Here is a 144,179-nt window from a genome sequence, read left to right on the forward strand (position 1 = left end):
TTGGATTTTAGTAGAGTGACTAACCATCCCAGTGTGCCCGGGCTGAGGTGTTTCCCAGGATGCAGAACTTATAGTACCAAGATATGGAGGGATGGTGGGGAGGGTGGAGAGTACCAGGACTGCGGGAGGGTAACGAACTCAGTGGCTGAGTTTGGGAAGTTAGTGCAGTATTCAAGTGGAAATGTTAGCTAAGCTCCTATTTCCACTGGTCTGAAACTAGAGATCTTTGCAGAAAGAAATAGGTGTGGGAGCTATCAGCTCAGAGAAGGTAATTGAAGTATGGGAGTTGAATAGTCAACCAAGAGATAAAGTAAAAAGAAAGCTGGCAGATAAAATAAACTCCAGCCTTCAGGAATCCCAGCGTATAAAGATCTGGTAGCTAAAGGTGAAAACAAGTAAAGGAGGCTGAGAAAGAACAGCCAAGGCTCTCCAGGAGGAAAACCATGAGTCTGTGGGCTCTCTATGCATGAGAAGAGCGAAGGTCCAGCAGGACAGAATGTTCCACCAGCATCAATGCCACTAGAAAATCTAACCAAACAACTGGGAAATACCAACGGACTATGGAATGTGGAGGTCATGATGACCTTGTGAAGCAGCAAAGGTAGAGGTGGATTGGAGGGGGAGGGAAATGGAGACGATGCGCATAGCACAGAACATTTATTTGAAAAATTTGGCTGGGAGGGAAATTGATGAGTCAGGAGTTGGAGTGAGACGTGAGGTGGAGTGAGGGTTTGCTGTAGATGAGAGACCTGAGTGCGGGTAAACGTTGATGGGGAGTATCCAGCAGAAAAGGAGGGACCAAACAATGCAGGAGTCCCCACAACTCACCGCACACTGCCTCCTGCAAGCTCTGCACACCGCGCCTCCAAACACTCCATGCATTCTTTGCCTGATACGCACCCTCCCTTTATCCGTGATAACTCTTACTGGAATCAAAGGACCACCCTGGGAAGCCTTCCTTCATCTATATTTGTACAGCCCAGCACACGCACCTCTGCCACAGCACCCAAATTTGGCTGCTTTCCATGTGGTCTCTCCTGCTAAATGGTGAGCTCTTCAAAGGCATGAAACTCACTTCAAATCTTAGCCCACGCATTGGCTGGCCCAGAGTACATGCTCAGTAAACACTTGTAGAATGAATAAATGAATGAACAATGTTAGTAATCAACAATAAACCAGAAGAGGCACATGACCAACCTTGAGGACTTCTGGGTTGGCAACAAGGGTGAGTTCTGTTCCCTAGAAGCAGGGCCCTCAAAGAAGCTGGTTCCTACAATCCCTGAAAGGGGGAAGGGGACTGGAAGGCAGGGTGTGGTGGACGCCTCACCGAGCTCACATTCTTCCCTTCCATTGTTCCTGGCGGCTGCACATGGAAAGTACAACACCCACTAAGGCCCATGTGTTTCCCTCCTGCCCTCCCTCAGCAGGGAGGGAACAGATGGGTGTAATTTATGCCCACACCCTCCTCTTGCAGCCTTGGCACTGGGGAGAGGGGATGCAGGGGCAGAGACCCACCCAGGTTCCACAAACTTCTCTCAGTACTGAGGCAAGAGAGCCACAGCAGGGGCTAGCCGGGCCAGGAGCAGGAGAGGACAGGCAGAGGGGAGGAGGGGGACAAAAAGAACAGAACTGCCATGTGGGAGTGTCCATGGCATTCCAGCCTTGTGCCAGGTGGGTGCATACATTATCTCAGCACATTTCTGCAAGGAGCAGGCTCTTGCACCTGCTTGAAACTCAGAGAGGTGAAGGAACTGCTCCAAGGTCACCCAGCTGGTGAGTGGCTGCAGTGTCAGGGTTCTAATCCAGGTCTCCCTGGTTCCAAAAACAGTGTCCTCCCCACTAGACCCCACTGTGGGAGAAAGTCACATCTTCAAGCCTCCCTGCACCCTCCCTCTCATGGGTCACCTAGGGCCATGACAGGCAAAAGGACCCTCAAGGTTCACATTCTTCTGCTGAAGGAAGCTGGACACTAATGCCAAGACTGTAGAAAACACATACAGATGAGCTGGAGAAGGCAAAGCTGGAGAGAAACACAAAGATGAGCGTGGAAAGAGCCAGGGGCCAGGTCCTGTCGGGGCAGGCACTGCCTTGGAGGTGAACCCTCAGAAGGTGACTATCCTGTAGCCATTCCTCAAAGCTGGAAAATAGGCTAAGAGTGATATTCTGAGAAATGATGAGCTCTGAGACACCAAAACATACCTTCCCTTCCTGGCCACCTCTTTCCTCTTCATTTAACGGCAATTGAGGCAACTGGCATAGAGTCCACGTTTAGGGAATCACATGAACCTGGGTTCAAACCTGTAGATCCTCTCTACATGCTAGCTGTGTGCCTGTGGGCAAGTCATGTGGCCCTTCTGAGCCTCAGTCTCTTTATCTGTAAAATAAGGTTGTGAAAAGGAGATGACTGTGCCAGATGTGGTGGCTCACACCTGTAATCCCAGCTCTTCGGGAGGCTGAGGGAGGCGGATCATCTGAGATCAGGAATATAACACCAGCCTGGGCAACACAGTAAAACCCTGTCTCTACGAAAAATACAAAAATTTGCTGGGCATGGTGGCGGGCACCTGTAATCCCAGCTACTCAGGAGGCTGAGGCAGGAGAATCGCTTAAACCTGGGAGGTGGAGGTTGCAAGGCTGCAGTGAGCTGAGACTGCACACTGCGCTCCAGCATGGGCAACAAGAGTGAGACTCCTTCTCCAAAAAAAAAAAAAAAAAAAGAGATGGCTGAATTCAACACGCAATTGCTGCAATTGTGTCCATTGAGCCCATCCAGTGCTGTTTTGGTTTGGTTTCTTTTTGCTTTATCAAGTCAGCTACTTGCAAAAAATGAGACACTGCACTTAAAAATCCAGATTTCCAGCTTCTTTGGATAATCAGAGTGCCTGCAAGTTGGTTCTGCGTTGACCCACAGCTACAATTTAGAGGGGATATACACACTTCATTTTTCCACTGCCCCATTACTCCCTCCCTGCCTCATCAATATCACCTGCCCACGGGATGTGGCTATTGCTGCCCCTGGTATAAAAACCATTTTGACCTTAACCCTGAAACTCTGACCACCTTGAGTGCAGTGACCCCAACAAGTTCTGGTTCACCAATATCTCCCCAGAGCCCAGCACAAGGCTTGGGTCCTAGTAGGTGCTCAGCCATTCATTTGTTAACAAATATATATGTCGAGTCCCTAACTCTGTGCAGGAGCCACGTAATATGCTGAAGATTTGAGCAACTAATAAGCCAGATATGTAAATGATGCTCACAACAATACAATCCATGAGACAAGTTGTGTTATTATCTCCAATGTTTAGGTGAGCTGGGGAAACTGAGCCACAGACAAGGTAAGAATCTTGCTCAAGACTCCAAGATGAAGGGGAGCAGAGGTAGAATTCAGTTTTTCTTCTCCAGCACCAATAAATGCTCTGAACTAGGGGTCTGCAACTACAGCCTATAGGCCATCTGTTTTTAGAAATACAGTTTTATTTTCTTATTTTTGTTTATTTATTTTGAAATAGAGTTTCGCTCTTGTCCCCCAGGCTGGAGTGCAGTGGTGTGACGTCAGCTCACTGCAACTTTCATCCCCTGGATTCAAGTGATTCTCCTGCCTCAGCCTCCCGAGAAGCTGGGATTACGGGCGCCCACCACTACACCCTGCTACATTTGTATTTTTAGTAGAGATGAGGTTTCACCATGTTTGCCAAGCTGGTCTTGAACTCCTGACCTGAGGTGATCCACCCACCTTGGCCTCCCAAAGTGCTGGCATTACAGGTGTGAGCCACTGTGCCTGGCCTAAATAAAGTTTTATTGGTGCATGACCACAGCCATTTGTTTGCTTTGAGGCCGCTTTCACACAACAATGGCAGAATTGAGTGGTTGCAACAGAGATCCTTTAGGCTCTCAAGGCCTCAAATAGATACTCTCTAGCCCTTTGCAGGAAAAGTCAGCTGACTCCTCTGAACCACGATTCTAAGCATCTTATCTTCATGAGGGGTTTTTGCGCTCATAAGATTTCCACTGAGGGGAGGGGGCAATTTTTTAAATACATAAAAGAGATACATGTGACCAGGCGTGGTGGTTCAGGCCTGTAATCCCAGCACTTTGGGAGGCCAAGGTGGGCAGATCATGAGGTCAGGAGTTCAAGACCACCCTGATCAACATGGTGAAACCCTGTCTCTACTAAAAATACAAAAATTAGCTAGGCGTGGTGGTGCACACCAGTAGTCCCAGCTACTCAGGAGGCTGAGGCAGGAGAATCACTTGAACCTGGGAGGCGGAGGCTGTACTGAGCCGAGATCACGCCATTGCACTCCAGCCTGGGTGACAGAGAGAGACTCCGTCTCAAAAAAAAAAAAAAAGATACACGTTACAATGGAGAGGACCCTGGTAGCTACTCTACTGAGGGTCCTGGAAAGACCTTTGATAAAAGGTCATTAAGCCAAGATCTGGGTGACAAGGAGCCAGTCACATGGAGATAGGAGAAGAGATTTCCAGGCAGGGACCGCCTGGAGCACAGGCCCTAGGACTTGAGCAAGCATGGGGGTTCCAAGAACAAAAAGAAAGCCAGCATGCTCCCAACTCAGCAGGAGAGCAGGAGGGCGCGGTGCGGGTAGGAAAGGATTTGGCCATGAAGGGCTTTCTGAAAACGTAAACGGATGAACTGTGCAGGCCTGGAGGAGACCAAAGCCTCCTCTGGCATTCGCTGGCTTTCTGAATCCAGATCCTTCCTTTAAACTGGCAGGCCCTCCTCTCCCTGGCTATGAAAGGAGTTCCACTATGTGCCGCGCTTCTGGGACTGAGGCAATAAAAGACTGATGGAAAAGCCCCCTGGAACGACTCAGGGCAGCCCCGAGACTTGAAGGCTGCCCCGATGTGTGTGCTGAAGTGAGCCAGGAGATTCATCACCCCCAAGAGCTGGAGGCCCCTGTAACCCGGGAAGCCTGAGGCTCCCTTCCCAGCCAGGCTGACTCATGGCGCAGCCTCCCATGTGCACCTTAGCCTGGGGGTGCCTTCCCTTCACACAGCCCTTGGCTACTGGGGAAGGTTTGCCAAAAGGAAAGGTGGCCAGGGGAAGGAGGCACTGAAGGGATAGGGTAAAAGTCCCATCAACTTCACTGCAAGGAATGATTGAGTTTGCTGGGAAAATAAAAGCAGAAAGCCTGGAAGCTGAAGTACGTGTGTGTGTGTGTGTGTGTGTGTGTGTGTGTGTGTGTGTTGACACTGGGAGGCAGCAGCCAAAAAGGAGTGCCTGGGTAATATGTGACCAGGGCAAACCAGGTTTTCTAACTGTCATTTATCCAGCTCCCGGGTCTTTGCTGTGTGGGTAACGCTAAGCACCTGTTTGCACGACTGGCTTGTCAAATCTGTAAGGATTTGAAAAGGGGATAAGTGAATGATGGCACGGATGAAAGATTTGGGGTCCAACAGGCTTCCTGGCTCCACCCCTTATTAGCTGGATGACCTTTGAAAAATCATTTCCACTCTGAGTCTTGGTCTCCTCACCAGGCAAGTGGGACTACCACCTCCTATAAAAGGCTATTTTGTGGGTTAACTGGAATTATGACACCCTTAGCAAAGTGCAGGTAGCACCTCTTTCCCTTCCTGGATTCCTTGGACCCAGCTGGGTACCTGGCACAGTGAGACTGGGTAAGAACCTAGATAGCACAGGAGGGACTGGGTTTCTGAGGTCTCTGTGTGACTGATGCATGTAGAATGGTCTGGTTCTTCAGGACACGTAGTCCTGAGTCCTGAGAACGACCAGGGTATCAAATGGTGCTGTGACTGAGCTTTATTAATTAGTGAATTCACTCAACAACAATGCATGGGGCATCTGCTCTGTGCTGGACCCTGCAGGAATGCAGGAAATACAGAGATGAAGAAGAAAAGGGGTGTTGGGATGCTACCGGATTGCCAAGTGGGAGAGGGATAAATGAAACGTTGTGGGCACATAAAGAAACATTGGTGGCAGGGGCACACAACTGCATGACCATTTTCTTAAGTTATTTGGACACTAACATAGCTCACAAACAGATATAGCTGCCCTCCCTGCTCATAGGAAAACATCACCTCTATCAAAAAGCAATCACACAAATAACTCAGGTTTCATATTCCAGGTAAACGTGGATTCCGTTCTCAGCTCCTTCAATACCCAACTATGTGACCTGGGACAAGCCATTCACTCCTCTGAGTCTCAGGTGGCTTAAAACTAAACTGAGGATAATACCTACCTTCTCGGGCCCAGAGGTTTGACAGGTGGAACAGAGGAAAGAGAAGCTCCGGTTTGTGCTACTGACTCTAATTGCCCTCCAATATTGGTTCTCCCCTTCTCTCTCAGAAGAACCCCATGATATTTGCTGAGTACATGGCCACCCTGAATAAATTACAGCTTTCCTTGCTGCTGTGTTTGGCCAGTCAATTAAGTTCTGACCAACGGGATAAACTTGGAAAAGTTGTATACAATTTCCAGGAAGTGTGCCTAAAATATGCTCTCACTTATCTCTGCCTTTCCTTCTTCTTGCTTTCTGGAATACAGATTTAATGGCTGGAGCTGCAACAGACACCTTGGACCATGAAGTGACCTTGAGAATAACACAGGAGGAACCTGGGGCTCCAACACTATGTCACATGCCAACCCTGGACTAGACTACCTCTGACTTATTACGTGGAAAAAAAAACTGCTGATGTTACCCTTGCTAAGGGTTTAGAGGAGGGGTGATTATCGCCCATCCTCACAACTGAATTCAAGTCTTTCTAACTAATTTTCATTAATATTAGCACAACACATTCAGGGGGTGAGCACAGTGTGGTGGGCACTACCTTATAGGCACTGCCTGCATTTCCTCCTGAGGGCCCATCTGCCCGACCATGCATTGCCTCCCAGACTTCCCACACTCTCCCCTGGTTTCCAGTGCTCCTCCAGTGACATCATGAGCCCTGTGGGATGCTCTCAGAGAGCTGAGCTCATTATAGCTAACAATAACTGCTGCCGAGGTCTGGTGGCTGCAAGGTGAGAAATACAGGAACACCTTTATAAATGTACAAAGATGAGAACGTTTCCAAAAGCAGGTCCCAAATTTGTATATGGTTCAAGTTCAGCTGTGTGATTCAGCACCAGCAGCCTCAAAAGCTATCCATGTATGTACTTGTCCAGTATGTACACACAGAATGCCTTCTCAGGCCAGGGCACTGTGCTAAGCCCCACAGGGTGGAAGCACAGAGAAGGCCCGGTCCCCGAGAAGCAGGGGCCAACATCTGAATGAGGAATTAACATGTTCACACAAAGCAGTTCACACAATGCAGTTTATTCACTCATTCAGCAAATATTTACTGAACACCTACTATGTGCCAGGAAAAAGGGCTAAGCTTATAGGAAACGGAGGAAATAGGTGAGGAAAAAAGTTATAAATTTAATCCAGGGCTGCCAACTGAACAAGAAAACAGCCTCTCAGTCCCAAAGAGGCCAAGCATCCCCCAAAACTCCCACACTTTGAAGTCCAAATTTTCCTAACAATGAAAAGGGTCACAGAGCTTAACAAATGGACTTGACTTGCTTACTTGTTAATCCCAAGAAAGCAGAGGTCACTAGCAATGGGAAAATACCAGCAGTTTCCTTTGTTGGAGGCGAAGGTTGGAATCTAGAATGTAAGGCCCTCCACTTCTTAAGTGTTAGTCAATGAGCTCAGTTTTACAGTGGTATCGTGATGGCCATCAGACACACCTGCGATGGAATCCTGGCTCAGCCACCACCCAGACAACACAGCTGTGTGACCTGGGAGGATTTAATATTTCTGTAAAAGGGAAAGAATATGCCACCATCCACATTTGGTACTAGGAGGAAAAACTGCTCTCTATCTATGGGGAATAAAGGAGAAGGAGCAGGAAAGGTCGAGGGGGGAAAAGAGCTTAGAGAGGCCCCCTACCCAGCCTGTATCCGGTGAGTCTGCCATCCTCCTGGTCTACGAGGGCCTTGTCTATTCATCTTTCTCTCTCTTTTTTTTAAGTTGTAATAAAATATACATAATATGCAAGTGCTTTCCCCTTTCAGGGCCTCAGTCTCCCCATTTAAAAAGCAAACGGGTTGGCTAGGTGAAATCTGCTGCTATGCCTCTATTCAGGAGAAGCCAGCTGTAACATTCAACCAGAGGATTTCCTGGACTTCTCTCGAGTGTGACTTAGCAGCCTAGTTTTGTATTTGCAGGGCATTTAACAATCAATCATCTCAGAACAATATCCAAGTAAGGGTTTTATCAGGCAAGTTAAAGGAGAGGCGGACAGAGCACACGGAACACCACCAGGACAGACCGGGGCTGGAGCGCAGCCGGCCAGCACGTTCAGAGCCCTGAATTCCAGCCTTGCCTGCCCTGGAGCAGCCAATCACACGGGCCTGGCTGCATCCAGAAGTCTCATTAAGTCTGTTTTATGGCTGTTTTTTTGACGAGTGAGGCCTTTAAAACAGGTTTCCTCATTGTACAGAGGGTGAAGTTCAGTCCAAACATTGTCTGCAGAAGAAACTGGGTGGACCCAAAAGCCAGGGAGACCCTAATAAACTCTACTCTCACTCTGGGGCCAAGGAACGGGATGCTTCTGCAGACACCCTGTAAGTGGCTCTGCTAAGAATAATAATGCAAAACAAAGAATAGAAGCCCCAATCTCCCAACACCTCCTAGCTGTCTATACTTTCTATATCTTTAACCTCGCAAATCTAGTATAATATTATTGTCCTGGTTTTCTGAAAGAAAAACTGTATTTCCCTTCAAATCCCTACAGCTAGACAGGACTAAACCAGTATTCAAATTCTAGTTCATCTGATGTCAAAACAGTTCTGTCTATTCCACCAGCTGCCTGCCACAGATGGTGATCGCTTGGAGTGGATTCCTTAACAGCCCAGCTTTTTAGGAAGAGTCTTTGAGAGTCTAAATTACCACATTTCTCCCTGGTCCCCCAGAGGAAGACCAGTCTCATCTTCGAATTGTGTGTGGTTTGGGAAGCTGAGTTGGAGTCAGATTCTCCATCCAGGAGGACAGAGCAGCTGCAGGCCCTGCTGGAAGGGAACTCATGTCATAGCAATATGCACCAGATTTGAAAGCCTTGCTGGTGAAGTTTCTCAGGGCCAGGTCTGGTGAGATGGGCCTCCTTGGCCATCCCGGAACCCTAGGAGAGTCACAACCACCCACTTGTTAAGAGAAGATCAAGGGGGAAAGTCAGACCCTGAGGGCAGAAGGGAGACCAGGCCAATCAAGGAAAATCTACCTCCCACAGCCTCCTGGAGAGAGATTTCTCAAGCTCTCCTGACTGAGTCAATGTCTTTTAGGAGGCAAAAGTCAAGCTTCTTGGCTCAGGACACAAAAGCCCCTTTTAGGACTGGCCTGTCCTCGCTGGGACAGGCATCTCCCAACTACTCCTCCCCACCTGCCCAGAGCCAGTGCTTGGCCACAGGGAAAGGTGAGGATCGTCTACCTGCTCAGGCTCGCCTGTGGCCATACTGTATATGTTCTTTCCAGGCCAGTCCCTCCAGGCCAGTCCAACTGTCACCTCCTTGGCAAGGCCTAAGTCCCCTGGTTCCTCTGTCTGCCCAGTGCTCTGTGTTCTTAGGCAAACCACTTAGCCATTTGGTGGCTCAGTTCCCATTTTGTAACTCAGAGATGATAATAATACCTTTCTGCTAGGTTTGATGTGAAGATTCTATGAGATGAAATAAGTTAGCACTTAAGCAGGACCTGGCCAGACTCAGTGATTCATACATTTAACCATCATCATCATTCTATCTGGCCTGGATTCCAAGGATCCAGGGGGGAATTTGCTAGCAGGAGCTGCACGTGAACGGCTCAGTACTCAAGCTTCCATGCAGCAAAAGCTTCCTTGGTTGCCCCAAAAGAGGGGTTTCCACCCTGCTTGGGCCCCCACTGGTCTGTGTATGTGCTACCTTAAGGCCCCTGGCCCCTGCAGGGCAATGGTCTCTCTACACACTCTTCTCCCATTATATTGAGATAGGGATCGTTTCTGAAACTGAATGCTGGCTGCCTCAATAATGACAGAAGGCCAGGTGTGGTGACTCATGCCTGTAATCCCAACACTTTAGAAGGCCAATGCTAGAGGACTGATCGAGCTCAGGGGTTTAAGATCAGCCTGGGCAACATAGTGAGAACACTGTATCTACAAAAAAAAAAAAATTGTAATTAGCCAGGCATGGTGGCACATGCCTGTAGTCCTACCTTGTCAGAAGGCTGAGGCAGGAAGATCACTTGAGCCCAGGTGGAGGTCGAGGCTGCAGTGAGCAGCTCTCCAAAGGATCCTAGGGATTGGAGGATTGGACATTAGTCAGAACAAACCTTGGAAATTCTTTATTGAATATTTTCTAAACTTCTTATTCCAAGTCAGCACTCAGAAAATGGACTCCAACGTTCGAGACCAGCCTGGCCAACATGGTGAAACCCTGTCTCTACTAAAAATACAAAAATTAGCTGGGCATAGTGGCGCGCACCTGTAATCCCAGCTACTCAGGAGGCTGAGGCAGGAGAATTGCTTGAACCCGGGAGGCAGAGGCTGCAGTGAGCTGAGATCACACTACTGCATTCCAGCCTGGGTGACAGAGAGAGACTCCGTCTCAAAAAAAAAAAAAAAAAGACTCCAACACTGTCTTAGTCTAAGATATGGACTCCCAGGCTATGTGTTATTAGCACTCTCTGAATGTTGAATGCCTTAAGCAATCATCTTAGTCTTCCCAGCAATCCTTAAGGTAGTGTTTCTCAAAGTTGAGTGCACATCAGAATCACTTAGAAGGCTTGTTGAAACACAGATTGCTGGGCTCCACCCTCAGAGCTTCTGATTTTGTAGGTACGGGGTGGTACTCAGGCTTCGAGATGATGCTGTTACTGCTGGTCTGGGAACCACACACCACACTTTGAGAACCACTGCTAGAAGGAACTATTCTCCCATTTTACAAATGAAAAAACTGATGCTCGAAAAGATTCAGCAAATTGCCTACAATCACACGATGTAGAAGATAGTATTATAAGCTGACCTAACAGCATTTCTCAAATCTCTCTTGCTGCTTTCCAGAATAGAAGTTGGAAATGTTCATAATTCTTTTCCAACATTCCTTGCAGCTAGGGATGGCTAGGCAACATTATTCCAATGAATATATCCTTCTTCCTGCCTAAGATGCTGACAGTGTTCTTTTCTCCCGCAAGAGCAACATACTAGAGACATGGAGCAGAAGAACAAAATGGCCCTGGTCCTCAGTGATTGGCAGTTGACCCAAGGATTCCAACACTACTGAATAACTTATTGTTATGCATAAAAAATAAGCAACTATTGGTTTAAGCCACTGTTAGTCAACCTTTCTGTTATTATAGCTGATGTCATTCCAAATAATAAGTGATCAATATTGGGGCCAGTATTGACACCTAAATCTGTCTAATCTCATACTTACTCTTTATACAACCCCTACTGTGACTGGAAATGGAACTTTTGGCCATAAAGTATTCAACATTCCCTAAATCTCTTAACTTCCCTCTAATAGTGTTCCTCAAATGGAAGTGGCTTCAGTGCTTAATCTCAATCCCAAACAAAGGAATTAGATGTGTCTTGAATCTAACCAGTGTCCTATGACTGACCCAAACACAAACATGCCTTTAGGTTCTTACTACTCAAAGCGTGGTTCACCCACCAGCAGAATCACCTGGGAGCTGGTTAGAAACGCAGAATCTTCAGCCCCATCTCAGTCCCACCAAATCAGAATCTGCATGTTAACAAGTTCCCCGTGGGCTTCATAGGCTCATGAAAGTTTGAGTACAGTTCTAATTCAATCAGTGGTTCCCAAGACTGACTGAGCGTTAGAATCGCCTGGAAATCTAAAGACAAAATCAAGAGCCCTGGGTCTCACTCCTGACTTACTGAATCAAAACTCTACTTGGGTGGGAACAAGAAACCACGTCACTAGTTATTTACATTATTTCACTCAGGGACTATCTTGAGAAACTGATTAAAGCTATAGCCCTTCTTTCAGGGACCATATACATGTACATGAATTTTGCTTCTAATTTAAAGGATTCACAGGTCACTGAAGTCCACCCAGAGTCCTCCTAGGACCTCCTAGGACATGCGAACTCCGGAAAAGAAAAGGAGCCCTTTCAACAAGTCTGGGCAGTTACAGAAATGCAGTCAGGATCCTAATGAGGAGAGGCAGCCCAGCCCCTGCCAGCTGGGTAAGCTCTGGTGAGTTCTCACCTGAAGATGGTTTATGTAACCAGCTAGAACCCAAGGTCACAATTCAATTAGCAGCTTCTGCCACAACTTTAGCTTTGTGCCCCCTGGGATTTCCATCACCCCAGATTACAGAGCTATTCATTTCATTTTCACCAAATTAACCTAATTCGCATGGAGGATGACTTCCTGCTCAACCACTGCCCACAAGGATGCCACAGAGGCAGGTGCCTCATTCAATTAGGAGATTTTGAAAAATACATGCAAAACATGCTTTTCAAAACAAAGTACTCAACAAGCAGGGGCAGAGTATCACCACCTCTCCCAACCAACTGGGCAGACCTAGTCTCCCTCAATCTACATATTTCTACTGCCACGCTTATTTCAGCATTATATCATGTAATTGGATATCTGTTCTTTTAAAGGCTACAGGCTTCTGGAGACAAATGAAAGTTTTCATGACCATATGACTCTACCTAGACCTAATATAGGACCTGCTACAAAGTAGGCACTGAAAAGATGATTGGGTGGGTGGGTGGGTGGGTGGATGGATGGATGTGGATGGATGGATAGGTGGGTGAATGAGTGAATGGCCTGATGGGTGGATGGATGGAAGGAAAGATGGATGGATGGATGGAAGGATGGATGGATGGATGGATGGGCAGATGGAAAGATGAGGGATTTTGCTCTTTAAATATAGTATAATAAAAAAAATCAGAAGTTGAAGTCTACGAAATTCAGGTGCAAGTTCTACCATGCACTCAAAAGTTGTGAGGTCTCAGTCAAAGCATTTAACCTCCTTGAGGAAATTTCTCTCTGTGAAATGGAGGCACTAACAACAATACCTGAATTTCTAAGGTTATCATGACAATTGAATTGGAGAATACATGGGAACGCCATATTTTTAAGCAGGGCTCAGACAAGGACTACGGAAAGAGATGCGTTCCAGAATCTGGCAGAGCTGAGCTCCAAGTCTGGCTTCACCACTGTCAGCTGTTTGACCTTGGACGAATATCATAAACTCTCTGCACTTGCATCCTCGTTTGAGCAATGGAGATGGCAATAACTCTTCCAACAAAGAGGCTCTGAAGGAGGCACTAAAATTACAGAGTGTGTCACTTTGCCCCTTGTCTCCTGTGGCTGGATGGCTTGCGTAAGTTTGCAGAACTTCCAAGAAGAGGTGGTTGAATAAGAAAAATGGCTGTTTCAATAAATCTGATCAAGCTGGGTAGAAAAGCGTGAACCACCAACCAGATCTCTGATTAGAGGCTGGGAGAGAAAAAGGTGTGTGGGAGAACTCTCATCATGTGGGCCTCACAATCTATCTGACATAAAGCTTTCATAGCCAAGTTTCACAATTTCCCACCACATGAGCAAACTTCATTTGCCTTGATGAGGCAATAACTGTGTGCATTTATTTATGTATTTCCCTTTTCCTCCTCTCCCCAGCCTCCTCACTTAATCCACTAGGCCTTTTTCTCAGGCCCTGCTTCAATCTTTCTCCTTCATAGCCTCAGAAGCAGTAAAGTTGTGTAGGGTTTGGGGGCTCAAGTCCTTGGTTCAGATACCAGCTGCCACCTCTTGACTGCACGACCTCGGGAGTCAGTCCACTTCCATGGGCCTTCGTCCCTCTGCATGGGGGTTATTCACTCCAGCCTGGGGGTGGGGGCTGCTGTCAGGATCAGTGTGCTATCATGGATGATATGGCAGGTGCTTGTGGATCATAGTTTCTCTCTTCCTCTGTGTGTGGAGGGAATCCAGCCAGAAGCTCAAAATGGATTTGTTTGTTCAGGAATTAGGGAAACTGAGAAACTCCCAGACCCAAACCAGTCTTGAACTGAAGTCTGGGAGTGGGGAAAGCCCTTTACTGCAAATGCCTGTAGAAACATCCTGGTCTTTTACAAGCCTCTGGTGCCTTCCGCCAGGGTTGTGAGACTGATTGAGTTGGAAGGGCCAGCACCTGTGCACTCGGTGGCCCAGTGGCTCTCCATTCCTCTCTGCCTGGCTTTGCCCTGAACCCCCAGGTCAATTCAACCCAAACCATGGGTAAGGCAGAGCTCTAACACAGGAAGATCAGGGGAGATTTGTGATAGGGCTCTTGTTAAGCCACTGAAGCACAGTGTGGCGGGCTGGCTGGCCAGGTGCCCATTCACAATGTGTGAGTGCCCCACGCTCCAGGGCATGTCACACCATGCCCAGCCTCACAAGCACTGGGACCCTGAGAGAGTGTCCAGGGTCTTCTTCAGTCCCATCAGTCCTTCTCAGGATGAGGAGAGAAGGAGGAACTGCTGAGTGGCCCTGGACGGCTTGCTCAGAGCCTGTGTGGTCTGTGATACGACATGCCAGGCTCTTTTGCAGGCATTTTCATTTTACCTTTCCCTTACGAGGTAGACCCTGTTAGGCCCATTTTACAGATGAAGAAACTGAGGCCCAGGGAGATATGAAGTGTTCGAGTGAACTTAGCTGGACAATAGCAGTTCCAGTTTTCTAATCTGTGTCTGACTTCCTATCCAATGGCCTCCCCACTCCCCAGGAGCTACCAGACACTCAGTTCCCTGATCTGTAATTTTTCAGTCCTTCTCCAAGTTTTCAGTGTCCTGGGCCCAGCTTAAAGGGCAAACAGAATAAAGAACAAGGTGCCAAGCAACAGAATATGCTTGCTAGCAGGTGATTTGGGGTTTCCTTCTGCATAGTCATGGGGCAGGAACACCCAGTCTTTGCCCATGGTAGCAGTGGCCAGGGCTCCTAGAAGTCATCCCAAAGCAGAAGACAGCACATGAGTAGTCCCCATCAACTCCTGAAATACCTTTAAGTCCCAAAGTTCACTAGTTGTCAATGATAGAGAGTCTCACATCTAGGAGACACCCTTCACATAGCCAGCTTAGGCAAAATGAATGCCTCTCAAAGGCCATAGTACTAGCAGAGAGAAAAAAAAAAAAACTGAGAAAATGTGGCTTGGGTCTGTAGCCAAAATCCAGTGTTAAATAACAGGCTGGGGGTGGGGAAAGAAAAGAAATAATTCATCAGTAGAATGATATAGGCAGTCCATGGGTATCACCAGAACTGCATTTTCTCACCATGTAGAGTGGTTATGTAATTTCCCCCATTTCTCTGTCAATAAGGGGCCAGTGCTATCGGTGAAATAATTTACAACCCAATGTGCTCCACTGTAAATGGGTGCTATGTTTACTGGCTGTAAAAACATCTCTGAACACACTGACCTTCAACAGGTGAGCCCTTGAGTTTATAGCACTGAAGAATTGTTTTACTGCCTCAGCACAGGCAACAGGCATGCCGGACACCTGTTGGGGATGAAGGGTAGGGAATCAAGCCCTCTGGGGTTTCAGGGAAAGGAATCCTAAGAACAAGCTGCCCCCAGTGTGAGCCAACCAGATCAAACAAACCTCCAGGTGCCTGGTCAGTGCTGGGTCCATGGTAAGCGTCTGAGTCTTGGATGAACCCACTAAGCAAGTCCAGGCTAGGGACTGAGGCCTGCAGAGCACTTCCGGAACTGGAGAACCCTATGGAAGGCCAGTAGGATGGAGCCCAAGGCAGGTCCTGAGGGAACTCCAAGCACTGAGCTAGGGGAACCTAAATAAATTGGTCAATATGAGGGGCAGGAGCAAGAGAAAGACCGAAGATAGGAATTACAGCCAAAGGCCCAATGTTGAACAAATCTAGAACCAAGGCAAAGCAAGTTTTCTGCAAATAATTCCTGAACCAAAGAAGCAGAGCCTCTGCCTTTAATGATGGCCACCAAAAGGTATGTGGGTGAATGGAGCAGACAGAAAAGAATAGGACTGGGGTGAACAAAAATGTTATTCTGGCCAGGAGCCGTGGCTCGCGCCTGTAATCCCAGCACTCTGGGAGGCCGAGGTGGGCGGATCACCTGAGGTCAGGAGTTCGAGACCAGCCTGGCCGATATGGCAAAACCCCATCTCTACTAAAACTACAAAAATTAGCCAGGGGTGGTGGTGCATGGCTGTAATCCCAGCTACTCCTGAGGCAGGAGAATCGTTTGAACCTGGGAGGCAGAGATTGCACTGAGCCGAGATCACGCCACTGCACTTCAGCCTGGGCAACCAAGCGAGACTCTGTCTTAAAAAAAAAAAAAAAGTTATTTCTTTCTCACCCTTCAGCTTGCTCTGGGAAGGTTTTTGTTTTTCCCATCCACGCCTTAGTATGGAGGTTTCAGAGAGGCCCCTACAGGGAGCACACTTCCCCAAAAGCCAATTACCAAAATGGCCAAAAGGATAAATGTGCCAGCCTCAGCCAGGCATATATTCTTTGAGTCTTCACCAGAAAGCTAAAGCGGCATTTGACAAAACCTCTAGAGTGTTTCGAACTATGTTATCAGGCCCCAATCCTGATGACAGACAGAAGAGTATAAAAGAATAAAGATTTCCCAGATGAAAAGCACGCTTGGAGGGTCCTGAGCCCTTGCAGGCAGTGACGAAATCAAGGGCTGCGTGCAGTTTGTTCACATGAAGAGCCTTGGAAGAAGGCTTCACACTCAGCAAGCACCCTAGCCAAATGAGGAAGAGCCGAGCGGGCTGGCCTGAGGTTGCTCCACACCCTGGGCCTCTGGGGAGAAATCAGAGGAAGCAAACCATTGTGTCCACACCAAATGAGAAACCTAGTGATTTTCATTCCTGGTGTTTTTAATTCTGTGCCTTTGAAGATCATCTTAATTTTTTAATTAAAAAAAAATTACAGTTGATGACCTGCCAGATCTTCACACACACGATTATCATTGAAAGCCAGGGGTCCCCACCTTTTTGCAAATAAACAGGCAGAATAATCTGTGAGAAGACCTCATGGCCAGGCGAAGTGGCTCATGCCTGTAATCCCAGCACTTTGGGAGGCCAAGGCAGGCAGACCACATAAGGCCAGGAGTTCGAGACCAGCCTGACCAACATGGCAAAACTCTGTCTCTACTAAAAATACAAAAATTAGCCATATGTAGTAGCTCATGCCTGTAATCCCAGCACTTTTGGAGGCCGAGGTGGATAGATCACTTGAGGCCAGGAGCTTGAGATGAGCTTGGGCAACATGGTAAGACCCCATCTCCACTAAAAATACAAAAATTAGCAGGACATGGCAGCACACGCCTGCCACCCCAGCTGCTCCGGAGGCCGAGGCATGAGAATCGCTTGAACCCAGGAGGTGGAGGTTAGCCAAGATCACGTCACTGCACTCCAGCCTAGACAACAGAGTGAGACTCTGTCTCAAAAAAAAAAAAAAAAGACAACAGGTTGCTGGGGTTGGGAAGGGGTCCTTCATTCCTGTCTCTGCTCTCCCTACTGCACACATGCACAGGTGCAAACACACACACACACATACAAATACACCCCTACAACTCCCCAAACAAGACTTGCTCACCACCATAACCCAGCACCTAGCACTGGGGCAGGGATAGTGCAGCCACTCAGTGAATATTTGGCAAATAAACTGATTAATATATAAGGATATAAGAGAGCTAGAAACCAGACAGGCAAGGAAGGGAGAGGGGAAAGAGTGACAAAGTAGGGGTGGCTTGGGATACCACCCCCAGACGGTTTAGCCATCTACTGGCAATAACAAGCCCTAGCACAACACCCTTCAGATTATAAAACCCAGACGCATCTCACATCACTTTTGATTCCCACCACTCCCCCTACTCCCAGGAGGCAAGGATCTTTGCCCTAATGCTAGGGAAAAAACTGAAGCAGAGGAAAGGTCTACTGGCTTGTTCACGGTAGGAAAAAAAACAAAGCTAGGAACTAAAACTTCTGAAGTCAAAGCTTGAGCTCTGGGCCAAGCACAGTGGTTCACGCCTATAATCCCAGCACTTTGGGAGGCCGAAGTGGGCAGATCGCCTGAGGCCAGGAGTTCAAGACCAGCCTGGGCAACATGGTGAAACCCCATCTGTACTAAAATTACAAAAAATTAGCTACTTGGGATGCTGAGGCAAGAGAATGGCTTGAATCTGGAAGTGCCAGTTGCAGTGAGCAGAGATCATGCCACTGCACTCCAGCCTGGGCGACAGAACAAGACTCTGTCTGTGATGGTTAATGCTGAGTGTCAATTTGATTGAATTGAAGGATGCGAAGTATTGGTCCTGGGTGTGTCTGTGAGGGTGTTGCCAAAAGAGATTAACATTTGAGTCAGTGGGCTGGGGAAGACAGACCCACCCTTAATCTGATGGGCATAATCTAATCAGCTGACAGCAAATCTAAAGCAGGCAGAAAAACACGAAAACGTGAGACTGACTAGCCTCCTAGCCTACATCTTTCTCCCTTGCTGAATGCTTCCTGCCCTCAAACATCAGACTCCAAGTTCTTCAGTTTTGAGACTCGGACTGCACTCCTTGCTCCTCAAGTTTGCAGACAACCTATTGTGGGACCTTGTGATCATGTAAGTTAATGCTTAATTAATATATATATATATATATATATATATATATATATATATATATTCTGTCCCTCTAGGAAACCCTAATACACTGTCTCAGCAACAACAAGAACAAAGCTTAGGCTCTGGTGGCTTCTGGTCTCTGGGTTTGGGACCCTGGTCTAAACCTATACTATTTAAGCAAGTGACTTCATCACAACCCAGGAAGACTGAAGACACTAATGTCCATCTATTCATTCTGTTACTCTATACATATTTACTCTACACATAGCACCTGTTATGTTCCAGGTGTCTGAGGAGCTAGAGAAACCACAAGGAACAGGACAGGCACAGTTCCTATCCTCTCCAAGCTTACCTACTGGTGGGAGAGACAGAGACCAAAGGGGCAAACAAAGAGACAGACAAGGTGATGGAATAGAAATTAATTGGGGATCATGAACAGTGGTGTATGCCTGTAGTCCCAGCTACTCAGGAGGATGAGGTGGGAGGATCATTTGAGCCCAGGAGTTCAAGACCAGCCTGGCCAATAAAAAGATCCTGTTTCTTAGAAAGAAAGAAATTAATTGAAGTAGTCCCACCTGAATGGACAGCCAGGGAAAGACAGCCAAGGAAGCTTCTGAGAAAAAGTCATTTGAGCTAAGAGCTGAAGGGTCATTCCAAGAGCAATCCAAGCAGAGAGAAGGAACATGTGCCAAGTGTTGGAGACAGACAGGAGTTCAGGGCTTCCAGGATGAGAAGGGAAGCCAGTGTGGCTACAGTGTAATGAGTGAGAGAGGAGAATGTCTCTGTAGATACGGAGGTAAATGTAAGTGGAGATGGAGACAGAGGTGGAGATGATGATGGAGATCATCTTTCATTTGCCTGCCCAGCATTCCACCCCTTCTTCTCGCAGTAGAATGCTATTTTCTTTTCAATAATTACCCTTCCACTACTTTCATCCTATGAGGCTTGGATGGTATTGACTTCCCTCTGCAGTACCAGAAATCCATGCTTGGCTAATTGATTACCGCCTCCCCCTGCCTCTCCATCATCCCAACCAATTCACCAACCCACTCCCAGCATGTTGCTCAACCAGGCCAATAAATAAGACTTCAGCCAGAACTGTTGGTAAAGATGCAAACTGAGCTGCTAGTGCCCATCTTAACACAGCAGGGGGACAGCATGCCTAAGAGTAAGTCCCAGAGGCAAGCAGAGCTGAGAAAGTCCTGAGCTATTATTTGACCCTTTGGATCCAGATGTACCCAGACTTTTCAGCTATGTAAGCCATTAAATGCAATTTTGTAAAAATTTTTTGAGACAGGGTTACTATGGGGTTTCTCAAACTTGCAGCTCATGCATGAGCCACACTTACACAGTTATGCTGGCTGCTGAGTGGCAAATTGATTGAAGAGGGACAAAAGTGAAAACAGAGAAACGCATCAGGAGGCCACACAGGAGTCAGAAGAATTAAATAATTTCACTGAACAGAATCCAGATTTTTCGAGCAAGTGATTACACTAAAACGTGTGGCTATCTGTATACTGTACACTGCTCACAGATCAAGCCCACTCCATATGTTCAGGTGCCCATTTTGCACGTGAGCTCTCTCTCTCGGGGGATCACTCTGAATGGCCAGTTCATTCTCATTCTCTGGGTCTCAGTTCAAATGACCCTTTCTCGGAGTGGCTGCCAGGAAAGCTATCCAAGTGGACTCCCCCATTATTTTCTATCCCATCACTTTGTTTATCTTTTCACAGCACTATCACAATGCATAATTATTTTGATTTTGTTTTTGTGGGTATTTTTGTTTTTGTTTTGAGACAGGGTCTCGCTCTGTTGCCTAGGCTGGAGTGCAGTGGCATCAACATGGTTCACTGCAGCCTTGACCTCCTGGCTCAAGCAGTCCTCCCACCTCAGCCTCCCGAGTAGGTGGGACCACAGGTATTCACCACCATGCCCAGCTGATTTTTTAATCTTCTGTAGAGACAGGATCTCACTATGCTGCCCAGACTGGTCTTGAACTCCTGGGCTTCAGTGATCCTCTTGCCTCAGCCTCCCAAAGTGCTGGGATTACAGGTGCAAGCCACTGCACCAGGCCCATAATTATTTTGTTTGTTTATTTGCTTATCCCTTTGGTCTCTGTCTCCCCCAGAGCAATGTAAGCTTGAGGAGAACTGGAGTCATGTTTGTCCCATTCATAGTTGTGCCTCCAGCTCCTGAGCATAGCCTGGAGCAAACAGGTGCTCAACGAATACATGTTGACTACATTTTAACTTAATAACTCCTCTCCTGACAATTTATTCCGAGAAGTCAACTCAGAAGAAATTTTCAAAATACCATAGGCATAGATAGTCACCATAATCTAAAATGTTCAAAAAATAGCCGTCTTTAAGTGAGTGAATAATAGCATATCCACAAGGTAGCTACTACAGCCAGAGAAAATTATAAAGTATTAGAAAAATGTCCCAATATAGGCCAGGTGTGATGGCTCATGCCTGTAATCCCAGCACTTTGGGAGGCCAAGGCGGGCGGATCACGAGGTCAGGAGTTCAAAACCAGCCTGGTTTCACATAGCAAAACCCCTTCTCTACTAAAAATACAAAAAATTAGCTGGGCATGGTGGCAGGCACCTGTAATTCCAGCTACTCAGGAGGCCGAGGCAGGAGAATCACTTGAACTTGGGAAGCGGATGTTGCAGTGAGCCAAGATTGCACCATTGCACTCCAACCTGGGCAACGAAAGTGAAACTCCGTCTCAAAAGAAAAAAAAAAGAAAAGAAATGGAAAGCAAAAACATGCTAATATAGAATAAAAAATAATGTTAAGTGATAAAGGAAGGATATAACATTGTACAGATTGTACCTATATTTAAAAATGAACATATACCTGTAATCAAAATCTAAACACATATGGATCACTACAGGAAGGGAGGATGTAAAAGCAAACAGGTGATGTGGAAGTCATATAGATCCAGGGTTATATTACTAGTGCTTTTTATTTCCTTACAAGTTGATTTTACAATAAACAGGCAATGTGGAGTTATGCAAAATGACCAGATTCAGAATGAAAAGCTGCAGAATGTTTGGGCTGTAGGAATCATGCCAGCCTCCTAGAGCTGTTGTAAAGTTACAATGGGATCTTGGATTCAGAGGTACACAGCTCGGACCTAGGATAAATGTTTGATCCATAAATTTAATAATGATAATGACAATTACAATAAAAACATAATGCTAATCATCATTACATTATAAGGATAAGGGAATGGGTTCCACCACTACCTGTGTGACCTTGGGGGAAAATACTTAATGTCTCCAAGCCTCAGTTTTCCCATATGTAAAAAAAGATAATGATAGTATCTATCTTATGTAATTCTTACGAAGCTGCTTTGAACATTGTAAGCACTCAAACAACGTCATCATCAAGCAGTAAGAACTGAGAGCAACAAAACTTCAGTCAGGCCTCCTATTATTCAGTCCCTTGATCTGCTTGATGCTGACTGTGTCTTTATTGTTGTTAACTGCGTGCAGGGAAAAGGGCTTTAATGGGCAAAGAAGTATAGAAAGAAATGAATCAGCACTCATGCCTGTAATCCAAGCACTTTGGGAGGCTGAGGCGGGTGGATAATGAGATCAGGAGTTCGAGACCAGCCTGGCCAACACGGCAAAACCCTGTGACTGCAAAAATTAGCCAAGGGCAGTGGTGTGTGCCTGTAGTCCCAGCTACTTGGGAAGCTGAGGCAAAGAATCGCTCGAACCCAGGAGGCAGAGGTTGCAGTGAGCTGAGATAGCACCAATGCACTCCAGCCTGGGCGTCAGAGAGAGACTCTGTTCTCAAAAAAAGTCGGGGGAACCCAGAGAACTCTCTCCCACCCTCTCTCTGCCATGTGAGAGGCTACAACAGAAAGTTGGTAGTCTGCAACCTGGAAGAGGAACCTTGGCAGAACCTGACCATGCTGCCAGCCTGACCTTGGATTTTCAGTCCCCAAAAATGTGAGAAATCAATCTCTGTTTTCTAAGCCACCCAGTCCATAGTAATTTGCTAATAGCAGCCTGAACTAAGACACTCAGCTCCAGTCACACTGAACTAACTGTTCCCCAAGTCGTCATGACCTCTCATAGCTGGCGAGAAGCCCCATCTCTGTGCTCTCTTAGCCCCTGTGTGTCTTATTATAGGGACACTTAGATACTGAGTTTTCTGGGCTGTCAGTCTGTCAGTCTCTCCCCCTAGTTCATGAGTCCCACGAGGACTAGTGTCTGATTCATTTCAATGTCCCTTGTACCTATCACTGAATCTAGTTCAATAAACCTGGGTTTAATTGAATGGAAATATAATAAACTGTTTACGATGTGGTAGAAGCAATACAAGTAAAAGGTACAAAGAAGAGAAGGAGCAATTGTCAAGGGTAGAGCCTGGACTCTACACTTACCAAGAATCCTCACTCCGTGCAATCAACCCCAGCTCTGAACTCCAGGGAGGAGTTCAGCTCCTGCCTTCCGCCCCCGTGGGGGCCCTAGTGAGGAATACATACACTTCACACTATCTCACAACCTACCTCGGTTTCCTCACCTGAGCTTGAAGAAAAGAAAAATGAACACGTCTACACTTTGCCAAAACTGCCATCCCCCATCCACCAAAAGCACTTCTCTCTCGTGCCTGGTTCAATTATTCTTTTCTGAGTTGCAACATGCAGGATGAGAAAAAAGCGCCAGCTCCTAACTGGGGCTCTCCTCTAAGAAGCAAAAGCACAAGCTTCAGAGAGATGAAAAAGAAGACCGGGCTGGGACTGGTGGCTCACACCTGTAATCCCAGGACTTTGGGAGGTTGAGGTGGGCAGATCACCTGAGGTCAAGAGTTCAAGACCAGCCTGACCAACGTGGTGAAACCCTGTCTCTACTAAAAAAAAAAAAAATACAAAATCAGCCAGGCATGGTAGTGCATACCTATAATCCCAACTACTTGGGAGGCTGAGGCAGGAGAATCGCTTGAACCCAGGAGGCAGAGGTTGCAGTGAGTTGAGATCGTGCCATTGCACTCCAGCTGGGCAACAAGAGCGAAACTCCACCTCAAAAAAAAAAAAAAAAAGAAGACCCATGTTCTGGGACTTACTGCTATCACAGAGATGCTAGTCATTAGTTTGTTGTATAAAAACAGACTTATGCCAGGCATGGTGGCTCACACCTGTAATCCCAGGTCTTTGAGAGGCGGAGGTGGGTGGATCACCTGAGGTCGGAAGCTCAAGACCAGCCTGACCAACATGGAGAAACCCCATCTCTACTAAAAATACAAAATTAGCTGGGTGTGGTGGCTCGTGCCTGTTATGCCAGCTATTTGGGAGGCCGAGGCAGGAGAATCACTTGAACCCGGGAGGCGGAGGTTGTGGTGAGCTGAGATCACGCCATTGCACTCCAGCCTGGGTGACAAGAGCGAAACTCCATCTCAAAAAAAAAAATTAATTAATTAAAAAAAATAGACTTATTCCCCCATGTCACATGTTCATTTCCCTGAAGACATCACAAGCTCAAAGCCTCCCAGGCTCAAAGTGTCCAGTGCTTGATATGCTATCCCTGTCCACCTGCAAAGGCACTGTCCTGAAGATTAGATATATTTGTTCTCTTCTACAATGGTTTGGATAAGATAAGGACACAAGAGCCAGTGAATACACATCAGGAGCTGCACAGAAGTATTGAGAAGTATCACCACTGTCACCAGGATGGATCATAAAGCTGAAAAAAATGCCCATTTGAAAATCAATAACCTATGATCTGAGAGTCAGATATTTAATATGTGGCCACTTTCTGCCTCAAATGTAAATATTTATTGTGTTTTAGCATGTAAAGAAAAGCTATGGCTATTATACTTCCCAACATGATGTTCTTGCTGACCAACACAATGGACACGTTTATTGAAACCAGGGCCACACAAACCTGGGTTTTCTAATGACAACAGAAACAAGTCTCTCCTTCCCTGGCACACCTCAGATGAATTAAAAATCTTGAAGTGGGCTGGGCACGGTAGCTCACGCCTGTAATCTCAGCACTTTGGGAGGCCAAAGCAGGTGGATCACCTGAGGTCAGGAGTTCAAGACCAGCCTGCACAACATGACGAAACCCCATCTCTACTAAAGATACAAAAAATGAGCTGGGCACGGTGGCGGGTGCCTGTAATCCCAGCTACTTGGGAGGCTGAGGCAGGAGAATCACTTGAACCCAGGAGGCAGAGGTTGCAGTGAGCCACAATTGCGCCACTGCATTCCAGCCTAGGCAATAGAGTGAGACTCTGTCTAAAAAAAAAAAAAAATCTTGCAGGGACACATAAATGGTTTCTAAGATATTAAGAATCCTGTAAGAGAGGTTAGCAGGCAGAGCCACCAAAATGTTTGTCAGTTAGATCATTATGTCCCCAAGGCAAGACCCCTTCTCCAATGTATTCCCAGTGCCAGGCACAGTGGTTGGCACATGAGAAGCACTCAACAGTTTCAAATAAACAAATGAATGAAGGGCAGAATTGACTGGATTATTTTAAACATGATCTCTCAGATTCACTGTGAAAACTTAAAGCAAAATTTAGCAAGCATATACTTTCCTACATCCCTAACCCCAGCATTACCCCTGAACCCATTGGCTAAGCACTCACAGTTGGAATATATATCAATTAAGGTGTTTTCAAGACCAAAGAATAAACCACTCAACTCAAAGTGACTTAAAGAATTAGGAAATTTAGGCCAGGCATGGTGGCTCACACTTGCAATGCCAGCACCTTAGGAGGCTGAGGTGGGGAATCACTAGAGTATAGAAGTTTGAGACAGCCTGAGCAACAATGCAAGACCCCAGCTCTAAACACAAGCACACACACACACACACAAAGTGTTTTTGTTTTTTGTTTTTTTTATTAGCTGCGTGTGGTGACATGTGCCTGTAGTCCCAGCAACTCAGGAAGCTAAGGAGGCAGGATCACTTGAGCCTAGGAGTTTGAGGCTGCAGTGAGCTGTGATTGCACCACTGCACTCTAGACTGGGTGACAGAGTGAGATCCTGTCACAAAAAAGAAGAAAGAAGAAGAAGAATTATTAGGAAATGTATTACCTCAAATAGAAATAGAACAACTACAGGGGTTTCAGGTGAGTTACAGAAGAGGCCACACACATACACACACACACCTACACATCCTTACCCATTATAGTAAGTCCCCGTTTTAATTATTCAAAGGTAGAGAATATTATTGCAATAATTCAGAATAACACGTCAGTCAGTCAGGTGCAGATCACAGCATACATCTTAGTGAGGCTTCTAATGAGATTCAAAGGGCTATGTCACTGCTCTTTTGTACTCATTGTTCATGTCACTAGAATAGAATTTACTCTAACATCTGTGGCTTCTATTCAAGGGAATGTTTAAACACAACATGAACGAGTCCATTTCCTCAACTGCAGAAAGAAAGCAGAGTCCATGCCCAGGAATTCTCAGACATCACTCTGCCTTCAGCATTGCACAGTGCCGGCAAACCCATTTCCTCACATTTTATTTGAGGATTTTGATACGGAATGCTAGCACAATGATTACAAGTTCATTTTGTCCAATTTATGCACCATAAAGTCCAGAGGTGGGGTGACTTCAGAGTTGATTCAATAACTTCATCTAGGATCCATGTTTTTTCCATGTCTCAACATATCAACTTTGTTCTCAGACTGGCTACCCTCATGGTCACAAGAGGGCTGCCACAGTTCTAGACATCACATCTGGACAGAAAAATATCCAGAGGCAGAAAAAGACTGAATCTTCTAGTGGTAAGAGTAGAAGAAACCTTTTCCGGGTGCCTCCCATCAGCTCCCTGCTTTAATTTTTTTTTTTTTTTTGAAACAAAGTTTTAGCCTGTCACCAGGCTGGAGTGCAGTGGCATGATCTCAGCTCACTCACTGCAACCTCCACCTCCTGGGTTCAAGTGATTCTCCTGCCTCAGCCTCTTGAGTAAGTGGGATTACAGGCGTGTGCCACCACGCCCAGCTAATTTTTGTATTTTTAGTAGAGACAGGGTTTCACCATGTTTATCAGCCTGGTCTCGAACTGCTGACCTCGTGATCTGCCCACCTGGGCCTCCCAAAGTGCTGGGATTACAGGTGTGAGCCACCGCACCTGGGCTTTTTTTTTTTTTTTTTTAATTAGCCAGGTGTGGTGGCGTGTGCCTGTAGTCCCAGCAACTCAGGTGGCTGAGGAGGGAGGATCACTTGAGCCTAGGAGTTTGACTTTAAGTCTCAGGCCATACCGAGAGACACACCCATCCCCAAATTCATTACTGATAAGGGAACAGGGGATTGCAGTTACTGGTTAAACTAATCAAGATTCACCTCTGAGCTGGAGAGAGAGACAGCTTCCATGACTAAACCAGGGCTCTGTCAGCTGGGAAGAATGCCCTAAGCAAAGGACAGGCACCTAACAGCATCTGTGCCAAATAGCCCGAGCCCCATCAGCAGTGACCTTTTGGGATTCTGTGGCTGTGTGGGCTCCAGGAGTCCCTTGAGGTAGAGAGACTATTAAAGGAAAGGGATTCAGCACTTAGGTCACCCATAGTGTTTGATTCTGGCTCCTCTTGGGGCATCAGCAAAGTATGGGGGCTATGCTGACATCACGATCTATGATGCTGCTGCCACCATGGTTTATTAGCCTGCCTGTGCCACTTCCTGAGCCTCCAAATCACACAGAATGTAAGACAGAAAAAAATGTCATCAGAGTACAAGAGCAAAGCAAGCTGCTTTACCTGGTACCTGCTAGACACAAGACATAGTTTTTCACATTAGATCATTTAATTCTCACAATAGCCACCAGCTAGGTATTATCAGCACACTGTTAATAGAAAAGAGGGCAGTGGCTCAAGCCTATGATCCCAGCACTTTGGGAGGCCTAGGTGGGTTGATCACTTGAGCTCAGGAGTTGGAGACCAGCCTGAGCAACAAAGTGAAACCCCATCTCTAAAAAAATTTTTAAATTACCAGGTGTGGCGGTGCACATCTGTAGTCCCAGCTACTCAGGAGGCTGAGGTAGGAGGATGGCTTGAGCTCAGGAGGTGGAGGTTGCAGTGAGCCAAGTTTGCACGACTGCACTCCAGCCTGGGTGATAAAGCCAGACCCTGTCTCAAAAAAATAAATTAATTAAGCTAAATTAAATTAATGTGGAAGTTGAGGGACAATCAATTTATCCAATATCTCATCACTAGTAAGTGTCAGATCCAAAATTCTAGCTCCAACCCTGACTCTAAAACCTGCAGCCTTTGTATGCAGACATACTGTGTTCCAGTGCAGAATAGAATGCCAAGTCACAAGCAAAGAGAAAGGGACATACCAGAAAACATTGTCGGCCTAAGAATATAACCAGAGAGGACAAAGAAAGAGTTACAAACATTCAGGAAACGTGAGATCGGCGTTACATTATGATTCCATAAACATGGTTCACATATGCAAGTTACATATAAAGCACACCCTCAGTCCCAAAGCCCTATCCTATAGGTTGCCTTGATTTGATTTCATAAGACTACTAAGGCAGTGTCGCTCAAATCTGGTCGATGGACTGATGCTGGTCTGCGTCGCTCAAATCTGGTCAATGGACTGATGCTGATCTGCGAACTACGTGTTTCCAGTTCACAATAATAAACACAGAAATGAAAGCAACCAGTTAGAAACCTTTCTAATGTTTTGACATTGCCATAACATTCAAGCATGTGACTAGCAGACTTGTCTTCTGGAATGGGGTCTAGACCAGTTTGGGTGTTGTTGAACTCACGTTGCATATGGCCCAAGCTGCATGCTTCTACTAGTTCATCATGGATTGAAAAATAAAAAATTAAGATAAATAGGCCGGGTGCGGTGGCTCAAGCTTGTAATCCCAGCACTTTGGGAGACCCAGGCAGGCTGATCACTTTAGGTCAGCAGTTTGAGACGAGCCTGGCCAACATGGTGAAACCCCGTCTCTACTAAAAATACAAAAATTAGCCAGGTGTGGTGGCATGCACCTATACTCCCAGCTACTCGGGAGGCTGAGGGAGGAGAATCACTTGAACCTGGGAGGTGGAGGTTGCAGTGAGCCAAGATCGCACCACTGTACTCCAGCCTGGGCGACAGAGCAAGACCCTGTCTCAAAAAAAAAAAAAAGATAAATAAATGAATTAAAAAAAAAAAATCCCTGGTGGTTCCCCAGAGAAAGTTGGAAAAGCACCACCCTAGAATTCAGCTGGGTAAATATAATTACCCTCATTTACAAGTAAAGAAAATGAGATTCAAGGAGACTGAGTCATTTTTCCAAGGTCAACACCCTGGGAAGAGGCAGGACAGGAAAACACTCTAGTTCAATGACAAATGAGAACTATGAAATCTCCCAGCTCCTGATAACAGAAAGTGCTGGCAAGAGGGGCCTGTAAAAAGGTGGAGGCTTGTTTTAAAAAAAAAAAAAAAAAAAAAAAAGCATTTCCCTCAGCTTTGCCATTGCCAAAAGTTCAGCCAAGATAAAATGCCTCTGATGAGAACTACCTATAAAGTGAGGCCAGGAATAAAAGGGAAATGGATGGGCTCATTCCTGGCAAAGCCCAGTCTTGTGCATCCTGATTTACTAGTGTTACTTGTAGAACTGACTCGTTGTTACTGCAATTTCACCATAAATTACGAAGACGAAGGTGTCTTCTCAAAGCCCTTCCAGTCTGGCTCCAGATTTTACCAGCCCCATCACTGACTCTACGCCCAGCCAAACTGAACCTCCCACCCGCTCAGAGCTAACGTTGGTTATTTTAGAACGTTCCACTATCACCTCTCTCTTCTTACCCAACTAGAAAAGCCCTGCTCTCCATGAAAACATTTTTGGAATATTGTTATAGCTAAGACTCTGGGTTTCAAGAACCAAGGTTCATTTAAGCTCATTTTTAAAGGGGGGCAATGTATGTGGGGCTGTTCAGTGGTCTCATGCAGACATTCCAGAACAGGAAGGGAATTAGAGGGCCACAACGGGGGCTGAGAAACACTGTCACTCCCGGCAGCTCCTAATGTTTTCTCCGTTTCTGAAGTCACTGGACTCTCTAGCCCTCGCTACATCTCTGCTTTCTCCCTAGGCATCTCCTGTTTCCTTGTTGCTTTAGTGTCCCTACACCTTCACTGGTACACAGTCATTATGGCTTCCCGATTCTACCTTGCATATTTGCAAATGCAGCACCAGCACCAACTAGATCCATCCCTCTCTTCCCAAGTCTAACTTCCCAAAGAAGGAATCTGATTGGCTGAGCTCATCTTTTCAAGTCAGGCCACTAATCAGTGATCTCCAGCCTATCTAAGAATCAGTTTACTTGGGGCCTGAGGTCAATCTCTGGTCTCAACAGCTATTTTCAGGAAAGGCCAGGTATGTGATATGGAGAATGTCTGCTTAAATGCAGGAGACTGGAAGCAGGTGGGTCTACACCACTGATACGATCTTTAAAGGAATTAAAGAGAAATTAATAAACTCTTATTTGTGCTTTGGTTCCCAATTCTCGTGACACTTTCTCTGGGAGGTCTTCCATGATTTCTTCAGGTTAGTTTTTGTTTTTGTTTTCTTTTTTTGAGACAGAGTCTTGCTCTGTCGCCCAGGCTGGAGTACAGTGGCACAGTCTTAGCTCACTGCAACCTCCACCTTCTGGGTTCCAGCGATTCTCCTGCCTCAGCCTTCCAAGTAGCTGGAACTACAGACAGGCGCCACCATGTCCAGCTAATTTTTTTTGTATTTTTAGTAGAGATGGGGTTTTGCCATGTTGGCCAGGCCGGTCTCAAACTCCTGACCTCCAGTGATCCACCTGCTTCAGCCTCCTAAAGTGCCGGTATCACAGATGTGAGCCACTGTGCCCGGCCTATCTGCAGGTTGATTTTTGTTCCTTGTATTCTCGCAACACAGTGTGAGTCCCTCTCTAGGAGCTCTCATCATGTTAATTAGAAACTGCTTGCTTGTATCTCTTCTTTCCGCACTAGATTATGAGGGCTTTGAAGATCTGGACCACACCACAACCACCTTTGAATCCACAGCATGGAGCTTGGTGTTGAACATAGAAGGAGCACAGGAAATGAGCATGGAATGAATTACAGAATTTACAACCGGGTAAGTCAGCACCTGAATGAAAGGCTGACGAGTGAATTATTCTGACACAAATGTAAGTCCCACTGCATCCACTCCAGATCAACTAAGGAGAATGACGGGGGAAGAGTGGGTGGGAGGGAAGGGGCAATGGAGAGGTAGGACGATTCTTTACAAGAACAAGTAAAGTGAAAGAAAAATCGCCCCAAAAGGAAGAGACAAAGAAGTAGTTGAACTGCTGGCTTTGTGGCAGCATCTTTTACTTCCAGATGTTTCTTTAGGTATTTCTGCATTCCTTGGTCTAGCAGGGGAATGAAAGATTAAAGCTTGGATTCATCTTCCACATGTATAAAATGGAAATAGGTCCAGCTGCTTGGCTGAGTGACTGGGAGAATAAAAATGAGATAATAGATGAGAAGTACCCTGCAGAGCACCTGGGGGCAGGTAAAAAAGGCTCATGCACTGTAGGTCACAGTGGAGGGTTTCAGAACTGCCCAGAACCTACCAAGCAACCTCTCAATGGCAGGAGGAAGTATGTCCTGGGACTTTCACAGGGAAGCACTGAATCTTTATTAAATTACCCTTCCCCCTGGGATTTAGAGCAAGAGGCAGCAGGGCTGTTCCTACCTCACTAATGGCAAGAGGCCTGCGCAGGCCAATAACACGGTTACAGTGTTAATCATTAAAATGCTGTGTCTGTTTTTGTCTGGGGACGAGGCATTTCGATCTTTGTTCTCCCTCTATAAAGAGGAAAGGTGAAGTGCTAAGTGGTGACTCCAAGCCAAGAGGCTAGCATGCCTGCCAGGCCACACGGATGGGAAGGCTTCAGATTCCCCCAGCCCCAGCATTTTTGGAGATGTCCTTGGAGGGTAAATCCTGAGTAGATGCAGCTGGAATAGGAGGAAAGGCAGGTTAGCTCCTCCCAGAAGGCCAGGCTTTGCCCATTCAAATGAGAGGCTTCTATCATTGGCTGTCAAAAGAGAGTTAAGAAGCAAAGTGGTAGGCTGGGCGCGGTGACTCATACCTGTAATCCCAGCACTTTGAGAGAAAGAGGCAGGCAGATCACCTGAGGTTAGGAGTTTGAGGCCAGCCTGACCAACATGGCAAAACCCCGACTCTACTAAAAAATACAAAAATTAGCCGGGCGTGGTGGTGTGCACCTGTAATCCCAGCTACTCTGGAGGGTGAGGCAGGAGAATTGCTTGAATCCGGGAGGTGGAGGTTGCAGTGAGCTGAGATCATGCCACTGCACTCCAGTCTGGGCGACAGAACAAGAATCTGTCTCACAAAATAAATAAATAAATAAATAAAGCAGCAAGGTGAAGGGATATACCCAAGAGAAATGCAAACATATGTCCACACAAACACATGTATGCGAATGTTCATAGTAGGATTATCCACAATAGCCGAAAAATGGAAAGAACCCACTTCCCCTTCAACTGATGGGCATATGACAGGATTCCATTTATATGAAATGTCCAGAACAGGCAAATCCATACAGACAGAAAGCAGATCAAGGCTGCCCGGGACTAGGGGAGAAGGGGAATAAGGAGTGACTGCTAATGAATGCAAAGTTTCCTTTTGGGGTGATGAAAATGTACAACTTTGTGAATATACTAAAAAATCATTCAATTATACACTGTTAGGTGAATTGTGTGGTCAGTGAATTATATCTTTTTTTTTTTTTTTTTTTTTGAGACAAGAGTTTTGCTCTTGTTGCCCAGGCTGGAGTGCAATGGCATTATCTTGGCTCACTGCAACCTCTGCCTCCTGGGTTCAAGCAATTCTGCCTCAGCCTCCCAAGTAGGTGGGATTATAGGCATGCACCACCACGCCCAGCTAATTTTGTAATTTTAGTAGAGATGGGGTTTCACCAAGTGGGCCAGGCTGGTCTCGAACTCTCGACCTCAGGTAATCCACCCACCTCGGCCTCCCAAAGTGCTGGCATTACAGGCATGAGCCACCGCACCCGGCCAATAAATTATATCTTTAATAAAGCTGGACTCTGAGTCAGATTCTTTGCTCTTATTTTTTTTATTAAGGAAATATTAAACACCTACTAAGGTCCAAGCATCATTTTAGGTGCTGGGGCCACTGGATGAACAAGGCAGATAATGCCTTGCTCTCTTGTCATTTACATTTCACTGTGGAAATCTGTCCGCCAAGCACCCCCCAAGCTTAAAGGCAAATAAATAAATAATTGCATGTGTGGTGAAACTGTGAAGCAAACGTGGAGCTTAAATTAGAATGTAGCAGTATGCCCAGAATGGGAGAAATTCCAGGCAGAGACCAGCATGTGCTCAGGGCATGGGTGGAAAAGGTCTTGGGGTGTTAAAGACACTGAAATCAGACCAGGAGGACTGAAACAGTCACTCCACCACTTCTTTGTGTGTGACCTTATACAAGGCCCTGCAGCTCCCTGAGTTACTCTGCGGGGTACTGGGGAGACAGTATCTATCCAATCAGGGAAGCACCTGGCTCTGTGCTGGACATAGAGCAGGTACCCAAATATCATTCCTCGCCCTCTCCATCCATCCCCTCCTGACCTGCTGGCTGCAGCCTATTCCTCCATCCTGGATTGCATATTCTTCCTCTCTCTCTCTAAAAGGACAGACATCCCCTAAAAGAGTCTACAAAAATAGCAAATGTGCAGGCTAGGTGCAGTGTCTCACACCTGTAATCCCAGTACTTTGGGAGGCCAAGGCAGGCAGATCACTTGAGCTCAGGAGTTCAAAACCAGCTTGGACAATATGGCAAAACCCCATCTCTCCAAAAAATACAAAAAATTAGCCGGGCATGGTGGTGTGCCCCTGTCATCTCACTACTCAGGAGGCTGAGGTGGGAGGATTGCTTGAGCCCAGGAGGTTGAAGTTGCAATGAGCTGAGATCACACCACTGTACTCCAGCCTGGGTGACAAAATAATAATAATGAGAAAATGTGACCAGGCACGGTGGCTCACGCCTGTAATCCCAGCACTTAGAGAGGCCGAGGTGGGCGAATCACTTGAGGTCAGGAGTTCGAGACCAGTCTGACCAATGTGGTGAAACCCCGTCTCTACCAAAACTGCAAAAATTAGCCAAGCATGGTGGCAGGCGCCTGTAATCCCAGCTATTCAGGAGGCCGAGGCAGGAGAATCACTTGAACCTGGGAGTCAGAGGTTGCAGTGAGCTGAGATCTCGCCACTATACTCCAGCCTGGGTGACAATGTTAGACTCCATCTCAAAAAATAAAAGGGCAAATGTGCCATATAATTCTCTCATCAGTGGTACAAGCCAGACACATTATCCCTGAATGTCTGCACTGCATGGACCATAAGAATTAGCCTGTGATGGTTTGTGAACTGTTTTCCTTGATCAAGTGTGAGTCATTAGGTCTGTGCTGGGTCCTTATTGAGAAGTAGCTCCATAGGATCAGCTACTGTTGCCTTCCATCTATAAAGGCGGCCTTTCAGCAGCCTCTGGGCTCTGTCTACAACTAATTTGGTTAGGAAAGCTCAGCTAAGGAGGAAAACACAATACTGTTGATCAGGGCATAAGCTTTACAGTCAAGCCTATCTGGATTCCAGGCGGCGGACTTACTTCTACTTCTTCCTGGCTAAGTACCCTAGATGTAGGACTTCTTTTTTTTGAGAGAGAGAGTCTTTCTCCTGTCCCACAGGCTGAAGTGCAATGGCACAATCTCAGCTCACTGCAACCTCCACCTCCCAGGTTCAAGTGATTCTCCTTCCTCAGCCTCCCGAGTAGCTGGGATTACAGGGGTGTGCCACCACGCCCAGCTAATTTCTGTATTTTTAGTAGACCAGTTGGCCAGGCTGGTCTCAAACTCCTGACCTCAGGTGGTCCACCCACCTCGGCCTCCAAAAGTGCTAGGATTACAGGTGTGAGCCACTGCACCCGGCCGGGACTTCTCCTTTCTGATCATTTTTCGCCAGCAGCATCAGCCTCCTGCTACCATTTATGGGGAATCATTAAATAGCTAATGGAATTTCCACTATCACCCATGAAATTTGGCTGCTATTCCCATTTAACAGAAAAGTAAACTGAGGCACAGATCTTAGAAGTCAAGTACCCGTGGTCATACAGTTAGTTGATGGAAGAACCTGGATTTGAATCCAAGGAGTATAGCTCCAGAGCCCATGGTCTTTAACGACCCACACTATGACATCCCTCAGCTGCAAAATCGGATAATAACATTGGCACCGTGGGGTCTGCACAAGGATCGACTGAGCTGAAGTCTATGAAGTATTTTGAGATGCTGGGAACCCAGAGAGTATCCAACAAGTGGTACTGGCCTGCCTCCCTGAAACTTAAGGAGTTTCAGAGGGACTCTGCTATTAGAAGTGACTTTGTCAGACACAAAGGTAAGGTTTGCCCAAGGAGAGATTGACAATGCTGAGCCGCTGCCCTGTGGAGCTCTCCAGCAATCACCAAAGCTCCCATCTTAACCCAGGATCCTCCACAAAGATCAGACCCAGGAGAGGTGATTCAAGCTTTTAGGGGAACCTGCTGGTGTCAGCTGCTAATATATGTAAAGTGTCTAGTACAAGGTCTGGCACATATTTTGATTAAAAATCAATAGAGCTCTTATTGATTGCACTAAATTCTATACACACATTTGATATTCCCATTGAATCCTCACAACTATTCTATCGCGTACATACTATTACTACTCCCATTTTGCAGATGAAAAAACTGAGACCTAAAGAGTTACATGACGGTATGTTCAACGTCATGCAGCTGGTGAGTTGTCAAGCAAGGATTTGAACCCAGGCAATGCGATCGCTGAGCCCCCATCAGAACTGGCTCCATTCTCAGAGACTTTCTCCTGCCCCTTCTCAGGACATCCCATTATCAAGCCAACACCAATTCAGGTTTACATGGGCCATTCTTGTTAACTGAGACAGTAGTGAGGAATGGCTGAGTTCATGCATGGGTTTTAGGCAGCATCAGCTCCTCCTTCATAGAAGTGATATAACTGTATCTCATTTAATCCTTTCAATAGCCCTGTGAGAGACTTAATATATTAACTTCACCTAGACCAGAAAACAGAGGCAGGCAGATAAAGTGTACCCAAAGTTACACTGCAAGGCAGTAAGAGGAGAAATGAAAGCCCACTTCAGCTCAGGCTGGGCTCCAGGGAAATAGTTGTTAGATAATAAGTTATCTCACCTCTGGGAGGCCAGGCAGCCTTGTGTCTACACAGGAAAACAAAGGTAGATAAATGCACGAATTCACAGCCCTATAAAAAACGAATTAAGATAAAATGCGTACCCTTACTACTTAATGAGGGAGGTTTATGAACACAAATGCATGACAATGACTCAGAGGAACATAATTATCTTATCATAAGTTAAAGGCAATCGATTTTCATTTCTAAGTAAATATCGTATTTCCTCCATCCTAACACACCTATTTTTTTTTTTTTTTTCACATTTGGCCATTTCTGAAGTCTGGCTACAACTTACAACAGATGCTCATGGTGACTATGCATCTTCCTTCCCCGTCCCGTAAAGGCGAGTATTGAATTAAAAACGTGACCTACAACCAATGTTGCCTTAGAACTGAGGTTCCCCTTTCAATCTCACCCCTGTCCTAGGTAAGGCATTCTATCGCTACCCCTGTTTTCTTTTTTTTATTTCAAGTCACAAGAAGAAAACTATGCATTTCTTGTTAGAAACTAAAAGGAAACTCTCTCACCTGCAGTAGATGTTACAGGAGCGACTCACAGAAGAATTAAATGACTGGAAAATAGAAAATAAAGATTTTCTCTTCCCCAGCCTATAACTACTCCTGTACCCTGATCCCTAATGCAAGAAGATGGGAATGAGCCTGGGCAATATGGTGAGACCTCGTCTCTACAAAAAATTTTTACAAATTACCCAGATGTGGTGGTGTGTGCTGGTAGTCCCAGCTACTCTAGTGGATGAGGTGGGAGGATTATTTAAGCCTAGCAAATCAAGGCTGCAGTGAGCCGTGAGTGTGCCACTACACTGCACTCCAGCCTGGGCAAGAGAGCGAGACCCTGTCTCAGGGAAAAAAAAAACAAAACAAAACATGAGAATGGTTGACTGAGCCTGAGCCTGGATCTGTCTGGAGACGTGTGGTCAGTGGAAGGGGCGTCTTTATGCAGCTGGGACAGGTGAGTCCAGACAGGAAGAGCCACACTCCAGACCATGCAGTGACTTTGTGGCAGAGCTGCAAACTCAAGGCTCTGCGTTCCCAGAACAAGTGCTTCTCACTGTGCTGCTTCTAGTTTGTTGCCTCAAACTATCTGCCCAGAAGGCCGTCTCAAACCTGGGCAACACAGTGAGATCCTGTCTCTACAAAAAAAATCTAAAAATTAGCTGGGCGTGGTGGTGCACAACTGTGGTCCCAGCTACTCAGGAGGCTGAGGTAGGAGGATCACTTGAGCCTGGGAGGTAAAGGCTGCAGTGAGCTCTCATCGTACCACTGCACTCCAGCCTGGGAGACAGAGCATGACTCTGTCTCAAAAAGGAGCCTTCAGCTTGCCAGACGAGAAGTGATACAGTCATACTGTCTTCCTGGAAGCAGAAAAGTTCTGTGTCTCTGAGCAAGTCGCTTCATCTCCTCTCCTGCTGCTAAAACTCCCTCATCCTCACCCTGCCTCATGCCCCTTCTCAGAACAGGCAACAAACTCCTTCCAGAGCCCCTATCTACATGTGGGACTTCCATCCATTGTGGGTCGCTGGAGCCTTCTTCTCTCTCCTGGAGTTTTGAAAATAGAGATAATGCAGTCATAAAAAGAAATGAACTAATGTCATTCGCAGCAACCTAGATGGAACTGGAGACTATTATTCCAAGTGAAGTAACTCAGGAAATGGAAAAAACTTCGTATGTTCTCACTCACATGTGGGAGCTAAGCTATGAAGATGCAAAGGCATGAGAACGACACAATGGACTTTGGGGACTTGGAGAAAAGGGTGGGAGGAGGGTGAGGGATAAAAGACTACAAATTGGGTTTAGTGTATACTGCTCAGTGATGAGTGCACCACTAAAGGATTACTCTTGTAACCAAATACCACCTGTTTTCCAAACACCTATGGAAATAAAAAATTAAATTAAATTAAAAATTAAAATTAAAAAAAAAATAGAGACAAAATGTAAAAGGAAGAAAGGAGTCACAGAAATCACCCAGTCAAGAGTCAGAGTGCTGGGTTTGGGCCTTAAACCTTACCCTTCCTCTCTGTGAAATGGGCACAGCCTCTTCCTCTCTGATCTGGTTTCCCAGATCCCTTCCAGACTGGCCTCTGGGGCTTGCAGGTGCTAAAGCTAAGACACACATCCCTCTTGCTCCTGACAGCCTAGCCTGGGTAGGGGGGATCCTGCCAGCAACAGCACTGGCTGTAAGTTCTGTGGCAGCAGCCTCTGCCCTGTCTTGTTAGTGTCTGTTGAAGTGAATCACTCAGAGGCCATTTTCTGGCCTCCTTTTAACTGGCAGACCCCAAAGACAAACCCTGCTTCAGTTTATGCCTCTTAAAACTTTGGCCTAAGGTGCTTTGCTCCCATTCATGGGTACAGAACTAGAAAATGGAGCCAGAGCCCAGCCCTTGACGTGTGGAGAGGATGTGGGAAGGTAAGAAAGGGAGAAAAGGGGTGAATGAAACTCCCAAGATGGCTTAAGAACCAGTCTTATCTGGCCAGGCACGGTGGCTCATGCCTGTGATCCCAACACTTTGGGAGGCCTAGGCGGGTGGATCACCTGAGGTCAGGAGCTCCAGACCAGCCTGGCCAACATGGCGAAACCCTGTCTCTACTAAAAATACAAAAATTAGCCAGGTGTGGTGGTGGGTGCCTGTAACCCCAGCTACTCAGGAGGCCGAGGTGGGAGAATCACTTGAACCCGGGAGGTGGAGGTTGCAGCGAGCTGAGTTCGCGACACTACACTCCCGCCTGGGTGGCAAGAGTGAAACTCCGTCTCAAAAAAAAAAAAAAAAAAAGAATCAGTCTCATCAATGCAAATGCTCGCAGCTCCCAAATTAGCTGAGGGCAACTGGACCCAAGAAACAGTAAGCACACACATCTCAAGGTTGTAAAGAACTGTTTAAGAGTCAGACTGCTGGACACAGTGGCTCACACCTGTCATCTCAGCACTTTGGGAGGCCAAGACTGGTAGATTGCTTCAGCCCAAGAGTTAGAGAATAGCCCAAGAGTTGGAGACCAGCCTGGGCAACATAGTGAAATCCTGTCTCTACAAAAAGTACAAAAATTAGCCAGGTGTAGTGGCACACACCTGTGGTTCCAGCTACTTAGGGGGCTGAGGTAGGAGCATCACCTGAGCCCAGGGAGGTCGAGGCTGCAGTGAGCCATGATTGTGCCATTACACCGCACTCCAGGCTGGGCAACAGAGAGAGACCTTGTCTCAAAAAACAAAAACAAGCCAGTCTTCTAGATTCATGACCCCAGCTCTGCCGCCTACAAGTTACCGGACCTTGGGCCATGACTTAACCTCCCTGTAAAATGGGAGTAAACAGTCCCTTCCTCCTAGGGTTGAGGAATGCTTGGAACAGTGCCTAGTACATAGCTAATTCTACAGTATTGTTCACTACTATTACCTGCCCAGGGCTTTAATGCACTATAATCTCATAGAATCTTCATAACAAGCCTGGGAAAAAGTAATTATTTTACAGATGAAAAACCTGGGGCTCAAGTCATACTGCTGATTTGCAGCAGGGCTGGGATTTAAAGGCTCCCTGGTCTTTCCAACTTCAAGTTCCACTGTCCCGGGTTCCCTCCCAGAGAGAGGGGATAGAAAAGGACAACACAGTGGGGGAGGGGAGGAAAATCATGTGGAAGGGGCATGGACGCCATTGGGAAAGGCTCAAAGTGGGAGTGGCTGCCCGGTGGGGTGGTCTGATGGAGACAGTTTTTCTCCATGACCTCTTGAAGTGCCACCTCCCAGAAAAGATGCTGACTGCAGGCTGAGGGCACACTGGGGACTCCACATCTTTCATAGCCATTGCTGAAGTCTCTGAGCCTCAAGAGAAATTTACTGCAGACCATGCCACACATCGGCAGCCATGAGAGGGAAGGAGGAAGGGCAGGTCAGATGGGACAGTCCCCAGGCAGGACTCTGCACAGGCTCTGGGGCTCTGGGCTGACCACAGCCTGGAAGAGCCTAGCGACACCCTGTCATCCCCAGACTCCTCAGTTCCCAGACACCTGGTTCTGATGAAGTGAATGGGGAGGCTGGGCCTGGGGGTGGGAGAATAGCCACATGGTAGCCCCTCACCCCCCCATGCCAGCAGGCAGCAGGGAAGGCAAAAAGGAGCCCAGAGGGCCAGCAGCAGTGACCACGGGGCCGACATTTTTCTGGCAACAAGGGTTGGCAAGGGAGACCAGACAGAAGCCTGCTGTATCAGGCTGGAAAGAGAAGGACTCTCCTCAGCTTGGAGAAATTCCTGCCTAGTGCCATTTGCCCATTTCCAGACTAACTAAATGTTAGAGCAGAAAAAGGGGCTTCCTGAGGTCAGCCAACAGGGCCCCTTACTTTGCAATGGAAAAAAATTAGGTCACACAAAGTTGAAAGCTGTTGTAAAGGAGACCAGAACTTGGGTGCATCAATACCTAGTCCCATGGTCTTTTAGGGAATGCACATGAGATCCAGAATCAGGTCACCATGGCTCTGGCTCTGGATCTGCCCCCAGCCGTCAATCTGCATATTCTAGAAGCTTCCTTCAGGTTGTAGGTTCTATAGCTCTGAGATAGAGTGGCATGCACTGTGTGTGCACGTGTGTATGTAGTATGTGTCCATTCAACAGCAAATATTTATCAAGTGCTCCATTTTAGGCCCTGGAGATAAAGCAGTTCACAAATAGAGGAAGCCTCTCCTCTGTGTCTCTAGGGCTGACTTTCACTACAGAGAGAGCCTCATGCACAATTTGTACCTAGACTCAAAGGTAGGATGTGTCGTGTGCACACCATCAAGAGCTACAGCCCTTCTCCGGGTCTCCTTGTGCTTCACAGGGGTTTTGGACAAACCTTATGGGATCATTTCCCCAGCCCCAACTCATGCCCTGACTCCCACCTCCCATGGCACCCCAGGGTGCTGCTTCTGGCATTTGGTGCCCTGCCTTGCAATCACTGACTTCCCGAGCAACCTGAAGAGGGACTGTACCTACTTCACCTCTTAATCCTTAGCACCTGGTGGATGCAAGCTCCCTAGGAACTCCGGTCGAATAAAGGGATGATTAAATGAAGCCATCGATTCTCAGTTTCTCTCATCTGTAAAATGCAGGTGATAACTATCTGGATGACTCCTGATTTTCCTCCAGATCAGATGAGACATAGGAGATGAAAGGATCTTGGAACTAACATGCCGTTCTTCCTGAGATACAGTTCTTATTATCCCCCATAAAAATGGCACCAGCTCAGTGTCTCTGAGAAAGGACTCAGCTATAGAGAGCCTCGGTTTTGATCTGGGAGTGTGTGCTTGAGCATGAATGTGTGTGTGAGTGTGAGTGTATATGCTGGCCTGGAGAGCCAAATCAACCCCATAAGAAGATATAATTTCAAGGACGCTTCAGGGAACCCAGGCCTCCTCCCTGTCTGTCCCTATTTACAGGGACATATGGCTGCCAGGCCAGCAGAGCCCCAGAGGAGTCAGCCCTCAGCCGAGGACAAAGGGAAGGACGGGAAAGAGAAAGCACCCCTAAGAGCCCTTGTCTCTCCATCATCCGTCTGTCTGTCAGCAGCAGCCAGTGGCTTGCCAGGCAGGACGGAAGCACTGCCCGGCCATAAATGACCCCTGGCTCCAGGCTGGCCACCCGCCCTGGCCGCCCGCACGGAAGGGCCGGACTTTACCCAGCAAATCGGGAAGGAACTGAAGCCTCTGAACTTGGGACTTGGGCTCCGTCGATAAGGCCAGTGGACAAACAGAGGGCAGGGACCAGGGCTCCCCTTTATACACACAGAAGCCCGGCTCCAGGCTGATACTGCTGAGATCTTTGCCCTTTAGTTCAAACAGGAAATCTTAAAATGGAAAATGAGCTGCGTAAGGAAGGGGCGCGGCCACTAGCTTACAGGGAAGACGGAGCAGGTTGTTCGCCAAAGAATGTTGCGGCTCCATGAGGCCTGGGGTGTTTGGGAGGGGGCAAGGGCCTGCCTGGGGAAGGGAGAAGGCAGCCTGGCAGGTGAGGAAGCCCTGTAGGCAGCTGTAGGGCGGGGGGAGTGTCAGAAACCTGGGTCTGAGCCACAATATGCAACTGATCTGTGGTGTGGCTTGTGGGGAATGACTTCACATATAGGAACCTCAATTTCTCCATCCATAAACGTGACTATCCATACCATCCACCTAGAGCGCTCACCGAAGATCTGAATGAAGTCATGGTGTGAAAAGTGCCATGGAAGTCACAACCCTACATCCTGGCAAGGCCCTCCCCAGAAGGAATTTCACAATCACAAGGGGAAATCCAGAATAACATCTCCAGCCCCCCATGCCACCCCCGTACACCCCCGTGCTGGCAGTTCAAAGAAGAGAAAATTGGGAGAAGAGAAATAATTAGAGAACCCCAGCAGTCTCTCTGCTGAGGTTTCCAAGTAATTATTCACCTGTAAATTACTCCTCTCACCTTAATTCTATCTCCAGATCCTTTAGACAAGGTAAATTCATTTATTTACATCTCTAACTATTCTGCTTTGGTAAACATTCCAACAAGGTTGGATGGCCCATTAAAGAAAAAACGAAGAAGCGAGGCAAGCAGGAGAGAGAGAGATTAACTACTGGTCATTACTGGCATTTGCAGAATTACCTCTAAGGGTAATTAATGAGGAACCATGCCAAGGCAAACCTCAACCTGAGCCAAAAAGGAACCCATCACAGCCAGGTGGAAACTACAGGCGGCCCCACTTGCAGATGGCCCTCACTTCCCACCTGCAGGATGGGAACCTTCCAGGAGGCTCCCCTCAACTCCTTCTGCCTCAAGCAGTGGTGTGGGCTGCACCTTCATTTCAGGAAGAACTCTCCTTATCTGGTGAGGTCACTTTTGACTCACCCCTCTCACTCACAGACCAGCAATCTTTCCGGGCCACCCCCCAACCCAGGCCTGGCTATTTCTGGGCTTGGCACATCTTAGCTGCTCAATAAACAGATGGCTAGGCATGGCGGCTTATACCTGTAATCCCAGCACTTTGGGAGGCCAAGGCAGGAGAATCACTTGAAGCCAGGAATTCAAGACCAGCCTGGGCAACATAGACAGAATCCATCTCTATAAAAATTGTTAGTAGTGACACGCACCTGTATTCCCAGCTACTTGGGAGGCTGAGGCAGGAGGATCACTTGCACCCAGGAAATTGAGGTTATAGTGAACCATAATTGTACCACTGCACTCCAGCCTGGATGACAGAGCAAGACCCTGCCTCTAAACAGACAGATAGTAGCTGCTGAGTGAGTGGATCAATGTACTATTCATTCTAATTTCCTAAAGCCTCTTGAATTTGCCAAATTTCAAAGTCACCCCCCCCGCAAGATTAAACTCACCATCCTCTTTTGCCTGAACCAGAGCCTCCCATGGGCCTCTCTGCTTCTAGTCTCTCCTCCCTTCCTCCTCCACACAGATTTAACTCTCAAAAAGGTAAACTGAAAAATCAAGCAAGATAATACTTCAGCTCCGACCACTGAGGAGAAGGGCGGGGTTAAGAGAGTGGCCCCTAGAGTCAGATAGCCTGGGTTGAAGTCTGGGTCAACAACAGACCACCTGTGTATCCTTTGGGTCGGGGTCAGTTACTTAACATCTCTGAACCTTAGTTTTCTCATGGCTTCTTCACCTTAAAATGAGAATAACATCTATCTCCCTTACAATGGCTGTTGAGTGCATTATGAGTTAATGAAGAAATGCCTCGCACCTGATGAACACTGGCTGTTAGCAGCAGCAGGGAAATTAGTCTCATCAGCATCGTCCTTACAAGAAACGCCTTCACTGCCTTCTCATTGTCCTCACATTCAAGCCCAAGCACTTTAGCATGTCAAGACACATGGAGTTCACAAGGACAAGAGCCTGATTCCTGTCCTAGTCCAGAGTCCAACTCAGAGAGCCCTCAATGGATATCATGAATGGATAAATAAATAAATGAAACCAGGCCCTGCTCTCTCTCAGCCTCAATTCTCACCACTTTCCCACCCTCCCTAGTCCAGCCATAGAAGCCCTTACGAGTTCCCAAATGCTACGTGCTCTCTCAACCTCAGCTCTTTGCACAGGCTGCTTTCTCTGCTAAGAATGCCCTTCCAGGAATCCAGGCACTGCATCCCAGGACCCAGGCATTCACAGACGACAAACGCAGAGAGGCGACCTTAAATGGCTCATCTCTCAGAGGTGTATCCCATTTTGGACAGTGTGTGAGCTGAGGATTGGACCTTTCAACTGGCCTTTTAAAGCTCATGTGTCTTCTAGAAAGAGCTTTCTAGTTGCTTTGAAATATCCAACAACCCCATGAAAGGGGAAGATAGATATGGGTCTCCCCAGCTTTAAAATGAAAGAATTGCGGTCCATAAAAGGCCAGTGACTTGCCCGTGGTCACCACTTAGTATCAGCAGTGACATAACCTTAAACTTTCCAAGACCACAGAATAGGGGAAAGAACACAGACTCAGAAGCAGGTGTGAGTTTGCAACCCTGGCCAAGACTTTGAGCAAACATTCACCTCTTTAAGCTTCTAATTTCTCCATCTGTAAAGCAGGGGTAAGCGTAACTTTCCTGCAAGGTGGTTTGGGAAGATGTGTTGAGACACCTACTACATGAGAAAGCACCCAGCCACTGCCTGGTCCTAGAGGCAGAGTCACTGCATGAAATGTGAGTGAAGGTTTGGAGAGGAGAGGGAGGCTGAACAGTGGCAGGTGTGCAAGGATCTGGAAGTGGCAATGAAAAGCAGGAGAAGGCAGCCTCTGCCTCCACATCTGGAGTCAGGAATTTTTTAAAACCTTAACTCTCAAAGGCCAAGGGCAAATGGTGTCCTCAGCAGAGAGTCGAGGGTCAGTTAAGACAAGAAATAGAGGTAAATTAGGGCTAGAGACGCAGCTCACAGGCAGCCAGCATCCAGCGTTCGACTCACACACACTCTGCCCAACTGGGATAAACTTCTGAGAGCCAAGCCCTTTTAAAGTCTCCTCTCTGCGTTTGTCGTCTGTGAATGCCTGGGTCCTGGGACGCAGTGCCTGGATTCCTAGAAGGGCATTCTTAGCAGAGAAAGCAGCCTGTGCGAAGAGCTGTGGTTGAGAGAACATGGAGCATTTGGGAACTTGCAAGAGCTTCTGTGGCTGGACTAGGGAGGATGGGAAAGTGCTGAGAATTAAGGCTGAGAGAAAGCAGGGCCTGGTTTCCATGAGTCATGCTAAGGTGCTTGGCCTTTAATTTGAGGACAATGAGAAGGCAGTGAAGGCATTTCTAGTAAGGACGATGGTGAGGAGGGTAATTGCACTGCTGCTGATTAACAGCCAGTGTTCATCAGGTGTGAGGCATTCATTAACTCATGAGAAAACCACAGTGATGGGATCAGGTGAACTTTTCCAAAAAAGAGTTGGAGATGGAAACCAGAGGGGTAGCTAGGACCAGGAGGTAGGGAGAGAGACTTGGAAGAGGGAAAGGCCAAAAATATGCAACAATGACCAGCAATAATAGAAATGTCACCACAACAATCAGAGTGAAATTAGCTCCTGCTCATTACTGGCATTTGCAACTTCTATTTATTCAACAATTTCCTCCACATGACTGGTAGGAGATTCTTTTTGTATCTCACTAAAAGAATAAATAATCGGCCGGACACAGTAGCTCATGCCTGTAATTCCAGCACTTTGGAAGGCAGAGGCAGGTGGATCACCTGAGGTCAGGGATTCGAGACTAGCCTGGCCAACACAGTGAAACCGTATCTACTAAAAATACAAAATCAGCCAGGTGTGGTGGCACATGCCTGTAATCTCAACTAGTTGGGAGGCTGAGGCAGAAGAATTGCTTGAACCTGGGAGGTGGAGGTTGCAATGAGCCGAGATCACACCATTGCACTCCAGCCTGGACAACAAGAGTGAAACTCCGTCACAAAAAATAAATAAACAAATAAATAAATAAATAATCTCACAATGCTAAGAAGCAGGTCAGGACACATGAAGTTCACAAGGATAAGAGCCTGATTCGTGTCCTGGTCCAGAGTCCAGCTCAGGGAGCCCTCAACGGATATCACGAATCGATAAATAAAAATAAGTAAATAAATAAATAAATAAATAAATAAAGAGCTAGCACTAATATCACAAGAGCAAATCCCCAGACAGCCCTTAAATTCTTATTTACCAATAATCCCAGATTCTTTTATCTTATTTTCCAAATGACTGATTAAGCAGTTACATAAGTAAAAAAAACTGAGTTAAATCAACCTGAATTAACACCTACCTTCTCTATTTGCCCCTCTTGGCCTCAGTTTCCTCATTTGTTTAATAAATATTATTGTGTATTTGGGAATTCTTGAGGAGTCAGGATAATGTGTATATAGTGTCATCCATATGGTTTTCAGTGAACACATGAAATCTTTTCTACCAGTCTATAAAGCAAATCCAACAAAATTCAGAAACCTTGCATATATACAGTGTTTAACCACAAAGCAATTCAGCTGGAAATAAATAACAAAAAGATAACAAAGAGAACCTTACGCTTTTGAAAATTTATGAGCTTATATCTAAATAAGTCAAAAATCAAAGAAGCAATGAAAGTAGAAATTACAACATATTTAGAACTGAATGTCAATGAAAATACTATATGTCAAAATGTATGGAACACAACTAAATCAACACCAAAGGGGGAAATCTGTTACTGTAAATGCTTAGATGGCCAGGTGCAGTGGCTCACGCCTGTAATCCCAGCACTCTGGGAGGCCAAAATGGGCAGATTTCTTGAGCCCAGGAGTTCAAAACCAGCCCAGGCAACACAGTAAGACCCCTGTCTCTGCAAAAAATAAAAAAATTGGCAGGATGTGGTGGCTCATGACTGTAGTCCCAGACACTAGGGAGGCTGATGCAGGAAGATCACATGAGCCTAGGAGGTTGAGGCTGCAAGTGATCCATGTTTGTGCCACTGCAGTTTAGCCTGGGTGACAGAGCAAGACCTGGTCTTAATCAATCAAGCAAAAAAAAAAAAAAAAAGATTAGAAAAACAAGAAATGCTGAAATGTAATAAACTAAACATCCAACTTAAGGAATTAGAAAATAAACACAGGATAGGACCAGGCACAGTGGCTCATGCCTGTAATCCCATCACTTTGGGAAGCTGAGGTGGGTGGATCACCTGAGGTCGGAAGTTCGAGACCAGCCAGGCCAACATGGTGAAACACTGTCTCTACTAAAAACACAAAAAAATTAGCCCAGTGTGGCAGTGCACACCTGTAATCTCAGCTATTCCGGAGGCTGAGGCAGGAGACTCACTTGAACCCGGGAGGCAGAGGTTGCAGTGAGCCGAGATAACACCACTACACTCCAGCCTGGGTGACAGAGTGAGAGACTCTCTGTCAAAAAAAAAAAAAAAGAAAAGAACCACAGGATAAACCCAAGGAAAGTAGACATAAGAAAATAAGAAAATGAGAACAGAAATTGGTAAAATAGAAAACAAAAATAGAGAACTTTAACGAAGTTGGTTCTTTATGAAATCTAATAAAATTGATAAATTTTAGGTGAGAATGATCAATAAGAAAATTATGTGAGGCTCAAAAAATAACATTAGGAATAATAAAAGGAATGAGCAATTACAGATAGAGCGAAGATTTAAAAGATAATAAAACACACTATGAATGACTTTATGCCAATAAATTTTAAAACTTAGATAAAATGGAAAAATTCCTAGAAAAGAATTCTACCAGAACTGACTAAAAAATAATTAGAAAACTTGACTCTTCCTTTAACCATTAAAGTAATTAAATCTATCAAAAAAAAGATTGTATATTAACTGATTTTTTTAATAAATAGAGACAGAATCTCGCCATGTTGCCCAGGCTGGTCTCAAACTCATGGGCTCAAGTGATTCTCCCACCTCGGCCTTCCAAAGTGCTGGGATTACAGGTGTGAGCCACCGCACACAACCATATGTCAATTTAAAAAATATATTTTATTAAGAAATTAAATCTATAAAACTATTCCATAAATAACTTCCAGGCCCAGCAGTTCTTCTCTTTTTTTTTTTTTTTTGGCAGGGAAGGTTGGTTTTTCATTTTGTTCTTTTTTTAGACGGAGTCTCGTTCTATCACCCAGGCTGGAGTGCAGTAGTCCTACCTCAACTCACTGCAACCTCCGCCTTCCAAACTCAAGTGATTCTCCTGCCTCAGCCTCCCAAGTAGCTGGGACTACAGGCAAGTGCGACCATGCCCAACTAACTTTTGTATTTTTAGTAGAAACGGGGTTTTACCATGATGGCCAGGCTGGTCTTGAACTCCTGACCTCAAGTGATCGGCCCGCCTCAGCCTCCCAAAGTGCTAGGATTATGAGCCACTGCACCCAGCCCAGGCCCAGCAGTTCTTAAAGCAAGTTCTAACTAAATGTCAAGGAACAGGTAATTACATATCACTTCAGACTCTTGCAGGGAACAGAAAGAGGAGAATAAATTTCCCACTCATTTGATGAGAAAAGTACAGCTTTGCTATTGAAATAAGGCAAAATAATATAAAAATGAAAAATCATTAGCCAATATTTCATGTGAACTTAGACAGTCCCCAAACAAAATTTTAGTAAATCAAAGCCGGCAATCATAGAAAAAAAAAAAGATAGTCCACATGATCAAATTTGGCTTAAATTAGGTATGCATTTTGGGCATTCATCATTTTAACAAGTTAAGGGAGATAAATGACAAGATCATATGAGTTGTCACACAAAAAGCTATTTAAAATTCAACACTCATACATGATTTTTTTTTTTTTTTTTTTTGAGATGAAGTCTTGGTCTGTTGCCCAGGCTGAAATGCAGTGACGCAATCTCGGCAACCTCCATACGGGTCTCACTGCCCCGCCATTTCTTTCTACTTCAGTTTGCTAAGCTTTCTTTTAAAAAAAAAATCATGTAGGGCCGGGCGCAGTGGCTCACGCCTGTAATCCCAGCACTTTGGAAGGCAGAGGTGGGCAGATCACCTGAGGTTGGAAGTTCAAGATCAGCCTGACCAACATGGAAACCCCGTCTCTACTGAAAATACAAAATTAGCCAGGCATGGTGTCGCATGCCTGTAATCCCAGCTTCTCAGGAGGCTGAGGCAGGAGAATCGCTTGAACCCAGGAGGCAGAGGTTGCGGTGAGCCGAGATTAAGCTATTGCACTCCAGCCCGGGCAACAAGAGCAAAACTCCATCTCAAAAAAAAAAAAAAAAAAAAAAGAAAGAAAGAAAAAGAAATAAAGAAATAAAAAGGAATGTCCTTAACTAGAAAAAGAATATTTGCAAAAATCCAAAATAAATATTATACTTAATGGTGAGTAATTAGAAGAATTTCCCTAATAGTCAGCAAATAAAGGTACAAAAATTCTTTATTCCCAAATTATGTGATTGTCTACAGACAATATTCAAACACCAATAAAAACTGTAAATGCTTAGAAAGAATAAGAAAATTAACAAAATTGTTATCAGTAAATGAAACTCAATTACATTTTTACAACCAAATAACCATCAGTTAAAAGTGTAATTTTAAAAATACAACTTACTGGCCGGGCGCAGTGGCTCAATCCTGTAATCCCAGCACTCGGGAAGGCCGAGGCAGGCAGATCATTTGAGGCCAGGAGTTTGAGACTAGCCTGGATAATATGGTAAAACGCTGTCTCTACTAAAAAAAAAAAAAATTAGCCGGACGTGGTGGCACACGCGTGTAATTCTAGCTACTTGGGAGACTGAGGCATAGGAATTGCTCGAACCCAGAAGCCAGAGGTTGCATCGAGCCCAGGTCACACCACTGCACTCCAGCTTGAGTGACAGAGCAAGACTCTGTATCAAAAAAAAAAAAAAGTATTATGGCAACAAAAATAATTCTAGTAAAAAATGTGCAAGACCTCTGTGGAGAAAATTATAAAACTTGTTAAATCACATTTTAAAAGACACAAATGGAAAAAGAGAGAGGAACTCTGTTCATGGATAGGAAGTTTTGATATATAGATGTCAACTGTTCCCAGACTGATCTGCAAATTCAGTCCAATTGAAATGCAAATATCAGCGGAGTTTTCCAAAGAATTTGAACACCTAATTTGAAATGAATGATCAAGAGCAAATGGCAAATAATTTAGACAATTAATATAAATTGTGATTGTAATTTAGACAAATTTGAGGAAGAATAACAAAGTGGGTAAACTTGCTCTGTGAAATATCAAAATTTGTTATAAAATTATAAAAACTAAGATAGTATAGTATTGATATGTGGAGAGAGATATACACTAATTGGGGGAGAATTAAGCCCAGAAACAGATCCATGGACCCATGCATTTATGAATATCTATGATAGGAAAAGAGTTTGCATTGTGTGTTGGTAGTGGTTAAAGATGGACTATTCAATAAATGGTTATGGACAACCAGTTATTCAGATGGAAGATATAATGAAATTCTGATCCCTACTTTAACACACACACACACACATCAGGTTCAGGTATTATAGTGACTAAAATAAAAAGCATAACTTAAATTTGGGGGAAAATATAGAAGATATTGATAACTTCAGGGTAAGGAAAGATTTCTTAAATAAGACACTCCAAAAAAGCATCAACCTTCATCAAACTAATAAATTCAAAAATGTGATTGAATGCAATGGCTCAAGCCTGTAATTTCAGCACTTTGGGAGGCTGAGGCAGGCAGGTCACTTGAGCCCAGGAGTTTGAGACCAGCCTGGGCAACATGGCAAGACCCTATCTCTACAAAAAAAAAAAAAAAATTAGCCAGGCATGGTGACATGCACCTGTAGCCTAGCTACTCAGGAGGCTGAGGTGGGAGGATTGCTTGAGCCTAGAAGTTGGAGGCTGCAGTGAGCTGTGACCATACCATTGCACTCCAGCCTGGGTGATGGAGCAAGACCTCATCTGTAAAAGAAATAAAGTTGTATTTTAAAAAAAAAAAAAAAGAAAAAAGAAAAGTGAAAAAACAAGGCCAAAACTGATAGAAAATACTGACAATATTGACCGAGGAATAATACGTGGAGTACATAAAGAATTCTTAAAAAAAAAAAAAAAAAAGACAAAAGCCCGCCAGAAAAATGGGCAAAAGACACTAGAGACATTTCAAAAAAGGAGAAAATTTAAATGGCAAAAGATTTTTTAAAAAGGCATTCAACTTTATTAACAAATCAAGAAAATGAAAACTAAAATAAAGATATATCATTTTCATCCACCAGAAAGGCAAAAATTGACAAGTCTGACAATACTCAGCATTGGCCAGGTGCAGTGGCTCACGCCTATAATCCCAGCACTTTGGGAGGCCAAGGTGGGTGAATCACCTGAGGTCAGGAGTTCCAGACCAGCCTGGCCAACATGGTGAAACCCCGTCTCTACTAAAAATACAAAAATTAGCCAGGCATGGTGGCGCACACCTGTAATCCCAGCTACTCGGGAGACTAAGGCACGAGAATCACTTGAGCCCACTGGGGCGGAGGTCAAAGTGAGCCGAGATCACGCCACTGCACTCCAGCCTGGCTGACAGAGTGAGACTCTATCTCAAAAATAAAAATAAATGAAAGAAGCGTAGAAAAAAAAAGTCTAGAAGAAAAAAAGTCATGAAGCATTAACCATGGCTAGCTTTGAATGACAGATGTCATTTTCTTCTTCCTTTTTTTTAGTAGTTTCTAATTTTCTATAATGAACATGTACTCCTTTTAAAATCAAGGAAAAAAAATATTTTGTTTAACAAGACAAACCCCCTAATTCTAAGGATAAATACCACACAGTTGAAAGGAGAAGGAAAAAAAAAAAAAAGACTAGGTATAAAAATAACTTTCTCTGGGTTTGATCTTCAAGCAACAAACTACAATCTCAGGAACTCTTTCTCCCCTGAGCTTTTCTGGGTCCTACGCAAAGAAATCAGGCAAAGTATGCTTGTTGGATTATATTGTTCCCTAGGCAAATAGAAAAGAGAAAACTTTTGTGCATTTAATGAAAAAGCACACAAGGCCTTATTTTTAGATTTACCGTAATTCTGTCCCCTACAAGGCTCTGCAGCCAAGTGAACTCAGAAAGATTTTCCTGCTTTAAGCATCATTTGTTTCTCTTGATTTTTTTGTTTTGGTTTCGTGTGGAGGTGAGAGCAATGCAGCCTCTACTCCAGGCAGGAACTTCCCTTCAGATTAGCATGTTCTGTGGTGTTCATCTGATTTGGACTCAGCCCCTTGCTGGCCTCAGCAGTTGCTACATTATTTCCTGGGAGGAGATTAGGAACTTGAGGCAGTGAGACAATAATAGTAGCAATAATGATCAGCTGGGATTATGGTGACCCTGAAACAGATGCAGAAACCGGGGTGCCAAAAGGTGAATGATCTGAATGCCCCTATGACCGGCTTTACCTTGCACCTCACCCTGCCACCCTAGGCCCCGTCCTTTAGCCCCTCTGTGATATCCCATCTGCGTAGATGCCAAGAACCAGTTCCAGGGCTCTGCTCAGAACCCCTTATAAATCTTCTCATGGGCATGTGTGAAGAAAGGAAGAAGAGGGAGAGAAGAGAGAAGGAAAGGAGAGACAAGAGGAAACTCATCTTCATGGCAATAGCTACTATTTGTCATGTTTGTCAGGTGCCAGACGTCATCCTGGGTACATCAATGCTATATTATCTCATTTAGTCCTCACCAAAATGCAATAAATTAGGTGATTTTTTCAAATCTATTTTTCATAGAAAGAAATTGAGTTTCACAGTGGTTATGTGACTTCCCCATCATCACATGCTCTTTTCTTTGAGATGAAGTCTTGCTTAGTCGCCCAGGCTGGAGTGCAGTGGCATGATCTCGGCTGACTGTGAGCTCCGCCACCCAGGTTCACACCATTCTCCTGCCTCAGCCTCCGGAGTAGCTGGGACTACAGGCGCCCAACACCAAGCCTGGCTAAATTTTTTTGTATTTTTAGTAGAGATGGGGTTTCATCGTGTTAGCCAGGAGGGTCTCGAACTCCTGACCTTGTGATGCACCTGCCTCGGCCTCCCAAAGTGCTGGGATTACAGGCGTGAGCCACCGTGCCTGGCCTTAATCACATGTTCTTAAGGGGCAGAGCTAGGACTCTAGGTCCCAGGAATACGGTTTTGTAGCTTGAACCTTAACAATGGTTCCTCCTCCCTACCCCCTTCTCCATGCACCTATCACAGAACCCTAAATTGTTGAGCTTTTCCTCTGAAATAGAAACAATAATATATGTGGTTTGGCTGCCCTCAAACATTCTGGGGCTATTTCCTGAAACAGCTTAATCAGAATTCCCCGCCAACCCCTACAATCTCCCCACAGTGTGGCCTCCACTTGAAACCTACCAAGCCCCAAGATTGTACAGAATACCTGATCCCCCACACAGGCTTTCATACCTCCAGGTTCACGTCTGTCTCTGGCTTTAGCTGCCAGGCCACTCCTCTCCTTGCTGTGGTCTCGTGGAATGTCTTCTCAGCCCACTGGAGCAAGGTACACCTCCTCCAAGAAGCCTTCCCTGATTTTATTGAATTCATTAGCTCCTTCATTCAATCAACAAATTTTATTAAGCAGCTATCATATGACCTTCGCTGCAAATTAAATAAGAGATCAGTATACCACTGAAACTTACCCAGAAAGTCAAGAAACCCTTTCCTGAAAAATCAATACTTGTTTAGGAATCCAAAGAGTGATTAAGAGGAGTTAATTAGAAAAAATGGAGGAGTAGGGGAATGTTGCTGAGAGGACCAGATCGAGGAAATACCATGAACCAACAAAAAGACCATGGATAAACCATAGCTGCAGCATAAACTGGTTTGTAGAAATATGGGCAAGGTATTTAACCAGCCTCTCTGAAACTCAGTCACCTCTGCTATAAAAAAGCAGGTAGTGGTGCTTCTCATGTTGTCAGAAGGCAATGCAAATATATTTGCAAAACCCCTGGCACAAATTCTGTCATATAGTAGGTTCTCATTAAATGGCATGTCCCTTTGGACAGATTTTTCTTTTAGGGAATAGAAATAATTTGGGACGCCAAAAGATGGTAATCTTTGTAGCTATCAAAATCGCAGAGCTGACAGTGGGATATTATTGATCAGGTCAGCTTCAGATCCCTGAGTCACCCACCATGTCCGTTATTTATGTCCATGCTGGAAGCTGCACTGAAGGAGGGGACTTCACTTGTCTTGTTCACCACTGTATCCCCAATGCTGAAGCAATACCTCTCACAGGCTACTAATTTTAAAATGTTTGTTGAATGAGTGTTTGATGACTTTACTCATCCACTCAATCAATGGTCACAAAGACTGGTTCCCTAACTGTCAGCATCAGCATCCCTGGAAACCTGTTGGAAATGCACATTCTCAGGCCCCACTCTGGGGCTGCTGAATCAGAAACTCTGGGGATTGGCTCCAGGAATCAGTGTTTCAACAAGCCTGCCAGGTGCAGGTGCTGCTTGAGTTTAAGAAGCACTACTCTGAAGGCCAGGCGCTGTGACTCCCGCCTGTAATCCTAGCACTTTGGGAGTCTGAGGCGGATGGATCACGAGGTCAGGATATTGAGACCGTCCTGGCTAACACGGTGAAACCCTGTCTCTACTAGGAATACAAAAAAATTAGCCGGGCGTGATGGTGAGCGCCTGTAGTCCCAGCTACTCCGGAGGCTGAGGCTGGAGAGTGGCATGAACCCGGGAGGCGGAGCTCACAGTGAGCTGAGATCGCACCACTGCACTCCAGCCTGGGCGACAGAGCGAGACTCTGTCACAAAAAAAAAAAAAAAAAAAAAAAAAGAAGCACTACTCTGAAAGGAGCATCTAGACAGCAGCGACTGGCTTACTCAGCTCTAATACGCAGCCCTAGGCAAATGCATTAGGACTGAAAATTGATGGCCCCTCCTAGGACTCAATCCTGCTGCGAAACTCAAGCCAGTCTTAAGAATGTCAGAAACAAACTGGCTCAAGAAAAAGCCCCCACCACCGCCATCCACCTGTACCAGCCACCAGATGGGTGATCCTACCTTTCCAAGGATGACCTCCTCTTCTGAGTGCAGTGAAGTCCAACTCAAAAGCCCCCTCCTCTGGAAAGCTTTGAGAAACAATTTCCAGATAGGATGAACTTCTCCCTTCCCGGTGCTACAGGTACAGGTTTTCGCTATGGCCAGGAGCCCACAGTGGTTTTCAAATACATTTAGAAATATCTCCCCTCTAGCTATTTGCCATCCAATATGGTAGCCACTAGCCGCATGTGGCCATGGGTCCCCACCAGAGGGACTAGTAGAAATTTAGATACGCTGTAAAGTGTAATATCCATATTGAATTTTGAAAATACAGATTTTTTAAAATGTAAAATATCTAATTATGAATTTTCATTTTTGGGCCAGATGCAGTGGCTCACGTCAGTAATTCCAACACTTTGGGAGGCCGAGGCAGGAGGATTGCTTGAGGCCAGAAGTTTGAGACCAGCCTGCACAAGCAAGACCCTATCTCTACAAAAATAAAAATAAAAATAATAAGCTGGGGCCAAGCACAGTAGCTCACGCCTGTAATCCCAACATTTTAAGAGGCAGAGGCAGGTGGATTACCTGAGATCAGGAGTTTGAGGCCAGCCTGGTCAAGACGGCAAAACCCAGTCTCTACTAAAAATACAAATTAGCCAGGCATGGTGGCAGGCGCCTGTAATCCCAGCTACTCTGGAGGCTGAGGCAGAAGTATTGTTTGTACCCGGGAGGCAGAGGCTGCAGTGAGCTGAGATCACACCACTGCACTGCAGCCTGGGCAACAGAGCGAGACTCAAGTCTCAAAAAAAAAAAAAAAATTAGCCAAGTGTGGTGGTGCAGGCCTGTAGTCCTAGCTACTTGGGCGGCTGGGGCAGGAGGATCGCTGGACCTCAGAGTTTGAGGTTACAGTGAGCTATGATCAGGCCACTGCCCTCCAGCCTGGGTGACAAAGAAAGACCCTGTCTCAAAAAAGTAAAATAATTTTCATTTTGACTAAATGTGAAAATGATATTTTAGATATATTGGGTTAAAGGAATATAGTATTAAATTAATTTCACCTGTTTCCTTTCAGTGTTCTATTGTGGCAACTAGATAATTGAAAACTACATACAGCCATTGGCTTCTTAATGACAGATACGTCTGAGAAATGTGTTGTTAGGTGATTTCATCATTGTGCGGACATCATAGTGTGTACTTGCACAAACCTAGATTGTAGAGCCTACTATACACCTAAACTGTGTAACATAAACTCTTGCTCCTAGGCTACAAACCCAGACAGCATGTTGCTGTACTGAATACTGTGGGCAATTATAACACAATGCTAAGTATCTGTGTGTCTACACACATCCAAACATAGAAAAGGTATAGTAAAAATGGGGCCCAGCGCAGTGGCTCAGGCCTGTAATCCCAGCACTTGGGGAGGCTGAGGCGGGCGGATCATCTGAGGTCAGAAGTTCGAGACCAGCCTGGCCAATATGATAAAACCCCGTCTCTACTAAAAATACCCAGATGTGGTGGTGGGCGGCTGTAATCCCAGCTACTCGGGAGGCTGGACGGGAGAATCACTTGAATGTGGGAGGCGGAGGTTGCAGTGAGCTGAGATCGTGCCACTGCACTCCAGCCTGGGTGACAGAGCGAGACTCCATCTCAAAAGAAAAGAAAAGAAAAGAAAAGAAAAGAAAAGAAAAGAAAAGAAAAGAAAAGAAAAGAAAAGAAAAGGTATAGTAAAAATACAATGATAATTTGATGGGACCACCATCGTGCACGCAGTCAGTCATTGACTAAATTGCTGTTAGACAGTGCATGATGTCTATGGCCCACATTGTCTTTTTATTGGGCAGTAAGAATTCCACCATGGTGGAGGTCAGAGTTGACTCACCTTTGGACCCCAATGCCCACCTCTTGCATATAGTAGGTGTTCAAGAAACAAGTGTAGAAAAGTAAAGTATTTCGCAGATTTCTCAAGGCCTAGAAAGAATTGTTTATCTTCTCAACTACAGATGCACTGGTATCAACATCTGGGACTGATTCAATTGGTTCCAACTCAAAACTCAAAGAAACAAAACAAGTTTGTGGGATCTGAAGACCCGGATTCTGATGCTGGCTGCTAAGTAGCCAGATGATTTTATGTAGCTCAACCTTCTGCTTAACTCTAATAATTGCTGTGTGCCCACTCCACAGGCTCTTTTGGGAACTGAATAAGAAAATAAATAGGATCCTATTGCAGAGACTATTAGCACTGGAGGAGTGAGAAATTATTCTCCAACCCCCACTCTCCCATCCTACCCCCTCCAGTTGCCTGGCCTAGATTTTCTGGAAAGCTGCAGAATGTGCAGACATTGTGTTCCCTGGATTTACAGCTCATTTTATAATGTTTTTGGGTGAGGTCAGAAGCTTTATACGCACTATTGTTCCTTTTGTCTTTAACCTAAATATGATTTCTCTCAAAGAAAAGAATTCAGGAAAGAGGGAATGGGAGGAGGCTACTGAGAGGAAGAAAGTTCCTGTCCTCTTTCTCTTATTTACCCAGACTTTGGATCTCAGTCCATGTCTAGGGAATTGGAGGGAAAGTTATCATCTTAGGCAGGGCACAGTGGCTTACGCCTCTAATCCCTGCACTTTGGGAGGCCAAGGCGCACTGATCACCTGAGGTCAGGAGTTCAAGACCAGCCTGGCCAATGTGGTGAAACCCCATATCTAGCTGGGCGCGGTGGCTCATGCCTGTAATCCCAGCACTTTGAGAGGCCGAGGCAGGCAGATCACAAGGTCAAGAGATCAAGATCAGCCTGGCCAACATGGTGAAACCTTGCGTCTACCAAAAATACAAATATTAGCTGGTGTGGTGATGTGCACCTGTAGTCCCAGCTACTTGGGAGGCTGAGGCAGGAGAATGGCTTGAACCCAGGAAGTAGAGGTTGCAGTGAGCCAAGATCACACCACTGCACTCCAGCCTGGTGACAGGGCGAGACTCTGTCTCAAAAAAAAAAAAAAGAAACCTGTCTTCACTAAAAATACAAAAATTAGCCGGGCGTGGTTTCACACGCCTGTAATCCCAGCTACTTGGGAGGCTGAGGCAGGAGAATCTCTTGAACCCCAGAGGTGGAGGTTGCAGTGAGCCGAGATCACATCATTGCACTCCAGCCTGCAAGACAGAGTGAGACCCTGTCTCAAAAAAAAAAAAAAAAAAAAGCCGGGTGCGGTGGCTCACGCCTGTAATCCCAGCACTTTGGGAGGCCGAGGCGGGCGGATCACGAGGTCAGGAGATCGAGACTATCCTGGCTAACACGGTGAAAGCCCGTCTCCACTAAAAATACAAAAAATTCTCCGGGCGTGGTGGTGGGCACCTGTAGTCCCAGCTACTCCGGAGGCTGAGGCAGGAGAATGGCGTGAGCCCGGGAGGCGGAGTTTGCAGTGAGCGGAGATTGCACCACTGCACTCCAGCCTGGGCGACAGAGCGAGACTCCGTCTCAAAAAAAAAAAAAAGTTGTCATCTTAGAGTTTAAGGTTTATCTTATACCAGCCTTGCAAATATCAAAAAAATGCAATAGCCCACCAGATGTCTAATTCAACAATTGTCACTGATGCAATTACAGTCAATCCTCATTCAAGGATTCCATATTTATGAATTTGTCTCCTTACTAAAATGTATTTGTAACCCCAAAATCAAAATTTATTGCACTTTCATGGCCATTCACAGACACGGGAGAAGGAATGAAACATCTGAGTCACCCACATACCTTCCCAGCTGACCTTAGCAAGGAGGTACTCTGTCTTCTTGTTTCAGTTCCCCAACTATATATGTGTCCTTTTTGCAACCCATTTAGTGCCACACACATTTTTCGTATGTTTGTGCTTTTTGTTTTGTTTTGTCTTGTCTTTTTGTTTGTTTGTTTGTTTGTTTTGTTTTGAGATGGAGTCTTGCTCTGTCCCCCAGGCTGGAGTGTAGTGGCACGATCTCAGCTCACTGCAACCTCTGCCTCCTGGGTTCAAGTGAGTCTCCTGCCTCAGACTCCCACGTACCTGGGATTACAGGTACAAACCACCACGTCTGGCTAATTTTTGTGTTTTTAGTAGAGATGGGTTTCACCATGTTGGCCAGCTGGTCTCGAACTCCTGACCTCAGGTGATCTGCCCACCTTAGCCTCCCAAAGTGGCATGACTCACTGCGCCCAGCTGTTTGTGCTTTTTGTTGGTAATTTGGCTGTTTAACATGGTCTCCAGGAACAGTGCTGAAGTGCTGTCTGGTGTTGCCAAGCCTAAGAAGGCTGTGATGTGCATTATAAATAAGCTTTATTTAGGCATTCATTATATTGCTGTAGGCTGTGAATTCAATGTTAATGAATCAACAAGATACATTAAATAAGGTGCCTTTATTTAATTTTTTTTTTGTTTTTTGAGATAGAGTCTCGCTCTGTCACCCAGGCTAGGGTGGAGTGAAACATCCACCTCCTGGAGTTTAAGTGATTCTCCTGCCTCAGCCTCCCGAGTAGCTGGGATCACAGGCATGTGCCACCACACCTGGCTAATTTTTGTATTTTTAGTAGTGACAGCATTTCACCATGTTGGCCAGGCTGGTCTTGAACTCCTGACCTCAGGTGATCTGCCCACCTCGGCCTCCCAAAGTGCTGGGATTACAAACCTGAGCCACCACGCCCAGACTAAATAAGGTGTCTTTAAACAGAAGCACACACACAACACAGTTATATATTGATTGGTGGGTGAAAACATTGTGACCAGAGATTCAAAGGGACCTTACCCAGTATATCCCCTGGGAGCTACCACTTAGTATTCAGTAATTCAGTGTTCATTGCAACTTTACAGAAAACAGCTGCCACAAATAATGAAATCGGCCGTAAATTTTTTGAGTAAATGAGTTCAGAGTTATGCCCTTTGAATGTGTTACTCTTTCCACGAATCTAGCTCTCTGCGCTTGCTCCTCTCCTGTCTTTCTAATGGACAGTCACTACCTGGTGACATTAAGCAGATATGCTCAGGAAAGACAAGGATGGGAAAGCTAATCATTTCTCAATGCTGTTTGGTAGGGAAGCATCTTGGTCTGCTTTTTGTTTTTTGCTTTATTTTATTTTATTTTATTTTTGACACGGGGTTGGACTCTGTCACCCAGGCTGGAGTGCAGTGGTACAATCACGGCTCTTTGCAGCCTCTACCTCCCAGGCTCAAGAGATCCTCTGACCTCAGTCTCCTGAGTAGCTGAGACTACAGTGGTGTGCCACCATGCCTGAGTAATTTTTATATTATTTGTAGAGATGGGGTTTCACCACGTTGCCCAGGTTGTCCCGAACTCCTGGGCTTAAGCAATCGGGCCCACCTCGGCCTTCTAAAGTGCTGGGATTACAGGCTTGAGCCATGGTGCCCAGCCCCTGGTCTGTTTTATATTGTTCAGGGGAGGGATTATGTTGGTCAGGCACAGACATCAGCATGTAGACTAAGGAATAGAGCTCAATCCTCTAACTGGGCAAAGAGGTGCCAATGTACTGTTATTAGAAGAAAGAAAATGCCTCACCCTTTACGAGCTTACTGGCTCATGGAATGCAGAACAGAAGATAGCCAGACAATAATAAATAAAACAGAGACCTTTGATTAGCTGCCTGGCATGAAGGGACACTTGCCTCAGAGAGGGAAACCTATGACCCTATTTCCTGAGTCATTCATCTGGCGCCTCTCCTGCCCCGTGGAAAGGTTAGAGGTTGTGGAGTCAGACAGATACATTAATAGATTAAAGGCCCGTCTGCCCCATTCACTGACTGTGTAAACCTCAGCCTCAGTTTTCTTATCTGTAAATTGAGGGCTAATAGTACCTATTTCAAGGAGATATTGAAAGGATTGAGAGAAATTAAGTGCCTATTGCAATACGTGGTCCATACTGGGTTATTCAGTAAGGTTCTTCAACGTTGCCGTCTTTTTTCACTATTGCACGTTGATTTGTGAATATGATCTCTCAGTAACCCTTTCTCCTGGAGAAGAAAGAATCATGTGTCAAACTTTCAGTCCTTTTGCAAAGTTTAATTGTGTGCCTACTACTTAGCAAGCCCCGTGTGATATTGGAGAAAGAGAAATGTGAAGCTGGTATGACCTCGTTCTGAAGGAACTCAAAGAAAAAACAATTTTTGAATCAATAAGAATTATCTAGAATAACAAGGACCTGGTTAACAGACTGACTTTACTCCACATCTAAGAAATTCCAGACTTGGCCGGGCGTGGTGGCTCACACCTGTAATCCCAGCACTTTGGGAGGCCGAGGTGGGTGGATCACCTGAGGTCAGGAGTTCGAGACTAGCCTGGCCAATGTGGTGAAACCCCTGTCTCTACCAAAAATACAAAAATTAGCCAGGCCCCCGTCCGGGAAGAAGTGAGGAGCGCCTCTGCCCGGCCGCCCCGTCGGGAAGAAGTGAGGAGCGCCTATGCCCGGCCGCCCCGTCCGGGAAGAAGTGAGGAGCCCCTCTGCCCGGCCGCCCCGTCTGGGAGGTGAGGAGCGCCTCTGCCCGGCTACCCATCGTCTGGGAGGTGAGGAGCGCCTCTGCCCGGCCACCCATCGTCTGGGAGGTGAGGAGCGCCTCTGCCCGGCCACCCATCATCTGGGAGGTGAGGAGCGCCTCTGCTCGGCCACCCATCGTCTGGAAAGTGAGGAGAGCCTCTGCCCGGCTGCCCCATCTGGGAAGTGAGGAGCGCCTCTGCCCGGCCACCCATCGTCTGGGAAGTGAGGAGCGCCTCTGCCCGGCTGCCCCGTCCAGGAAGAAGTGAGGAGCGCCTCTGCCCGGCCACCCATCGTCTGGGAAGTGAGGAGCGCCTCTGCCCGGCCACCTATCGTCTGGGAAGAAGTGAGGAGCGTCTCTGCCTGGCCGCCCCGTCTGGGAAGTGAGGAGCTCCTCTGCCCGGCCGCCCCGTGTCTGGGTAGAAGTGAGGAGCTCCTCTGCCTGGCCACTCCGTCTGGGAGGTCTACCACAGAGGCCAGAAGCAATGTGGGGGCTGGACGTGGTGGCTCACGCCTGTGGTCCCGGCACTCTGGGGGGCGAGGCGGGTTGATCACTTCGGGCTAGGAGTTCAAGACCAGTCTGGCCAACTTGGCGAAACACGAAGAATACAACAGACAAACCAACCAACCAACTCAGTGACAACAAAACAGGTCTACCCTGGAGTCATACTCTAATTTTTTCTATTTTCCTCCCTTTCTGATCCTTTATCCCACTTTCTTTTTCTTCCTCTTCCTTCTCCCTCTTCTTTGTCAAATAGAGGATTGAGTTATTATCACTGATCCATATAAAGTCCCTCTCTCATTTATTTTAACTCCCACCCCCCATTTCTATTCCCCGACTTCCCATGTGCAACCTTCCTAATATGCTTGATACGCATCTTTTTGTTTGTATGTATTTTTAGAAAATGTTTATTGTTTTTGTATGCAAAAAAATTAATAAAAAAAAAAATTAGCCAGGCGTGGTGGCACACACCTGTAATTCCAGCTACTTGGGAGGTTGAGTGAGGCAGCAGAATCACTTGAACCTGGAAGATGGAGGTTGCAGTGAGCTGAGATCGCATCACTGCACTCCAGCATGGGTGACAGAGCAAGATTCTGTCTCAAAAAAAAAAAAAAAAAAAGCCGGGCGCGGTGGCTCACGCTTGTAATCCCAGCACTTTGGGAGGCCGAGGCGGGCGGATCACAAGGTCAGGAGATCGAGACCATCCTGGCTAACACGGTGAAACCCCGTCTCTACTAAAAATACAAAAAATTAGCCGGGCGTGGTGGCGGGCGCCTGTAGTCCCAGCTACTCGGAGAGGCTGAGGCAGGAGAATGGCGTGAACCCGGGAGGCGGAGCTTGCAGTGAGCCAAGATTGCGCCACTGCACTCCAGCCTGGGTGACAGAGCAAGACTCTGTCTCAAAAAAAAAAAAAAAAAAAAGAAATTCCAGATTTGATAGTAATGCCTATTTGATAACAAGCAAAATCAGGTCTGTTTTCCTAGTATCTGAGCTTGTTCTCCTCTTCTTTCTTATAAAGAAAAGTCTAGATACCATAATGCTGACTACAATTGCATTATATATAACTTAATTTGTTTTAGGATACATGTATTTAAAAGAAAAACAAAAGAATTCTACAAGACAAAAAGAATATGTACAACTTCTTCAAAAATAGTCTGATATTCTCATAATAAATTAATTTTGAAAACATGTATTAGAGAAATGCAAACAGGGCAATGAATAAGGGTTAGCTTTCTACATGACATATTTCTTTAATGCTTGCAATTTTATTCAATGAAAGCATTAACTTTTTATCAGAACAAAATAAAGGTTATTTTGGTTTTTCTTAAGCCATGAGAAGTTGAAAGAAAAATAAAATCATTCCTATCCCCTGTTATTAGAAGGGGATAGGAACAGTAAATACTGTTACTATTTTGGTGTGTTTCCTTGCAACCTTTTTCTCTGCATACTTAGTAGCCTGTATTTACACAGCTGGGACCATAGCATAAAATATTACGTCCTGCTTACTTCAATCCTAATGTAAGCATTTTTCATTTATAAACTTTTCAAAAACATTTTTAATGGCTGCATAATATTCCATTGAGCAGTATATAGTCATTTACATAATGCTACTCCTATATTCAAACAGTTAGGTTGTTTCAAGCTTTTCCGTATTATATATAAAGTTTCGATCTCGGTGCATGAATCCAAGTCCGCACTTTGGATTATTTCCTGATTTCCTTATGAGAGATTCCCAGAAGTGGAATGACGAGCTCTAAGGCAATGAACATATTTCAGCCCTGTGATACAGATTGCCAAATCGCTTTCCCAAAAGACTTGTACCATTTCACACTCCCACTGACAATGTTGCTCATTCCATTTTTAATAGCATCATGTGACTGAGATGGCCAATAGCAAGGTTTACATAAACTATGATACATCTAGCCAGTGAATTATACCGCCCATGAACTTTCTAATGGGGTCTGGGTAACAGCATGGAAAAATAGTTATGCTGCAATGTTAAGCAGAAAAAGCAGAACACAGAATTGAATGTAATTGCCAGTGCCTCAGAATAATAATAATAATAAATCTGCCTAAGGATAAGGACCAGGAAAGCAAAACAAAATGAAAAAAATAAAATAAAACATTGACATGTATAGTAAGTGTGGCAAGGTGATGACTGTGAGATTGATAACTGTCTCTCTGGTTGTAATTATTTTCACTCTCTGTGTTAATTTCACCTTGTGTTGCTATAGCACTGTTCAATATTTCAAAAACTTCACATACCAGTAAAGTATTCAGGCTACAACACTGCACAGTGCTGAATTTCTCAAAAGCTTCTCCTGCAGGATTCTAGCATTTCCAAAACTGGCCCAAGTGTTTTCACGGCTAAAGGATCATGGTGGTCTTTTCTGAATTCCCAGAAATAATTAAGTCAATGAATGGAATTTTCTCAAATGTAAATTCTCCCATGACTTCTTTTTCCTCAAACCTCTGGCAACTGGCACCACTCTTCTGCTAGAGATGACAAGAATGAAGACTTCACAAATAGTAACAGAAAACCACTGAAACAGCTGCTCACATTCTATGGATCCTGGCCTTGTGGTTGTACTATTTTGCCACAGCATAGAAGAGAGTAGTATTTTCTGCTAGCAAAACTGTTCCAAGTCCTGTGATGGAGTGAATATCAATAGGTTGTGACGATCCCCCAGGAGCGTTGTGATGTCAGTTGCCGAAATTCACCAGCTGTACAGACGTGCGCACAGCTGAGTTCTGACCCCTCCCATCTCCTGCCCTGTTCTGGGAGGGAAAAATACAGGGGATGACATAACTCAGGGCTGATGGGGGCTGCTTCCAAAAGTAACGGGAGAAGCAAGAGTGTTCTTAAGAAGTAAGGCCGGGCGCGGTGGCTCACGCTTGTAATCCCAGCACTTTGGGAAGCCGAGGTGGTTGGATCACAAGGTCAGGAGATCGAGACTACGGTGAGACCCCGTCTCTACTAAAAATGCAAAAAATTAGCCGGGCGTGGTGGCGGGCCCCTGTAGTCCCAGCTACTCGGAGAGGCTGAGGCAGGAGAATGGCATGACCCCGGGAGGCGGAGCTTGCAGTGAGCCGAGATCGAGCCACTGCACTCCAGCCTGGGTGCCTGGGTGACACAGCGAGACTCCGTCTCAAAAAAAAAAAAAAAAAAAAAAAAAAAAAAAAAAAAAAAAAAGAAGTCACCACCCCCAGTGCCTTGTTTGATATTTTTCCTGTGTCTAGTCTTTTCCCTCCTCAGCCGATCTTCCACATTGACTTTAAGTATAGCTACCTAAAATCTTTCTACTTCAAGTACAATCCAGGGACCAGTAGCCTCTGCATACCCCTGGGAACTTGTTAAAAATGCAGAACGCCCCATCCCAGACATATGAAATCAGAATCTTCATTTTAACAAGATCCCCAGGTAATCTATTTGCACAGTATGTTTAGGAAGCCCTGGGGGCCGGGCGCGATGGCTCACATCTGTAACCCCAGCACTTTGGGAGGCCAAGGCGAGAGAATTGCTTGAGCCCAAGAGTTTGAGACCAGCCTGGACAACATAGCGAGACCCTGTTTCACCTATTTATCATTCCTTGAATACATTAAGGCTTTCTCAAGCCCAACAAAGCACAACTTTGTATGTGCAGTTCCCTCTGCAAGAATGCCTTTCCACAAATGGGGAAATCATGCTCAACCTTCAAAACCCAACCCAGGCCAGGCGCAATGGCTCACGCCTGTAATCCTAGCACTTTGGGAGGCTGAGGTGGGCAGATCGCTTGAACTCAGAAGTTCAAGACCAGCCTGGGCAACATGGCAAAACCCCATCTCTACAAAAATACAAAAACAATTAGCTGTGCATGGTGGCACGGGCCTGTAGTCCCAGCTACTTGTGGGGGCTGAGGCTGGAGGATCGCTTGAGCCCAGGAAGTCGAGGCTGCAGTGAGCCGAGATCCAGCCACTGCACTCTAGCCTGGGTAACAAAGTGAAACCTAGTTTCAAACACAAAAAAAACCTGACCCAAGTACTCCTCCAAGAAAGCTGCTTGGTCTCCTCCCAACACACTCCCTACTTCTCCTTCCTCTGAGCTCCACAGCTCTAGTTTTGTTTGTTTGTTTGTTTTGTTTTGTTTTGTTTTGTTTTGTTTGAGATGCAATCTCTTGTCTCCCAGGCTGGAGTGCAATGGCACCATCTCGGCTCACTGCAACCTCTGCCTCCCGGGTTCAAGTGATTCTCCTGCTTCAGCCTCCTGAGTAGCTGGCATTACAGGCGCCCGCCACCACGCACAGCTAATTTTTGTATGTTTAGTAGAAATGGGGTTTCACCACATTGGCCAGGCTGGTCTCGAACTCCTGACCTCAGGTGATCCACCCACCTCAGCCTCCCAAAGTGCTGGGATTACAGGCGTGAGCCACCGCGCCGGTCAACCATCATATTTTAAGTAGTCTATGTGCGTATATGTGTGTATTCACTACTAGGTGGCAATTTCCTTGTTGGTGGCTCAGTAGACACTTAAGCTATGTTTGCAAAATAGGAATGACTGAATAAATGAGTGCTGCTTCTGGCTCTGCAACATGATAACTGATGTGATTTTCCTCTTTGAAAAATGCCCTGGATGTTGTGAAAATCAAATAAGTTCTGTGCATGGAAAAGTGATTCGTAAACTGCAAAGATCTGCAGAATTTACCTAAATCTCAGTGCTCTACAAGGGCCATCCCTGGATCTGCCTGGGGTTGGCCTTGTGATAACGACCCAAGAGGATATTGATATATACGGATTCCGAGGCCCTACCTGCAGAGATTCTGATTCAGGAAGAATTCTGCATTTTCACAAGCTTTTCAGGTGGTTCAGTATGAAGCCAAATCTGGGAACAGTTGGCTTGTGAGTTCACCTCTCACTTCTTGACCCAAGGCCTGGACTTGAGCGAGGCAGGAGAAGAACCAGAGTGAATATTTAAGGAGGACCTCATTCTCAAGGGCGTGCAAGTGTGGGATAGGCCCCCTGAGAGAGAGAGCCTTCTTAAAAACTGTGCACCTTAGGAGTCCTTTGGCAGTGACCCCCGGCAAAGCAGGTAGGATCATCCAATGTGACCCTTGTCTGAGCCTGCTGCCTGGAGATCTCCAGGGCCTCAGCCTCAGGCAGGCGCAGGTGAGTTGAGGACAAGATGCCCACACGACCTTGAAATTCCAGGCCCGACCACTGCAGCCCCATTAACGGCCTATTTTCCCTTAAGTGGAGAAGAAGCACACTAAGTCTAACCTCAATGCCCCACGGAGTCTGACCACCACAGGGCACCAAGATCCTTTGAAGAGCCCAGGTCTTGGCATTCAAGCAAGCAGATTTTTCTCAGTTGTTCAGTCCTCCCGTGCCAGCTCTGAGCATTCCAGACTCCTGGTGGTCAGCATCCTCTTAGGCTCATGGGGACTGTCCCTAGGTTGCCATGTGTGGAAGTTAAGTGACTTCCTACCCCTCTGACTTCCCAGAAAGCACAAAGCTCACTCTCCTCCTTCCCTCTTTTCCTTTTTCATGAGCTGGCCTGGCTGTGTCAGGTAGGGTCAGGCTCAACAGAAGGCACATCACATATATCTTTTTTATTAAAGATAGAGTTTCGCTTGTTGCCCAGGCAGGAGCACAGTGGAACGATCTTAACTCACTGCAGCCTCGAACTTCTAGGCTCAAACAATCCCCCTACCTCAGCCCCCCAAGTAGCTGGAACTATAGGCCCATACTGCCATGCCCAGCTAATTTTTTTGTATTTTGTAGAGATAGGGTTTTGCCATGTTGCCTCCTGAGTAGCTGGGAATACGAGTGCATCACTACACCCAGCTAATTTTTAAAAAATTATTTTTGTAAACAATGGGGTCTTGCTATATTGTCCAGGCTGGTCTCAAACTTCTCACCTCAAGTGATCCTCCTGCCTTGGCCTCCCAAAGTGTTGGGATTACAGGTGTGATCCACAGCACCCACCATTTTATTTTTTTTTTTAGAGACAGTCTTGTTGGCATTCAGTGATACAGTCGTAGTTCACTGCAGCCTCAGACTCCTGGGCTCAAGCAATCCTCCTGCCTCAGCCTCCTGAGTAGCTAGAACTACATGTGTGCTCCACTAGAGGGCCAATTTTTTAATTTTGTTGTAAAAATGGGGTCTCATGGCTGGGTGCAGTGGCTCACACCTGTAATCCAAGCACTTTGGGAGGCCGAGGCAGGCAGATTCCCTAAGGTCAGGAATTTGAGACCAGCCTGGCCAACATGGTGAAACCCTGTCTCTACTAATAATAAAAAAGTAGACGGATGTGGCAGTGTGTGTCTGTAATCCCAGCTACTCAGGAGGCTGACACAAGAGAATCTCTGGAAGCTGGGAGACAGAGGTTGCAGTGAGCCAAGATCACGCCACTGCACTCCAGCTGAGTGACAGAGCAAGATTCTATCTCAAAAAAAAAAAAAAAAATTGAGTCTCACTGTGTTGTCCAGGCAGGTCTTGAGCTCCTAGACTCAAGCAATTCTTCCCCCTTGGCCTTTCAAAATGTTGGGTGTGAGCCACCATGCGCAGCCATATTTCTTTCCTGTCACCATTACTACATCTCACAAGGCAGGTACTATTATCTCTATTTCACAGATGAGACTACGGTTCAAAGAGGTGAAGGGATTTGTTCAAAATCACAGGACGAGCCAAAGGCAGATGGGATTTAAGCCCCAAAGCTCTTCCTCTCCTTCCTCTGCTTCTCTAAATTTGTTTTATTATATTCATGCGTATACATATATATATGTATATATTTATGTAATTTCCCCTGCTTTGCATTTCTAAACTTCTTCCTGATTTTCCTGGAGCATCTGTAGTTAACAGTAATCAGAAACGGGTTCTAGCTGTTTCCCCTGAGGGTGTTTCTCCAATCTGAGACTGGATTCTTAAGGGATTTTAGAGTTTGTGTGTTTGTGCTTGTGGGTGTACCTCTTTCCAAAATAATGTGTTTAGACAACATATTAGCATCTTTTAAATGCTGGGAGTAAGAGACGAGGGCAGAAAACACTGCCAATCTAAAATTCCATACCCAGTGAAAACAGTTTTTCGGCTCGGCCCAGTGGCTCACGACTGTAATCCCAGCACTGTAGGAGGCTGAAGCAGGAAGATTGCTTGAGCCCAGGAGTTTGAGACCAGCCTGGACAACATGGCAAAACTTTGTCTCTACTGAAAATATTTTTTAAATTAGCCAGACGTGGTGGCACGTGTCTGTGGTCCCAGCTACTCTGAAAGACTGAGATGGGAGGATTGCTGGAGCCCAGGAGGCGGAGGTTACAGTGAGCTGAGATCATACCACTGCACCTTCAGCCGGGGACAGAGTGAGACCCTGTCTCCAAAAAAAAAAGAAAAAGAAAAGAAAAGAAAAAAGAAAAAAAAAGAAAACAGGCTTTTAAAATGAAGGTGAAGTAAGGTTCTTCAGGCAGAAGAAAAATGATTCCATTTGAAATAATGGAAATGGGGTAAACATAAGTGAATATTGACTCTACAAAAGCAACAATGATAATAGTATGTGTCATTTAACATATACGAAAAATGAGGCCGCGGCCGGGTGCGGTGGCTCACGCCTGTAATCCCAGCACTTTGGGAGGCTGAGGTGGGCGAATCACGAGGTCAGGAGTTCGAGACCAGCCTGGCCAACATGGTGAAACCCCGTCTCTACTAAAAATACAAAAAGTAGCTGGGCATGGTAGCGGGTGCCTGTAATCCCAGCTACTCGTGAGGCTGAGGCAGGAGAATTGTTTAAACCCAGGAGGCAGAGGTTGCAGTGAGCTGAGATCGCGCCATTGCACTCTAGCCTGCGCGACAGGGCAAGTCTGCATCTCAAAACAAAAACAAAACAAAACAAAAAAGGAGGCCGGGTGCAGTGGTTCATGCCTGTAATCCCAGCACTTTGGGAGGCCGAGGCAGGCGGATCACCTGAGGTCGGGAGTTCGAGCCTAACCAGCCTGACCAACATGGAGAAACCCATCTCCACTAAAAATACAAAATTAGCTGGGTATGGTGGTGCATGCCTGTAATACCAGCTACTCAGGAGGCTGAGGCAGGAGAATCACTTGAACCCAGGAGGCGGAGGTTGTGGTGAGCCGAGATCACGCCATTGCACTCCAGCTTGGGCAACAAAGAGGGAAACTCCGGCACAGGGCCAGGCGCAGTGGCTCACACCTGTAATCCCAGCACTTTGGGAGGCTGAGGTGGGAGGATCACCTGAGGTCAGGGGTTCGACACTAGCTTGGCCAACATGATGAAACCCATCTCTACTAAAAATAAAAAAATTAACTGGGCTTGGTGGCGGGCACCTGTAGTCCCAGCTACTCTGGAGGCTGAGGTAAGAGAATCGCTTGAACCCGGGAGGCGGAGGCTGTGGTGAGCTGAGATCACGCCACTGCACTCCAGCCTGGGCGACAGAGTGAGACCCTGTCTCAAAAAAAAAAAAAAGATGACAAAGAAAAGGTTGGTAAAAATCCAATCATCAAAATACTCAAAACCAAATTTGTGATATTATACCATAGGTGTCTTTGTTATTGCATTAAATAACAAGATCTGATGGTAAGTCTAATTTCTAAGTCATAGAAATGAGCATAAATGATATTTGGGAAATCTACTATTACTTTCATTTGATATGAAATATCTGTGATTTGCATATACAACACACATAACATATGCACACACAGTTGCCCCACATTAGCAGAGACCAAATGAAATGGAATCTACTGCCTTTAAGAAATAGGACAAGATGCAATGGCTCACACCTATAATCCCAGCACACTGGGAGGCCAAAGCAGGTGGATCACTTGAGCCCAGGGGTTCAAGACTATTCTGGACAACATAATGAGACTCCAGTCCAAAAGAAAGAAACAAACAAACAAAAAACCTCAAAAATAAATAAATAATTAAGAAAATAAATGTACCAGGTGTGGTGGCTCATGCCTGTAATGCCAGCACTTTGTGAGACTAAGGCAGGCATGCTTGAGCCCAGAAGTTTGAGACTAGCCTGGGCCACATAGGAAGACCCTGTCTATACAAAAAAAAGTTTTTTAGGTAGCCAGGTGTGATGATGCATGCCTGTGGTCCCAGCTCCTTGGGAGGCTGAAGTGGGTGGATAGCTTGAGCCTAGGAGGTTGAGGCTGCAGTGAGCTGTGTTTGCACCACTGCACTCCAGCTTGGGCAACAGAGTGAGACCCTGTCTCAAAAGAAAAAAAAAAGAAGAAGAAGAAAAGAAAATTAATGGCAATGCAAAATGGAGGCTAGGCGCAGTTGCTCATGCCTGTAATGCCAACACTTTGGGAGGTTGAGCTGGGCAGATCACTTGAGGTCAGGAGTTGGAGACCAGCTTGGCCAACATGGTGAAACCTCATCTCTGCTAAAAATACAAAAGTTAGCTGGGCATGGTGGCACATGCCAGTAGTACCACCTACTCAGGAGGCTGAGGCAGGAGAATCGCTTGAACCCAGGTTGCAGCGAGCCGAGTTCGTGCCACTGTACTCCAGCCTGGGCAACAGACCAAGACTCATCTCAAAAAAAGAAAAAGGGGGATGCCTCCAGTACAGCAAGGACTCCATTTCCTTAAGGCTATTCCATTTAAAGTGTCTGCATAAAATCCTCAGGGGGTCTCCAGGATTGCCCAGAAAGAGGGAAATATGACTCTTTTCTTGAAAAAATAGGTAACATTTAGTCCTCTATAATACAAGAAAAGAAAATTTAAAAAATTTTTTTTGGTTTTGGAGACAGAATTTCGCTGTTACCTAGGCAGGAGTGCAGTGACACAATCACGGCTCATTGCAGCCTCCATCTCCCAGGCTCAAATGATCCTCCTGCCCCATTGTTTAATTTTTTGTAGCGATGGGGTATCACTATGTTGCCCAGGTGGCCTTGAACTCCTGGGCTCAAGAGATCCTCCTGCCTCAGCCTTTCCAAGTGCTGGGAATTACAGGCGTGAGCCACCATGCCTAGCCCCAAAAAAGTAATTTTTAAAAAGTAGGAAACAAAGGTTCTCATTCGAGGTCACAGCTACTGAAAGAAGTAACTGATGAATCCACAGACCTCTCTCTTGCCTGTCCAATACTCCACGCAAGACAGCTAGTCAGGCAGAGAGCTATTAGCAGCTTATCAGCACGGAGCTGGAAAGGACAGCCCATCATCTGGGTAATAGAAGAGATAAGTGTGTTTGGATGGGGAGGAGAATGTGTGTTTAAAGTACTGTTGTGTTGTCAATTCTGATTCTCCCAAACTATCAGAGTTGCCTAAGTGACCCTGTATCAGGTGCATCGCCGAGAAATGCTAATTTCCAAAACAAGCCAAGCGGGAATGAATCACAAGCAATCCAACACACGGCAACGGAAGACAGTAATCCCTGAACTTAGCCCACTGGTTGTCTCGGGCGCTGGGGATCAGAGATGTGACAATGAGGGCAGATGGTGAGGCTCCTTAGACAGCAGAGAAAGGGGTTTGGGATTTTTATGACTTGCAGAAAATGGGGAACCGCCAAAAGTTTTGTAGGAGAGGAGAAACCCACCGAGCACTGTGCTTCAAGGTCACAGAGTTCATCTCGGAGCAACAAACACTTTCTAGGGTTTGCTCCACGTGGATCTTGTGCTAGGCACAGGCTTGAGGTGACGAAAGAAAGAGTTCCTGTTCCCAGAGAACAAATAATCCCCACAATATGACAAATACGGTGATGGGGCCAGGCGTGGTGGCTGACGCCTGTAACCCTAGCACTTTGGGAGGCAGAGGCAGGCAGATCACCTGAGGTCAGGAGTTCGAGACCAGCCTGGCCAACATGGTGAAACCCTGTCTCTACTAAAAATACAAAAATTAGCTGGGCATGGTGGCGTGTGCCTGTAGTCCCAGCTACTTGGGAGGCTGAGACAGGAGAATTGCTTGAATTCAGGAGTTGGAGGTTGCAGTGAGCCGAGATCAGGTCTCTGCACTCCAGCCTGGGTGACAGAGTGAGACTGTCTCAAATAAAAAAAAAAAAAAAAAAAAAACCTAATGGAAAGGAGCTCCAGAGGGTTTTTTGGAGGAGGCAGACCTGACTGAAAGGCTGACAGGTAGGAGTGAGCCAGATAAAGAGGGGGCTGCAAAGGCACTTATAGCAATGGGAACATCTTTGGAGGGGAGGGAGAACAAATGTGAGTAGGATGGGGTGCTGGACACCTCTCATCTCACCCCTAGATCCACTCTGTACATTTCAGCACTTTGCTCTGTGCCCCAGGCAGTTGAACTTCATGGACTACACTCATGATCACCTTGACCCTGGTTTCTGGTCAGGTTCTGCCTATGGACGACACTGGCAGGAGATGGGAGGTGAGGAGAAAGGCTGGTGTATATATCCCCTGCTCTCACTCTCCCCTTCCTCTTGACCCTTCAAGCCAAGGGGAGTGGATGAGGTGCCTCTGTTATCAGAGTCTCAAAGTAATGCTTTTTGGTTTTCCCAAACCCTACCAACCCTCCATAAAAGTTGTTTTATTAAATACCCCCAAAGGTATCCTCTGTACCCTGCTGGGACCATGACTGATACAGCAGCATGGAGGAGGTTTTTCATTATCCAAATACAATGTGAGGCGCGGTGGCTCACACCTGTAATCCCAGCACTTTGGGAGGCCAAGGCAGGCGGATCACTTGAGGTCAGGGGTTCAAGACCAGCCTGGTAAACATAGTGAAACTCCATCTCCACTAAAGATACAAAAACATTAGCCAGGTGTGGTGGCGGCCCCTGTAATCCCAGCTACTAGGGAGGCTGAGGCATAAGAATTGCTTGAACCCGGGAGACGGAGGTTGCAGTGAACCGAGATTGCGTCACTGCACTCCAGCCTAGGCAACAGAGAGACTCAGTCTAAAAACAAAACAAAACAAGAACAAAACAAATACAACATGACAGTCTCCTAAACTAGGAGAGGAGTGGGAACATTACCTTGTGAATGTACAGCACTCTACTGCAACAAAGCCTTTTCTCAGCATGGACTTATCCACAGCTCCCAACTACCCCAGGTCAGAGGCCACCAATTCCATCTCATAGATGTGCAGCAGCAGAGGCCTGGAGAGTATGTGGAGACTTGGCCAAGAGACATGACCTGTCAGTGAGAGACCCAGAGCCCACAGCCTGATTTTTTCCGTTGCTAATCCATTCCCTTTCTACCAGTGCAACTCTAAGTGGGCCTGGAATGGTGGAAGAAATTCAAAGAGGCCTTCCAGGTGCGTGCACACATGCAGGTACGTGTCTTTCACAGGAATCAGTGAGTCATTCAACAAACATTTATTGAGCTCTGAATGGATTTACAGACCTGTATTAGAAACTGAGGGATGAAAGAGATTAGATATGGGGAAAAGGAGAATGAGTCAGAAGGAGGGGTGGCAGCACAGGGTGGTAGAAGAAAACACTGGCCCACAGTCCAGCAGTCCTGATTCCCAGGCCCAGTCTATGAAATGTGTCTCTGAGATCTTCCATCGACTGAACCTGGAGAGATCAGCCATTTCTGGTTTTGAACAAAGAAGTCAAGTCAATTTCAGATGCAACTGCAAGCTGAAATTCCTCCAAACAGCTCTAGACTTCTTGGCATGACACATAACACCCTTTATCAACTGGCCTTCTCTCATCTCTCCAGTCTTGATTGCTGGAGGCTCTCTGCCTCCCATCCTTCTACCCTGACATTAGAAGCTACCCACAGCTTCCCATAAGCCACACTTGCTCTCACCTCCAAGACTTTGCGCTAGCTATTCCTTGTGCCTGGAAGGCTTTTTCTCACACTTAGCTCTACAGCTGACCCTTGAACAACACAGGAGTTATGAGTGCCAACCTCTCCCACAACCCCACATAGTCAAAAATCCACAAAAATTCTGACTCCCCCAAAACTTAATTACTAACAGCCTACTGTTGGCCAGAAGCCTTTCTGATAATGTAGTCGTTTAACACATATTTTGTAGGTTATATGTATTATATACTGTATTCTTACAATAAAGTTAGAAAACAATTATCTATCTATCCACCCACCCACTGGTTGGCATGAGCCACTGGGCATGGTGGCTCATGCCTACAATCCCAGCACTTTTGGAGGCCGAGGTGGGCAGATCCCTTGAGCCCAGGAGTTCAAAACCAGCTTGGGCAACACAGCAAGACCCTGTCACTACAAAATTACAAAATTAGTCAAGCACAGTGCCAGCTCTAGTCCCAGCTACTCAGGAGGCTGAGGTAGGATGATCGAATCACTTGAGCCCAGGAGATCGAGGCTGCAGTGAGCCATGATCACACCACAGCACTCCAGCCGGGGTGACAGAGCAAAACCCTGTTTGGAAAAAAATAAATAAATAAGAGAAAAAATATACCTACTATTCATTAAGTGAAAATGTATCATCATAAAGGTCTTCATCCTTGTGATTTTCACATTGAATAGGCTGAGGAGGAGGAGGAAGCAGGGGCTTGGTCTTGCTGTCTCAGAGGTGGCAGAGGCAGAAGAAAATCTTCCTATAAGTAGACCTGCACAGTTCAGTGCTGTGTTGTTCAAGAATTAACTGTAATTTCTTCACCTGTAAAATGCTTACTCAAACTTCAAGATTCAATTCAGACTAATTACTGTATCCTCAGTAATACCCACACAGAGAAAGCCCCCAAATCTTGGCAAATAATGATTCAACTGATTAAGTAATCATAAAATAGCTACCATGTAGTGAGTCCATGTCCATGGGATAACAATAAAAATATCAAACAAGCTCTTTGGGGACTAGGAACTTGAATGTAGCTGAAGAGTGAGTGAGCAGGGAGATGATTAGATGGATGAGTAAACAGATAGATAAAAACAAATGGATGGCCTAGCACGGTGGCTCACGCCTATAATCCCAGCACTTTGAGAGGCCGAGGCAGGTGGATCACTTGAGGTCAGGAGTTTGAGACCACCCTGGCCAACATGGTGAAACCCCATCTCTACTAAAAATACAAAAATTAGCTGGGTGCGGTGGCATGTGCCTATAATCCCAGCTACTCAGGAGGCTGAGGCACAAGAATCACTTGAACTAGGGAGGCGGAAGTTGCAGTGAGCCAAGATTGTGCCACTGCACTCCAGCCTGGGTGACACAGTGAGACTCTGTCTCAAAAAAAAAATGGATGGATGGAGAAATAGATGGATTGAAAATGAGTGTGTGACAGTTGGCAGTTGAATGGGGAATTAAATGGATGGATGACTCCATGAATCAATGGTTGAATGGATGGGATTACTTGCTTGCATTGATCAAAACAGACTTGACCTAATCTCAAAGTGGTAAGAAAGGACAGGAATCTAGCTGGTGAGATTGGGACTGTGGAGCTTAAGAAAACATTGGGAATCTCACTAGCAAACGTAAGGTCTGCTTGTAAACAAGTTACTATCATCACAAAGCTCTGAATAAGTTCCAATCTGCTATCCCAGGCGAAGCCCGGAGGATGATGCCAGCCATGAAAGTCTGATCAACTGGACTGACTGATCAACAGGACTTGGCTTGATGGAAGTCTATTGGAGTTAGGTCAGATATAGAACCTTAAGGCTTTGGGATCTGACAAAAACATCTGTATTTATGATTCTTATCACAAGACGGTAATGCACAAATCGATGGGAGAAGACAGGAGGGATGCATGAACTGCTAACTCCTCTTACCGTCAGAGCTTCAAAGTGCAGGTTCTGCACAAACCAGCCTGCCTCCCCAGGACCTCTCAGCACACTTTCCTTACCATGGACTTTCTTGAATCTCAAAGTATTCTGACAGCTGTGTCCCAGACTGCATTGCTCCTTGGAAACGTGAACTTCACATTAACCCCATCTCCTCTGTTACCCCACAATCTCCCTTTACCTCCCCTCATAGAGGGTGCACATGGCTTGCAAATCCATAGCTTCCAGAGGGCTGGGGAGAGCACTCTGATGACCAGACGAACGCTGCTTCACCCAGGAAAAGCCCTATTGTAAGTTATTACTAGGATAGGGATAGATTTCCTTTGGAGCCAAAGATGAAGCATTGGCAAGAGTCTGCTTTCAGTGAGAGTCTGCACTGTAAGGGAATTTTTTTTCTTTTCTTTTTCTTTTTTTAAATTACAGAACATAATTTTCTTTTAAAAAAGAATTCAGAGCTGGCACAGGAAAACAGTGAGGTTTCAAAAGTACTTCAGCCTTGACAAAGCCCTTCACACAGTTTTGATTTTTGTTTGTTTATTTGTTTTTTGATATGCAGTTTCACTCTGCCTCCCAGGGTGAAGTGCAGTGGCGCAATCTCGGCTCACTGCAACCTCTGCCTCTCGGGTTCAAGTGATTCTTGTGCCTCAACTTCCCGAGTACCTGGGATTACAGTGCGCACCACCATGCCCGGCTAAATTTTGTATTTTTAGTAGAGATGGGGTTTTGCCGTGTTGGCCAGGCTGGTCTTGAACTCCTGACCTCAAGTGATCCACCCACCTCGGTCTCCCAAAGTGCTGAGATTACAGGCATGCGCCATCGCACCCAGCCTTAGTTTTCTTTTTGATCTCCACAGGACCCTTCTAAGAAGGGTCTCTACTTTGTCTGCACAATAGAACCACCTGGAGAGTTTTTAGAAATCCTGATTTCTAAAGCCAGATCCCAGAACAATTACATAAGAATCATGGGGATGAGGTGGGTCTGAGCCCCAGGTGATTCCAATATCAGCCCAGGTAAAAACAAGTGCTCCAAGGTCTTAGCCTCATTTTTCCAAGGCTAGAGGCTCCAGAGGGGTGAAATAAGTTGGCCCCAGATCTCAAGCTTGTGAAAGTGAATTTCAAAACCACGTCCTCTCTTCACTCTCTGTGTTCTTCCAGATGTGGCTCTTATGGCCACAGGAAAAAGTAGTAACTAATATGTACAGTTGTTCCCTAGTATCTGAGAGGAATACATTTCAAGATCCCCAGTGGATGCCTAAAACTACGGATAGTACCTTATATAAAACCACGGTTTTTCTTTTTTGAAAGATGTTTGCTGGGCAAGATGGCTCACGCCTGTAATCCCAACACTTTGGGAAGCTGAGGCAGGAGGACTGCTTGAGCCCAGGAGTTCAAGACCAGCCTGGGCCACACAGGGAGACCCTGTCTCTACAAAAAATTAAAAAATTAGCCGAGTGTGGCAGCTCATGCCTGTAGTCCCAGTTACTTGGGAGGCCAAGGTGGGAGGATCACTCGAGCCTGGGAGGTCAAGTGCACCACTGCACTCCAGCTTGGGCGACAGAATGAGACTATTTAAAAAAAAAAATTAGACATAGGGTCTGTGTCATCCTGGCTGGAGTGCAGTGGCATGATCAGAGTTCACTGTAACCTCAGTTTCCTGGGCTAAAGAATTCTCCTGCCTCAGCCTTCTAAGTAGCTAGAACCACAGGTGTGTGCTGCCATGCCCAAATAATTTGTTTTTTTTGTTTATTTTTGTTTTTTTTTGGCTTGGTTTTTTTTTTTGTTTTTTTTTTTTTTTTTTTTTTTTCTGTAGAGACAGGGTTTTGCTATATTGCCCAGGCTGATTTTGAACTCCTGGGCTCAAGCAGTCCTCCTGCCTTGGCCTCCCAAAGTAATGCGATTACACACATGAGCCATGGTGTGGGCCCTATACTATGGCTTTTCGATCTGAAACCTATATTATTACACCCATTTTACTGATACAGACCCAAAGCTCAGGGCAGTAAACACACCTAGGAATTGTTAGGGTTTGGATTCTGGTCTGTCTGAAAATATAGTCTATGTTCTTCATCATCATGCTGTACCGTCTCAAATTTTTTTTTTTTTTTTTTTTTTTTTGAGATGGAGTCTTGCTCTGTCATAGGCTGGAGTACAGTGGCCCGATCTCAGCTCACTGCAACCTCTGCTTCCTGGGTTCCAGTGATTCTCCAGTCTCAACCTCCAGAGTAGCTGGGATTGCAGGCACCTACCACCACGTCCGGCTAATTTTTGTATTTTCTTTTTTTTTTAGTAGAAATGGGGTTTCTCCATGTTGGCCAGGCTGGTCTTGAACTTCTCACCTCAGGTGATCCGCCTGCCTTGGCCTCCCAAAGTACTGGGATTATAGGCATGAGCCACGGCGCCCGGCCTCCTCAAATATTTTTGAATATCTGATAACATCCCTGTAACTTGATCATGTGTTCAGGCAATGAGTCTAAGAAGACAACATTTAATTAAAAACAATTTTTTTTTAATTTTTAGAGAGAAAGTTTCACTATGCTGCCCAAACTGGTCTTGAACTCCTGGCCTCCAGCAATCCTCTCATTTTAGCCTCCCAAAATGCTGGGATTACAGAAAAGAGAACATTTAAATATGACTTGTTTTATTCACCTTGATCATTCCTTAGACAGCTTCTCCCATCTAGAAGCAGAAGAGTAGTATAGAGAAGAGGATATATTTGTATATAATTTGTCATAAGTATATGATGCTGGGCGCGGTGGCTCACGCTTGTAATCCCAGCACTTTGGGAGGCCGAGGTGGGCGGATCACAAGGTCAGGAGATCCAGACCACGGTGAAACCCTGTCTCTACAAAAAAAAAAAAAAAAAAAATACAAAAAATTAGCCAGGCGTGGTGGCGGGCGCCTGTAGTCCCAGCTACTCAGAGAGGCTGAGGCAGGAGAATGGCGTGAACCCGGGAGGCGGAGCTTGCAGTGAGCCACGATTGTGCCACTGCACTCCAGCCTGGGCAACAGAGCGAGACTCCGTCTCAAAAAAAAAAAGTATATGATGTATAAGTTATTATTTATACTTATGGTTTATATACATATCATAAAGCACTGAACTCCTCATTCCATCATACATTCCTCTTCCCTTCCAGACATACCAAGCAATTTTTCACACTTATTATGGCATTTAATAGACATAATAGGCCTATAAAGTAGTTTCTAAAATGTCTGTTTTCCAGGTGAAGAAATTCAGCCCTAGAGGACAAAATGATACAACTAATGTCATCAGTGACGGAGCCTGGATGGCCTCAAGCCAATCTGCCTCCAGAGCTCAGAAGCTGAGATATGCCTTTCTCCCTGCACAACCGTGACCTTACACCCTCAACCTGTTATCAGAACTAAGGAAATTCTGTTTTAACCAGGAGAAACAATTATTTGGGTATAGGTTAAATGCATATTTATGCATGTATTTTGAGTAGAAATAGATGGTTTAGAGGTACAAAGATCAAGAATATTTTGGCATAGAGGTGAACCAAAACTTGGGCCTTCTACACTGGCTGATGTCAGCTGAATGCTGAGCCTAAGGGGATAAAAGGAAGGAAAGACCTACACCTCAATGGCAACTTTTTTTTTTTTTTTTTTTTTAAGAAACAGTCTTGCTCTGTCACCCAGACTGGAGTGCAGTGGTTCAATCTCGGCTCACTGCAACCTCCACCTCCCAGGTTCAAGCGAGTCTCCTCCCTCTCTGCCTCCCAAGTAGCTGGGATTACAGGAGTGCACCACCACACCCGGCTAAGTTTCGTATTTTTAGTAGAGATGGAGTTTCACCATGTTGCCCAGGCTGGTCTCAAACTCCTGACCTCAGGTGATCCACCTGCCTCGGCCTCCCAAAGTGCTGGGATTACAGGTGTGAGCCACTGCACCCGGCTTAATATTTTATAAACAACAAAAAAAAGTTCCTTTGCTTGAATCCAAACATAGTTTTGAGACCATGCGTGGTGGCTCATACCTATAATCCCACTTTGGGAGGCTGATAGGAAGATCACTTGAAACCAGGAGCTAGAGACCAGCCTGGGCAACGTGGCGAGACCCCGTCTCTATAAAAAGTTAAAAAATTAGCCAGGTGTGGTGTCATGTGCCTGTAGTCCTAGCTATCTGGGATGCTGAAGTGGGAGGATCGCGTGGGGGTAGAGGCTGCAGTGGGCCATGATGGCACCACTGCACTCCAGCTTGGGCAACCGAGTAAAACCCTGTCTCAAAAAACAAAGAAACATGGCCGGGTGTGGCGGCTTTTGCCTGTAATTCCATCACTCAGGGAGGCCGAGGGAGGGTGGATCACTTGAGGCCAGGAGTTCCATGGCCCATCCTGTTCCATGCCTCATGCAGCTGCTTCTATCTGCAATGCCTTTTTTATTTTTTTTTGTCTCGCTCCAACGCCCAGGCTGGAGTGCAGTGGTGCGATCTCGGCTCACTGCAAGCTCCGCCTCCCGGGTTCACACCATTCTCCTGCCTCAGCCTCCCGCGTAGCAGGGTCTACAGGCGCCTGCCACCATGCCCAGCTAATTTTTTGTATTTTTAGTGGAGACGGGGTTACACCGTGTTAGCCAGGATGGTCTCAATCTCCTGACCTGGTGATCCGCCTGCCTTGGCCTCCCAAAGTGCTGGGATTACAGGCGTGAGCCACTGCGCCCGGCCTCTACCTGCAATGCTTTTCTTCCCTCTGCAGCCTCCAATGAGTCCGCTCAAAAGTCAGCTGTGGTCACACGGGAATCCCATCCCAAAACCAGAGTGTATCTTTTATCCCTTGCTCTCACAACACATACGGGTTGAGTATCCCTCATTTGAAATGCTTGAGACCAGAGGTGTTTTGGATTTCAGATTTGGGAATATTTGCATACACATAATGAGATATCTTGGGGATGAGACCCAAGTCTAAACACAAAATTCATTTATGTTTCATATACACCTTATACACATAGCCTATGGCAATTCTATACAAAATTTTTAACAATTTTGTGCAAGAAATAGTTTTGACTGCGACCTATCACATTAGGTCAGGTGAGGAATTTTCCACTTGTGGTGTTACGATGGCACTCAAAAAGTTTCTGATCTTGGCCGGGCATGGTCGCTCACGCCTGTAATCCTAGCACTCTGGGAGGCCAAGAAGGGTGGATCACCTGAAGTCAGGAGTTCGAGACCAGCCAGGCCAACATGGCAAAACCCCATCTCTACGAAAAATACAAAAATTAGGCTGGCATGGTGGTGCATGCCTGTAATTCCAGCTACTCAGGAGGCTGAGGCAGAAGAATCACTTAAACCCAGGAGGTAGAGGTTGCAGTGAGCTGAGATCATGCCACTGCCCTCTAGCCTGGAAGACAGAGAGAGACTCCATCTCAAAAAAAAAAAAAAGAAAAATTTCAGATTTTGAATTTTTGAATTAAGGATGCTCAAATTGTACTATATTTTATTGAAATCACTGCTTTCCACCTCCCCCACTATGCTTGGCATTTTCAGGACAGAGATTTATATCTTACTGTTTATGTATCCCAAGCATCTGGCATGGTACCTCCTACATACTGAGTGACATCAGAAGTTTGAAGAATATGGCCGGGCACAGTGGCTCACACCTGTAAACCCAGCACTTTGGGAGGCTGAGGTGGACAGATCACCTGTGGTCAGGAGTTTGAGAGCAGCCTGGCCAACATGGTGAAATTTCATCTCTACTAAAAATACAAAAATTGGCCGGCATGGTGGTGGGTGCCTGTAATCCCAGCTACTCAGGAGGCTGAGGCAGGAGAATTGCTTGAATCTGGGAGGCAGAGGTTGCAGTGAGCTGAGATTGGGCCACTTCACTCCAGCCTGGGTGACAGAGCAAGACTCCATCTCAAAAAAAAAAAAAAAAAAAGTTTTAAGAATAAATGAATGTTGTCCACACCTCAATTCTTGAAAGTTTATACTTATGTGTAGCCTCTGCCTATCAGAATTAAGGCTGGGTGTTGTGGCTCACTCCTGTAATGCCAGTAGTTTGGGAGGCCAAGGTGGGAGGATTGCTTGAGGCCAGGAGTATGAGACCAGCCTGGGTGATATAGTGAGACCTTGTCTCTACAAAAGAAAACAACAATAATGATAAAATAATACAGATTTTTTTTCAAAAGAGAATTAATGTTTGTAATGGGTCCCTTAATTTGCACAGAACTTCAAATTAAATTATTCCAATCTTTGGAATGACCCTCAGGGTATTATTATGACCTTTCCCAGATGAGAGAAACAATAGCCCAAAGCTACACTGTCAAAACTAGCAGAACTGGGATCCTGGCATTTTGGCACCCCCTTCTCCACTGCAACGCCAGCCCCCGAGACGGCATATACAAATCTACGTTATCTGTTATTTTTCACATGTTGCCAGCACATCACAAATCCAGTCTAAATAAAATGTACAACTTCCTCTTGCTACCACAGCTCACGCCCCAGCTAGGATTTCTAACTTGCTGTCACCAACAGGATCCATTCCTGAACTGTGCTCATGCCTTTTCCATAAACCAGGACCATCTCCAGGAATCTGCTCTCCTTCTACCCAAGCCCAAAGCAAGTCTTGGGGAGGGGAAGGTCACAAATCCACCTGTTAGAGAAGGGAGTTTCTAGTTCAAAAAAAGTTCTTCCTATACATCTCTAGGCATAAGAACCCCATTCCAGTCTCAAGCTACCTCCAAGAAAAGTGGCTTATCCAATTGGCCCTGTTAATCATGCCCAGGAGATGATCCTGGAATTGTGTTTGTGAACATTAAAATCCTAATGAAATGCACTAGGAAGCTTGGCATTTAAAGGATTCCTGCTAGCAATGAGTAAGCCACAGTGAAGATTCCTTCTGGAAGGGGAGTAACTGACCCCAGAGTAATTGTCCTGTTCATCTCATTGATACCTAATGGGCTGGCTTAAAGAAGCGCTCACCAGCTCCTACTTCCAGGCCTGGAATTCTTGGAAATGTGGTCTTTCCGGGCTCCCCACTGCTTGGCATTGGAGCCTCGTTTCCTCATTCTGCTTCCCTTTCCTCCTGAAACTGTTTATAGACCTGAGGTCCCGCTTGTGAGCTGAGGAAGGGCTGAGGGCCCTCAGTGAGTTGCCCACCTTTGGGAAAATGAAGATACAGGGTGGGGAAAGCCATGTGCTAAATGATAAAGAGTTAAAGAAAGATTTGTCTAGATTTCACAATGGCTCTGTGTCTCATATCACTTTCATTTTTATGTCGGAAACAGGATTCAGTGCCTCTTAATCACGGTTGCATCATTGATGGCAGAGAGACATTGTGTTTCTTGGCAGAGGCTGGCCCTTACAGATGAACTGGGGAGAGGGGGCTCATGCTGGGCCTGAAACATACTTTAGGAAGCCTTTTTCTCTCCCCTGTTGGAGATGCTTCCTCACATTTCTCTCAACAATGGGTTCTAAGTCCCTCCACCCCTTCCTCAAACTAACAGCTGCACGCACCCCAAACAGGCTCATTCACCCTGAGCAAAGAAGACCCCATCCTACAGTCCCAGTGTTCCTCATCCACACTTCTGGGCCTGCCTCCCTTCTTCCTTTCACCTAAGTCTGCCACCTCCCCATCCATCTGCCCAGGAGAATCACACTAACAAACATCTCCTCTCCCTAAGGTGTCTGCAATCAACTCTTTCCACCAGCCCTTCCCGTCAACATCCAAACATGCCCAGGTTTCTCACACTGAAAAATTAAAAAATAAGTAATCCTTTCACGCCACTTCCCCTCCCATTATGGCCTTAGCTCTCCCTGCACAGTTCCACAACTGGCATCAGGCCCATCCTACTCCCAAAACAGTTCTTAACAAGGTCACTGTGATCTTTGGTTGATCAAACCCAGTTGTCAGTCTGGTTTCCATCCTCCTTCCTCCTTACAGCTGATGCTCACTTCGTCCTCCCGAGCTTTTCTTGCCTACTAACCGCTCCCACAGGTTCCCAGCTTCAGCAGGCTCCTGGCCCCCATGGTTAGGACTGGGAGATGTTCTCCCTGTAGACAGACGGGTCCTTGAGAAGCCACATTGCAATCTTGAAGGGTCCTATGTTATGGTCATGTGATCTAAAAATTAGTACCTTAATAGAGAAAGACTCCAAGTCCCCATCAATAATAGTTCCTATTTTCCAAAATTCCAGGAATGACTCCAATCTCCATTAGATGGACGCAATCTTTCTTTAGAAATGCTAAAATTGTGGAGGGCCTTGATCTAGTCAGCTGTTCTGTCTTTACCAGAGATTTGCATATCTCTGGTTCCATCCTATTTGATAGTTCCTTTCTTAGAAGGCAACCTTATTTACAAGTGGCTAAAATATGCTGTTGCCCTTAGGTATCAACAACAAGGAGTCCTGTAACTGGCATGAGACCATCCGCAAGAAGTTCCTGATTCTTCACCTACTGAGTAACCCCTGCCCTTGCCCCCTCCTCCGGTTCCTCCTCAGAGGCCTCCTAAAAGCCTTCCCATCCTGTAAGCCCCCAACCCCATTATGCAGTCAGACAGAACTAATGGTTCCCCTCGGCAGTCCCTCCCAGGATTATACATTTATCATACTCAAGTATTGATTAGTCTTGACATTCTATTAGGGCCATTTAGGGGCTTATTCTCACATTTATTTTCATTTCAAAACAGTGTTAAAAAGCAATCAATAACTGCCTGATACCTAAACAAACACCCAGACTCATTATGTCAATAACCTGGTAAATGTTTTACTTGCTGGTTTCCAGCTGCCGTGAGGAAAGATCCTCCCATTTGCCAGATGCTCAAATGGTGCCTGGAAAACAGACCTGTAAGGCGCATTATCCTAGGAGGGAGCACTACAGTAAATCAACAATTTCAGGGTTGCTGAATGTTTCATACCTATTTTTTGTCAGGGAGTGGGGTAAAGGCATGGTGTACTGGAAAAAGCATGGGCTAAACTTCGTTCATAATTCACGATAAAACTATAATTCTTACCGTGTCGCTTACTAGCTCTGTGTAGTTTCTAGAACTCAGTTTCCTCATCTATACTAAATGGTTAATGCAAATAACAGGATGGAACAGGCACAGTGGCTCACACCTGTAATCCGAGCACTTTGGAAGGCCAAGGCAGGCGGATCACCTGAGGTCAGGAGTTTGAGAGCAGCCCGACCGACACGGTGGCTGTTGGTCTCTACTAAAAATACAAAAATTAGCCAGGCGTGATGGTGGGCTCCTGTAGTCCCAGCTACTTGGGAGGCTGAGGCAGGGGAATCACTTGAACCCAGGAGGCAGAGGTTGCAGTGAGGCAAGATCGTGCCGTTGCACTCCAGCCTCAGTGACAAACAACAGGATGGCCTCCCCTGCTAGGGATTGTTAAGGTAAGAGACATGAAAGCCCTCTGTGTTCTGTTAACTTCATGAGCCGTTTGTGAGCTTCAATGCCCTTGCTCGAATGGGCAGCAGAGTTGCTTTTGGCTGGTATCATGGATGATCTGTGATAGAAGAAAAACTGGAACGGCCAATTAAGTAGCTCAACTTTGCCTTGACCCAGCTGGTCACTTTGGACATAGTATGCCTGCATTACTTCACAGGATTCTTTGGAACACAGTGATATAGGAAATGGCAAATGGTTTCCAAGAGGCAAGCAAGTCTTGGGGCACTAAATAGTATAAGCTCTTTATGAAGAAGCAAACTGAGGACATTTGTTCTTCTTCTGTCTGGGTGATATCAGCCACAGCAACAAGCACTGACAGAAAAGTAAAAAAAAGAAAAAAAAAAGAGAGAAATAGTGGAGAAACCATGTCTCTACTAAAAATATAAAAATAAGCCGGGTATGGCAGCGTGCTCCTGTAATCCCAGCTACTCGGGAGGCTGAGGCAGGAGAACTGCTTGAACCTGGGAGGCGGAGGTTGCAGTGAGCCGAGATCCCACCACTGCTCTCCAGCCTGGGCGACAGAGAGAGACTCCATCTCAAAAGAAAAAAAAAAAAATTTCGTCGTCTACTGATAATATGAGCCAACCACCCAACCCTCATGTGCCCGGTCTGGCAGCAGAAGACCCCTGCAGTCTAACTGACCTTGAACTGGTCACTTAAGTTTCCTGTCCTCTTCATTGGTTCAACTAGGGACACTAAGAGAGCCCTCCTTCGGTTCTTATCGTGTCAGCATCAAGTGAAGTAATACATTTGAAAGAATTTGGTAAACCGTATCTGTTTACAAAGCTGTATGCATGTGAATGATCAACATTATTTACAGTAAGTTTGTGAGATAAATACAAAGGAAACCCGATGATAGTCCATTTTTTGGCCCTACTAGGCAAAGGCAGAAATTTCTGTTTAAGCAGAACCAGGGTGGGTGGGGCCTTCCAGTAACTAATGCAGCCCCAGAGAGAGGGTCTAGAGCACAACAGCTTTGGTATTTTAGATTTGAGTCCTGCCTACTGTCAGTGACAATTTACATAATCCTAGGCAATTTATTTAATCTGTTTAAGCCTCCTCGTATCTTCTGTAAAATGAGAATAATAATAGCACATACCTCACAGGGTTGTTATGTTGATTATTTGAGATAATGCACTTAAAACAATTTGCACAATGCCGGCTCAGTACAATGTTAGTTGTACTTTGGGTAGGCTGGAGGAGGAAAAAGGGAGTGGATGTATTAACTGGTAATTTAGTTCTGTTTTGCTCCCTGCCGTGGCTTGTTCTCACCTAAGGAAGTATTTAAAAATTACACATATTTCCAAGTACTGGAACATCATATGGAAGATGAGAGTTGGTATTGCTACTTATGGTGGAGAGATAGGGAAGTGATTGCTTTTCCTTTATCTTTTGTCACAATGTTGTTTGCACAAAGGATACAGCTTTGTTTTGTTTTGTTTTAATTTAAAAATAAAATACAAGGCTTGCCCTGAAATGTAGCAGCAGTTGGCTCTGAAAATGCCTTAAAGTGGGGAAGTCTTTGGAAGGTAGAGACAGAAATCTGTAGCTTGCAGGAAGAGAAGTCAGAAAGATAATATTAAAGTGATACATTCCCATTGCACTTGAAATAAAACCTATGGGCCGGGCACGGTGGCTCACGCCTGTAATCCCAGCACTTTGGAAGGCTGAGGCGGGCGGATCACCTGAGGTGGGGAGTTCGAGACCAGCCTGACCACCATGGAGAAACCCCATCTCTACTAAAAATACAAAATTAACCAGGTGTGGTGGCGCATGCCTGTAATCCCAGCTACTCAGGAGGCTGAGGCAGGAGAATCATTTGAGCCCAGGAGTTTCAGACCAGCCTGTGCAATATAGCAAGGCCTCATCTTTAAAAACAAACAAACAATAAATAAGTAAATAAATATTTACTTTTTAAAAATAACAAAAAGAAACATTCTGGAAAGAATTCATGTTTTAAATTGCACACAATTCTGAGTAGCATGATGAAATCTCTCACTATCCCACTCTGTCCAGCCGAGGACATGAATCATTCCTTTGTCCACTGCATTGACACAGGCTACACACCCATTAGCCGCTTAGTAGCTGTCTGCATGATCCATTAGACTGCCATGGTAACTCAGTGCTTGTGTTCAAGTCATCCTTAATTTACTTAACAATGTCTCCAAAGAGCAAGAATGGCGATGCTGACAGTCTAAATATGCCAAAGATAAGCTGTAAAGTGCTTCCTTTAAGTTAGTCTCTTACTGCGCCTAATTTATAAATTACACTTTTATCTTTTTATTTATTTATTTTTGAGACAGAGTCTCACTGTGTTGGTCAGGCTGGTCTCAAACTCCTGACCTCAAGTTATCCACCTGCGTCGCCCTCCCAGAATGCTGGGATTACAGTCGTGAGCCACCATGCTTGGCCTAGAAGCCACTTAGATCTGATGCCTGGGCTTTAGAGTGGCAGCGGATATAAGGGCAATGGTCCATGTCTTTTCTAAATAAAAAACCAAAAGACAAAATTTAGCTTAAGGGAATCAAATTCTTAGGAAATCTCATAGCTCACTTTGATTTAACCCACATTTACTGGGCCGAGTCCCATAGCAAGATGAACAAGATTCAGAGTATATTCCTCATAGGGTAGCTATGACTAGAATGGGAATCATGAATAAAAAGCAGAATGGGAAAAGGGTAATAAGGTACCAGCAATAAATTCTTCAGGAGCATGGAGTGAAGATTCAGAAGCTCCATCTAAAGTGAACTCTGAGGAGACTTCGGCCTTCCCTTTCTGTCAAGGTGAAAGTGCAACCTGTGAAAAGTGAAATCCACAACAGAAACTGCCCATGAGGTCGTCTTACCAGCCTCCTCTGCTCTCACAGTCAAGATGGCTCCTTAATGTCTGACATCTTTTTCTCAGCATTGCAAACAGTGGCAGGCCTGGGGGCAGATGGGCAAACTGCCTTGCTGTTTGCAGAAAAGAGGACAAGATCTTGAACCACTTAGTTCTTCAAGGGGAACAAGTAGTTCTGACCACATCTTGGGTTGTTATAGAGGCTGCTAGGAAAGAAATGAAACTTCTGCTTACACTGGCAGGTGAAGGTGAAGCACTGAACTCCAAGGGAAAATACCCTAGTGCCTCTTTTCATTTGTTTTTATTTTTAGTTTATTTTTGTAGAGACAGGGAGTCTCACTATGTTGCTCGGGCTGGTCTTGAACTGCTAGGCTCAAAGGATCCTCCATCCTCGGCCACCCAAAGTGCTGGAATTACAGGCCTGAGCCACGGTGCCTGGCCAAGTGTCTCCTTTTTGCAAGGAGCCTGCTGTTGAAAAGGTTGTGTGCTTATGGGCTTTTGTGGACCCTTTTACAATTAAAAAAAAAAAAAGTCCCTTCTAACCTACCATGTTAGAAGTGCCACTGTTTACACAGCAGAACCTGGAGTTTCACCTCCATGAAGTGGTCTGTGGAAAAGCTAGAGCTGTGGGATCCACACGTCTCGGCTCAGTCCTGTGCCACTCACTATTTTACTTAAGCAACTCTTTCCCCCTCTGCGCCTCAGTTTCCTCATCGGCCATCTGAGGAACTGGATGAGGGCAGTGTCTTTCAAACTGCAAATTTTGATCCATTCATAAATAATAAAATCAATCTAGTGGAGTGCAACCTTTTTTTTTTTTTTTGAGATGGAGTCTTCCTCTGTTGCCTAGGCTACAGTGTAATGCCGTGATCTCAGCTCACTGCAACCTCTGCCTGCCAGGTTCAAGTGATTTTCTTGCCTCAGCCTCCTGAGTAGCTGGGATTACAGGCACCCACCATCGTGCCTAGCTAATTTTTGTACCTTTGTAGAAACGGGGTTTCACCATGTTGGCCAGGCTGGTCTTGAACTCTTGACCTCAGGTGATCCACCTGTCTCGGCCTCCCAAAGTGCTGGGATCACAGGCCTGAGCCACTGTGCCTGACCTGCAACCAATTTTTTTAAATGGAGAAATAGAATAGTTTAGAATACAAAACTATTCATTACAGTTAATAAGTATTGTCTTATGAAATGTTTGTTTTATCCATAAACACATATTACTGACATCAACACAAAATGCATTTTTCACTGTTAGTTATTCTGAAAAGAAAAGAAAAGAAAGAAAAAAAGCTCCAAACATACCATATCGAGTTTTCAGGGCTCTTAAGCAGAGACAGACCAATCAATAGGTTGGCACTACTGCTTGCTTAATTGCCTATTTCCCATTGTTTGCCTGAGGACTGAGCCTGGCTCCAAGTGAACATGCCATTTGGCTCCTCTCTCTAACTGTGGATACAGTGACCTAGAAAAGGAGATGCTCAATGCTGCATTTATTGTCCAGCATGACATCAGCCAGAAAGCATTGCGAAAATAATAATATTATGATTATTGAGTGAAGGTCTGTTATGTGCCAGATTTTGTGTTAAGTGATTTAAATATAGTAAAGTTCATTCTTACAACAAGGTGTCTGTTGTTTAAGGTGTATGTGATTTGTCCTCATTTTTCAGAAAAGGAAACTGAGGCACGGAGAAGTTTTGGTGTGGCATTCCAAGGTCATAGAACGGGTAAATGGCCAAGGTAGTATTGGAGCCCTTATCTGTCTGTCTCTAGAGTCCTTTCCATTACACACTTTTTCCAGGCTGAGATGCTTTGCAACAAAGTGGCTTTGAAACAGCAGTTCCCTTCACGTTGTATAACCAAGTCCTCCCCTGACTGGCTGTGGCTCTGGCTCTGACCTACAGGTGGTGGAATGGAGTTGGTTTACATTTCTAAGGAAGTAATCAAATTACCTTCCCTGGAGGGGGGCTGGGGGGGTCTCAGAAGGACTGAATTAAACTGAAGGTCTAATCTGGGGACATTCTTTTCTTCTTTTTTGACATGGAGTCTTGCTCTGTCACCCAGGCTGGAGTGCAGTTGAGCTATCTCAGCTCACTGCAACCTCTGCCCCCCAGGTTCAAGCGATTCTTCTGCCTCAGCCTCTCAAGTAGCTGGGATTACAGGCATGAGCCACCAGGCCCGGCCAGTTTGGGAACATTCTTATTGCACAAAATTTCTTCCAGAACATTTGGTCCTTTGGGATTTCCCCAGATTGCCACCAATTAGACAGAAAATTCCAACTCTCCTTCCCTGGTTGCTTCATAGTATCTACCATTTCCCCCTGCCCCCACCTTACCTATGAGTATACCTCTCTTGTGGGCTATGTTGGTAATACCTTACTATCCAGGGAATCTTGGGTTTGGGGTTTTTTTTAATTGTTGTTTTAACAAATATAGTTGTTTTAACAAATATAACTTCATTTCACTACTTCTTTGGTGAGGCCACGTCCAACCAATGAAGTTGGTTAGTAACTTGTTCAGTGTACCCAAGAATAGACGATGAAGAGATCAATATACCAACTTTTCTTATATTAGAGGTTTTAGAGATTTTTAAATTCAACATCCAGATTACAATACACTCACTATCCCAGTGTTCTAAGGAAATTAGTCGGGGCTTAAATTAAACTTAAATCTTGTTTCATATTTAAAATACAATTTAGCACATTAGTTTCATATGTTTCTATTTTCTAGCCTAAAAAACACTAACAGCTCCTTGACTACAGTAGTTGAAATCCTGCTTAGCACTCAGTAACCAACACAACTTCTCCAACCCCCAGGCAAGGCAAATTCAGTGGTCTTTTGGCACCCACTATGCTTTGCAAAATATTGAAGACTTGACTCTCCATCCTTTATCCATCCCCCATTCCCTACCCTCCATCCCTGAACTTACCCCAGGGCAGTAGCCACATTGTATTCTTACTTACCCTGATATCTGGCTCCCACACCAGTGCAGGCTGAGATTCCCTGCATATGTTAAGCCTTCAATGTATGTTGTCACATTGAATTAATTTTTAAGTTAACTTTGTGTTGAAGTATAAGATGCCTATAGAAAGGTGCACACTAGTGTTTGAATCCTCACAAAGTGAAAGAGAATATACATCCAGCATCCCAGAAGCCCTGCACCATAGCCCACCATCCTCAAATGTCATGACTTTCCTAACTTGTAATGCCATAGAGTAGCTTTACTAGTTTTTGAACTTGTTATAAATGAAATTACAATATGAACTCTCTTGGTTTGGGTTTACTGCATTAAACACTATGTTGGCCAGCTTTAGCCATGGTTTTGTTTTGTTTTGTTTTGAGATGAAGTCTCGCTTGGTCTCCCAGACTGGAGTGCAGTGGTGCAATCTCTGCTCACTACAACCTCTGACTCCCGGGTTCAAGCGATCCTCCCGCCTCAGCCTCTGGAGTAGCTGGGATTACAGGTGCACATCACCATGCCCGGCTAATTTTTGTATTTTTAGTAGAGATGGGGTTTCACCATGTTGGCCAGGCTGGTCTCGAACTCCTGACCTCGGATGATCGCCTGCCTCAGCCTCCCAAAGTGCTGGGATGACAGGCGTGAGCCACCGCGCCTGGCCTACACCAGTTATTTATGTATTCATTCTACTGTGGATGGACATTTGGGTTGTTTCTAATTTGGGGCTCTTATGAATAGAGTTGCTATGAATATTCTTTGTATATTTCTTTCTGTTCAGTATTTACTTAAGAGTACAATTGTTCAGCTTTAGTGGATACTGCCAAACGGTTTTAAAGGTGATTGTGGAAGTTGACAAGCTGATTCTAAAATGTATATAAAAATAGAAAGGGTCAAAAAACATCCAGACATTCTTGAAGAACAAGGCTGCAAGTCTGACACTACTATGTATTATAAAACTACAGTAATTACAACAGTGTGGCGTTGGCACAAATAATCCAAAGGATTGGAAGAGAGAATCCAGAAACATTTGCAATTATAAGCTACCTGATTTACGATATAGGTGACATTACAATGCAGATAAGAAAGGACGATGTTTTCAATAAATGGAGCCAGATTGATTGGATAAACAAATTAAAAAAAAAAAGCTTAACCACACATTAAAATCAATTCCAGATGGGTTATAGATCTAAATGTTAGAATGTTTAAAAGTAAAACAATAAGGCTTTGTAAATATATGTATTAAATAGAACATGAAAAGTACTAACCATAGAGAGAAAACTTGATAAATTTAACTACTTTAGAAATGAGAACTGTTCATCAAAGGACACCACTAAGAGATTGAAAACAGCCGGGCATGGTGGCTCATGCCTGTAATCTCAGCACTTTGGGAGGCCGAGGCAGGGGGATCACCTGAGGTCAGGAGTTCAAGACCAGCCTGGCCAACATGGTGAAACCCCATCTCTGCTAAAAATACAAAATACAAAAATAGCTGGGCATGGTGGTACATGCCTGTAATCCCAGCTACTTGGGAGGCTGAGGCAGGAAAATTGCTTGAACCCAGGAGGCAGAGGTTGCACTCCAGCCTGGACAACAAGAGCAAAACTCTGAAAAAAAAAAAAAAAAAAAAAAAGACAAGACAGACGAAAGAAAGAAAGAAGGAAAGAAAGAAAGAAGAAGACAAGACAGACGAAAGAGAAAGAAAGAAAGAAAGAAAGAAAGAAAGAAAGAAAGAAAGAAAGAAAGAAAGGCAAAGCACAGACTGAGAAAAGATATTTGCAAAAGTGTATCCAACAAATGACTTATAGACAGATCATATGAAGACCTCCTACTTATCAATTACAAAAAGATAGACAACCCAGCTGGGTATGGTGGCTCACACCTGTAATTCCAGCACTTTGGGAGGCCAAGGCGGGCGGATCATGAGGTCAAGAAATCGAGACCATCCTGGTCAACATGGTGAAACCCCGTCTCTACTAAAAAAAATACAAAAATTAGCTGGGCGTGGTGGCATGCGCCTGTAGTCCCAGCTGCTGGGGAGGCTGAGGCAGGAGAATCACTTGAACCCAGGAGGCAGAGGTTGCAGTGAGCAGAGATCGTGCCACTGCACTCCAGCCTGGCGACAGAGCGAGACTCCATCTCAAAAAAAAAAAAAAAAAAAAAAAAAAAGAAAGATAGACAACCCAATAGAAAAAAATGGGTGAAAAAGAAAAGGAAGAGGAGAACAGTGAATGAGCAATTTACACACACATACACACATATTCAAATGGCCAATAAACATATGAAAAGGTGCATGAGGGAAATGCAAATTAAAACTACCAGGAGATGTCTGCACATTCAAGAGCTGGATAAAATGGAATACTGTCAGGTGGTACTCAGTGTTGGTGAGAATGTAACTTAACTCATGCTCTCATTTGCTGTTTGGGGGAATAAATACTGGTTTGTCCACTGGATTTCTTCTAAGCTGGACTGACTGAAGTCTAGAAAGCAAATTGACAGGACCTACCCAAATTTTCATCTCTCCCCAGCTCCCAGGGTAATTGACTGGGGCAGGAGGATAGTGGCTAGGAAGCTCCATAGTTATTACTACCAAGCTAGTGTACCTCAAGCTATGGGCAGGCATCTCCTTGCTCTCCCAATAGAAGCCTCTGTTTATTTCTTTTATTACATCTAATCATTGACCCAGGTGTCATCAAACACACCCTGAGCGATATTCTCTGGTTGACTCTTTGCAAAATTCATGGGCATCACAGGAGCAAGACTCATTTCTCAGCAGGCTGGGCTCCCGAACTCCTGGAGAAACAAGCGGGCACAGGCTACAAACAACATACGGTTCTTATCTCATCCAAAGATTCGAAGTTCCTGACTATTAAATCTATCCTCAAAATAAATTCCTAGTATTCAGCGTGACACTCATTTTTATTTTTTTTACAGGTTCAAGTTCCAAAATTGTCCTCCTAGCGGGGAACCATGTAACCCCAGCAGTTTGGGAGGCCAAGGTGGGAGGATCACTTGAGTCCAGGAGCTCAGGACCAGCCTCGGCAACATAGGGAGGCCCTGTCTCTATTTTTTTTGTTTGTTTTTTAAAGGCCAGGTGTTGCTGGCGGAGGAGAAAAAAATTGTCTTCCTCAAAGGGATCAGCTTACCACTAGAGGTATATGTTGGCACCATTTGTCCACATGATTGGTGAAAAATGTGTCTTGCTTTACTTATCTCTTTGATGACTAATGAAACTAAACTTACTTTTTTTTTAGATGGAGCCTCGCTCTGTCACCAGGCTGGAGTGCAGTGACGCCATCTTGGCTACCTGCAACCTCCACCTCCCAGGTTCAAGTGATTCTCCTGCCTCAGCCTCCCCGGTAGCTGGGACTAGAGGTGCATGCCACCACACCCAGCTAATTTTTGTATTTTTAGTAGAGATGGGGTTTCACCATGTTGGCCAGGATGATCTTGATCTCTTGACCTCGCGATCTGACCACCTCGGCCTCCCAAAGTGCTGGGATTACAGGCGTGAGCCACCACACCCAGCCAAGACTAAACTTTTAAAATGTGTTTATTGGTCATTTTTATCTCTTTAATTGGTTTCACCTACTTTGTCCACTTTGCCATTATGTTTTCCTTGTGATTTTGCAAGAATGCTCTATATAGCAAAGATATTAAATTTTCTTCTGTTACACCACAAATATTTTTCCAATATTTGGTTTTACCCTTTTAACTTTACTTGTGGTGGGTTTTCTTTTTTTAGACATGTGAATTGTAATTGTTTATTTTTTATTTTTATTTTTTTTTTGAGATGGAGTCTCTCTCTGTCACCCAGAGAGAGTGTAATGGCGTGATCTCAGCTCACTGCAAACTTTGCCTCCCAAGTTCAAGCGATTCTCCTGCCTCAGGCTCCCCAGTAGCTGGGATTACAGGCACGCACCACCATACCTGGCTAATTTTTTTTTTGTATTTTTTTTTGAGATGGAGTCTCCCTCTGTCGCCCAGGCTGCAGTGCAGTGGCGCAATCTCGGCTCACTGCAAGCTCCGCCCCCCGGGTTCACGCCATTCTCCTGCCTCAGCCTCTCCGAGTAGCTGGGACTACAGGCGCCCGCCACCACGCCCGGCTAATTTTTTTGTATTTTTTAGTAGAGACGGGGTTTCACTGTGGTCTCGATCTCCTGACCTCGTGATCCACCCACCTCGGCCTCCCAAAGTGCTGGGATTACAAGCGTGAGCCACGGCGCCCGGCCTGTATTTTTAGTAGAGATGGGGTTTCACCATGTTAGCCAGGCTGGTCTCGAACTCCTGACCTCAGGTGATCTGCCTGTCTCAACCTCTCAAAGTGTTGGGATTACAGGCATGAGCCACCGTGCCCGGCCATTAACTGTTTATATAGTAAAGCCTGCCAATCTGTTATAACTGATATTTTTGCAAAATACTTTCCTTTCTTGTTTTTTTTTTTTAAACTTTAAAATCCCTCAAACATTGTTTATTATACAAGTGAATTCTGATCCTCTTGATGGGCTTATCGGCAGGATTCACAGTAGCGAATATGGGCACTAGGACCTCCAAACTTTGGACTTGCAGCAACCAGTGTCAGCTGCCAGAAGGACACATGTCGTACTGGATGAGGATGTCTTTGATCTCCTTCTTGGAAGCCTCATCTACATATTTCTTTTCTATTTTTCTTTTCTTTTTGAGATAGGGTTTTCTTTTCTTTTTTTGAGATAAGGTTTGGCTCTGTCATCCAGGCTGGAGAGCAGTGGCATGATCTCGGCTCACTACAAGCTCCGCCTCCTGGGCTCAAGGATCCTCCCATCTCAGCCTCCCAAGTAGCTGGTACCACTGTCGCGCGCCACCATGGTCAGCTAATTTTTACATTTTTTTGTAGAGGGAGGGGGTTTTGCCCTGTTCCCCAGGCTGACCTCAAACTCCTAGGCTCAAGCAATCCGCCCGCATTGGCCTCCCAAAGTACTGGGATTAATGGCGTGAGCCCTCACCCGCCCACATATTTCTGGCAACAGGCCACAAGGGCTTTGGAGATGAACTGACAGATAGTACAAATAGGACCCACATGACCATCACCCATCACCCTTCATGAATGTACACACCAACAAATCTCCCCTTGCCTAGAAGCAGCACTGGTTCTAGCAGCTTGTATTGCAGCGTGCCTGGCTCAATTGTCTCCAGGGCCGCCAGTTCACCTTGATCTGGCCACTAGGGCGTTTGCCGAGCACCACAGCTGTGGCTTTCTTCTTGCGTCTGAAGACCTAAACGGACTGCAACCGGCCCTTGGATGGCCTGGCTAGGTAGATTAGAGCTCCCCATTACGCAGTGCCACAACTGGAAAAAGCTCAATTTTTCCAATATGGTTTTATTTTTCTTTTTTGTTGAGACAGGGTCTCGCTCTGGTTGCCCAGGATTGAGTGCAATGGCACCATCTCGGCTCACTGCAGCTTCAGCCTCCTGGGCTCGGGTAATGCTCCCACCTCAACCTCCCAAGTAGCTGGGAATACAGGTGTAGGCCACCATGCCCGGCTGGTTTTTCTGTATTTTTTGTAGAGACGATGTTTCCTCATGTTGCCCAGGCTGGTCTGGAACTCCTGGACTCAAGCAATCCTCCAGCCTCAGCCTCCCAAAGTGCTGAGATTACAGGCATGAGCCACCACGTCTGGCCTCATTTATTTTTAAATATGTAAATCACCTAGAGTTTATTTTGCACAGGGTCTGAGGTAGGATTCCAATTGTATGTGTGTGTGCACATAATTTTTTTCTTGAATGGTAGGCAATCATTCCAGCCCCATTTCTTGAATAATGTATACTTCCCCTACTTTTTCCTGTGTATTTCAATAATATACAAGTTGGATAGTGAGATTTGGTATCAGAAGGATCTCCTTTAGCATAGCAGAAGGACTCCAGCATAGTAGATTGACCCCAGAGTGACCAGACTGGAGGTGTGGAACAGTAGAATGCTCAGCTGATGCAACCCTGTGGGAGAAAAAGTGAATGCCTGAATTACAACAGGCACTTTGGAGAGGTGAGACGCTGATAGCCTCACTCTTTTCTCTGTTTTCCTATAATCACTTCCTCTAGAGGCCTTTCCCAAATCTGTAAGCCTCCTTCTGTTGTTGATGGAGGAGATAAAGCCCAGTTGTTAATCTTGGGGAACCTGGATTCAGAATGGCTCATTTAAATCTTGACTTAACCACTTACTAACAGCCACTTAACCACTTACTAACAGCATTGTAATCTCAAGCAAGTTTCCTTATGGTTCTGGTCTCAATTCTCCCATCTGAGAAATGGGGATATAGCAATAACTATTGCAGATCATATCAAGGAGGATTTGACCAGCTGGGTAGAGTGGCTCACGCCTGTAATCCCATCACTTTGAGAGGCCGAGGGGGGCAGATTGCCTGAAGTCAGGAGTTCGAGACCAGCCTGGCCAACATGGTGAAACCCTGTCTCTACTAAAAATACAAAAATTAGCTGGGCGCCGTGGTGCATGCCTGTAATCCCAGCTACCCAGGAGGCTGAGGCAGGAGAATCACTGGAACCAAGAGTCAGAGGCTGCAGTGAGCCGAGATGGTACCACTGCACTCCAGCCTGAGCAACACAGCAAGACTCTGTCAAAAAAAAAAAGAGGATATGATCAGCTAATTATTCGTATGAGGCTCTTTTCCTGGTGCCTGGCATGGACTGGTTTTAATTAGTCAATATTGTTATCAGTTTGTTTTTAAGAAAAGGTGTAACCATCACCTTTCTCAAGGGAACAAAACTTGTAACCTACCTTTGGATGTGTGTGGAGGTCTAGGCTTAAAAGAGAGTTTGCGTCGGGTGTGGTGGCTCATTCCTGTAATCCCAGCATTTTGGGAGGCCAAGGCAGGCAGACTTCTTGAATTCAGGAGTCTGAGACTAGCCTGGGCAACATGGCACAACCTCGTCTCTACAAAAAATGCAAAGTTAGTCAGGTGAGGTGGCTCATGCTTGTAGCCCCAACTAATGGGGGAAAGGATTGGGGGTGGTTTCAGGAGTGGGGAGTTGCTAAGGCAGCTGAGGTGGGAGGATCACTTGAGCCTGGAAGGTTGAGGCTGCAGTGAGTCAAGATTACACCACTGCACTCCAGCCTAGGCGACAGAGCAAGACCCTGTCTCAAAAAAAAAAAAAAGAAAAAATGCCAGGCACGGTGGCTCAGGCCTGTAATCCCAGCACTTTGGGAGGCCGAGGGGGGCGGATCATGAGGTCAGGAGATTGAGACCACCCCATCTCTACTAAAAATACAAAAATTAGCTGGGCTTGGTGGTGGGCACCTGTAGTTCCAGCTACTCGGGAGGCTGAGGCAGGAGAATGACGTGAACCCAGGAGGCGGAGCTTGCAGTGAGCTGAGATTGCGCCACTGCACTACAGCCTGGGCGACAAAGCGAGACTCCGTCTCAAAAAAAAAAAAAAAAAGCAGATTAATTAATAATGCCCTATATTATCACCACCCCACACTTAAACACAACTGTTTTATTTGTTTATGTAAAGATTCGGTCAAAGATAAAGACACAGGAGACTTTTTTTTATTTCTCATATTTTTTAAGGAGTGGGGTGATAGCCATAGTTGATTGACCCACATCTTAAAGGGCACAGTGCTAAGCCCTTTAAAATTTCTCGTGTAATACCCCTTCTGTAATAACTCTGAGGTTGTTATTATCATCCCCAATGTATAGATGAGAAAAGGGAGTTTCCCAGAAATGAGGAAGTCACTTGCATTCAGCCACCATTACTAATCACCTAGATTCAAACCCAAGTCTCTGTGACTCCAGCACCCAAGCTCTAAACCCAACGATGAACACATTGATGTTCAGCTGGAATTTGGAAGCTTGGAAGTACAGTTTGCCAGATGGAAGAAATTGTCTCCTGAAACATTTAGTACCTTCTATTTATCTAGAAAATTGTAGACCCATGCTGGGCACAGTGGCTCACGCCTATAATCCCAGCACTTTGGGAGGCCAAGGCAGATGGATCACCTGAGGTCTGGAGTTCGAGACCAGCCTGACCAACATGGAAGAACCCCGTCTGTACTAAAAATACAAAATTAGCCAGGCATGGTGCACATGCCTGTTATCCCAGCTACTTGGGAGGCTGAGGCAAGAGAATCGCTTGAACCCGGGAGGCGGAGGTTGTGGTGAGCCGAGATGCACCATTGCACTCCAGCCTGGGCAACAAAGCTAGACTCCATCTCAAAAAATAAATAAATAAATAAAGAGAGAGAGAGAATGTTACTGCTAAACACACTGCTAGGAACAGGAGACAACAGAACCCAACATGTGAAATGACAAAGCCTTCAGAATCTGTACAGATTCCCTCATCAGCATCCCGCAAAAGTGATAGCAGCCTTCCCTGGATGGCCTCAAAAGAAAGAAAGAAAGAGAGAGAGAGAGAGAGAAAGAGAGAGAGAGAAAGAAAGACAGAAAGAAAGAAAGAAAGAAAGAAAGAAAGAAAGAAAGAAAGAAAGAAGAAAGAAAGAAAGAAAGAAAGAAAGAAAAAAGAGAAAGAAAGAAAGAAAGAAAGAAAGAAAGAAAGAAAGAAAGAAAGAAAGAAAGAAAGAAAGAAAGAAAGAAAGAAAATTGTCAGCCCAGTGCAGTGGCTCCCACCTGTAATCTAAGCAGTTTGGGAGGCCGAGTTGAGTGGATCATCGGAGCTCAGGAGATCGACACCAGCCTGGGCAACATGGTGAAACCCTGTCTCTACCAAAAATACAAAAAATTAGCTGGGCATGGTGGCACGCACTTGTAGTCCCAGCTACTCGGGAGGCTGAGGTGGGAGGATCACTTGAGCCTGGGAGGCGGAGGTTGCAGTGAGCCGAGATTGTGCCACTGCACTCCAGCCTGGGTGACAGAGTGAGGCCATGTCTCAAAAAAAAAGAAAGAAAGAAAGAAAGAAAATTGTCTTAGGAAGTCGTCTAATCCAGTGTCCTTGCATTGTACTGTCGGAGAACCTGGAGCCCAGGGAAAGAGATACGCCCAAGCTGACGCTCTATGGAGTTTTCCAATGAGTCCTGGGTCTCCTGACCCCAGTGCACTATCTGTAATCTCCAGGTGGCCTCAAGATCAAAGACCGAGAAGATGAAGAGGAGGAACCTGCTTGGTGAAGGGCAGCCTACACGGTGAAAAAGACATTGTTTCTGCCCGAAGAAGCCTGCAAATCAGCAAAGGGGAGAATTCAGGCCCAAATAACAAATGCCAAGAGAAAGAGGGTAAAAACAAAAACAAAACAAAAACCTTTAGGGTCTTTAAAGGGCTTCATCTCTCAGGACAGAATTGGGGAAGACTTCTTGGAGGAGGCTATGGGGGAGCTAGGCCTGCAGTAGAGACCACAGAAAGGTGGAGGGGCACACCTAGATGGCAGTACTAATAACAACTAATATTTATTGACCTGGCTGGGCATGGTGGCTCATGGCTATAATTCCAGCTCTTTGGGAGGCTGAGGCAGGTGTATCACTTGAGGTCAGGAGTTCGAGACCAGCCTGGCCAACATGGTGAAACCTCATCTCTACTAAAAATACAAAAATTAGCTGAACATGCTCGCTTGAACCCAGGAGGCAGTGATGGCAGTGAGCCGAGATCGTACCACTGCACTCTAGCCTGGGTGACAGAATGAGATTCTGTCTCAAAAAAAAAAAAATTGTATTGAGCCATAATGTACAGGTTCTATGCTAAATGCTATACAAGTTACAAGTACGAGCTCCTTTAAATCCCATATCAACAGTGTAAGGTAGGTATGATAATTACACCTATTTTTCAGAAAGGGGAAATTGAGACATAGAAGATAAGAGAGTAGTCCAAGGATATGTGGCCTGGCAGTGTCAGATTCCAGAATGAGAATAAAGGCTGGAGCGGAGTGATTCCGACATTTGGATGCCTGAGGGAGGATTCCGGGTCGGCAAGGGGGCAAGGATGTAGGATGAGGGATAGGAGATAAGGCACTCTTTGTTGAAGGCAAATCAACTTCCAGCTTTCCCCGGGCTCTTCCCTGACTACCTGGGGCCTCCTACAGCAGGTAAGGAGTACTCAGTTAATGGGGGTCAGGATCCAGACTCACTGGCCTCTGGATGTGCCAAAAGACCTTCCAGAAGCCACAAGCACTAAGTTGAGGAGCCCTGGCTAAAGGGTCATGGAAGCTGTTGGACTCATACTGGAACCACATGTCCAGGCACCTATTCCTGACTGATCTTATACCAGCCCTGGGAGCTCTGTGAGGAAGACCTTGGACCCTAGTCCTAGAATCTCGTGCATACTTTCCAAATGCCAATCACAACTATGGTTCAGCCCCCATGAGGACAGTGGGGTTAACGAGTAAGGGCACAGGTTGTGGCAGCAGCCCAAGCCCCGCTCTAACAGCTGTGAGACCTCAGGCCAGCTCCAGCCCTCAGGACTTCAGTGAGTACTGAGAGTGATCATCCCTACCTCATGGCTGGTTAGGAGGAATCTGTGAAATCAGATGAATGACAGCCAGTATAATGCCTGGTGCCCATAGGTGTTTAAGAAATGCTAAATTCTTGCAGGTGACTTTGAGGCTTCTCTTCTTCTTGGACCGGGTTGGGCATGGGATGGGCATGCCCCAGTCCTTGGTTCCTTTTCTTCCCTAAAAACAGATCCACGGGCCTTTTGAGGGTTGAGAATGTTACTGCTTCTCACCTGATAGTGGTGAAGGAAAAAACAAAAAGAAAGAAAACAAATACAAATAATAAAAAAAAAAAGAAAGAAAGAAAAGGCCATGCACAGTGGCCCATGCCTGTAATCCTAGCTGGGAGGCCAAAGCAGGTGGATCACTTGAGGTTAGGAGTTCAAGACCAGCATGCCCAACATGGTGAAACCCTGTCTCTACTAAAAATACAAGAATTAGGCTGGGTGAGGTGGCTCACACCTGTAATCCCAGCACTTTGGGAGGCTGAGATGGGCAGATCACCCGAGGTCAGGAGTTTGAGACCAGCTTGGCCAACACGGCAAAATCCCACCTCTACTAAAAATACAAAAATTGGTTGGGCATGGTGGCACATACCTGTAATCCCAGCTATTCAGGAAGCTGAGGCAGGAGAATAGCTGGAACCTGGGAGGCAGAAGTTGCCGTGCTGAGATCATGTCACTGCACTCCAGCCTTGGCAACAAAGCTAGACTGTCTCAAAAAAAAGAAAAAAAAAAAGAGAGAGAGAGAGAGAGAGAGAATGTTACTGCTAAACACTGCTAGGAACAGGAGACAAACGAACCAACATGTGAAATAACAAAGGCTTCAGAACCTGTACAGATTCCCTCATCAGCATCCTCCAAAAATGATAGCAGCTTTCCCTGGATGGCACCCACTATTTCAAGGGGGCAGCTTTCTTCAACTCTCCTCCACCCCAGACCTTCTTGAGACACCACTAGAGTTTTGTTCATCCATTACACTCACTGAATATCGACCCAGTGTTGTGGATGTGAGACAACTCAATGGCAAATGGGAAAGCCACTCAAGTGTTCATCAAGGGATGAATGGATAAACGAAATGCAGTGCACACATACAATGAAATAGTACTCAGCCATGAAAAGGAAGGAAATTCTGACACATGCTACATCATGGATAAACTCTGAAGACATTATGCTAAGGAAATAAGCCTGTCACAAGAGGATTTTACCTATATAAGTAGAGTAGTCAAATCCATAGAGACACAAAGTAGAATAGAGGTTACCAGGAACTGCAGAGAGAAGAGAATGAGGAGTTAGTGTTTAATGGGAACCGAATTTCTGTAGGAGAAAATGAAAACGTTCTGGAGATAGATGGTGATGATGGTTGCACAATAATGTGAATGTACTTAATGTCTCTGAACTGCACACTTTAACGTGGTTAAAATGGGCAGGGTGTGGTGACTCACACCTGTAATCCCAGCACTTTGGGAGGCCAAGGCGGGGGGATCACTGGGTGAGGAGATAAGACCATCCTGGCCAATGTGGTGAAACCCAGACCCTACTAAAACACACACACAAAAAAATTAGCCGGGTGTGGTGGCACGCGCCTATAGTCCCAGCTACTCGGGAGGCTGAGGCAGAGGAATCACTTGAACCCGGGAGGCGGAGGTTGCAGTGAGCCGAGATTGTGCCACTGAACTCCAGCCTGGCGTGGGAGCGAGACTCCGTCTCAACAAAAAAATTTTTTTTTAAAGTGATTAAAGTGGCAAATTTTGTGTCATGTATATTTTACCACAATTTTAATGATTAAAAAAAAGGAGGGGATGGGCAAATAGGGGCTTTCCTGCTCCCAGAGCTCTCACCGTCTAGATTTCTTATCACAAAGCCATGTGATAAGAAATCTGAACAGCCTGGCCAACATGGCGAAACTCCGTCTCTACTAAAAATACAAAAAATTAGCTGGGCATGGTGGCGCGCCTGTAGTCTCAGCTACTCGGGAGGCTGAGACGGGAGAATCACTCGAACCCCGGAGTCGGAGGTTGCAGTGAGCCAAGATTGTGCCACTGCATTCCAGCCTGGGGGACAGAGCGAGACTGTGTCTAAAAAAAAAAAAAAAAAAAGAAAAAAATCTGAACCGTACAGGCAACTGTGGGTGTCTCAGTCTGGTCTTTCTCCCAGCCCAGAGTGTAGAGAGTTCCCTCTGGGCTGGGAGAAAGACCAGCAATGAGTCCTTTCCCTGCTGGGAGGCGGGCAGCCTGGCTGCGTCCATCTCCGTACATACTGGAGAAGTCCCTTCAAAATACAGCTTGTTTGCTCGGTACCCTGGGTCAGTCCGTAATCCCAGCTATCCCAGCACACTGGGAGGATGAGGGGGAAGGATCTCTTGAGCACAGGAGTTCAAGGCTGCAGTGAGCTATGACTGCACCACTGCACTCCAGCTTGGGTGACAGAGTGAGGTTCTGTTTCAAGAAGAAATTTTGTTGTTGTTGTTGTTGTTGTTGTTGTTTTTGAGACGGAGGCTTGCTCTGTCACCCAGGCTGGAGTGCAGCAGCGTGATCTCGGCTCACTGCAACCTGCACCTCCTGAGCTCAAGCAATTCTCCTGCCTCAGCCTCCCAAGTAGCTGGGACCACAGGCGTGTGCAACCACACCCAACTATTTTTTTTTGTATTTTTAGCAGAGATGGGTTTTCACCGTGTTAGCCAGGATGGTCTCGATCTCCTGACCTTGTGATTCACCTGCCTCAGCCTCCCAAAGTGCTGGGATTACAGGCGTGAACCACCGCGCCCGGCCTAAAAAGAGTTTTTTTTTAACGACAAAATACGTCTTGTAGACCTGTGGGTCCCAACCACCCCCAATCCCCCACCCATCGCAAACCAAGCTAACTATCAACTGCTCAATTAGGGCAGTCGTGGTGGCTCGTGCCTTTTTTTTTGAGACAGAGTCTCACTCTGTTGCCCAGGCTGGAATGCAGTGCAGTGGTGCCATCTCGGCTCACTGCAACCTCTGCCTCCTGGGTTCAAGAAATTCTCTGTCTCAGCCTCCTGAGTAGCTGGGATTACAGGCAGGTGCGCCACCACGCCCGGCTAATTTTTGTATTTTTAGTAGAGACGGGGTTTCACTATCTTGACCAGGCTGATCTTGAACTCCTGACCTTGTGATCCACCCGCCTCGGCCTCCCAAAGTGCTGAGATTACAGGTGTGAGCCACTACGCCCGGCCCATGCCATGCCTATTATCTCAATGATTTGGGAGGCTGAGGTGAGAGGATTCCCTGAACCTAGAAGTTCAAGACCAGCTTGAACAACATAGCAAGACTCCCACTCCACAAAAAATTTTAAAAATTAGCCAGGCATGATGGCACTGACCTGTGGCCTCAGCTACTTAGGAGCCTAAGATGGGAGGATCACTTGAGCCTGGAGTCTGCAGTGACTTATGATGGCGCCACTCTCGTCCATCCTGGACAACAGAGTGAGAACCTGTCTCTAATAAAAAAAAATTTAGGCCAGGTGCAGTGGCTCACACCTGTAATCCCAGCACTTTGGGAGGCCAAGGCGGGTGGATTGCTTGAGCCCAGGAGTTCCAGACCAGCCTGGCCAACATGGTGAAACCCTGTCTCTACTAAAAATACAAAAATTAGCCAGGTGTGGTGGCACGCACCTGTAATCTCAGCTACTTGGGAGGCTGAGGCAGGAGAGTCGCTTGAACCCAGGAAGTGGAGGTTGCAGCAAGCCAAGTTCGTATCACTGCACTCCAGCCTGGGTGACAGAGCAGGACTCAGTCTCAAAAAAAAAAAAAAAAGTAAAAATTAAATAAATTTTAAAATTATTTTGTAAAACTGCTCAACCAAAATTCACTTCTCCTGTTAAGTGGGCTTTGACCAGAACAGAAATGAATGTCGTGGATGGGGCACTCCTCAAATGACCCACTGCTGCTCCTGAATTTCCAACCTAGGTAACGGCCCTGGTCCCTGTTATTAGGCTATCTTCTTTCCCTGCTACCTTCCTTCTCGACCTCTCAAATTCAACTTGACCTTTTGTTATCCACTTTTTTTTTCTTTTGAGACAGGGTCTCCCTCTGTCGCCCAGGCTAAACTGGGCAAACGACAAAATACAGCTTGTAGACCTGTGGGTCCCAACCCCCCAGCTTTGTCACTGCAACCTCACCCTCCCAGGTTCAAGCAATTCTCCCGCCTTAGCCTCCTGAGTAGCTGGGATTACAGGTGCCAGCCACCACACCTGGCTAATTTTTTTGTATTTTTATTTTATTACTTTATTTTATTTTTTTGAAACGGAATCTCTCTCCGTCACCAGGCTGGAGTACAGTGGCACGATCTCGGCTCACTGCAACCTCTGCCTCCCGGGTTCAGGCAATTTCCAGCTAATTTTTGTATTTTTAATAGAGACAGGATTTCACCATGTTGGCCAGGCTGATCTCAAACTCCTGACCTCGAGTGATCCGCTGCCTTGGCCTCCCAAAGTGCTGGGATTATAGGCATAAGCCACCGTCCAGGGCTTTGTTACCCACTTCTAGGGGCCAAGATAGGGAGGACTGAATGGGTGTCCAGGGGTCTGATTCTAATGCTGCCGCTACCTCCTTCTCCAGGCCACTCACAGGTCAGTCATGGGCCAGTCACAAGACCTTTACAGATGGGAGCTTGATAGAGGTGACAGTGACATGCCCTAAAGCATTAGGGCAAAGATATGCAGAGCTGAAAAGAGATTGGATGGCTGTCCCAGAACAAAACTAAACTTGACTCAGGATTAATGTATCTAAAGAAGGAATGTGCCCAGGAGTGGCTGGCAGAGGGCAGGAAGGGAAGGGACTTTGTCAGCCTGGGAGTCACAGAAAAAGCAGAGTTATTTATTTATTTATTTATTTTTATTTTATTTATTTATTTATTTTTTTTGAGATAGAGTCTCGCTCTGTCGCCCAGGCTGAAGTGCAATGGTGCGATCTTCAGCTCACTGCAACCTTCATCTCCCAGGTTCACGTGATTCTCCTGCCTCAGCCTCCCAAATAGCTGGGATTACAGGCGCCTGCCACCATGCCTGGCTAATTTTTGTATTTTTAGTAGAGACGGGGTTTCACCATAATGGCCAGGCTGGTCTTGAACTCCTGACCTTGTGATTCACTGGCCTCGGCCTCTCAAAGTGCTGGGATTACAGAGTGAGCCACCGCACCTGGTCACACCTGGCTAATTTTTATGTGTTTTTTAATAGAGACAGGGTTTTGCCATGTTGGCCAGGCTGGTCTCAAACTCCTGACATCAGGTGATCTGCCCACCTTGGCCTCCCAAAGTGCTGGGATTACAGGTGTGAGCCACCGTACCCAGCCATATTCATTCATTTATTCAGTAAATGATTACTAAACTCTCACCCTATGCTAGGCAGTGTTCTCGGTATGAGGATATAGAGTGACTAACACACACAGTTGGAACCCTGACCTTGCAGAGCTTATATTCTAGGGAGGAAGTCAGACAATAAAAAAGATAACCAAATATAATAAGTTATATGGCAGATGCAGGTAAAAGATACAGAGAAAATAAACTTGGAAGGATGCAGTAGCTCATGCATGTAATCCCAGCACTTTGGGAGGCTGATGCAGGAGGACGGCCTGAGTCCAGGAGTTCAAGACTGGCCTGGGCCAGGCATGGTGGTCCATCATGCCTGTAATCCCAGCACTTTGGGAGGCTGAGGTGGGGAGATCACCTGAGGTCAGGAGTTTGAGACCAGCCTGGCCAACATGGTGAAACCCCGTCTCTACTAAAAATACAAAAATTAGCCGGGCATGGTTTTACATGGCTGTAATCCCAGCTACTCGAGATGTTGAGGTGGGAGAATTGCTTGAACGCTGGAGGCAGAGGTTGCAGTGAGCCGAGATCGCACCATTACACTCCAGCCTGGGCAACAGAGCAAGACTCCATCTCAAAAAAAAAAAAAAAAAGTCATCAAGAGGAACATAGATTTCCAACTTTGGGGATGAGGAATTGCAATTTTTTTTTTTTTGAGACAGAGTTTCGCTCTTTTTGCCTAGACTGGAGTGCAATGGTGTGATCTCGGCTCACTGCAAATTCCGCCTCCTGGGTGCAAGCGATTCTCCTGCCTCAGCCTTCCAAATAGCTGGGATTACAGGTGTGCGCCACCACAGTGGGCTAATTTTGTATTTCTAGTAGAGACGGGGTTTTTCCATGTTGGTCAGGCTGGTCTTGAACTCCCGACCTCAGGTGATCCACCCGCCTTGGCCTCCCAAAGTGCTGTGATTACAGGTATGAGCCACTGTGCCCAGCTGGAATTGCAATTTTTAAAAGGCTGACTATGGCAGAAAGTTGGTACTAAGGCAAGACTTGAAGTTGATGAAATTCACTGTTTGGATGCCTGGGGAAGAGTATTCTAGGTAGGGGAACCCACAAAGGCAAAAGATTTGGGGTAGGGGGCCTGGAGCACTGGAGCAACAGTGAAGAAGCCAGTGCTGGAAGGGACTCTGCAAGTGGGGAGGAGGAGATGAGGTCAGCAAGGAAACAGGGAGCTAGGTGGTCTAGGGCCTTGCAGGCCACTGCAAAGATTTGGCAAGACCTACGGCAGATCCCACTCCTGTTCAGGTGAGAGGGGTCTTCACCAGTGGATTGGTGGTGGTGGTTGTTGTTGTTGTTTTTGAGATGAGGTCATGTTCTGTTGCCCAGGATGGAGTGGAGTGGCACAATCTTAGCTCACTGCAACCTCCGCCTCCCAGGTTCAAGCGATCCTCCTGCCTCAGCCTCCTGAGTAGCTGGGATTATAGGCAGCTGCCACTACGCCCGGCTAATTTTTGTATTTGTAATAGATACGGGGTTTCACCATGTTGGTCAGGCTGGTCTCTAACTCCTGACCTGATGATCCGCCCACCTCGGCCTCCCAAAGTGCTGGGATTAAGCGTGAGCCACCATGCCCGGCCACCAGTGGATTTTAAGCCTTCTCCCAATGGCGGCATGTACAGGGCAGGTTGCTTGGGACTGATACCTTTGAACAGTGAAGGCCCATAACTAACCTGCCTGGATTCCAGGCCCACCTGGTAACCTCCAGGTCACACTCTGGCTTCCCAGGGACAGATCCTCTAGAGGGAGAAAACCTGGGCATTCTTCTCACTGTGAAACTTCTACTTTTCAAAAAAATTTTTAAACATATTTTTTATTAAATAGAGATTGGGTTACTCAATGTTACCCAAACCAGTCTCAAATTCCTGGCCTCAAGCAATCCTCCTGCCTTGGCCTCCAAAAGTGCTGGGATTACAGGAGTGAGCCACTGTGCCCAGCAGGATCATGTTCTTATATATCATATTTCATTAAATGCAGCCTCCCAATACATTTTTTTTTTTTTTGAAGACGGAGTCTTGCTCTGTCACCAGCCTGGAGTGCAGTGGCATGATCTTGGCTCACTGCAACCTCCACCTCCTGGGTTCAAGTGATTCTCCTGCCTCAGCCTCCTGAGAAGCTGGGACTATAGGTGCACACCACCATGCCTAGCTAATTTTTGTATTTTTAGTAGAGATGGGGTTTCACCATGTTGGCCAGGATGGTCTCGATCTCTTGACCTTGTGATCTGCCCACCTCGGCAGGCTGGGATTACAGCCATGAGCCACTGCACCCGGCTGCCTGCCGATGCATTTTCAAAATTTAATTGGAAAATAATAATCATATAATAATTATATATTTTTTAATATATATATATTAGAGACAAGGTCTCTCTGTGTTGCCCAGGCTGGTCTTGATCTCCTGGGTTCAGGCAATCCTCCTGCCTCAGCCTCCCAAAGTGCCAGGATTACAGGCATGAGCTATCATGCCTGGCTGTCATTTCTATATTGCCCTGGACTTCTCTTACATGTCCAAGCCTTCCAGAATGACAGGGCGGTAGCAAAGCTGCACTGTAGAAGGTAATTCGGGAGGAGGTGGAGGCAAGCAAGCAGCATTGGGCCACAGAAGAGGACCTGGTATCCCACGAGAAAAGAGGACAAGGAGTGGGGTTGCTGTCGGGAAGATAAGAGGTAGATAAGAGGTGTTTAAAATCCTCTATTGTGATATATAGACCAGTGGAACAGAACAGAGGCCTCAGAAATAATGCCACACATCTAAACCATCTGATTTTTGATAAACCTGACAAAAACATGCAATGGGGAAAGGATTCCCTATTTAATAAATGTTGCTGGGAAAACTGGCTAGCCATATGAAGAAAACCGAAAGTGGACCCCTTCCTCTCACCTTATACAAAAATTAACTCAAGATGGATTAGCCGGGCGCGGTGGCTCACGCTTGTAATCCCAGCACTTTGGGAGGCCGAGGCGGGCGGATCATGAGGTCAGGAGATCGAGACCACGGTGAAACCCCCTCTCTACTAAAAATACAAAAAAAAATTAGCCGGGCGTGGTGGCGGGCGCCTGTAGTCCCAGCTACTCGGAGAGGCTGAGGCAGGAGAATGGCGTGAACCCGGGAGGCGGAGCTTGCAGTGAGCCGAGATTGCGCCACTGCACTCCAGCCTGGGCGACAGAGCGAGACTCCGTCTCAAAAAAAAAAAAAAAAAAAAAAAAAAAAGATGGATTAAAGACTTAAATGTAAGCCTAAAACCATAAAAACCCTAGAAGAAAACCTAGGCAATACCAATTCAGGACATAGGCATGGGCAAAGACTTCATGACTAAAACACCAAAAGCAATGGCAACAAAAGCTAAAATTGACAAATGGGATCTCATTAAACTAAAGAGCTTCTGCACAGCAAAAGAAACTACCATCAGAGTGAACAGGCAACCTACAGAATGGGAGAGAAAATTTTTGCAATCTATCCATCTGACAAAGGGCTAATATCCAGAATCTACAAAGAACTTAAACAAATTTCAAGAAAAAAAACAACCCCATCAAAAAGTGGGCGAAGGATATGAACGGGCACTTCTCAAAAGACATTTATGCGACAGACAGGTGAAAAATTGCACAACATCACTGGTCATTAGAGAAATGCAAATCAAAACCACAATGAGATACTATCTCATGACAGAATGACAATCATTAAAAAGTCAGGAAACAACAGATGCTGAAGAGGACGTGGAGAAATAGGAAAGATTTTACATTGTTGGTGGGAGTGTAAATTAGTTCAACCATTGTGGAAGACAGTGTGGCGATTCCTTGAGGATCTAGAACCAGAAATACCATTTGACCCAGCAATCCCATTACTGGGTATATACCCAAAGGATTATAAATAATTCTGCTATAAAGACACATGCACATGTATGTTTATTGCAGCAGTGTTCAAAATAGCAAAGATTTGGAACCAACCCAAATGCTCATCAATGATAGACTGCATAAAGAAAATGTGGCACATACACACCATGGAATATTATGCAGCCATAATAAAGGATGAGTTCATGTCCTTTGCAGGGACATGGATGAAGCTGGGAATCATCATTCTCAGCAAACTAACAAAGGAACAGAAAACCAAACACCGCATGTTCTCACTCATAAGTGGAAGTTGAACAATGAGAACACATGGACACAGGGAGGGGAACATCACACACCAAGGGTTCTGGGGAGGCATAGCATCAGTGGGGCTAGGGGAGGGATAGCATTAGGAGAAATACCTAATATAGATGATGGGTTGATGGGTGCAGCAAACCACCATGGCATGTGTACACCTATGTAACGAACCTAAACGTTCTGCATATGTATCCCGGAACTTAAAGTATAATAAACAAACAAACAAAATGCTAAAGCAGAAAAATAAATAAAATATCAAAAAAAAATCCTCTGTTGTTCAACAGGATCAAGCTGAGACTATGAACTTCAGAGCAGAAAACCTTGGCCTTTAGAAGTGTGTTTTTATGTATGGGTAAACCTTTGGGTCTCATGTCCAAAAACAGCAACGAGTATTGTGTTCTGTGCCCTGTCTCCGGTTGACCCACTCTCCTTCAGTGAAGCTCCAGCTGGAAAAGGGACTTTCTTTCATGAAGAAAGAGAGAAGGTGAAACAGTTATAACCTAAGGAAAGTAATTACACATCAGGCCAGAAACACCTCACTGTGTTTCCAAGTGAATGTAATTTTGTTTGAACAAGTTGAACTAAAATTTATTTTGGCTGATCTTGAATTTGCAGAACACACACACACACACACATACACACAAACTTTCACACGGGAAAAAAAAAAGAAAGAAAGAACTCATTTCTTGCTGTTGTATTTTAAGTTTAGGTAAATGTAGGAGGCTGTACTCAAGCCCTGATACTTGGCTACCCTGAGCCTCACCCTGTGCACAGAGGAGTGTGTCAAAACTGGGGCAGGTTCTGCTCAGCCAAGATGGTGGACATCACAAGGAGTAGAACAGACAGGAGAAGAAGGCTTCAGTGTGTCCTAGAAAGAGCTCTAGATTCACAGAGAGGGGAACCCGGAGCTTGCTGAATGATCTTGGTAAGTCACTTAACCTCTCTAAGCTTCAGGCATAAAATAGAGTCTGTGAAACCCTCCCTATGGGCAGAAGTGGCAGTGTGCATTTAACAATCCAGATGGCAGGAGAACCGCAACAAGGGTACTGCCATAGATTCCTGGTGGGGTTGGGGGAAGGTACCCAAAGTTAACCCTTTAGTAGCTGAATCATAGGGAGGACGAGGGCACTCCAGGAGAGTAGCCAGTGTGGTGGGGGACACTCAGTGGTCTCAGGACAGTGGCTACTTACCAACTACTACAATATTGATGTAATATTGCAGCAGCAGTTACAATGGCACAACTTATGCCAGTGTCTATCACATGAATGGCACTTTGCCTATGGGCTTTCTGCAAAGATTAAGTGAGATCATGCAGATGAATGAATGAGTGGGTGAATGAGTGAATGGGCATCTTGGACTATGCTCATAAGTCAAGAATGCGCTTAAAAACATTTTATTGAATATCTACATTATGCCTGTTTTCATGCCAGATGCTGAGGATGAAAACTCCTTGGGGCAGTACGTGATGGATGGGAAGGGCATTGCCAGTGGAGGTCACGGTATGAACAAAGGCACAGAGGTAAAGACAAAAGTGAGCAAAAGCAAGCAAACAATAACCACAAGAAGACAAACAAATAAAAAGCAGCCTGCCTTGCTCAAGAAGCCAGAAGGTGTCATGGTGCTCAGCATAAAGTTTGAGATTGGAAAGAGCAAGAGATGGAGTCATGGAGACATAATAAAGACCAGTCTTGTTAGAGTTGAATGCTGCCATAGAAGGGCACCAAGGATGGGCAGTGACAGGTTACTTGCTAACTAAAATAATCAAGGCTGGGTGCGGTGGCTCACGCCTGTAATCCCAGCACTTTGGGAGGCTGAGGTGGGAGGATCACCTGAGGTCGGGAGTTTGAGGCCAGCCTAAAAAACATGGAGAAACCCCGTCTCTACTAAAAATACAAAATTGGCCGGGCATGGCGGTGCACACCTGTAATCCCAGCTACTCAGGAGGCTGAGGCAGGAGAATCGCTTGAATCCGGGAGGCGCAAGTTGTGGTGAGCTGAGATTGCACCATTGCACTCCAGCCTGGGCAACAAGAGCAAAACTCTGTCTCAAAAGAAAAAAAAAAAAAAATCACTCCGGCAGCAGTGTGGAGAATGGTTCCCAGGCAGGGAGGCTGTTTAGGGAATATTGCAATAATCCAGGTTAATGAAGATGAAACAGAAAATAAATTGGCAGAATAAATTCAAAATATGAAGTATTATTGGTTTTGTTTTTGGGGGTTTTTTTAGACAAAGTCTATCACCCAGGCTGGAATGCAGTGGCACAGTCTTGGCTCACTGCAACCTCGACCTCCAGGGCTCAAGCGATCCTCCTTCCTCAGCCCCTCAGTAGCCGAGACTACAGGCACACACCACCATGCCTGGCTAATTTTTTTTTTTTTTTTTTTTTTTGAGACGGAGTTTTGCACTTGTCACCCAGGCTGGAGTGCAATGGTATGATCTTAGCTCACTGCAACCTCCACCTTCCAGATTCAAGTGATTCTCCTTCCTCAGCCTCCCGGGTACCTGGGATTACAGGCACCCGCCAGCACCCCCGGCTAATTTTTGTATTTTTAGTAGAGATGTGGTTTCACCATGTTGCCCAAACTGGTCTTGAACTCTAGACCTCAGGTGATCTGATGCCTGGATAATTTTTGTATGTTTTCTAGAGACAAGGTTTCACTGTATTGCCCAGGCTGGTGTCAAACTCCTGGACTCAGGCAATTCTCCTGCCTTGGCCTCCCAGAGTACTGGGGTTACAAGCATGAGCCACACACCTGGCTAATTTTGTTTTGTTTTTAAGCGGAAGAGTGAGAGAAAGACAACTAGCGTCAAAACTAGGTCAGTGAACACAGGGCTAGAGAGAAAGTGACATATTTAAGAAATATTTAGAAAGGAAGATCAGTACAACTGGAATTTATTTTATTTATTTATTTATTTATTTATTTATTTATTTATTTATTTATTTATTTATTTATCTGAGACTGAGTTTCGCTCTTGTCATCCAGGCTGGAGTGCAATGGCATGATCTCAGCTCACTGCAACCTCTACCTCCTGGATTCAAGTGACTCTTCCGCCTCAGCCTCTCAAGTAGCTGCAACTACAGGTGCCCATCACCATGCCCAGCTAGTTTTTGTATTTTTAGTAGAGATGGAGTTTCACCATGTTGGCCAGGCTGGTCTTGAACTCCTGACCTCAGTGATCCACTGGCCTTGGCCTCCCAAAGTGCTGGGATTACAGGAGTGAGCCACCACACCCAGCCTGGAAGATTATTTAAGTAAGAGGTATAAGGGAGAAACAGTAGTCAAGAGGAACGCCCAGGTTTCTGGAGTGAGTAACCCAGAGGTGACAGTGCTACTAAGATCATAAACTGAGGGACCCAAGATGGTTTGGTGTAAAAATATTAGGAACATGTTAAGCTGGAGGAATCTCTGGGACATCTAGTACCTGAGCCTGACCCTCACCCTGCAACATTAACAACAACAACAAAATGTGTTTGCTATGAAAGAACAGGAATCAGAGGTCCAGGTTTGAGTCCTAACTTTACAACTAACCAACTGTGGACCATGGACAAATCAGTTAACCTTTCTGGGCCTCAGATTTCTTCCACTTTTCAAATGTCCATGATGCTCAAGCCAAGAATTTTGAACGGGAATAAGTAGTATATTAACAATCTTGTTCTATTTCCACCATCTCTTATTTGGTATCCATTTATGTGAATTGAGACTGATGTAAAACATGTTTCTTTTCGTTGTCATACTTCACAGTGTAAAACTGAGAAACAGAGCAGGAGAGAAACAAGAGATGCTGAATTCTTCCTACACATGATACAATAAAGTTAAATAATGTGGGGTTTTAGTTGTTCTCTCCAAGAGAGCTTGATTCAATAGCATGGTTAGCAAGCTCTACATTGGGCCTCTCTCTTTCTCTGCAAGGGCAATGAGATATGTACTTTCTCAAGGGCACCAGCCAACCGCCCTATATCAGTCATTCTCTCTAATGAAGCTTGCTCCATTGGGACCCCATTTTCTTGTACACAATTCATTTCATTAAATGGCTGCAGCTGCAATTAGGGGTGGTAGAATCCAGGCATGTTTTTGGGTTCGAGATGTGTACTGTGTGATTTTTCAAATACTTTGGGTTTGGCAAAAGCCAAGACACATTCTGTCAAGTTCTTTTTCCCCTTCGTTTTTAAGCCCGTGTGTATTCAAGAGAAATATGGTCCATCTGATTTTCATTCATTTTCGCTTAACTCAACAAAAAGTTGTCTCAGAAGAGCTAGAAAATGTCCAAGCAGCAAATCTAGCCTCTTTAATGGAAGCCTTGTTAGAATAGAATCTCTTTCTCTCAACCCCAGACAGCTTGACATTCTCCAAACAGGCCAAGCCTTTTCATTTCTCTATGTCTTTGTACTTGCTCCCTAAACCTGGAATGATGGCCTTGCCCCTTACTCTCTTCTCTGTCTATTGACTCCTACTCCTCCAATTCCAGCCCAAGGGCTTTCTCCTTTGTGAAGGCTTTCCCCATGGCCCAACTTGCAAATTCAGCCCCCCGGCCCTCCACATCCTCAGGTTCTGAATCGCTGTGGATGGAAAATATTCAGTGGGAAAAAACAATTAAGAAAACCAACACAGCAATAAAAAATAAGGCAAATAAAAACCAAGACACTGTAACAACTAGATAGCATTCACAATGTATTAGGCATGATAAGTAACCTACAGATAATTTTTTCTCTTTCTTTCTTTCTTTCTTTATTTATTTTTGAGACAGGGCCTTGCTCTTCACCCAGGCTAGAGTGCAGTGGCGCAATCTCAGGTCACTGCAACCTCCACCTCCCTGGTTCAAGTGATACTCCCACCTCAGCCTCCCAAGTAGCTGAAACTACAGGTACACACCTGGCTAATTTTTTGTATTTTTTGTAGAGACAGCAGGGGGAGGGGTCTCACCATGTTGCCCAGGCTGGTCTTGAACTACTGCACTCAAGAGATCACCTCGGCTAGGATTACAAACGTGAGCCACCGCACCCAGCAGAGATAATTTTTTAGAAACAACAACAAAAAAATATGACAATTAAAAATAATACAAATAAAAAAATACAGTATAACAAACACAGCATTTACATTGTATTAGGTATTGTAAGTAGTCTAGAGATGGTTTAAATTATCCAGGAGGATATGCATAGGTTATATGCAAATACTATGTCATTTTATATAAGGAACTTGAGCATCCAATCTCCCATGAATATGAATGGACAGCTGTAATTGCATGATCCTCTTGAGATCCTTTATATTTCACTTGTAATGCTAACTAGTTCCTGATTCCATTCTGCTTTGGGTTACAGACAGTTGTTGAACTAGGTTAGCCAAGCTCTCACCGATGTCTGCTTCAGTGTTAAGCCCTTGACCTTAATTAAAGGCCTTCACAAGAAAGGGCAGACAAAAATTGGCAATTGTGGTAAGGCTGTTGCCAAAAACATTAATTATTGTGTCTATCAATGTCCCTCTGTGGGCTTCCAGGTGAGAAGTGAACTTAAGGTTTAAGGACCAAAATTGCAATGGACTTCTTCCTTTCTGATAATGAGAGCTACGGAACTTAGCTTGTTCCCTTTTTGTCTTGGCTGCCAGGAAGCTAAGTTGCTAAGATGTGATGCTCAATCATAGCAACTATATCACATGCTAGTTTCCTTCTTTTTTTAATGACTTGGTTTTCTATTTCTATACTATTAACTTTACAATGGAAAAAAACATAATCTTCTCTGTGAGTCACTTCAAATAGTTTGTAGAGTGGCAAAGTAAAGTAAAAATATGAAGAAGCTATTCATGCTGGCTTCATCTGCGGAACAGTTCTAGGATTTGGGAGTAAGAGGGAAAGGTTTTATTTTTAATCTTTGACATTTCATAAACTGTTCGAATCTTTCTTTCTTTCTTTCTTTCTTTCTTTCTTTCTTTCTTTCTTTCTTTCTTTCTTTCTTTCTTTCCTTCCTTCCTTCTTTCTTTCTTTCCTTTTTTTTTTGACGGAGTCTCGCTCTGTCCCCAAGCTGGAGTGCAGTGGCACGATCTTGGCTCACTGCAACCTCCGCCTCCTGGGTTCAAGGGATTCCCCTGCCTCAGCCTCCTGAGTAGCTGGGATTACAGGCACCCACCACTATGTCCAGCTAAGTTTTTTTGTAATTTTAGTAGAGACACTGTTTCACTGTGTTAGCCAGGATGGTCTCGATCTCCTGACCTTGTGATCTGCCGGCCTTGGCCTCCCAAAGTGCTGGGATTACACGCGTAAGCCACCACGCCCAGCCAACCGTTAGAATTTCTTAGTGTCTATATTAGTTAAAACAAAAGTAATTTTTTAAATGTAACCATTTATAATTCTGACTCTCCCAGGAAGGAGCTAAAAGCTTCTTTCGTTTCTTTTTCTTTTCTTTTTTTTTTTTTTTTTTTTTTGGAGACGATGTCTTGCTCTGTCACTCAGGCTGGAGTGCAATGGCACCATCTTGGCTCACTGCAACCTCCGCCTCCCGGGTTCAAGCGATTTTCCTGCCTCAGCCTCCTGAGTAGCGGGGACTACAGGCACCTCCCACCCCACCCAGCTAATTTTTGTATTATTACAAAATACGGTATGTTGGTCAGGCTGGTGTCAAACCCCTGACCTCAAGTGATCTGCCCGCCTCTGCCTCCCAAAGTGCTGGGACTACAGGCAGGAGCCGCCGCATCCAGCCTTTTTTCTTTTTTTCTTTTTCTTTCTCCTTTTTTTTTTTTGAGATGGAGTTTCGCTTTTGTTGCACAGCCTGAAGTACAATGTTGAGGTCTCAGCTCACTGCAACCTCTCCGCTTCCCCGGTTCAAGTGATTCTCCTGCCTCAGCCTCCTAAGTGGCTGGGATTACAGGCATGTGCCACCACACCCAGCTAATTTTTTGTATTTCAGAGAGATGGGATTTCACTGTGTTGGTCAGACTAGTCTCAAACTCCTGACCTCAGGTGATCCGCCTGCCTCAGCCTCCCAAAGTGCTGGGATTGCAGGCATGTGCCAGCACGCCTGGCCTTTTATTTATTTTTATTTATTTATTTTTTTGAGACAATATCTCACTCTGTCACCCAGGTTGGAGTGCAGTGCTGTGATCACAGCTCACTGCAGTCTTGATCTCCCAAGGCTCGGGTGATCCTCCTCTCTCAATCCCCTTAGTAGCTGGAACTACAGGTGCATGCCGCCATGTCCAGCTAATTTTTGTTTATTTATTTATTTATTTATTTAATTTAATTTTTGAGATGGAGTCTCACTCTATTGCCCAGGCTGGAGTGAGTGGCACAATCTCGGCTCACTGCAACCTCTGCCTCCCAGGTTCAAGTGATTCTCCTGCCTCAGCCTCCTGAATAGCTGATATTACAGGGGCACGCCACAACACCCGGCTAATATTTGTATTTTTAGTAGAGACAGAGTGTCAGTATGTTGGACAGGCTGGTCTCAAACTCCTGACCTCAAGTGATGTGCCCGCCTCAGTTTCCCAAAATAGTGGGATTACAAGCATGAGCCACTGTGCCTGGCGGCTATAAGCATCTTGATAGCACAGCTTATACTATTTATACTTATCTCTGGATCTCCCACCATATAGCAGAGTACCTTCTACATAACTGGCATTCCGAAAATATCTGTTAAATGGATGGGAAGAAAAAGTCCATCCAAGTGAATGCAGTCAGTTAGAAGCCAAAGACAGAGTCCCAGGCTTCGAATCAAATAATTCTCAATTCAAACCCATCTCTGGCTGGTCACACAGTACTAAGAGGGGCAGTCACTTGGATCTATCTGAGCCCCCTTTCTTTATCTGTAAAATAAGGCTTTATCTACTACTGTTTTAGAGTTGTTTTGAGGATTAATTCAGAGAAGACATGCTTAATGTTGCAAATTACCTTCCTTTTAATTAAAAGCGTTCACAGCGAGGAAAAACAGGCAACTGACCACCACAAGCTGCACCACTAGAGAGCATGGGAGGAGGTACACAGTGGGTTGTCATTAGTATGGACAATGCATTCTTTTCAGCACTACAGAAATTAGACAAAATAAGATGAAAAGAGAGTCTCGGTCCAAAGGCAGAAAGACACAATGGTCTTTATCTGCTAGTCATACAAACCAGCTGTTTAGATTGAAAAGATTTTGCTCAATCACTAAATATAATACATAAGTGATGGAAAAAGTAATGAGTTTTTGTTTTTTAACATCTATATTGTCCTAGAGTTGTGGTAGAATTTTTTTTTCTTTTTTGAGATGGGGTCTTGCTATATTGGTCTTGAACGTGTGGTCCCAAGTGATTCTCCTGCCTTGCTCTCCCAAAATGCTGAGATTAGAGGTGTGACCCATCATGCCTGGTATAATTTTTTTTTTAATCAAAGAATACAAATACCACTGATGGGACTCAAGGTGATTTAATGTGGCACACAGGGAAATATTTATTATTTTAATTGTTATGCATTTATTATACTATGTTTTACAAAACATTGAGATAGCATATCCAAACTGCAATATTACACATATTATTATTAAATATGTTTTAAAGTTTCAAAATATTGTTTAAATGAGTGGATTTAAAGAAAAATATTATCATAATATGACTAATCAACATACCTGTGCCAAAAAACTGAACATAGTTCTAGGATCACGGAAGTTGTGGAAAAGACAGCTTTAACACGTGGCTCTTGAGTAACTGTTTGATTTAAGAGAAGCTGTGACCCTGGGCCCCTCCATTTCTGGTTCCAAATGTCTTTTCCAAAGATTTACTTATTCTACCTGCACACTCTATGCTGGCCCCCCTGGATTTTATCCTGGTCCACCTGCATACCCTATACTCTCCCATCTCCGTGGCTTGTTTGTGCTGACTTTTTTGCCTGGACACCCCTCCTCTTCCCTATCTGCCAGGCGCACCCCAAGCAGAACCAATCCCCTGTACCTTCTGGGCTCCTAGGCGTCCTTGCACAACCCTCTTGCTAGTATCACACTTGGCACCTTGTAATACAATTTCTTTCGGGGTTTGTCTCGTAGGCAATGTCTTGTTTATTTCTGTGCCCTGAGTTCCTAGCTGGGGGCGTTAACATGATTTTAAAAAAATCATGGAGACCATATTAGATTTAGAAATACAAGGGCACAAATGCTAGTCTTAATCATTTATCAGCACTCAGAGGTCACAGAGAGAACATGACTTTCCTCTTCCCACTACTCTCCTTATTAACCCTAACTAGGTTAGTTTTCCCTATGATAAGCTTTGCTACACTGTGCATCCTCCCTCATAGCAGTGATTGCAGTCTGGTTTTACTTTTGTGATTATTTGATTAATGTCTTTCTTTTGGCAGTAGACTATAAGCTCCTTGTGAGTAGAGATTACATCTATCTTTGTTCGCCATTGATGTTCCGAATGCCCAACCCTGAGCCAGACATATAGCTCGTGCTCCCCAAATACCACACACGCCCACACACACACACACACACACACACCCCAGAATTGGTCTTCTAGCTCTTACATTGTTGTAGAGATCATTGCGGAGGCAGATGGTTGACACAGAGACCAGTGTAAACTTTCCTGTTTGTTTTTCAGGTGGATTACAGTGGAAACACGATGTTGGCCAACCAGAAGGGGAGAAATTCAAAATGGTAAACGGAGCACTCTCACTTGCAGGGCTCTCTGAAGCCTTGACAAACAACACAGAGCCAAAATAAATTTTTTAAAAGTATATCCCAGCAAAGGCACATTGACTGTGTCCTTTCAAGAATTTTCCCGCCGGGCGCGGTGGCTCACGCTTGTAATCCCAGCACTTTGGGAGGCTGAGGCGGGCGGATCACGAGGTCAGGAGATCGAGACCACGGTGAAACCCCGTCTCTACTAAAAATACAAAAAAATTAGCCGGGCGTGGTGGCGGGCGCCTGTAGTCCCAGCTACTCGGAGAGGCTGAGGCAGGAGAATGGCGGGAACCCGGGAGGCGGAGCTTGCAGTGAGCCGAGATTGCGCCACTGCACTCCAGCCTGGGCGACAGAGCGAGACTCCGTCTCAAAAAAAAAAAAAAAAAAAGAATTTTCCCAACCATTAGGAAGAAAACCTTTAAGGACGGAAATTTGAAGGGGACTGAGGCAACCAGGGAATATATTATATACACTGACAGCTTCTTAGAATTGGGAGAACACTGAGACAACGGAAACAAAGGAGAAAGAATCTGTGTTACACTAAAATAAAGGCAAAGCCACTCTAAGAACTTTTGTTTAAGCAGACAACAGATTTTTTTTTTTTTTTTTTAAGAATCAAAGCTACTTTACAAGCTCAATTTTCAGAAGAGTTGCAAGAAGAGCTAAGGAGATAGAATGTCTCAGCCTTGAGAGCCAGCTGGTCCATTGCTCTTGACCTCTCTAATGTGAGAATATCTAGACTGGGCCACATGCAGTGGCTCACACCTATAATCCCAGCACTTTGGGAGGCCGAGATGGAAGGATCACTTGAGCCGAGGAAAAAAACATTTTAATAGAATATCTAGGCGAAAGCCTTCCACCCAAAATCAAGGACTGACCTATCCATCCTGATGAATCCTGATACTCTTGAGCCACAAAGACTGGCTTCTCTCCCTCCTCTTGCTACAGTTAAAGAGCCTAGCCACTATGGGCTATGTCACAACCACACTTTCAGGAAGGTCCAGAGCTGAGATTAAGTATCCCCCACCTGTCCTGTGTCTAGGTACGAGAGTCAGCACCTTTTACATGTTGGGTCCAAGTGCACAAATGACTATCTTTCTTTCTTGAGACAGTCTCACTCTGTCACCCAGGCTGGAGTGCAGTGGTGCAATCCTGGCTCACTGCAACCTCCGCCTCCTGAGTTCAAGAGATTCTCCTGTCACAGCCTCCCAAGTAGCTGGGATTACATGCACCCGCCACCACGCCCAGCTAATTTTTGTATTTTTAGTAGAGACAGGGTTTCACCATGTTGGCCAGGCTGGTCTCAAAACTCCTCACCTCAGGTGACCCACCCGCCTGGGCCTCCCAAAGTGCTGGGATTACAGACATCAGCCACTGCGCCCTGCCAAGAGTGACAGTCTTAACATTGGATTGGATTTGTGTATGAGAACCTCAATCCATTCTGCACACTGTGTCTAAGGTGTACTTAATCTTTGTCTGAGAGTCACCAACCCACCTGTGGACTTTAATCATACATCAAAGTCAATTTTTCAGCTTTCTTTTTTTTTTTTTTTTTTTTGAGATGGAGTCTTGCTCTGTCATCCAGGCTAGAGTGCAGTGGTGCCATCTCAGCTCACTGCAACCTTTGCCTCCCAAGTTCAAGTGATTCTCCTGCCTCAGCCTCCTGAGTAGCTGGGATTACAACCGTGCACCACCATGCCGGCTAATTTTTTTTTTTTTTTTTTTTTTTTTTTTGTATTTTTAGTACAGACAGCGTTTCACCATGTTGGTCAGGCTTGTCTTGAACTCCTGACCTCGTGATGCGCCCCCCTCGGCCTCCCAAAGTGCCAGGATTACAGGTGTGAGCCACCATGCCCGGCCAAGAGTGACAATCTTAACGGTGGATTGGATTTGTATATGAGAGCCTCAATCCATTCTGCACACTGTGTCTCTATAGTGAAGTCACAGCCTCAAAGATGTACTTAATCTTTGTCTGAGAGTCACTTTAACCACATATCAAAGTCAATTTTCAACTTTCATCTGCCTTCGTGTAGAAGATTTAGAACCTCAACAGGTTCTGAACAGAGCAAACAGCGGACCTAAGCCTCCAAGTGTGTGGTAGCCAAGCCCAGACTAGAGCCCAGGCCTTCCACCTCCGCAGCCAGGCCCTGTCCCTGCCTAGCCTGCTCTGTGGCTAGACAAGACCAAACGTTAAGCCTCTACCTCCCCACAACCAGCATGCCAGGCAAAGCTGACTGGCTGCAAGCTTTGCCTTCAGATCAGCCGTTTGCACTCCACGTACACTCTTCTGTGGTTTATTATCTCTTAGTGGCTTTTCATCCCCACAGGCATTCCTGAGACATCTGCAAGTAGTATCAACTTGGAAAACAAGTAGTGAGTCTGTTGGTACTATCTTTTCTTCAATATTAACTTGTTTACAGGCAACCTAAACTGATTGTGCTGCATTGGTCTTGAACACCAAGACAGCAGTACTTTGGCTGGCCCCAAGCTCTTTGAGGGCAAGAACTGTGTCTGATTTGTTGGTGAGACCCTGGTGCCAAGGTACATGTCTGGCTTATAGTAGGATAACAAAATAAGAGGCTGTCCGAAACTCACACAAAATTTGAAATTGAAGCCAGGGAGAACTGGGATGAGAATCCTTAAGCAGAAGCTTACAAAGTTACCTAATCTCTATGGGCCTCAATTATTCTCATAATTATTCTCATATAAAATAAAACGGGCAGCCAGGCGCGGTGACTTATGCCTGTAATCCCAGCACTTTGGGAGGCTGAGGCAGGCGGATCACCTGAGGTGAGGCGTTTGAGACCAGCCTGACCAACGTGGTGAAACCCCCATCTCTACTAAAAATACAAAAATTAGCCGGGCGTGGTGGCACACACCTGTAATCCCAGCTACTCAGGAGGCTGAGATAGGAGAATTGCTTGAACTTGAGAGGTGGAGGTTGCAGTGAGCCAAGATTGTGCCACTGCACTCCAGCCGGGGCGGCAGAGCGAGACTCCATCTCAGAAAAATAAATAAAATAAAATAAAATAAAATAATACAGGCCAGGTGCAGTGGCTCACACCTGTAATATCAACACTTTAGGAGGCCTAGGCAGGAGGACTGCTTGAAGCCAGGGGTTTGAGACTAGCCCAGGAAACAAAGGGAGACTCCGTCTCTACGAAAAATTGAAAAATTAGCCAGGCATGGTGGCACGCACCTGTAGTCCCAGCTACTTGGGAGGCTGAGGTGGGGGGATCCCTTGAGTCCAAGAGTTTGAGGTTACAATGAGCTATGGTTGTGCCCACTGTGCTCCAGCTTGGGCAACAGAGCAAGACATTGCCTCTTAAAAATAAAATAAATAGGCTGGGCATGGTGGCTCACACCTGTAATCCCAGCATTTTGGGAGGCTGAGGTGTCCGAGAGCAGCCTGACCAACATGGTGAAACTCCGTCTCTACTAAATACAAAATTAGCTGGGCATAGTGGTGTGTGCCTGTAATCCCAGCTACTCAGGAGGCTGAGGCAGGAGAATTGCTTGAACCCAGGAGGAAGGGGTTGCAGTGAGCCAAGATCACACCACTGCACTCCAGCCTTGGCAACAGAGCAAGACTCTGTCTAAAAAATAATAATAATAAAATAAAATAAACAGGCCAGGTGCGGTGGCTCATGCCTGTAATCCCAGCACTTTGGGAGGCAGATCACCTGAGGTCAGGAGTTCAAGACCAGCATGGCCAAAATGGTGAAACCCTGTCTCCACTAAAAAATACGAAAATTAGCTGGGTGTGGTGGTGGGCACCTGTAGTCCCAGCTACTTGGGAGGCTGAGGCGGGGAGAATTGCTTGAACCTGGGAGACGGAGGTTGCAGTGAGCCGAGATTGCGCCACTGCACTCTAGCCTGGGCAACAGAGTGAGACTCCGTCTCAAAAATAAATAAAAATAAAAATAAAATAAATAATAAAAGTAAATAAAGGCCAGGTGCAATGGCTCACACCTGTCATCCCAGCACTTTGGGAGGCCGAGGCAGGTGGATTGTGTGAGCTCAGGAGTTCGAGACCAACCTGAGCAACATGGTGAAACTCCGTCTCTGCTAAAATACAGAAACTTAGGTGTGGCAGCATGCACCTGTAGTCCCAGCTACTCAGGAGGCTGAGGCAGGAGAATCGCTTGAACCCAGGAGGTGGAGTTCACACAGTGAGCTCAGATCGCGCCATTGCACTCCAGCCTGGGCGACAGAGCAAGACTCCGTCTCCAAAAAAAAAAAAAAAAAAAAGTAAATAAAATAAAATAATACAAATACCACCTACCTTATAGAATTGCTGTGAGAACAGGATGAGATAACAATGTATATGGAGCACCAAGCAAAGTCATAGCCCTGACAATGACCATGTCCCCCATCAATGTTAATGCAATGAAAGGATGAAGTCAGATTGTTTCTTTTCTAGGAGACGAGCAAGAAATAAAGAAAAAGGAGAGCTGGGCACGGTGGCTCACGCCTGTAATCCGAGCACTTTGGGAGGCCGAGGAGGGTGGATCACGAGGTCAGGAGATCGAGACCATCCTGGCTAACACGGTGAAACCCCGTCTCTACTAAAAATACAAAAAAAAATTAGCCGGGCGCAGTGGCGGGTGCCTGTAGTCCCAGCTACTCAGGAGGCTGAGGCAGGAGAATGGCGTGAACCCGGGAGGCGGAGCTTGCAGTGAGCCGTGATAGTGCCACTGCACTCCGGTCTGGGCGAAAGAGTGAGACTCCGCCTCAAAAAAAAAAAAAAAAAAAAAAAGAAAAAGAAGCAACGAATGCAATTACCCAGCCTGTGAGTGGTCAGTGTTTCTTTTGCTACTTGTTGTCTGAGCTTACAGCCTTCTTTTAAAGCTGGTCCTGCCTCGTCTCCCAGCTTTTGCTTCATCTCTCAGTGAAGTCATAACTCTGGGCTGACTCTGTCTATTGACTCACAGAGCCTGTGAGTCACAAATTCAACAGGATGACTTTGCTGCAGAGTGATTGACTGGAAAATGTTCCCTCAGCTGAAAAAATCTTTTTTTCAAGCAAATGGACATGCTTATTTTTGCAGCATGGAGTGCAGGCTCTTTATTTATTTGATATTGGTTTCTCGACATCCAAGTTGACCAAGGGAGGGCTCACCATAGTCATGTTTTGCCTTGTGAAGTGATATATACTTTCCCCCCTCCCTCCCCTTCTCCCTTCCTGCTGACTATTATATCTAAAACAAACAGTCCCAGCACAATAGTTAGATTGCACTTGAATTTGGTGTTTACTTGACATTTACACACTGGCCATGCTGGACAGCTCAGTCATTCCAGAACAGGGCCCGGCCAGCAAGGATTGTGTTCTACTTGTGCTCAACCCTGAGCAGGACAAGATCCTGAGACAGCTAGACAGCGTCTTGAGAAAGTGTTTTTGCTGACTCTTATGCCTGAATTACTCTTACACCTGAGTAAGTGTATGTTAGGGGAGAGGAGGGTATCAGAATGTCTTCAGTCTTGCCAGAAAATCCCTCCCTTACCCACGCGGGGCAGACTGCTGGTACTCATACCACTCTGCCTCTTCTTAAACCCAACTCGAAAACTGCCCAGTGATAAATCTCCTCAGGACTGGCTGGAGATTACTAATTTGATCAATTTCATCTCCAGTTCTTTCATTTCCTCCTCTGTGTAACATAATTAATAATACTTTAGGGCAGTCACAGTGAATCACGCTTGTGATCTCAGCACTTTGGGAGGCTGAGATAGAAGGATTGCTTGAGGCCAGGAGTTTGAGACCAGCCTGGGCAACACTGCGAGACCCCATCTCTACAAAAAAACTTTTTAAAAGTAGCCAGGCTTAATGGTGGCTTCCGGAAGTCCTAGTTGCTCAGGAAGCTGAAGGGGGAGGATCACCTGAGCCTAGGTATTTGAGGTTGCAGTGAGCTATCATCATGCACTGCACTCCAGCCTAGGCAACAGAGTGAGACCTTGACTCTAAAAATTAATAAAATAATAATAATAATACCTACTTTGCAGGATTATTTTGGGTATAACATATGCAAAGTATATGGGGAAGTTTCAGGCTTTTTAAAGGTTCTCTAAAAATGTTGGTTCTCAGCTGGGCACGGTGGCTCACGCCTGTAATCCCAGCACTTTGGGAGGCCGAGGTGGGTGGATCATGAGGTCAGGAGTTCGAGACCAGCCTGGCCAACATAGTGAAACCCCATCTCTACTAAAAATACAAAAAATTAGCGGGGTGTGGTGACGCATGCCTGTAATCCCAGCTACTCAGGAGGCTGAGGCAGGAGAATGGCTTGAACCCAGGAGGCGGAGGTTGCAGTGAGACGAGATTGTGCCATTGCACTCCAGCCTGGGCAACAGAGCGAGAATCCGTTTCAAAAAAAAAAAAAATGTTGGTTTTCACCCTCTTCTGAGCTCCATGCTTCTGGTTTCGAAAGGTAGGTGGGCTCATAAAAGTAAAGTGTCAGGGCCAGGTGAGGTGGCTCACGCCGGTAATCCCAACACTTTGGGGAAGCTGAGGCGGGTGGATCACCTGAGGTCAGGAGTCCCAGACTAGCCTGGCCAACATGGTGAAACCCCGTCTCTACTAAAAATACAAAAATTAGCCGGGCATGGTGGTGGGCACCTGTAATCTCAACTACTTGGGAGGCTGAAGCAGAAGAATCGTTAGAACCCGGTGAGCAGAGATCATGCCATTGCACCCCAGCCTGGGCGACAAGAGCAAAACTGTCTCAAAAAAAAAAGAAGTGATGTGTCAGGGGTTCCTGTGTCATTGCTGTCTGATGCAGGGAAGGAGGCTTGGACTTGGCTAGGAGTTAGGACATGTGTTTTCTCGTCCCAGCTCTGCCAGTGTGTGGCATGGGTAAGTTACCTCTGTTCCCTAGGCCCCTTTCATCTGTGCAAAGTGGGGGCTTCCAGTTATATTCTAATAATGTACAATTTCCATATCTTCAGAGTTTCAAGGAAGTGCAAACTAACTGCCATGAAAGTTTCACCAGCCAAAAGCTGATTATGTAGATGCTAACATTTGAAAGATTAAGATCATAATATTCGGTACTGGTTAGTACGTAAGGAAACCAACATGTTGATATCTTGCTGATGAGAATGTAAACTGAGGCCGGGCGCGGTGGCTCACGCTTGTAATCCCAGCACTATGGGAGGCCGAGGCGGGCGGATCACGAGGTCAGGAGATCGAGACCACGGTGAAACCCCGTTTCTACTAAAAATACAAAAAAAATTAGCCGGGCGAGGTGGCGGGCGCCTGTGGTCCCAGCTACTCAGAGAGGCTGAGGCAGGAGAATGGCGTGAACCCGGGAGGCAGAGCTTGCAGTGAGCCGAGATTGAGCCACTGCACTCCAGCCTGGGTGACAGAGCGAGACTCCATCTCAAAAAAAAAAAAAAAAAAGAGAATGTAAACTGATGTAAATTTTTTGAGGAATAATTTGAAATGGTTGAAATGTACTGTAAATTAATTTCTATGAATTGAGCCTAAGGAAATAAGTGAATAAGAGTACACACGGAAATTCTGTAGTAATGAAAAGTTGGAAACAATCTAAATGTCCATTGAAAGAAGATTGGGCTGGGCGTGGTGGCACATAACTGTAATCCCAGCACTTTGAGAGGCCAAGGTGGGAGGATCCCTTGAGCTGAGGAGTTCCAGACCAGTGTGGGTAACATAGTGAGAACTCATCTCTACAAAAAGTAATGAACCAGATGTGATGGCAAGAACCTGTGGTCCCAGCTACTCAGGAGATTGAGATGGGAGGATCACTTGAAACCAGGAGGTCAAGGCTGCAGTGAGCCATGAGCATGCCACTACAGTCCAACCCAGGCAACAAAGCAAGGCCCTATGTAAATAAATAAATAAATAAATAAATTTTATTATTTTCACATATGTATAAAAAATGTGGAGACTCATACAACAAACTGAATTGTGGTCATATCTGGAGAGGCAGGCTGTGGATTTTATTTAAAATACACATGTATTGATTTATTGATTTGTGTTTTTGAGACACAGTCTCTATCGCCAAGGCTGGAGTGTAGCAGCTTGGTCTCGGCTCACTGCAACCTCTCTTGCCCGAGTTCAAGCAATTCTCCTGCCTCAGCCTCCCGAATAGCTAAGATTACAGGCACCTGCCACCAAGCCTGGCTAATTTTTGTATTTTCGGTAGAGACGGGGTTTAGCCACCTTGGCCAGGCTGGTCTCGAACTCCTGACCTCATGATCCACCTGTCCCAGCCTCCTAAAGTGCTGAGATTACAGGTGTGAGCGACTGTGCCTGGCCGTATTGATTTATTTTTTAAAAAATAAGCATGCATTTTGAAACCAGAAAAAAAAAAATGTACCTTTAAAAAATGAAATAATAGACCGGGCGCGGTGGCTCACGCCTGTAATCCTAGCACTTTGGGAGGCCAAGGTGGGTGGATTGTATGAGCTCAGGAGTTTGAGACCAGCCTGGCCAACACATAGTGAAACCCCATCTCTGCTAAAAAATGCAAAAATTAGTTGGGCGCGCCAGGTTGCAGTGGCTCATGCCTGTAATCCCGGCACTTTGGGAGGCCAAGGCGGGCGGATCACCTGAGGTTGGGAGTTTGAGACCAGCCTAACCAACATGGAGAAACCCCGTCTCTACTAAAAATACAAAAAAATTAGCTGGGCATGGTGGCCCAGGTTTGTAATCCCAGCTATTCTGGAGGCTGAGGCAGGAGAATCACTTGAACCCAGGAGGCAGAGGTTGTGGTGAACCGAGATCAAGCCATTGCACTCCAACCTGGGCAATAAAAGCAAAACTCTTTCTCAAAAAAAAGAAAAAAAAAAAATTAGCTGGGCATGGTGGCACATGCCTGTAGTCCCAGCTACTTGGGAAGCTGAGGCAGAAGAATCGCTTGAACCCAGGAGGCGGAGGTTGTAGTGAGCCGAGATCGTGCCACTGCACTCCAGCCTAGGCAACAGAGTGAGACTCCCTCTCAAAAAAAAAAAAAAATATTAGTCAGGCATGGTGGCACGTGCCTGTAATTTCAGCTATGAGCGAAGCTGAGGCAGGAGAATTGCTTGAACCCAGGAGGCGGAGGTTGCAGTGAGCTGAGCTCATGCCACTGCACTCTAGCCTGAGCAACAGAGTGAGACTCCATCTCAAATAAATAAAATTAAATATATATATATATATATCTCAAGCAGTTAGATAATCCATCCGTCCATCCACCCATATGTACATACAGGCCCCAAGATTCCTCACTAGCCCTGTTCAGTTGGGTGACTGCTTTTCCCCCAGCCTGGACAGAAGGTTAGAGGTTTACTCTCTGGGGAACTCGATCCAGGGGCTCTGAACTCAGAGAAGCCAGGCACAGCTGAGGACAGGCTACTCAGAGAGCAATCATACAGCAGGCCTCCTCCTCTGGGTGGGCTCCAGGAGACACTGGCTGACTCCCTTACTTAGCTGCACAATCCTGGGCTGGATTTAACCACTCTATACTGCAGTTTATTTGGTTGTTTTTATTTTATTTTTATTTTTATTAATTTTTTTTTTTTGAGATGGAGTCTCCCTCTGTCGCCCAGGCTGAAGTGCAGTGGCACGACCTTGGCTAGATGCAGCCTCCGCCTCCCAGGTTCAAATGATTCTCTGCCCCAGTCCCAAGTAGCTGGGATTATAGGTGCACGCCATCACGCCCAGCTAATTTTGTTTTGTTTTGTTTTGTTTTGAAAAGGAGTTTCGCTCTTGTTGCCCAGGCTGGAGTGCAATGGCGCAATCTCAGCCCACTGCAACCTCTGCCTCCTGGGTTCAAGTGATTCTCCTGCCTCAGCCTCCTGAGTTGCTGGGATTACAGGCACCCGCGACCACGCCCAGCTAATTTTTTGAATTTTTAGTAGAGACCAGGTTTCACCATGTTGACCAGGCTGGTCACAATCTCCTGATCTCAGGTGATCCGCCCACCTAGGCCTTCCAAAGTGCTGGGATTATAGGCATGAGCTACCATGCCCAGCCAATACTGCAGTTTTTTTAAAACTGTAAAATGGGGTTTATGTATTAAACAAGTATGTATTGAGCACCTATTATGTGCCAGCAAACTGTATTACATTCTGTAATAAAAGTAAGTCAGTTACTTACTGCTGACAGGTCAAAAAAAAAAGTAAGTCAGCCAGGTGAGGTGGCTCACGCCAGCACTTTGGGAGGCTGAGGCAGGAGGATTGCTTGAGCCCAGGAGTTCAAACCAACCCGGGCAACACAGTGAAACCCTGTCTCTACAAAAAAATTTAAAAATTAGCTGGGCATGGTAGTACATGCCTGTGGTTCCAGCTACTAAGAAAGGTGAGATAGGAGGATTGCTTGAGCCAGGGAGTTCGAGGCTGCAGTGAGCCGAGACTGCGCCACTGTACTCCAGCCTGGGTAACAGAGCAAGACCTTATCTCAAACAACAAAACAAAATAAAACAAAAACTTATGATTAAAAAGAAAGTAATGGCTGGTCACAGTGGCTCACGCCTGTAATCTCAACACTTTGGGAGGCTGAGGCAGGGGGATCACCTGAGGTCAGGAGTTTGAGACCAGCCTGGCCAACATGGTAAAACACCGTCTCTACTAAAAATACAAAAATCAGCCAGGCATGGTGGCATGCGCCTGTAATCTCAGCTACCCAGGAGGCTGAGGCAGGAGAATCACTGGAACCCGAAGGGCAGAGGCTGCAGTAAGCCGAGATTGCGCCATTGCACTCTAGCCTGGGCGACAGAGCAAGACTCCGTCTCAAAAAAAAAAAAAAAAAAATTAGCTGGGCAGGGTGGCGCGTCCTCTAGTCCTGGCTACTCAAGAGGCTGAGGCAGGAGAACCGCTTGAACCTGGGAGGCAGAGTTTACAGTGAGCCGAGATCACGCCACTACACTCCAGCCTGGGTGACAAGAGTGAGACTCTGTCTCAAAATAACAATAATAAATAAAAATAGCATAAAAAATAAAAAGAAAGTCATACAACTGTGATATATCAGTTTTTAAAATATACACACACAAAAAGAGTATATTTTTTTTTTTTTTTTTTTTTTTTGAGACGGAGTCTTGCTCTGTCACCCAGGCTGGAGTGCAGTGGCACAATCTCGGCTCACTGCAAACTCCGCCTCCTGGGTTCATGCCATTCTCCTGCCTCAGCCTCTCCGAGTAGCTGGGACTACAGGCGCCCGCCACCACGCCCGGCTAATTTTTTGTATTTTTAGTAGAGACGGGGTTTCACCGTGGTCTCGATCTCCTGACCTCGTGATCCGCCCGCCTCGGCCTCCCAAAGTGCTGGGATTACAAGCGTGAGCCACCGCGCCCGGCAAAAAGAGTATATTTTAAAATATACACACACAGGCAGCGTCTCTGCCCCCGAAGCCTGCATTCTAGCAGCAACGGCAGCACCAACCTCAGAGAAGTAATGTGAAGACAAGTGAGTTAATGCATGAGAGTACTTAGCACAGTTACCTGGTACAGTGTCTGAGAGCAGTGATGTTAATGAATTTGAAGGTCCCTGCTCCCTCCTTTTCCTGGAGGGAGAACCCAGCAGACTCTTTCAGTACCCTTCTAGGAAAGACAAGGTTAGAACTTTGCTAACACTGTCAATAACTATAGAATTCTTCAGTGTTGAATTTGACTTTGAAATTATCTTTTGTCCAACCTAACTCTTGACTGGGTTATGAAGGGTCAAGGTCACTGTCTTTAGGGATTTAACACAGCCACAAAAGGCCTTTGCAAGTCATGGAGCGACCCTAGGAAGTGAGATTCCCAAGTTAATGTATACCTTTCCTACTTAAAACAGTGTCTTTGTGAGATTTTCGGTGAGCCTGGTCTTTGGTTGTGGATCTGTAGTGACAGTGAAATATTTTGGGGAAAGAAAATACTGTGACAAAGCATTTCACTCTTCAAACCAAGATATTATATCATATTCCAGTGCTGAATACTGCAGGACCAATTTGAAGTTATCATGGGGGGATTAACTATGTAAGGTTTCACTGGTAGAGGGGACACACTAACATTAATGCCAGTATCTCACTTAATGCTCACACTAGCCTTGTGAGGCAGGTACATTCGTAGACCCCTTTTGCAGACAAGGAAAGTACAGTGCAACTAGATGATATAGCTTGTCCAAGGTCACCTGGCTAGTAAGATGCAACTCAGGGCCTGGAGTCCAAACCCTTGCGTGGCAGATCCCACCTATGCCCCCAGAGTCTCTGCACTACTCATCCCTGTCATTTCTTCTCCCACAGCCCAGTGAATTCTGTCAAGTTCTCCTCCTTAATTGAGTTACGGCAAGATGGCTCTAAGAATAAAGTCAGACAATGACACTCTAATCTGCACTCAGATAGACCAAAGATATTGCCTTGTCTTTAAAGAAACCCAGATGAGCTTCTTTTCAAATGGAAAACTGAGTTTGCCGAATGAAACATCAGAACATTGAAATTCAACACTTTACTCTGAGAACTTTGTTGGGTAAATGTAGCCACCAGAAAAATTCATCAACAACTGACACCATAGACCAAGTTCGCTCTTTCACTAGATTACCTTTATTATTATCAACGATAATGCTGGGAATTCTTCTAAGATTAGGTAACTATTCCAGGAGCTTCCCCCTTTAAGAAGTTTCTGGTCATCCCTGGATATCAGAGGAGTTTGTGTCTAGATTTGAGTTTGAATAAGGCATCACACACTGTATGAGATATTTAGCTGCTGCCAGAACATTCGTTTGGCTTTTTTTTTTTTCCCCCACACTGGCACTCACTAGCCCCCTTCCCACCAGCCAGGACATTAAAACTGATTAACAAACACAATGTTTGTGAAAAAAAAAAGTCAACTACAGGGTAATCAAATGCATTGTTAATTGTTTTAAAATCATTTCCCTGGCTCAAAGTACATAATTTCAAATTGGCAAAAATAAGCTCCCCTCTTGTCCGGCCCACAAACTGAAAGAAAATTAAACACAGAATTGTTTTTTTCTTGTTTGCATTTTTCAGGGTGTGAAGCATTCATTTTTATACCTTCAACATTCCTACATTTTCCATAAAACAAAAATGTTACCTCCAATCCAATCTAAACCTAGGGACTTTGTTTTCCTCAGAAGAATGACATTGTCTTACTCTAAGAATCTGAGGCACTGAGGCTTTTAAATAAAGGAAGTACAATCTTGGTTCTCTTTTCAGAGATAATTCTCCCCCAAGGGAAGCAGGCAAAACTTGGTGAACCAAGTGAAGAAGAAAATTCCAGCAACAGGTTTTTCTCTGCCCACTGACTTCTTTGCTGGTTCATTTAAGTACTTTTATTTTTTCATTAAAATTTAAATACTTTTAAAATTTGCTAGTTCATTTACTTTTAAATGTGTTTCAAATGCATATAGTATTGGAGTCATGCTATACGAAGATGGTAAATGCTAGCCCGTAATTGCTTTTATTAAGGAAAATATTACTGAGATGTCCCTCACTCTTACAAAATGTTTTGTTAAGGGAAATATTACTGAGATGCACCTCACTCTTACAAAATATTTCTTTTTTTATTTTTCAGGCGGAGTTTTGCTCTGTTGCCCAGACTGGAGTGCAGTGGTGTGATCTTGGCTCACTGCAACCTCCCCCTCCCGGGTTCAAGCTGTTCTCTTTACTCAGCTTCCCAAGTAGCTGGGACTACAGGCATGCACCAACATGCCCAGCTAATTTTTGTATTTTTTAGTAGAGACAGGGTTTCACTATATGTTGGCCAGGCTGGTCTCGAACTCCTGACCTTGTGATCCACCCACCTTGACCTCCCAAGGTGTTGAGATTACAGGTGTGAGCCATTAAAAAATATTTCTCTCTACTTAAACAGACATTTAAAAATAAGCAAGCTGGCCGGGTGTGGTGGCTCATGCCTGTAATCCCAGCACTTTGGGAGGCCGAGGCAGGCAGATCATGAGGTCAGGAGATCGAGACCATCCTGGCTAACACGGTGAAACCCCATCTCTACTAAAAATACAAAAACAAAATTAGCCGGGTGTGGTGGCGGGTGCCTGTAGTCCCAGTTACTCGGGAGGCTGAGGCTGGGGAAAGACATGAACCTGGGAGGTGGAGGTTGCGTGAGCTGAGATCGCACCACTGCACTCCAGCCTGGGCGACAGAGCAAGACTCCGTTTAAAAAATAAATAAATAAAGTAAAAAAAAAAAAATAAGCAACCTAGAGGGATTTTTTTTTGTATCCTTTTTAGTATCTCAGAACAAGTTGAGGACACTGAAAAGCTGAATTTAATATATTGCAGTCAGAATACTTCAAAAGTCTTGAAGATAATTTCATTAATTTTAGATTTTATTTTTAAATAGCTTAAAGGATGTATTGGGCCTAAGTTTTTTGAGCTAAGAATGTAACAAGTGATCAAACCTAAGGGTTCACGAAAAAGATTCTAATGAAATTTCTGAGAATTGATTTTTAAATGTCTGTGATTCATTTTCTGCTCTAAAAACTTCAACGCTTAAGGTTTGGGTTTTGAAAGGCAATGAATTTGGCTGCAGAAAAGAGTGGACTCTTTCTCCATTTGGTTTTGGTTTGGATTTTGGTTATTTTTGTTTGTGTTTTCAAGTTTGTTTTATTACAATGCCTTGGCCAGCACTGTTCTATTACTTTGTCCAACTGTTTTTGAGAGTACAGAGTTATGAAGGATTTTATTTCCTTCATAACTTTCTTTGAAAAGTTTTCCTTCATAGAACTCTTCAAAGAAAGAGATGAAGTGGTGAAGAAAGAGAAGGGATGGAAAATGAAGTACCAAACCAATGACCCTCTCAACTAAAGAGAAATGCTATTGACAAGGACCAGGTCCCCCTACTCCCTGTCTCCACCCCATTAATACTTTGCCAAGTCAGTTTTGCTCTCTTCATTCATTCTACAATTAATGGTCATTGGGCATTTGTCCTGAAGACGCCACAGGGGAACAGGAGCTACAAACAACCAGATCATGCAAGTCCACTGGGTAAACATCATAGCAGTCATTACACAGCTTTGTTAGAGCTCAGAGAAAAAAGGACTGGCTTGAAAGGGAACTCATAGACCAAGGAACAATGTAGAGGGACTTCTTGGAGTTTGGGTAAGATGAGGGCCCTGAGGGGAGAAAGGGCATTTCAGACAGGAAAAACAGCGATGAAAATACACATCCTGTATTCAGGGATTTGAGAGAACATCCAGTTAAGAGTTTAGAGAGGGTGAGGTCAGTCTCTAGAGAAGATTCTGGAAAGTTTGTCTAGGGCCAGAGTAGTAAGTGTTGGGTACATCAAGCCAAATAGTTTGGTTTTATTCCGCTAGGCAAAGCGGAGCTGTTGAAAGATTGGCTGGTGGGGACGTGAGCAGAGACAGAACTGTGGTGGTCTGTGAGCAAAATGGATTAGATCTAGCTGGAGAATGCCAGTGGGGCTCTGAGGGAGGAGACAAGAGGACTATTTGGAGTGTATAGACATAATTAAATCTGTAAATGGGGCTGGGCACAGTAGCTTACTTGTGTAATCCCAGCACTGTGAGAGGTCGAGGTGGGTGGATGGCTTAAACACAGGAGTTTGAGACCAGCCTGGCCAACATGATGAAATCTCTATAGAAAAAAGAAAAAAAAAGAATCAGTGCTACACGATACTTGCTACTCAGGAGGCTAAGGTGGGAGGATCGCTTGAGCCCAGGCAGTGGAGGTTGCAGTGAGCCAAGATAGTGCCATTGCACTCCCGCCTGGGCAATAGAATGAGACCCTGTCTCAAAACAACAACAACAACAAAAAGCTGTAAATAAGGCAAGCTTAAACCAAAGCAGCCCGAGAGTAGTAAAAAGATAGTGGAGATATTTAGGAATGGAAATAGCTGAGTTTTGTGGATGTCTGGATGCTGAGGTCAAAGAAAATAACGGAGGAGTTGAAGAAAATCTAGGTTTCTATCTTAGAAACCGGGGAGAGAATGATGAAATTTTAAGCCTGAGTGTGTTGCGGTTCTTGATGAGAAAGGGGATCAATGAGCCTACAGTGGATTGCTGAAAGATGAGCTTCCTGCTAATGGATTATTCAAAAAGAAAAAGCACATTAAACATGCATTATTCATTCATTCAACAAACACTTATAGGGCATTACCATGTACTAGGTAGGCACTATAATAGAACCTGGGGATATAGCAGTGAACAAAACAATAGCCTCAGCCTCATCATGTTTATGATACCCTGGGGAATACTGGTGATAGTAATAGCTACTAGGTATTGAGTGTTAAGTCTGTGCTAAATACTTTACTTTAGATTATCTGATTTGATCCTCATCACTCTAAGAAGTAGGCATTATTAATATCCCCGTTTTACAAAAGAGGAAACAGGCAAAGTGCAAAGTGAGGTCAGTAACTTGCCCAGCTAGAAAGCAGCAGAGTCATGTTGGGAAACACAGAGTCAAGGCCTACTTTCCTAACCTCTAAAGTCTACACAAGACAGAGGGTAAAAAGAGGCTGGCGTTCACAAGGAGATGAGCGTTGAGGCTGAGAAAAGCTTTGCCACCTTGTGAAAGCTGCAAGCTCCTTTTACAGTTATTATTAGCAGGGATTTCATTTTGAAGCAATTCGGGTACTTAAAATCATCTCGTTTTCACATTTTTAAAAAGCAGTTTTTCAGGCCGGGCGCAGTGGCTCATGCCTGTAATCCCAGCACTTTGGGAAGCCGAGGCGGGTGGATCGCCTGAGCTAAGGAGTTTGAGACCACCCTGGGCAACATGGTGAAACTCCATCTCTACTAAAATACAAAAAATTAGCTGGGCATGGTGGAACGCGCCTGTAGTCTCAGCTACTCTGGAGGCTGAGGCATAAGAATCGCTTCCACCTCCACCCTGGAGGTGGAGGTTGCAGTGAGCCAAGATCACGCCACTGCACTCCAGCTTGGGCTACAGAGTGAGATTCCGTCTCAAAAAAAGGAAAAAAAGCAGTTTTTCTTGAGTCCTGCGGCAGTTATGCAGAGACACCCAGCCAGGGTGCAGCCAGGTCACGGGGTGCTCTATGTGTCCAGACCCCATGCCCAGTTATGGGTGCTGAATCTTTCATTTGAAACATGGATGCAGCTTCTTCAGTCTATCACACCCCTCCATGGCTCCACATTAATCCCCTAGCACTAATGGTGTTCATCACACCTTCTACCAACTAATGCAGTTTGTGTTGGAAAAAAAATTATTTTATAACTCCAAGGACATTAATAATTAACTTCTAGTCCACAAAACTAGTAATATCAGTTTGCTGAAATAAAGTCACCAGTGAGTGTTTAATTCTTCTTTAAAGGGTGTCTTCTATTATTATTATTCTACAGTGCAATTTAGTCATCAAAGGTTTACTCAGCCTCATGTTTATAAATTATATAGGGCAAGGATTTAACTCTTCTGGCCCTACCTGTTCTGAAGACAGGGAGGGCCATAACCTTGTTGTCACACAGGGCACCTGCCTTGCAAGATCATTTGTGAACTTGAAGTTCCTTGCTTCTTTTAGAAATCTGGGGTGAATATACAGATTTCCCTTTATGACGCAATCAGAGGAATAAACCAGCTAGTTGCCTGCCACGAAGAGAGGCTGGCTTTTATCCTTCAGAAGGTCGGTTGGAAACAAGTTCATCTTTTTCAATTGAGTTTCAGAATCTTGTCTTGATTATATGACATAATAATGGTGGCTTTCCAATTCAACTGTGCAATATTGTTTTTTCATTGTGGTGGTTACAGATAGTTTTTTTTGAGGGGGAAGGGCTACTGCCTTAGAGAAATAAAAGTAAAGCAGAAATAATCTAGTGTGCTGCCTACCTAAGTTGGAAATTCCAAGTCCTGACCCACATGTTTACATCCCAAGGAAGATGGCTGCCAATCAAGGGCTCATCCACTGTTCATCCAGGGTAAGGGACTTTGGCTTTCCTGAAAAAGTGGTGAGTTTCCCATGCAGCCCTCAAATCATAGCATCCCAAGATGTTGCCATCACAATTAAAGGAATAGGGGAGGAGGTGGCAGGTGTCTTCCTTTTTTGGTTCCTCCGTTTGAAAAGGGCTTAAAGTAAAAATCGGAGTTAAAGTAACTGGCCTGATCCTATGGGGGTGGGGTTGAACCCCTCGAGGCCATGGGAAGGAGGACCTCGGTTTCCCTGCCAAAACACTCTCCTTCCCCAGAGCCAAGCTAGAGGATGGAAGTCACACTCAAGGGCGTCCGACTCTGGATCTTAGAGGGATTCCTGGCGTTGGCAGGGAGGGCCGAGTCAATTCATTCGGGGCGAGATGCATTCCAAGAATGCTTCTGTGGTCGGCGAGGAGTGGAAAAATCAGGTATCACAAATACTCTGAGGAAACCTAATAGGTACCAGAATCGCAAGGTTCAAACAGGTGACAACGACAAAGGACGTTGGCAACTAGAACTCAAAAAGGGGTGAGCGCACTCCCTGCCTGGTGCCCGAGTTTCCACCCCTTTCCCCAGTGTCCCCTCTCTTTTCTTTCCTAGGTTGACACCAGCCTAAGCGCCAGCGTTCACCGGTGAGGGGGCTCCGTGGAGAGGGGGGCGGAGTCCCGCGCCGCACGCTCGAATCCAAAGTAAACACCTCGCCAAGCCTACGTTTAGAAAGTGATACCGAACACCACATTCACGTTTAAAAAAAATACTGTTTGCTGAGAAGATGAGAGCAAAACATTTCCCAGCTGGAAAATTACTGATCACAAACCAAGGGGAGAGTGGGGGTGGGGGAGGCAGCGTTATAAGACTTAAGTAAAGATCGCCGTTTCCTATTCCCTTCCCAGTGGGCAAGGACGCCTGCGGCGAGCTCGGTGTGCACTTTTCGGGAGCTAAGATCCCACCGCATCGCTCCACTTCCTGGCACATGGTCACTTCCCAGCGAAGTCCCTTTCGGGGGGCCTGACCTACCCGGAGCCTGAGCCGAAGGAACGAGTTGTCCTTTGGCCTTTACTGGCCATTTCACCTCTTTATGACTCAGTTTGTTATCCATCAAGTGGAAAGGAGAGTGCGTGGCTTGAAAAGTCACCAGTGAGTGTTTAATTCTTCTTTAATGGGTGTCTTCTATTATTATTATTCTACAGTGCAATTTAGTCATCAAAGATTACAGGCGGTGGCTCTCGGCTGTAATCCCAGCACTTCGGGAGGCCGAGGCAGGCTGATCACTTGAGGTCAGGTGTTCGAGACTTGCCTGGCCAACATGGTGAAACCCCGCCTCTACGAAAAATACAAAAATTAGCCGGTGTCGTGGCGCACGCCTGTAATCCCCGCTACTCGGGAGAGTGACGCAGGAGAATCGCTTGAACCCAGGAGGCGGAGGTTGCAGTGAGCTGAGATCGTGCCACCGCATTCCAGCCTGGGCGACAGAGCGAGACTCTGTCTCAAAAAAAAAAAAAAAGAGAAAAGAAAGAAAAAAAAAGGAAAGTGCTTCGAGATGGCTGGTTGAAAACTGTCTCCGCGCCTCACAGTCCCTCTTCTCTCCCTCACTCCTCTGAGTAAATCTTGAGCCCTTTCACTCCTTTTCTCGCTATCTAAAGTATCAAAACCATAACTCCCCATTCGTGCTTCTTTCTGCCTGTTCCCGGCGGAACACTCCTCTGGCCTTCTCTTGAGGCTGCCAGTTCACGATGCACAGTGCTGGGCACCGCCTCCTCTCCACACCCCTAGCGCCCCCCACCCCTCGGCAGAAGGGCCCGCGAGGAACCGTGCGAGGTCAGGCCGAGCGCCGGCACCGGCACTGAGCGGCGAGAGCGGACTCCTGCGAGCGCAGAGAGGGAGGGGGAAATGGAGGGCTGGATGAGTCACGCGGATAATCGCGCTCTTCTCCAGAGCGCAGACAGCGCGGCAAGCGCGTATGCTAGCAGGGGTGAGGACGCGTGACCGTCCCGCCCGCTGACCCCACCAGTCTTCGCGGGCTTCGAACCCAGGGAGCCGACAATGGCGGTGAGTACGGCCCTGGTCGCGCAGCGACCGAACCTGCGCCCGGTTCCTCGCGCCCCGCGCTGGGGCGAACGCTGCCGCCGCCGCCGACATCACTGCCGCCGGCGTCAGCTCGGCTCCAGCCCGCCAGCTGCCTGGCTGGCGTCACGGCCCGGCCCAGCCCCGCCCGCGCCCCTCCTTCCCTTCCCCCGCCCCCACGTGCGCCGAGTTTGTTGATTTAGCTGCCATAGCAACGATGGAGGGGCGCCTGGAGGGGGCGGAGAGAAGAAAGGGAGGGGCGGGGCATGGGAGAAGGCGGAGGAAAAGGCTGTAGCGAAGGAAGTTATAAGTAAGGAGCGCGCGCCGGCGGCCGGCAGTTTCCCGACCAGAGAGAACGAACGTGTCTGCGGGCGCGCGGGGAGCAGAGGCGGTGGCGGGCGGCGGCGGCACCGGGAGCCGCCGAGTGACCCTCCCCGCCCCTCTGGCCCCCCACCCTCCTACCCGCCCGTGGCCCGCGCCCATGGCTGCGCGCGCTCCACACAACTCACCGGACTCCGCGCCCTGCGCCGCCGACCAGTTCGCAGCTCCGCGCCACCGCAGCCAGTCTCACCTGGCGGCACCGCCCGCCCACCGCCCCGGCCACAGCCCCTGCGCCTACGGCAGCCCTCGAGGCGACCGCGACAGTGGTGGGGGACGCTGTTGAGTGGAAGAGAGGCAGCCCGGCCACCGGACCTACTTACTCGCCTTGCTGATTGTCTATTTTTGAGTTTACAACTTTTCTAAGAACTTTTGTATACAAAGGAACTTTTTAAAAAGGACGCTTCCAATTTATATTTAATCCAAAGAAGAAGGATCTCGGCCAGTTTGGGGTTTTGGGTTTTGGCTTCGTTTCTTCTCTTCGTTGACTTTGGGGTTCGGGTGCCCCAGCTGCTTCGGGCTCCCGAGGACCTTCTGGGCCCCCACATTAATGAGGTAGGTGAGGCGCGCGGCGCTGGGAGCAGGGAGGGGTGAGGACCGGTGGGACGCGCCGGAACGACGGCCGAAAGCCGCCCCTGACTCCTGTCTCTGCGCCCTGCCCTGCTCGCAGGCAGCCACCTGGCGAGTCTGACATGGCTGTCAGCGACGCGCTGCTCCCATCTTTCTCCACGTTCGCGTCTGGCCCGGCGGGAAGAGAGAAGACACTGCGTCAAGCAGGTGCCCCGAATAACGTGAGTATCGCCCCGGGCCGCCGGGAACGCCCGGTGGGTTTCCGTGGGTGTGGTGGGGTCGGGCTGAGCCTTGGGGTCACCAAGAGCCACTGAACGAGGGTAAGGAGCGGCCACCGCGCGGACTCCGTAGCCATCCCGGGATAGCTTCCGTGCCCTTGGCTCAGCTGTATGTGCCCGTGGTTCGAGCACTGCGGAGCCGCCTGGGGCGCAAGCCGGGTCTTCACCAGTCAGTCCCCGGGCGCGCTGTCGGTAGGGCGGGCGCGCGCGGGCCACCGGGCGGGAGGTGGCCGCGTCCCCAGACACTGGCTGGGCCAGAGTGAGTTTAGCGCGTAGGCGGCCCCGTGGCGAGAGCGCACCGAGAGAGCCTCGGTGTGCCAATTCCGGGGACGTCCACGGGACCTGGCGGGGGAGGGACCAGCCGCGGCGCTCGCTCACGCGCAATTGGGCAGACAGGACATAACACCCGCGATACAGACGCATCACCTCTTCTCCAACCCGGGTGTGGGCCGAGATTGCAGCGCTGGCGCCCTGGGTTCCCGGGTGCTTCCTGCCTGACCAGTCCCCATGTCTGGACGGTGCAGTCGCGCGTGGCCGGCCAGCACGTCAGTATGTCGGGTGGCAACAGGGGACCACCACTGACGGGTCTCCCGCCCTGTCCCCGCAGCGCTGGCGGGAGGAGCTCTCCCACATGAAGCGACTTCCCCCGGTGCTTCCCGGCCGCCCCTATGACCTGGCGGCGGCGACCGTGGCCACAGACCTGGAGAGCGGCGGAGCCGGTGCGGCTTGCGGCGGTAGCAACCTGGCGCCCCTACCTCGGAGAGAGACCGAGGAGTTCAACGATCTCCTGGACCTGGACTTTATCCTCTCCAATTCGCTGACCCATCCTCCGGAGTCAGTGGCCGCCACCGTGTCCTCGTCAGCGTCAGCCTCCTCCTCGTCGTCCCCGTCGAGCAGCGGCCCTGCCAGCGCGCCTTCCACCTGCAGCTTCACGTATCCGATCCGGGCCGGGAACGACCCGGGCGTGGCGCCGGGCGGCACGGGCGGAGGCCTCCTATATGGCAGGGAGTCCGCTCCTCCTCCGACGGCTCCCTTCAACCTGGCGGACATCAACGACGTGAGCCCCTCGGGCGGCTTCGTGGCCGAGCTCCTGCGGCCAGAATTGGACCCGGTGTACATTCCGCCGCAGCAGCCGCAGCCGCCAGGTGGCGGGCTGATGGGCAAGTTCGTGCTGAAGGCGTCGCTGAGCGCCCCTGGCAGCGAGTACGGCAGCCCGTCGGTCATCAGCGTCAGCAAAGGCAGCCCTGACGGCAGCCACCCGGTGGTGGTGGCGCCCTACAACGGCGGGCCGCCGCGCACGTGCCCCAAGATCAAGCAGGAGGCGGTCTCCTCGTGCACCCATTTGGGCGCTGGACCCCCTCTCAGCAATGGCCACCGGCCGGCTGCACACGACTTCCCCTTGGGGCGGCAGCTCCCCAGCAGGACTACCCCGACCCTGGGTCTTGAGGAAGTGCTGAGCAGCAGGGACTGTCACCCTGCCCTGCCGCTTCCCCCCGGCTTCCATCCCCACCCGGGGCCCAATTACCCATCCTTCCTGCCCGACCAGATGCAGCCACAAGTCCCGCCGCTCCATTACCAAGGTCAGTCCCGGGGATTTGTAGCTCGGGCTGGGGAGCCGTGTGTGTGCTAGCCCCTCGGGGCACATGGGATGATGCTCACCCCACCTTCTTCACCCCTAGAGCTCATGCCACCCGGTTCCTGCATGCCGGAGGAGCCCAAGCCAAAGAGGGGAAGACGATCGTGGCCCCGGAAAAGGACCGCCACCCACACTTGTGATTACGCGGGCTGCGGCAAAACCTACACAAAGAGTTCCCATCTCAAGGCACACCTGCGAACCCACACAGGTAGGGGGACAAACTGCAGAAGGAAGGGGTTAGCTTCCAGCCCCATAGGCTACCAGTGGACACTCCTCAGTGCCTCCTTGGCTTCCCAGGGCAGTCTATCGCCTTGATCTCCGGGATCACTGGAGAGAACAGCAAACCGGCGC

At 46.1% G+C, this 144,179-nt stretch overlaps 1 protein-coding gene and 1 long non-coding RNA gene across 2 annotated transcripts in view; one reads left to right on the top strand and one right to left on the bottom strand.

Annotated features, from left to right (window-relative positions):
* Positions 1-8,639: 8,639 nt before the first annotated feature.
* On the bottom strand, positions 8,640-64,345 carry LOC129478306 (uncharacterized). Its single transcript, XR_008656387.2, has 4 exons — positions 63,986-64,345; positions 43,136-43,234; positions 10,203-10,282; positions 8,640-9,141 (listed from the first exon to the last, which is right to left on the bottom strand). It is a non-coding gene; the product is annotated as an uncharacterized lncRNA (long non-coding RNA).
* Positions 64,346-141,231: 76,886 nt separating this feature from the next.
* Positions 141,232-144,179, top strand: part of KLF4 (KLF transcription factor 4) — a 4,908-nt gene continuing 1,960 nt past the window's right edge. Inside the window, exons 1-4 of the mRNA XM_055271578.2 lie at positions 141,232-141,899; positions 142,015-142,135; positions 142,800-143,772; positions 143,872-144,036. Of these exons, the coding sequence (XP_055127553.1) occupies positions 141,895-141,899; positions 142,015-142,135; positions 142,800-143,772; positions 143,872-144,036 (1,264 nt within the window). The 5' untranslated portion in view covers positions 141,232-141,894. The remainder of the gene's footprint in view (positions 141,900-142,014; positions 142,136-142,799; positions 143,773-143,871; positions 144,037-144,179) is intronic.

The sequence above is a fragment of the Symphalangus syndactylus genome, chromosome 3 (assembly GCF_028878055.3).
Source record: "Symphalangus syndactylus isolate Jambi chromosome 3, NHGRI_mSymSyn1-v2.1_pri, whole genome shotgun sequence".
NCBI lineage: Eukaryota > Metazoa > Chordata > Mammalia > Primates > Hylobatidae > Symphalangus > Symphalangus syndactylus.